General features: G+C 44.6%; 1 protein-coding gene and 1 pseudogene across 1 annotated transcript; both read right to left on the bottom strand.

The window, feature by feature from the left end:
- Positions 1 to 81,006: 81,006 nt before the first annotated feature.
- On the bottom strand, positions 81,007 to 137,094 carry LOC147698278 (uncharacterized). The gene is made up of 5 exons (XM_086936213.1): positions 136,897 to 137,094; positions 136,205 to 136,268; positions 84,057 to 84,152; positions 82,346 to 82,483; positions 81,007 to 81,377 (listed from the first exon to the last, which is right to left on the bottom strand). The coding sequence occupies exons 1-5, from the start codon at positions 137,092 to 137,094 to the stop codon at positions 81,007 to 81,009; spliced, it is 867 nt and encodes a 288-aa protein (XP_086792339.1).
- A 1,957-nt stretch (positions 137,095 to 139,051) lies between these two features.
- LOC147698277 (uncharacterized) lies at positions 139,052 to 140,036 on the bottom strand (annotated as a pseudogene).
- Between the last annotated feature and the right edge of the window lie 4,143 nt (positions 140,037 to 144,179).

The raw sequence follows: 144,179 nt of genomic DNA, 5'->3' as shown, positions 1-144,179 counted from the left end.
GATTGCCGTGGTGGATAGGAAGAGGAGGTTTGACAAAACTCATGCAGTAAAAGAGATTTGAATTAAAGTAGGTGACCTAGTTAAGATCAGTGCTCTGACAGGGATACCGAGCTGGTCAGAGTTCACAGAACCCACAAGAATTGTCAGGCTGTTCAGGAATGCTGTCAACTCTCAGGATGGGCAAATCTGGAATCTGGGCAGAGTCTGAAGATGCACTGTTCCCACAGCTTATGGGGACACGCATAGAGGTGTGGAGTCAGGTAAGCCAGGTTCTGCCATGTCTTGTGAGTCAACAGCTGCTGGAAGTTCAACACTCAGTGAAGATTGAGCGGTAGAGTTGTCTGTCATCTCAAATATTTGGAACAGTAAGTTAATAAGTAATCCAGAGTTTTCCTGGTCCATATCTAGCTAATTCCCCTCAGTTTTAATTCTAGAGGAGGGGGATGTGAGGATTCTTCTGTTTGGGGGATGACTGTCCCTTTGCTGCACCCTTCCCCTTCCCCTCCGGGTCATAATGTTCTTACACTTTGTGAGATGCTGTGGAATGTTGTCACACCAAAGATTCTAAGTCCAGCTCACTGCGAGGAGACTGCGGCCACCGGCATTTTGAGCTGTGACTGAGGTCAATTGCTTTCAAGCATAATAAAGATCTTTCAGAACTCCCTCTTGAATTTCACAAAGTGTCCCTACTTGGACAAAGGTGCCATCCATTGCCAACCAGAGACCCCCATTTCTAATATATGTCCTCTGTGAGAAGACATGGGTGTTGTTCATGAGGGAACAAAATGTAATTGTACTTCGTTCATTGTGCATCGTGCAGTAACTTGGGTGCAGCAGTTTGATACAAGGATGTGACACAAAAATGTATAGGAAAACATTGGAGAATGCCTTCATTCATAAGCCAGTGGGCATTTTGATGTCAAATATTTAGACTCCCAGCAAATAATGCTTTGCCAATCAGTATGTAAGTTTTAAAGCACAGTGTCAGCTTGCAGCAACTGTTTTTTATTTGGGTCCATCTTCATATAGAGTACATTTTGGATGTTGGCAAAGAATTGTTATTACCCTCCAACCCTTAACAGGAGAATGAGTCAAGGCAGGTACAAGAATAATTGTGTGCAACCAACAGTGTTTAATGGATAAAAGAATTAGTGCTGGGCCATCACCACCCCCTTTTGTACCGCTTTGTGTTTGCCATAAGTTGGCAGGGTATGCTCAGATGTGAGTCCCTTGCTCACTTTGCCACTGGATTCAAGCAAGCGTGGCTGAAGACGGCTGAAATGCCAGAAACTGGTCCTAGGAAGCTTGTTTCCGGTCCAGGGAAGGCATGGCTTGGCAGTTTGGGCTGGACTGTTCCCATGAGGCACAGGGTAAGACTGATTTGCATACGGCCATGTCTGAACTGGGGTGGCAGAGTGGGCTAAAGAACGGTGATGGATTAAACCCAGATCTGTTGACTGGGTGTGAGTGTTTGATTGGTTCAGATGCTCCTTCCATCACCACCCCCTTTTGTACCGGGCCAAAACTTTGGGCAGAAGTCAGGGGTTGGTGTTACTGAATGCAAGTGTGCTGAATAGTAATGCTGCTTAGTGATGATTTCACTCCATGCTTCTTTACTGCACGACCAGACACCCACTACCCCCCCTAGCTCACTCTTGAAGGTTTCTGCTTTCACCCTTGCTTACATTTTTCCCATCTTCTTCTTTCCTCCTTCATTCCACTTGTTGTGTATTCCCTATCTTGCTCTTAGACAAAGGCTAATGAAGACAAATAAATGCCAGTCCCCAAAAATGAGTTCAGGTTAGGCTCATCTATAACCTACTGCTAAAATTAAGCACTGGCGATAAAGATTTATATAAGAGCAAAGAAGTTGCAACTTATAAATTATTTACAGAGCCAAGCAATTGATAAACCAAGAGGTCTAAGCATTTGTTTGATGCTCTGTGTTACTATTTAGTGCTATTTATAGTCTATATACTAAGTTACAGTGATAGCAAGATAGTGCATCTAATCGGTTAAAGCAATTGAGCATTAGTATGTCCACAGGTCTCTTGATAATGGCTACCAAAATGAGGACTAAATAAACAAAGTAGAATCAATGGAATAATTCAAATTTCACCTTAAAAAAACTGGAATCCTAGTTTCTGCATATCAGTTTGTGCACCTGCTTTTCCGCATTTACTTGGGGTTAATGCAGACACATAGTTGTGGTCTTCTCAGACATTGTGTGGGGCAGTTGTGTTGTCTTAGGCATCTCCATTCATGACTTATACTATGGAGCAGAATAATGGGTCTGATCAAAGGGACCGCCTCAATACATGATAATGGATTTCTCATAGCCAAGAAACAAAGACGGCTACCATAATGGCATCCATAGTTGTTCTATATTCTTCAAGTAGGGTTGATAGAGTGTGACATAAAGAAACGATCAATTGTCGCAATTTGTATGGACTTTTGAATGTTGGGTTCTACACTCATGTATTTCTATTTATTCAACAAGTGATTTCTCCACTATTGGCCCTTTTTCTGACCATCCTTTTGTGCTCTTTGATGATTCCTTATGTCGTATTTAGTTATCACCTTATTGACACTGCATGCCTCTAGTCAGTATGTCTAGTTTGGTGTATTCTTAACTTTACAATGTTATTGAGATTTTATATTACAAAAAAGTTGTTATCCTTTTTTCTGACTCTATTGAAAGAATACCTGTTGGCCCGTATGTTCATTTTGGGTAGAGGGGGCTGTCAAGTTCCATGATATGCAATAGAGGCATACACCAACATTGTCTACTCACTGTGTACTCATAAAAATTGTATACTAATGACATATAGCAGGTCATGGGCAATACATATGAGGATTTCCTGGAATTGAAAAGATAAGAAAAACTATTATATTCTACAATGACAATTCTGTGCATCTGGGCAGAACTCCGAAAGCACAGAGCGATTAGTATGAATTTCTGTTCACAGAAGAATGTAAAAGAAAACAAAACAAACATGACAGTCATACCCAGGAGATTAATTGACCATGGATTCTACCTAATTAGGAAAATTAGGGGGCATATTACCAACAACTAGCGATAATTATCGCTATGTTGGCTTAGCGACAATATTTTTATCGCCGAGCTGCGGCGATTTTTATCGCTTGGGAAGCTTGCTATTATCAAGGTTTATCTCCTAAGCGATAAAAATTGGTCGAAATGCATGAATATCGCTGAAAAGTCAGCGATATTCATGCATTACCGAGCTAATGCTCTTAGCCATGTTATCCACCTACCATTGGATAACATGGCTAAGAACTGATCAGGGGCAGGTGTTAGCTTTTGGAGATATTCGTGCTTAACGCGAATATCTCCAAAAGTTGGTAATAGAAGATAGCGATGTTAGCAACTGTTTGCAGTCACTAACATCTTGGCACGCCCACTTTGCATGTCATTAGTGATAAATTTCACTAACATGCAAAGCGGGGCCCAAGATGGTCGCTATCTCCTACTAGCGGTCAATAACTGGTGTTAGCGACAGCTAGGTAATAGGGAGATAATTTTATCTCCGCTTTCTTGGCTTTTAAAGCCAAAAAAGCGGAGATAAACCCCCTTGATAATATGCCCCATAATGTTCTAGCCCTACCCTAGCCTACACATACAGCCTTATTCATGAAGCCGAAATCGGCTCGCAAAGGGCCAGATTCTGAGAATCTGGCCCTTTGCGAGTGCGATTTTTGCATTTGGGATTCAGCATCCCAAATGCAAACGTCGCTAATTGCGATCTCGCAATTTTGCGAGGAATTACATTTAAGGAATCTCTATTTGAGATTCCTTAAATGCAATTCATCATCCAATGTCTATATATATTTAAATATTTAAACATTACTCACTAATATTTATTTTTCAGAAAAACACATATTCACTGGATGGTGTCATCAGTGATGTCATGAGTGATGTCACTGACCATGTCATGAGTGATGTAATATGTGACGTCATCAGCAGTGCATTGCACGCGCAAGTTATAGTGAGTCCAACTAACTATAACGTGGAATTTCATTGGTTTTATGCCAGTAAAATTTCCAGCTAACTATAACATGTGTCAAACCTATGGTTTTTTCAGTGAATTTCATAGGTTTTTTAAATGCTACTTCCTAACTATAACGTGTGTAAAACCTATGTTTTTTTCTGTGAATTTCATTGGTTTTTAAAATGCTAATTCAGAAAAATGTCGTGTATGCAACCTATACTTTTGGCAATAAAGTTCTGGCAATATTTTTTTCGAAAACAAGCCGTTTTCTTCACTGTTCAAGTTGCATAGAGACTCCTTGTAAAGCAATACAGAATTCGAAAGTCTGTACATTGCCTTTTTTTAAACACATTAAAATTTGTCTGTAAATAAAAATAGCCTTACTAATCTTTCGTGCGCGACCCGATGTGCGCACTCTCGGCAACAGTTGTCAATAAAATGGATATCGCATTTCCAGGCTTTCGTGCGCGACCGAGTGCGCGCACCGGCCTATATATTTCGTAAAAACCTTGCGATTTGAACTTATTGAATTTCTTCATACACCCCTCAAAGAACTTATAGTACGTCAAAGAGACTGTACCTAGACTTCTTTTTTATTCTTATGAAACTTTTCAGTAAATGGAGCCGAATGTCTTTTTAAACTTTCGTGCGTTACCGGATGTACACACCTTGGTATTTTTTTTAGAAATATAAAACGTTTCATACTTTAACAATTGTGTGCTTAAATCCAGCTCAGAAGATATACAAAATCATGATGGTAGTTGGTTCAACACGGACCGTTTATTAGAGGTAGATCGTCCGACTCCACCGGAGGACACCCCTAATAAAAAGGACATATATATAAAATGCGGACTAGCCGCTGTATCGTGCTAGCAAACTATAACATATAAATCGTTAGAAAAAACAAAAGGAATCGAGCAAAATCAGTAGGCCACTGATGGGATCTCTTTTTGACCTCGCTAAAGTAGAAAAATTAGGAACAATCCCTCATGAGAAATATGAAACTAGTGAGAGAAACCGAGCTCGACGCCATGATGGCTGCAAGACAGCTCGGCTCCGCCGCCCATCCTCAACCAAAATAACGACAAATATTATAAAGATACACAACACACCAGCAAAGTAACAGGGTAAAACGTTTTATTAAATAACTATTTACATGGCAGCCTACTGCAACATGAAAACAACACTTTCAATTGGTTCTTAATAGTTTCAATTCTGGAATTTACACGCAGCACTCCACCCACTTCCCTCACTATCTTTTCTACTCTCAAGAGACAACAACGTCCTACATCTTTCGGAAGACTTTGGTGAAATGGCTACCGTATCTCATTCATCTTCCGAATCTGACCAAAATGATCGACTACCTTTAATAAGAAAAAATAAATCTTTCATCTGGCAATTTTTCACTTATCCTGAAGATCAAAAGATAGTGAATGCACCAAAAGTAACCTGCACGATATGTGACTTGGTTCTCTCAAGAAGAAATCCAGCAAAAAAAATATTCCTTTTCCATACATACCATGGTGCGGCATGTCAAACAAGTGCACCCTCTGCAATTTGCAGAGGCAACGACAAGAGCCCTGGCCACGCTATTACCATTAGAGGTGGCCAGCACATCTTCTGATCGACGACCTGTATCTCCATCGAGTGCAGAGATGGACTTCAGATATTTAACTATATATTGTCTATAACCTATGGTTTTTTCAGTGATTTTCTTTGGTTTTTTAATAGCAAATATCAAAAGCTTTGCTGTGGAAAATGACTAAAATTAGGTATACATAAGCGGCGTTCATTTATATTCACCACAGCCATTGTTAAAAGTAAAGTGAAAGTCGCGAAACAGTGGCCACGCCATCTAGTCCCTTTTAGGCCCCATCATGCACGTAAGTAACAGCCATTTTCTGTGTCATGGCCTCTCTGCCCACTGCCAATAGCCTATGATTGTTCGAAATTGGTTCTCTTTGGGTCATTCTCTGTTCACAAATAAGCATAAAGTCGCAATACTCTATTTAGTTTTTGCAGATAGTGAAGGATAGGTAGTGCACACTTTTGTCCCCTTTGTAACCCGTCATGCCTATCTCTGCCCCGTTTGTTGGTAGTTGGTTCAACCCGGACCGTTTATTAGAGGTAGATCGTCCGACTCCACCGGAGGACCCCCTAATAAAAAGGACATATATATAAAATGCGGACTATCCGCTGTATCGTGCTAGCAAACTATAACATATAAATCGTTAGAAAAAACATGAAACTAGAGAGAGGAACCGAGCTCGACGCCATGATGGCTGCAAGACAGCTCGGCTCCGCCACCCACCCCGCCCAAAATAACGACAAACACTATGCAAATATTATAAATATATACAACACACCAGCAAAGTAACAGGATAAAACGTTATATTAAATAACTATTTACATGGCAGCCTACTGCAACATGAAAACAACACTTCTAATTGCTTCTTAGTAGTTTCAATTCTGAAATTGAACACCCAGTACATCCAGAGGTCATGTTTAACAAGTTGTGTGGGGGGATGCCTTGCTAATGCCGCCACCCCCACCACCTTCTGTAGGAAGGACTCTGGATATACTTGGTCCCTGAGAGGCTTCGATGTCCCTGCCTTGCACAAATGTCATAAGTTCTGAATGTTGAGTGCCATACTTCAGGGTCCAAGAAACGCGGACTCGGAGGGGGCGCTTGGCTCCTGCCCCCTCCCCAAGTCTTGTTCCCCTGGTATGGCCTGAGAACGCCCCCGACATAGGCGGCCGGCTCCCGGGGTCAGGCGGAACTTCTTGCCTTTTGATGCCTCTTCCATTCTGGACCTTGTCCCACAATCCGTTTGACCTGAAGACACGTCCTGCGGTGCCCTGGTCCGACCATCACATTTACACCGTCTCATCCGCCATCCGGCTGAATTGCACCCACTCTCCCGATACAGCGACAGGCGGCTGCCACGGAGCTCAGGAAATGGCGGTCGGCTCCACAGACTTGGGCCTGGCCTGCAAGGATGGCTCTGGGCAACCCTGGAACTCGGACGCTTGACTGCTAGGGCATGAGCCCCATTCCCAAAATTGTCCCCTCAGTCTTGAAGATTCTACAAGAGTCACCGAGGCCCCCGACTCCTGCAGACTTCCGGTGGGGAGCGACTGCCATGATTGCTCGCCGAATGGCCATGACGTAGCCACGGGGTGCTCTCATGCTGACGCCAGCTTCAGTCTGAAACATCCAGAAACACTGTAGACTACCAATTCGATCAGTTCCGGTGGAGCCCCAACGACGTATTGCGTTGTTGCGTAATCCGTCATATGACGCGCCGCGTTAGCGCGCCCGGAAGTGCTCCGGTGCGCGAGGCGCGAAGCGCAGCTTCCCGGAAGCAATACGGAGCGCGTAACGTAAGCATTTACATTTCAGTTGGTTCTCCCTCACAATATTTTCAATGTCACATAAAAGTCACCCATCACCCACTGCCATCTCTGGCTGTTTCCATGGTAACACCTCATTCTGCACCTGGCTGAAGGCACAGGTCAAAAGTTCATATCTCAACGTTCAACAGCAAAGTAACAACACTGTTTTCCCTCCAGAAAAACCTGCCAATCCACAGCTCTGTTACATGTCTTTTTTTTTCACACCCAATAGTACTTTTCGTTTAACATAAACATTAACATGCAACGTACTGGTCAATCTCCACTTCTTACAATCAACCAATCATTTTTATTTTTTAAACCACACACAGCCTCTTCCTTTTTCTTTATTTAGAATTTCAACTTCTAACTACCATTCCACTTTCAGAACCGATCGGAGGACGACTACAAATCCCTTGAAAATGAAGGTCTGGCTAATAGGACAGAGTTATATTCACTGGAGTGAAAAATATGCAGTAAGCAGACGAATTTGCAACCTCAGCTTACCAAATGTACACATAACATGGATTTCCAAAAGAGGATTGAAATGTCACCAATTGATTCCATTGGTGAAAACTTTTATGCATCTCCCAGAACCAGACCTTATAATTTTGCACTGTGGTGGGAACGATCTAGGCACAATCACTGGGGTAGCTCTGGAAATGCTTCTAAAAGACACCTTTCGACAATTGATGACACTTTTTCCTCGATCTGCCTTGGTATATTCCAATATATGCCAAAGACAGAAATGGAATTGGTCCAATCACCATTGTGCACAATTTGAGAAAGCAAGGAGACATGTAAATAAATCTGTTTCTGCGTTCCTCAGAGATTATAGCATGGGTTCTATTTACCACAACAACTTGCGATACCACATGCAAGACGTCTATAGGAGAGGCGGTGTTCATTTCACGAATGAGGGAAACAGAATCTTCCTCTGCAACATCAGGCTCTGCATCGGTACTTACTTATAAATGCAGAAAACACTCAATTAACACAATGGCTCTTTTCAGAGCCACCTTATATCTAAGCACTCAAACTTCTGATTTATCTCCATTTTCACACTCTTGTAAAAAGGTGTCCGCGACCGAGTGCGCGCACCACGCAACTTTAAAAAAAAAAAATATATATATATTTTCGCCTTTAAGGGCCTTACTGCACACCCTGAGAAAACCTACCAGCAAAACAATCTCTACCTTCTCCCCTTTCCATATTCCAACGCTTTGAAATCAACAATATATTTACTCGCAATGACAAAATGGCGGTCAACACTTCCTGATTTCCTTCGAATCGAACGTTAACAGACGTCACGCAGCAAAATTCCGCTCGCGCGCGCAGCCGTTTGGGTGCGCGCACGTGTGCGCGCGTATAGATATATAATTGACTTCAACTTTAATTTCCTCAGCAACTACTGAACGGATTTACACCATTCCAAAAAAACCGTAATCTGCGAGCCCGACTGTACAGTTTTGCCAAATTTCTTATAATCCATTCACCCGTTCGACCTGTAGCCGAGTCTAAAGGTCCTATGGAAAATAACATGGAGAAAACACGTTTTGGGACCCTCTTTTATCTCAGCCCCCACTTGACCAATCCCCCCCAAACTTTTAGGGAAGGAGCGCAGCGGACCGAGCCATCTTCTTTGAGAAATTCGCTAAGATTCTTCAACCAGGGCCAAAGTTATTCCAAATAGAATGTTGAGGATTTCCTATGGAAACTAGGTCCTAACTATAACTACCTACTGGCGACCGCCAGTAGGTAATATATATATATACATATACACATATATATATAGGAAATAGCATTTAAAAAACCTTAGAAATTCACTGAAAAAAACATAGGTTTTAGTAATGTTATAGTTAGCTGGACATTTCACTCTTACAAAATCATTGAAATTCCTCGGTTATAGTTAGTTGTACTAACTGTAACGCTCACACCCGCAATCCACTGGTGATGATGTCCCAGATTACATAATTCATGACATGGTCAGTGACATCACTGATGACATCACTGATGAGATGACATCTCAAAAGACATCACTGATGACATCATCCAGTGAATGTGGTTTGGTTCGATATTTAAATATGTATCATATATATAGCAATCTGCATTGAAGAATGAGTGGATGTATAAGTGTCTAGCAGGACGATTTAGTAGCAGTCAGATTGACTATTTACTTGACTAATTTATAGAGTCTCACTAAATATATTGGAGAGTGACTAAACTGTGTGAGTATCTGTATTACTGTCTTAGTTGTTGTGTAAACTGCTGCTCCAGTTAGTTACTAACTACGTGAAGGTCTATATTAGTTATTGGTTAGGTAACTGATTATTTGTATGGGAGAGTGAAACTTTTTGCGGTTCGGTGGGGGGTCTGTGTTTGCCCAAAGATGTGTCAATAGTTGATTCAGTAGGTATTTGATGTTAAGACTACATGTTATAATACTGGTTTGGGTGAGTGAATATGTATATGGATGTGCTGATGAGCAAATATATCTCTCAATGGTACATGTCCAACAAACTAGAATAATAAAAGGCAGTGTATGTGGCATTTGTTGCATATAAATAAGTATACATAAGACTCAGTGATTGCATGAGTGACTGTTTTGATAAATGTATACTTGTAATAGTGATTTTATAACACACTAAGTATGAGTTACTATCTATATGATTAAATGAAGTGGTGTTTGTATAAGTGTGTAGCTCAGTAAATATAAGTATGAGCTATTGTTTGCACAAGTGAGCAGGATGACTGTATAAGTAAATAGGATGTATGCTGGTGTGTAATGTCAATATAGGTGTATAAGTATATTTCATAGTGTTCTATTGATCATTGACAACATGTATGAGTGAATAAATAAATAATTGATTACATGTTTGTGTAGATCTGAGTGGGGTTTTAGATACTTGCCAATGGATTCAAATATGGTACTCTATATTTTACAGTGAGTGATGAAAGATTATAGTAGTGTATGATGAGGTGTATCTGATTGTCATGTGGATGATGTCATCAGGGATGTCATCAGTAATGTCATTTGAGATGTCATCAGTGATGTCACTGACCATGTCATGAATGATTTTTTTTTTTTTTTTAACATCATTTTTATTGCAACACCAATATAATTGTACAGTCAAGATAAGCAGCAATATTATTTCACTGTGTACAAGAGTAGTATTAACCAGTCGTTCAGTTATCCGGGAGGTCCACCCTTTCCTCCGGTGTGGGTGGCCTTATCCATGAGTGCTTCTCGTATCACCTTACATTGTCTGTCAGTGGTAGTAGGCAAGCACTTCTGGGTTGCTTTTGCGATTTTCACCCCTCCCCCTCCCCCAATTTCGGTTCCCCAACAGCCCGCCAATTCCAGCTTCCTCCCCACCCTCCCCCGTGGTCGCTCTGCGCCGTATCAGCAGTATAAAAGTGCCTGGTGCGTTGTAGGAGGAACAAACATTCGCTATGGTGTGCTCTCCTGTACAGTGACAGGGCTTGCCCCATCTAGCTCACCCTCGCCCTCCAACTCCTCAGCGTCCATGTCGCGGAGCGCCTGCACCATCATTTCCCATGCAGTTGCCCTCTCCAGAGCCTTCTCGTCATTCATCCTCCATGCCACCTGGTATCTCAAGGTACTTTCACATGCGGCCCACCTCAGGCATTCCCCATACCATCTTTTATATGCGGGCCCCACTCTCGACTTCCAGTTCCTCGTAATCTCTCGCTTGGCCAGAATAAGTCCCAAGTCTATAAATTTGCTAGTAGTCTTGTTTCTAGGCGTATGCGGGAACCAATGGAGGATGCCAACTGCTTTAGTGTACTGGATATCTCTGTCCGTCGCGCTGTTAAGGGCCCGCCCAACTTCCTGCCAGTAGTCTCCCAGAGAGGGGCAATCCCATAACATGTGACCCAGGTCTGCCCCGACTGTATTACATCTGGGGCAAGCAGCATTGTCTACCCCAAAATACTGTTGTATTTTCCCCGGTGTGAGGTATGCCCTGTGAATGACATAGAAGTGGATTAATTGAAACCTGGCGTTTCTCGAGCTCTTCCGTGCTCGCCTTAGTAACTGGCCCCAGGTCGTGTCAGGTATCTCCACTTGCAGGTCCAGCTCCCACTTGGCCTTCAGGGCCGTCAATGGTTGCAAGGCCTCCCGCTGCATCCTAGAGTACAAGCAAGTGACAGCCTTAAAGGTCCCCGCCGCCATCATCGTGTATTGACAGGCCATAGAGATGCCCGGCTCCTGCAACCCTTCCCCCCAGTGGGCTTGCATAGCGCCTGTTACCGCTGCATGCAACAAGTAGTCGCCCCTCGGCAGGTCGAAACGCTCCTGCAAGTCCTGAAACTGCAGCAACACCCCATCCTCGTATAGATCACCCAACATTTGTATCCCCGCCTCCTCCCAACCTAGCAAGCGCGACCAGTCCCCTCCATGCGGGAGGGCCGTGACCATTCCCAACGGAATTTCAGGGGCATACATAAGGCGAACTCCCGTCCGCTTACGGGCCCGGTCCCAGCAGAGTCGAAACGTCTGCTCCTCGACCGTCAAATCTCCCACCCGGAGCTTCTGGTGCAGCGTGATGTACGCCAGAACATGCCGCGGGGTACCATCTACTCTCGCGTCTTCAGGGCCTCTATACCCTCTCGCAACCTCCTGAGTAAAAATCTGCAGCTGCGCAGCCAGGTAATACCCTTCAAAATCCGGCACCGCCATCCCTCCTTCATCCTTGGGGCGCAGCAGAGTGTCGAGCGCTATGCGCCTCCTTCCCGTGCCCCATAAGAACGCTATGACCAGAGATCTCAGGCGCTTAAAGATAGAGCTCGGGATCCACACCGGAAGTGTCCTAAAATAATACAAAAGCCTGGGCAGGGCCACCATTTTGAGCAGGGAGATCCTACCAGCCAGGGATAATGGCAGGGTCGACCAGAAGTCCATGGACCCCCGTAGGGCATTAATACAGCGGGTGATGTTGCCTTCCAGTAAATCAGCCGGGGTATGATAAACATAGACCCCCAAATAATGCAGGCAGAGCGGCTCCGATCTAAGTTCTTGCACAGTGAGTGGGCATGGTTCTCCTGACCTCAGGGGGAACAGGCAGGATTTAGGCCAGTTGACCCTCAGGCCCGACAACCGGCCGAACCGCCCTAGCAGCCGCCGTGCCCCCTCGAGCTCGGGGCCCGCGTCGGCCAGAAACATCAACAGGTCATCTGCGTATAAAGAAATGAGGTGCGGTTTGCCCCTAAACGATAAACCGGCATAGTGGCGGCCCAGCCTGGCCTCCACAGCAAAGGGTTCCATCGCCAAAGCGAACAGGAGCGGAGATAGGGAACACCCTTGTCTGGTGCCACGCCTGACCGGGTATTGCCTCGAGATCAGAGTACCCACTCGAACTCTCGCTACCGCGTCAGTGTACAGGACCTTAGTCCAGTTTATGTATCCGTCCCCCAGTCCGAAGCGTCTCATCACCTCATACAGGTAACCCCACTCAAGGCTGTCAAAGGCCTTCTCTATGTCAATGGAAAGGACAAATGGGGAAACGGCGCTCGGCCAGTCCGCACCCATCAGTCTCGTAAGCCTACGAATATTGTGGGTAGTGTTGCGTGTCGGAATAAAACCGCACTGGTCCTTATGAACAAGGCCCGTCATGTGCACCAGCAGTCTGTTGGCAAGAATTTTACTCAGGATCTTGTAGTCTGTCGTCAACATGGACAGCGGACGGTACGAGGACAAAGCCGCCCCCTCTCTGCCCGGTTTTAAGAGCGGGATCATGAGGGCCTCCCTCATGGAGGTCGGGAGCCTACCCTTCGTTTGAGCTTCATTGTATACCTCGCGCAGCCGCGGAGCAAGGTACTCTAGATATTTACTGTAGAATTCGATCGGGAGCCCGTCAAGTCCCGGGGTCTTGTTCCTGGCCATTTGCTTTACTGCACACCCTATCTCTCCAAGAGTGATGGGCCGACCCAGCTCTTCCGCCTCTGAGTCCTCCACCCTTGGCAGTTGTAAGCCGTCCAAGAACTCTCCTAGCTCATCCGCCCCTCCTGTCTCACCACTCTTATAGAGCCCCTCGTAATAAGCACGAAACTTATTCAGGATCCCGGGTTGAGTATGGCAGGGCTCCTCCCCCACCTCCTGGATCATCATGATCGGCATGCCCCTCCCGACTGGGTTAGCGAGCCATGCCAGCATAGACCCCGCCTTATCGCCCTCCGCATGTGCCCTCGTCATGTACGCCTTATGGTCAAAGCTGCGCAGCCGTTCCAGCTCTACAGCCAGCCCCTCCCGTGCCCCACTAAGCCCCTCCTGCAACTCAGGGTGATTCGGGCGACTCTTTTCCAGTTCCCTCAGCCGCGTTTCAGCCTTATCCAAATCGTCCATCAAAGTCTTGCGAGCCCCAGCCGTGTGTCCAATACAGTGTCCCCGCACCACCACCTTAAACGCATCCCACTCTACCGCCCTCGTGGAGGCCGAACCACTGTTCTCCTCAAAGTAACTCTCAATGCGTTCTCCCAGAGCTTCCCTAAACAGCAGATCATCCAGGGTGTCGGGTTGCAGGCGCCATGTTGGCACGCAGTTAACAGTCACCATCCAGTTCAGAGATATCAACAATGGGTTGTGGTCCGATAGCGTCCTGGCCAAGTATTCCGCCCCACCCACTGCAGGGAGCACCCATGGCGAACAAAGGAACGCATCTAGCCTTACGTGCAGATCATGCAGGTGCGAGTGAAAAGAGTAGTCCCTAGTAGTGGGGTGCAACGCCCTCCATGCATCCCTGAGGGCCCAGCTCTCCTGCCATTCCAACCTGCGCTTGGCGACTCTATGCACTGGGGACGCGCGCAGTGGGGGATGGGACCTATCCAATAACACATCCTCGACTGAGTTGAAATCCCCCCCCAAGAGGACCGGCCCTGCTAAATAACCCGCCAGTTTGCCCGAGATTGCAGACAGAAATGCGGGCAGATCTACATTAGGGGCGTACACATTGCAGAGAGATATCACCTTGCCCCTCAGCCTCCCCTCCACCGCCACATACCTGCCCTCCGGGTCCACCAATGTTTTTGTCACCTGGAAGGGGACCCCCGCCCGTATCCAAATCAGTGTCCCCCTTGCAAAAGCTGAGAACGTCGTGTAAAACAGCTGCCCCCTCCAAAGTCTCTGCAGAGCAGCCCCCTCTTGCTTATTTAGATGCGTTTCTTGCAGGAACGCTATATGAACCCCCCTACGCTTGAGGTATGCCTGAACTTTATGCCTGCGTGTCATTGACTGCATACCCCGCACATTCCAGGACACACATTTCAATGCCCCGGTACTAGCCATCCCTCCCCACACAACTGGACCAGACAACAAAGAACAATGACCTCACATGTCCCGCGACCACGGGCCACCCCACCCACCCTCTCCAAACAGGAAGCCAAACCCCTTCAACAACAACTACCCCCTGAGCAACCCCAACTGCTCGCAACGCCCACCCCCCCAGGACAGGCCCCCCCGCAACTGGAAGTACCCCCATCCAAACCAACACTCCCAACCACCCCTCAAAGAAAGGCAGTAATGGCCGCAGTCTCCACTGCGGTGACCTTAGGGGCCAGTAAGGCGTGGCTCGATGTGCTAGATCCTCAAAGCAAATCAGCCCCGCGCACTCCACCCCACAATCCCCACATTATAGCGCCCCAAGACCTCAAGTAGCAGCGTTCCACTGCCATGGGCCCAATGCCCCGGTGTCCAACCAGCGAGTCCACTCCACTAGTTCAGTTCAACACGCCTCAAGTATCTCCTCCGAAGTCTGCGGCTCCACAATAGGGCCCCGGGCTCCACCAAATTCCGATTGTCCCATCTCCGAGCCCGTGCCCGGGTCCTCTGAGCCCGTGCCCTTCCCGGACTGGCTTCTGGTCCTGGATAAGTCCGCTACCGCCTGTAGGGCCGCCTGCCTCTCCGCCTCAGTCTGCGATACCGAAGGCTTACCGGTCCTCCTGCGGTTCCTCCTGATCCGTTGGGACTTCCTGACCGGCTGCGCCACCTTGGCCTCCTCCTCCCTGGCCTTAGCACCGTCCGTTCCCGCTTTATAAGTGTCCCACCAGGTCCAAGCGTCCGCAGAGGACATAAAGAAGAGAGATTGTTCATCCACCACCACTCTCAGCTTGGCAGGGAACAGCAGAGAGTACTTCATGCCTTCATCGCGGAGCTCCCGCTTAAGGGACAGAAAGTTCGCCCTGAGCCGCTGCGTCTCAAACGTATAATCCGGGAACATGGTGACCCTGCTGTTGTCCACTTGAAAGGGCCCTGCCTCTCTCGCCCTCTGCAAAAGCCAGTCCCTGTCCCGGTAATGGAGCAACTTGAACACCACTGGGCGAGGTGGGAGGCCTGAGGCCGGCGGGCGCGCCGGAACCCTATGCGCCCGGTCCAGGGAGAAGAAGGGGGACAGTCCCTCCGGGGCCACCTCCGTTCGCAACCAGTTATCGAGGTAGCCCACCATATCGTCGCCTTCAATTTTTTCCGGCAGGCCCACGAGGCGTACGTTGTTGCGCCTATTCCGGTTTTCCGCATCTTCGGCCCTCCGTTCCAACACCTTCAAGCGGTCCATCACCTCCGACATCTGCGCCTTCACCGCTGCATAGCCCGGGGCTAATTCCTTAACCGTGATCTCCACGGACTTCACTCTGTCCTTAAGTTTATCATGGTCGGCCTTCAGGAGGCCCAATCCCGTCGCCACCTGAGCTATATCTTGTTGCAAAGCGTCCCTTGTGGTGGCGATGGCCTCCAGGATACGGTCCTGCATCCGCTGTAATGCCGATTGGTCTCGCTCCGCTCCTTCTGCAGCCTCTGTATCGGTCGCACCTTCTCCCTTCCTATTTGGCTTCCCCATCTGGGCCGGCTCGAGCGGTGGTCTCCAACTCTGTCCCTGCTCTCTCTCCGCACGTTGCCGGGCTCTGTCCTCAGGAAGGGTCCCTGCAGCCGCAGCGGAAAAGCCTGTCTTTTTCGTGCCCGGGGCGCTGCTCAGGTCTCCGGATCCAAGGCTGCCTCTAGGGATCAGGGTCTCCGATCTACCGCTAGCCCGGATGGCGCCAGTTGTGCTCAGAGGCCCGGGGTCACCGTCACTGGGTCATAGCCACACTGTCGCCTCCACTACCAAGGGGCGGATCCCAACCGCCCGGGGTGCGCCCAGGGTCCACTCCAACACCCAGGGAGGGGTGCGATGCAACCGCTAGCACCTTCGACCTGTAGGGGTAGCAGCTCCTAGGGGGGCTCCGGCCCGGCGACTCCGTCGTCTCCGTATCTCATGCCCCCGCCGCCATTTTAGGTCGAGGACTTCGCGCCTGAGTCCAACTTTCTGAGTCGGATAACTGGCTTGGAACGGCCCGGTGTCGTCCTCCGTGGGCACCGGACCCTTCGTGGTACCTTCCAGTGTCGAATGATATCAATTACGTCGGGGTCCGATCAGATTTTCAGGATATTTTCCGGGATCGGGCGCGGAGCTCCGAGCTCACGCTGCCTACCTCCTCGGCATCCAAGCCACGCCCCCCGACCATGTCATGAATGATGTAAGATGTGACATCATCACCAGTAGATTGTGGGCGCAAGAGTTACAGTTAGTACAACTAACTATAACAGAGGAATTTCAATGGTTTTGTATGAGTGAAATGTCCAGCTAACTATAACATTCCTAAAGTCTGTGGTTTTTTCAGTGAATTTCTAAGGTTTTTTAAATGCTAATTCCTAACTATAACCTGCCTGAAACCTATGGCTTTTTCAGTGAATTTCAAAGGTTTTTTAAATGATAATTCCTAACTATAACCTGCTTGAAACCTATGTTTTTTTCAGTGAATTTCAAAGGTTTTTTAAATGACAATTTCTACTTATTATTTTGACCACTTCCCCATATTTTCAACCAGAAACCAAATCTGCAATGCTACGTAAATAATTAGGCAATACTTCCACTTACCACTAACAAATTAACATCAACATTAAACTACTGTATGAGCATCGAACATGTACTACGTGAATTACATCCAACTCACACCCATGTTTAAAGAGCAATATCTGTTAGAGATTGTAATTATACACTTCAGACACCCAACAAAATCACAATACTCAGCACCACTACCACTACAGCCACCCCCACAAACCTCTCCTTCCTGCTACCTCAAAGGCAGCACAAAACAGGACAATGAACCTTTCCAAAATAATATATCCCCTCAACAGCACACTAGCTTAATCTACAGAGATGTGGCAACCAAGTATGTATAAAAGAACTCAAACATCCACAATAATGTACACAACGCTAAGACTACAGTTGAAATACTATACACAATTCACTATAGAAATCAAAAACTTTTCAGTATGTAGATACCATTGATATGTGTGGTGTACTGAATAGTGGACACAACCATATTATCTCAGACACTGGGGAATATTTTGGTCATGTAGCTGTGTTCACCCCCCCTTTAAAACAGAAGGAGAGTAGGCTAGTCCAACATAAACAACGTCAACCTATGACTATAAATAATGAGGCTATGCCTTGGGCGTGGTTCACTTCTGCAAAGAGAAGAGATTGTGCCCCAGCAAAGGTCCCCACCCTGCCACGTGGCTGCCGCCATGACCGCATGCTTCCTTTGTACAGGCCGATCGCGAACTCAGCGCCACAGCACTGCAGACTTATGTCTGTATCGACTAGTTGTTAGGAATTAGTCGAAGTTAGCTGCTTTTCTATCATTCTGTGCCTTCTTTGCACATTGTAATCTCGGTGTCCTCTCTCTGTTTCCTCTGTATTGGTAGCCTCCTCCCCTTTTTTCCTCTTGCCCCTCCTTCCTCTTCTGGCTTATCTGTGAGCCAGCACCAGTACTCGATGCTTGGTTTCTAGCCTGGTTGTGTTTTCAAACCCAGGTTGTGTTTTGGGAGTTAGCTTTTCTCCCTGTGATTGTGTTTCCCCGTTACTGGTGAAAAGGAGACGCTTTGGAGCTTTGCCGAGCAGAACGAGGCTTCGTTCTGCTTCCTGGAGCTGGGACTCGTCAGACGCCTTACACTCTGCACTACCCGGTCGGGGTTGGAATTTGAACTATTTGCAGATTTTTGGTACCTGAGGAAATTGGGAAATCTACCTCCATGACTAGACTGCTGTGGGCTGAGTCGGGGTGTGGGGTTCGTTATATACGGTCGAGCCGATTTCCGGGTTTTGTGTAACTCGTTTCACATCGTTGTGTGAAACTTTGGACGAATTCACGAAGCCTTGAGCTTCTAGCGTTTAGCGAGGGACGCGAAGTAGTTTGTGGCCACAAGTTAGATTAAACGCTATGCATACACAGCGGTTTTGCTGTTAATAGCTATCAGAGGGTTTTTTTTGTCAGATTTATGACTTTTTTCCCCTGTACACGAAACGCATGATAAAAAGGGTGTTTTGGTACCCTTTTCATTTGGATTTACAACAACAAGTCTCTTTCCAGAAGAATCTTCTGTGTTACCCAAGTAAGGAGGGGAATTGGGGTGTGTTGGGCATTAAATGTGTGTACTGTGGAAACTTCAGGTGAGAGGACACTGAGGACTGTGTTATAAGTCTGTTTTCTTTGTTTCTTCTCTTTCCCTGCTGCAGGTTAGAAGACCTATATCCCCAACAAGAACAGGGTCTGCCTAGCTGAAACATAGAGAGAGTCTTGGCGTTTCTCTTTCTTTTTGTTTTTCCCGCCTTCTCCCTTTGTTCGGTCCGCTGTCACGCTGTGGTATAATGGGCGTGTAGCGTTCCTAATAGGGGCAGAGGATTGGGACCATCCTCACTTCCGTGGTGTGGGTTGAGCTTGGTGAAAATCCAACACTAGTGGTTTCCATCAACAATGCGGACAGCAGGGTTCACAACTTGAATTCAAATTTGGATCTAAATTTGTCTTCAATATCTGGGCTGAGAACTGCCTTTAATCTATTCTGCTGTCAGTAGAGTTGACAACTAAATACCAGTTGAATTCAGCTTTGCATCAACACTACGGACGGCATTGCATCCAGCCTTGCTTTATTTAAGGCAGAGACAATTGTACTGTGTTCTCAGATTCTGTTAACTGTGACAAAATAGCATTCATCGATCTTTGTGTCGACTACTGCCTTAAATCTACACTGCGTACAACAGGTTTCACAACTTGAATTCAGCTTTCCATCTACACTACGAACAGCATTCAAGATATCCTTGATTTATGTGAGCCAAAGATTATTTAAAGAATGCCACAAAAAACATTCCTCAATGACTGTAGTGAGTTCTGTTTTAAAATTTACACTGAGATCAAAAGAATTTACCACTTGACCCCAGTGGTGCATAAGCACTACAGACAACATAAAATTCAGTCTCAATTTATTTAAGCCCGAAAAATAGTACAGTGTCATCACATTTTGTTAAAATATGTAGCAAAAAAAATCATTCCTCGATATCTGTGTCAGTGTCAACTACAGTCTTCGATGTACTCTCCGGTCAGCAGGGTTCACAACTTGAAGTCACCTTTGCATGTATACTACGGACAATAAGGAATTCAACCTTGATTACTTTATTGCAGAGACAATTGTATTGTATGTGTTCAGATTTTTTCAGATAGAATGACGATTGTACATGACACATTCCATTAGACAAGAGACATTATACCACTGCGACCCCCCCCCCCGAACCATGAATCATCACAGGGTACATACACGCTGAGTTCTTTCGGTACCACTAAATCACTGCACCACAAGTCATTTCCCCGTAGCCTTATTAAAGCAGAATTTACTAGACAAAAAACATTGCTCCCAGTACAGCCACCCTGCATTACATATTATCGCAGGGTACTTACAAGCTCAGCGCCGAAGATACTACTAACTCAGTGCACCATAAATCCCCGGAAAGAAGAGTGAACAGTTTTATGTCAGCAATGAGATATACTATAACTTTTAAGTCGAATTCATGCAGAATCCAATTGACAAAAGATATTACTCCAATTGCTGTGCCCCCTCCCCCCCAGACCATGCATCATCACAGAATATGTACACGCTAAGCACCAAAGGTACTAGTAACTCAGTGCACCAAAAATGATTATCACGTGGCCTTACTAAGGCACCATTCACAACACAAATAACATTACTATCAGTACAGCCTGCCTGGACCACGCATCATTGCAGGCTCCACAGAACCTTCTTGTTTTAGATACCACAAACTCAGTAGAAACCAAACTAAGTAATCAAACCCTACACAATATCCCTTCATTATGCTTCCTTGAAAAACGTATTTTATATCACTTATACATTTAGTTGAATAGTAAAATGCATGCTGCATATATGTTCTATCTTCCACTCCAATCTTAATTGCAGATGATGCACTCCACCCTAAGATCTACACTGTGGATAGCAGGGTATACAACTTGAATTCACCTTTGCATCTACACTATAGACAGTAGGAATTTCAACCTTGATTTATTTAATGCAGAGACAATGATACTGTATGTATTCAGATTTTGTTAAAATAAGTGAAAAAAACATTGTTCTATAACTGTAGTGACTACTAGCTTCTATGTACACTGTGCACAGTAGGGTTCACAACTTGAATTTTCCTTTTCATCTACACCATAGACAGCATTAAATTCAGCCTTGAGTTATTTAAAGCAGAGAAAAAAATAGTGCTGTTGCACTGCTAGTATGTGCAAGCACCTTCAATAGCTGCATTGTGTGAACTATGATAACAAACAATGTACAAGGTTGCGCAAAAATGTACCTCCACCATCAGCAATACCAGGTACCTCTGGGGTATCACCTTCAACATCGCCACCAGACAAACGGCCCCAATTTGTGAAAATTACAATGCACTGGGTGAAGAGGTGGGTGAAGAGGAATCGTTTAATTTGTTATGAGGAGCAATCAGTACACCTAGTTTTCACAGCAGTTGATAACCATCAATGCTAGTTTTTTCCCCCCTCAAAGTTCATATAGTCCAGTATGCAACAGTGAATGATTTCAGTGCAGCCTGTTCAGACCACGCATCATCGCAGGGTGAGCACACGATAAACACCAGACATACCACTAACTCAGTACACTGTAAATAATCACCAAATGCCCTTGTTAAGGCAAAATTCAATAGTCAAAACACATTTTTGCCAGTGCGATTTGCCTGGACCACGCATCATTGCAGGCTCCACACAAACCGCCCCTACCTCAGCCAACCACAACTGATGAACTCCTTACAATAGAATCTTCTGTGTATTATTTGACATACAATGCTCCTACCTTTGTACAGCTGTCATAAACCGTTTATGATTAAATATCTGTATATGATATCATGATTACCATTCTACTTCTTACCAACAACAATGTAATAAAATGGAGTCGAGCACATGTGCCCTTACCCACTTCAACTATCTATCTGTTATTGTGTATTTATTGTGTTTATGTATTGTGCTATAAATAGTTTATGCAACCATCTTACCTGTGACAGTAAGTGTGGGATATTCCATCTTTTTATAAAAAAAAACAATTTGAGCATATTTATAAAGCGCAAAATCAACCCAAAACTAATATTATACTAATACTAATACTAATATACATTACGTCATTACTCTACAATAACAGGATGCGGACGCAACTACGAGACTCGAACACTGATTTCCAGCACCAAGTTCTACAGTGTACCCGAATAACTATATATATATATATATATATATATATATATATATATATATATATATATATATATATATATATATATATATATATATATTAGATGCCCTTCATGTGCCAAAAACTGCAACTTAAACCTTGCACAGCCCTGTATTACTACAACTACAACACTCCACTGAATATACAACAAACATTCATTCTCACAGAAATGCGTCATGTCCACCTTTTATGTGTGCAACTATGAACGAATATAGAGTCAGTATTACCCCGTACCTTCCATGTTGGCCAAATTGTGGGACTTTACAGATATAATGACACATTTCATTTTAAGACCCGGGTGAAGTCAGCACTACAAAACGGACACCCAAATCACTTGATTTCTCATATAGCTCACGACGGGACCACGCCCTTAGCTCCAGAATCATGGCTCAGAGCCTCGCGCAGCACTGGCATACGTCAGGTCAGCCCACTCCAATTACGCTTCCACGAAAACACAACAACAAAACATTGCCCAGATTTATAGTGATTTCTTAGTTCCAGGTCAGAACGGCACACACACACTCCCTCATGGCTGGTAAACACCCACACCACACCCATCCAGAGCATCCCTCACTACACACATGACCGTACCAATAAAAAGACAGGGTGCACGTGCTATACGCCATTTTAGAGTTGTTTCCATGCCAAGCGCTGTGATGGCCCATCCTAGTGATTCAAACGCCTCATGTAGGCCCGAACCAGCAAGTAGGTGGGCCCACAACTATATGTGTGGCCTCTTTGGTTGCTGAGTTTGTGGTATCATAAGCACTGAGCGGGTGAGGAACCTATGATGATGATGGGAGTATGAGTTTGTCATTAGCCATACCGATATCAAGAGTTAGCACCAAACGTGAGACTTCTTAGTGGCAGATCGGGACTACATGATGCAGAAGGTGTCTTGTCCACGAAAAGGTGAGCATGTGAGGCCTAGGTGCGCATCAGAGGGAGTCGAAGGGCTGTAGCAGATTGGATACAAAAAAGTGACGCATCGATTTAGACAAACGCGGTCCTATATAGTGTATCAAATTACATGTACATTTTATTTTCCAATAGCAGAAATGTTTTTATAATCGCTCAAATGTCCGGAATACAAACTATACAAATAGTTCTTTTAAATGTGAGAGGGAACGTGTGTGAAAGGCCGATGTTATTCAACTCCACATTAAGATAGTAACAATTACCAAACATAACATCTTTCTTTTACTATCTTTTAGATGTAGAGCTTCAAGGTGCATTATGTCCCAGCACGTGGTGAAAAACACACTGGTGACAGAAATTTGAGCTGCGAATATTCTTTGCAGTCACTCTCTCACTTCCTCTCTCCTTTGATAAAACATTTACACACAATGTTAACTTTCTTTTTGTCTTACAGGTTGTGTTTCACAAATTGGCATCCCCCAACACCTCTAAAACTCAACGTTTGAGGATTCTGCGATGATGCCTGACCATCGTAACAACGTTTGAGAAGGCTGCTATGACACGTGGTGCACCCTCTTTGAATCACGCCAATGGCACAAGGTGAGCAAAAAGCTTCTTTCCGAAACAACGACAAGTCTGTGAAAGGAGAGAGTGGGTAGTGTGCAGCAGCTTCACTGAGTAGGAATGTGCAATTACCTCTGAGCAGTGACAATAGACAGATATCAACAGTCTGAGAGGCCAATCTACAAGCCCCTTACGCCACTTTTGTACGTACTATACTATGACTAACTCTATATACTTATTTCAGATCACTAAACTGGAGGGGGCACTATGAACCAGCACATACTTGGACACACAACCAAGGCAAAAGGTGAGCTACAAGTATTTTCTCCACTATTAACTGCTCCATCAATAACTTTCACTCTTTTCACAGTTTTAATGTTGTTTTCACTCTCTTTCTCTCTCTCCCTCTCACATCATTTCTCTTTCTCTTTTAAAGGTATGGACAATGCTGTCCACTCTGCTGTGACCAACCAAAGCTGAGTTTAAGTTGTGAACTCTGTTGGCCACAGTGTTTACATAAGGTAAGCAGAGCAACCTAGATATACAATGCCTCCGATTAAATGAATTAGAAAGGAATGACCTTATTTACAAGCCCATTGCACCACTTTTGCGTCACTTTCAACATGAGAAAAGTAACACAAAACTGGTGCAAGAGTCTTGTAAATAAACCCTAAAGAAATTGTCCTGCATAATGACTTGATCTCTCACCTAATTCTGTCTCATTTCTGAATCATTTTAAAGACCGGTTGATCTGTAATGTAAATCTGACACAGTATGCTCTTCTATACAGACACCACTTGAGCGCAAGCCTAGAAGACAAGTCAAATGTATAAGGCACACTGCACACGTTAAAAGAAGGAAATATCTTCAACTGTTAATTTGACTTGTAATGTTTGACCTCATTTAGTCACATCAATCTAATTTTAAACACTAATTTTCTTTTTTGTTTTGCAGATTACCTACGGTACTACTATTGGACTCCATATCACATTTTGTTTATTAGATTGTTTTGTTAAAGTTATGTTTCTAGTTATTTATTGTATTGTTATCTTTAAGTTACGTTTCCAGTAATTTATTGTTTTAATAAAAGTTAATTTGGGGGGGGGGGAGTAAAGCGGTCCAAAATAGAAATGATATTAATAATTTAAAGTATAATTCTGAGGATAACTTTTTACCAGATCTTTACCAGAGTCTATACCTATGCCTAGCGGTTCCTATGGAAAAGTTTAAAAACTCCAACACAGTAACTTTTTTCCATTACCAACATAGTGTGATGAACTTCTAACCTCTATGCTCATTTAAGTGTTCCATGAACTGTTACTATGCTAACAGGCAGAAAGCCGTTTGGGGTAGAGTTGAAAGGTACTGGCTGTACAAAAAACGTTATATTAACCCTGGATCCTCTACAACACCAAAAAGGAAAGCAAAGTAAAACAAAACACTGTGTACCAGATTTACAAACCACTTGCACCACTTTCGCGTCCAAGGCCCCCCACTAAAAAATTGGAAGTGTGTGGGCCTCAACAACCCCCTCAAGCCCTGGGAATCACCACCCCCGGAAATTTGTGTATTGTGAGAGATAGACTGCGTGACCATTTGCCTAGAACCCTCGAGAGCCCTGGAGACCGCAACGCCCGACGGCCAGCTCATGCAATGTGCCGGGGTGCCTACCCCCCGGGACACTGCTGTTTGCTTTGAGAGGGCGGGAGTCTCATGGCTCCCGCTCTCCCATAGCAAAGTTAGTTTGCATTTTGAAAGACAGAGCAGAGAAATCTGTTCTCAATTTCAAAATAAAAAGCAGGTTGCATTTCCACAAACAAGTTAGCATCTCCCCTTGTGCAAAAGCAATGCCGACTCCCGAAGAACGCTGGAAGCCGGCATGACCATGGGGGCATTGTAACTTCCCTCACGGTCCCCAACATTTTTAATAAGACCCGGGGGATAGGGTCCCCGGAGATATTGCAAATTACTGATAGGGGCTATTTTTTACGGTAAAATTACAAGTCATGCACCCAGCGCAGCTCTCAGTGCGGCCCCCAGGTGTGCACACGCTGGATGCACGACTCATAATTTGTAGGGTGAGCGACGCCAGCGCCTTTGATGCACAACATCTACGCGTTTGGGACTCGGGATTACTTTTCCACATCACGAGCTACTAACATACAACTCCCCATGTGAAAAAGCAATCTGATTTTGATAGAGAGAACAGATTTTCTTGCTATGGGAGGGCGGGATGGACACATAGGGAACACTGCAGGAACCGGCCCTCCCACAATACATAAACCCCAGGGAAGTGGTGGTCCCCTGGGCTTTGGAGACCTTACAGCCCCCCTCCCTAGCCATACTTTTTTTTGTAGCCCCGGTGGGTAACGGGCCCTCGAGTGCTCTAGGAGGGGAGCCACATAGTCCCCCTACCTTAATACATAAACCCCCGATGGGTGATGGTCCAGCGGCTTTTAGGACCTTCGTCCCCTCCCCCACCATTTTTTTTCTTTTTAGCCCCGAGTGCTGACGATCTCCGAGTCTGAGGGGCCCCTCTGGGCCCCACATAAAATTTAATAATTTTGCTCCCGGAATTTAACCCCCCGGAGACTAATTATTTAAAAGAAAACTCCTTTTATTTTACTTATTTTACGGCACAGTCCACGCAACCTACACGCATCCGGGTTTTAAAAAAAAAATGTGGGCCTGGAGGTCCTTCTAGTACCCCCTAAGCAGGTCTAGGGTGTAATAATATTTCTACCCTAGTAATCCCGATTCCCAAACGCGTAGATGTTGTGCATCAAAGGCCCTGGCGTCGCTCACCCTACAAATTATAAGTCGTGCATCCAGCGTGTGCACACCAGAGGGCCACACTGAGAGCTGCGCTGGATGCATGACTTGTAATTTTACCGTAAAAAATAGCCCCTATCAGTAATTTGTAATATCTCCCGGGACCCTATCCCCCGGGTCTTATTAAAAATGTTGGGGACCGTGAGGGAAGTTACAATGCCCCCATGGTCATGCCGGCTTCCCGCGTTCTTCGGGAGTCAGCATTGCTTTTCCGCAAGGGGAGATGCTAACTTGTTTGTGGAAATGCAATCTGCTTTTTATTTTGAAAGTGAGAACAGATTTCTCTGCTCTGTCTTTCAAAATGCAAACTAACTTTGCTATGGGAGAGCGGGAGCCATGAGACTCCCGCCCTCTCAAAGCAAACAGCAGTGTCCCGGGGGGTAGGCACCCCGGGACACTGCATGAGCTTGCCGTCGGGCGTTGCGGTCTCCAGGGCTCTCGAGGGTTCTAGGCAAATGGTCACGCAGTCTATCTCTCACAATACACAAATTTCCGGGGGTGGTGATTCCCAGGGCTTGAGGGGGTTGTTGAGGCCCACACACTTCCAATTTTGTAGTGGGGGGCCTTGGAGGCGAAAGTGGCGCAAGGGGGTTGTAAATCTGGTATAGTGTTTTGTTTTACTTTGCTTTAATTTCTGTCATGTAGAGGATCTAGGGTAAATATAATGATTTTTGTACAGCCAGTACCTTTCAACCCTACCCCCAAGCGGTTTTCTGCCTGTTACCATAGTAACAGTTCATGGAACACTTAAATGAGCACAGAGGTTAGAAAGTTCACCACACTATGTTGGTAATGGCGTTGTACTTTTAAAGTTTTGGATTGGTACCGTTAGTTGTAGCTATAGACTCTGGTACAGATCTGGTAAAGAGTTAGTCTCAGAATTATTTTTCAAATTATAAATATCATTTCTATTGGGGACTACTACCCCCCCCAAAAAAAGACGTATTTTTATTTTTAATTAACTTTTATTAAAACAACAATAAATAACTGGAAATGTAACTAAAAGAAAGCAATAAAATAAAGAACTAGAAACATAATTTTAATAAAACAATATAATCAACAACATGGGATGTGGACTCCAATAGACGTATGGTAGGTAATCTGCAAAACAAAATTAAGTTAGTGTTTAAAATTACATTGATGTGACTAAATGAGGTCAAACATTACAAGTCAAGGTAACACTAGGATTTTACGTATGCAGTGTGCCTGGTACTTTTCACTTGTGTTATAGGGCCCCATTGAAGCGGTGTCTGTATGGAAGTGCCTACTGCATCAGATTTCAATTACAGATCAACAGGTCTTTAAAATAATTCAGAGATGAGACAGTATTGGGTGAGAGATCAAGTCATTATGCAGGACAATATTCTTTAGGGCTTATTTATAAGAGTCTTTTGTGTTACTTTTTTCATGTTTGAAAGTGACGAAAAAGTGGTGCAAAGGGCTTGTAAATAAGTTATTTTATTTGTAATATACTTAATCGTAGGTATTGTATATCTAGGCCGCTCTGCTTACATTGTGTAAATACTGTGGCCAGCAGAATTCAAAACTTCAACTTAGCTTTGGTTCTACACGTCGGAGTAGACAGCAGCGTCTATAAGTTTAAAAGAGGAAGAGAAATGATGTGAAAGAGAAAGAGAGAAAAAACAACATTAAAACGTGGGAGAGAGAAAGTTATAAATGGAGCTGTTAATACTGGAGAAAATATTCGTAGCTCACCTTTTGCCTCTGTTGGGTGTCTAAGCATGTGCTGGTTCATAGTGCACCCTCCAGTTTAGTGATCTGAAAGATAGAATATAGACTTTGTAATACCATAGTACATACAACTGCACACATATATTTTCGCTTTATTTATTTGAATACTCAGGTTAATGTATTTTTTTAACTTCCACTGTAAGGAGGTGTGTGTGCACTGTTTTTCTTCCAAAGTAGTATATTACATACACTCCCACTGCTTAGCGGTGAGTTCTCGATATTGCAGAGCAGATTTACAAGCTCCCAGCGCCACCAATACGTCACTTTTTGTGATGTACTGGTGGCGCAGAGGACTCCTTTATATTTACGAGAGGAAAAGATACCCTGCAAGACTTTTCCTCTCCTTGTAAATATGGCTCCTTCAATCGCAGCTGTTTGCAGTGAAGGGGCGTTTCATGGGTGTTGCTGTGGGTGTTCCCACGCAACACCCATGGAACAAGACACATTGTCCAGATTTACGAGAATCGTAAATCTGGAGATGCATCTGAATGCTACATCACCCTAGAGGTGGCATAGCAAAGCACAACGGGGACAAATGTTTTCATTTCTCCTCATTTTTTTCCCTCTTTCATTGCTTGCTGCATTCTACGCACGCATTGAAAGAGGAAAAATGCCTTTAGTGAATATTTTTGTGCAGGAAGGTGCCTCTTCCTGCACAAAAACAATATCCCCTTGGCGCAGGCATCCTTGCCCCATGGTGCAATGGTGCCTGCGCCGGCGCATGGCAACTGTTTGCACGCCAGCGGAGGGGAGAGCACTTGAATGTGACAAATTCTTGTAAATTTGTTGCATTCGTATGCTCTGAAAGTGCTGTAGGGTGGTGCAGCCAAAGGGCTTACGGTGCCACGCTGCAGTACTTGCTTGTAGACCTGCCCCTGAGTACCTAGACTGTTGCATCTCATTGACTCGCAGAGTCTGGAGGTGATTGTTTTTCTTGAGAAGTCAGAGGCAGATTTACACGCTCCTTGCGCTACTTTCCCCATGTTAAAAGTGACGCAAAAGTGGCACAAGAAGCTTGTTGATCTGTTCGTCAGACTGTTGTAACCTATCTATTCTGACTGCTCGGAGGAAATTGTATATTTCTACGTAGTGAATGTGCTGGACACTACCCACTCTCTCCTTTCACAGTTAACTTGTTATTGTTTCAGAAACAAGCTTCTTTGCTCACCTAGTGCCATTGGCGTGATTCAATCAGGGTGCACTACGTGTAAAAGCAGGCTTCACTGTGGCCGACAGAGTTCACTACTTGTACTTAGGTAAAGTTGTGCACGGCAGAGTGGACAGCAGTGACCATAACTTTAAAAGAGAAAGAGGAACGATGTGAGAGAATGTGAGAAAGAGAAAGAGAGAAAAAAATGACATTAAAATGGGGGAGAGAGAACAGTTAATGCTGGAGAAAATACTCGTAGCTCACCTATTGCCTCTGTTGTGTCCAAGCACGTGGTAGTTCATAGTGCACCTTCCAATTTAACAACTGCTTCTTTTTAAGCCCATGTTCCAGCAGACAACTGCTTCTTTTTAAGCCCATGTTCCAGTAGACAACTGCTTCTTTTTAAGCCCATATTCCAGTAACACAATTCTGTTTTTTTAAATGATACTGTGATTTTATTATGTTTATATTATGTGTAAGAATAACATTGTATTGAATAAACATGGATTAATTTTCCCTACAATAATTTGTGATAGTCTTGTTGGTGGTGTTTGAATAATTTGGTTTATTAAGTTGTTTTAATAATTTGTTGAAATATATACCAATTGTATTGTAATGAGATCACCATGATTCGTCCAAATTGAGCTTCTCTCACGTGATATTGTGAAATTGCAATTAGGTTTATAGATTTTAAGATATACCATGGTCTAAGAACAGTTGGGAAACTTTCTAACTTTTTGAATCTTGACTCCCCTTGTCCCGTACTGGATAAGTAAGGGGCCTCCCTTTCGTTTTTCTTTGCTCCAGAACACCTCTGTTGTGTCATCCAGATAGGCCTGGACCATCCGCTCAATGTTCAGTGGTGCTCCGGTTTGCTGGGCCTCTTTTGGCTTTGCGACAGCAACAGACTTACCCATCCCTTTCTGTAGAAACCAAGCAGCTATTTTTTGGGTTGTGTTTGATGAATCAGATCCTGCTGGTACTGTTTTTGTTATTGGTAGAGTTGGTGACTGCTGGGAAGCAAACGCACTGCTCTCATGCTGTGAAGAAGAACTTGACTCTGTAGGATGCTCTGTAGTACTTGCACTGTCCTGGGCTGGCACTGGCAGGCCTCTAATTTAGAGCCGTTCGTTTTCTAATTCAGTGGCTACCTCAGCTATTACAGTTTTGTACTTGGCAACATCCCCTTCTGAAAAAGGAATTACTGCATTACTGTTCACAAATAATTTGTACAGTGGATCCAAAATTGTGGCAGTAATGTAATGTTGATGTGACACAATCTTATTTTGAATCCTTGTATTCTCAGATAAGCGGCAGGCTAACGTCTTCGCCAAATAACATGCTTCAAGTTTTCCTTCAACACCTTTGTATGTTTCAGACACCTCCTTCAGCTTTTGCTCTAGCATGTACAACAATGGGATAGCTTGGCCCATAGTACAGTCCTCCCTGCTGACTGCACGTGTCAACACCTCAAAAGGAAGTTGCATCTCTGTCAGGCATTTAATTAGGTCTCATTGCTACATCTCAACGGTCATGGCTTTAATAACAGTAGGATCCCCTGATCTTCTTGTCATGACATAAGCATAAAGTGGTATGCACTGCTCAAACAGCCGATCAAGCATGTAATAAGTAGAGTTCCAACGTGTTGGGACCTCCTGGATGAGTGCTTTGACTGGCATTTTATACTCACGTTGAATGACTCGTAGCTGCTTCCGGGCTTTAAAAGAATGGTTGAAATGCGTACAGATTCTTCTGCAAATGGTCAGTAAGTTTCTGACTTTGCTTTCATTTTTCAGAAAGTCTTGAACAACAATGTTAATGCAGTGTGCCAAACACTGGACCCTGAAATAGCGACCATCTTGCATGGCCTTAACTACATTACTGCCATTGTCGGTGGCAACAAAACCAATGTTAAGGCCTCTTGGTCGCAGCCATTCAAAGACCTTGCTGTTAAACTCAGCGAAAATGTTTGCAGCAGTATGAGATTTCTCCATAGCAAACATGGATACAGTTGCATGTCTGCGAGTATGATTAAAAATCCCAACAGTGTCAATGCCTGCAGATACCATGTCTCTAACACCTGAAAAAGAGATCCAGTGTGCAGTGATGCACATGTAATCAGCGGCTTGGCAACTGATCCACATGTCTGTTGTCAGGGGGATACTATGAACAGCACTCTGCTGTAAGGCTTTTCCAAGCAATTTGTAGTAATCAAGAGGAAACACTCGTAAATGAGATTAAGTTAATACTTTATTGAGTCCCACTGGAAACAAATACATGCGGCTTCACAGGTCACAGGGCGAATCTCAACTGACATTACAACTGTCACAGAATGCTCAGGACGCACGCACGCAGGCGGCGCGAGGCCAACGCTGGACAGAGGTCGCGTGCACTTAGCGCGGAGGCTAAATCACTACATATATCTCCTTTTCTTAACAGATGAATGAGAAGAATACAGGTGCAAGCAGAGGAAAGGAGAACAGAGAAGAGGAGGAGAAAGAGATAAGAGAAGAGAGAGAGAGAGAGAGAGAGAGAGAAAGAGAGAGAGTAAGAGAACAAGTCAACACGAGAGTAAGGCAAGAAAAATCACTAAAGAGAGACAGAAATTAACGCCTGTATCTGACAGGCAACTGGACCACTCTTGAGCTCCTCCTGGGAACACTAGGAGGATTGCTCGAAACAGGAACTGAACTGTTACCAGGTACAACATGAGGAGCAGCCTCTGAGTCATAGTCAGAGTTGCCCCGACGACTGTTAATGACTTTACTCTTTACAATCTTGTTCATGTTCCACCAATTGCGTCCATTGACGCGAACAGCACTTCCACATACTTTATCCACAATAACAGGGTTACTGAATTTGGACTCACCTTTTTTTACAAAACCCTGTCTTTTAATTCTAACTACCTCTCCCACCACAAAATCTCTGCTGGCGACCCTTTTTCTCTCATCAAAATATTCTTTTTGTTTGGCTTGATTTTCACCAACCTTGAGTCTGACTCTTTCATCCAAATCTTGTTGAGTACTATTAGACTTGAACCATTTTGACATCCAGGCAGGTCTAAATTCCGTGCAAGGTTTCCTGCCTCTCAGAAGTTCAAAAGGGGAAATGCCAGTAGAAGAGTGAGGTGTGGTTCTGTAGAACCATAACATTGCCCTCACTGTGGGGGGAACCATTTTATTGTGTTGTATAGCCCATTTAACACAGTCACCCACAACCCTGTTTAGTCTTTCAACCAGACCATTGGTTTGGGGATGATACAGGGAACTTCTGAGGTGGGTTATAGAGGATTCTTTAAGGAATTCTTCCACCTCGACAGAAACATATTGAACCCCATTGTCCGATACGACATATCTGGGGAAACCTTCTCTCATGAAGATATCTTTTAAAAATTCAAGAACTTCTTGAGAGTCCGCTCTGGGTCCAAATCTTACTTCAGGCCACTTTGTGTAGTAGTCCATCATCACTATGGCAAATTTGCAATGATGAGGCAAATTGTGAAAAGGTCCAAGTACATCAATGCCTAGTTTCTCCCAAGGAGCCTCTGGAAGAGGTATGGGGGTGAGAGGGGGAACCGAAGTGCGAAGGCACTTGTCACTCGAGGCACAAATAGGACACTCTAAAACCAGCGCTTCGATGTCCCTATCCATTTGTGGCCACCAAAAGTATTCTCTCACTCTGCGTTTGGTAAGCGTAGCGCCCAGATGTCCCTCATGAGCTTTATTAAGAATGGTGGTTCTGATACTCACAGGAGGTACCAGTTTGTCGGATCTGAACACAAGACCATCCTCTAACGATAATTCATCACAAACTTTCACAAAAGGCTGTAAATCAACATCAACATTTCTTTCTTTAGGCCAACCATGCATTATGTATTTCTTCACATCACTCAAAATTACATCTTTTTCCAAGGCTGCATGCCAACTGCTTTCCATTACTGAACACACTTTTTCCAATTCTACACTTGCTATTATACAGTCTTCTTTGTCATCATATTCAACATCCTCTTCACAATGCATAGACTTATTGTAAGGAGGAGGTAAGCGAGACAGAGCATCTGCCCTAACGTTTTTTCCCCCAGCGATGTGTAATATGTCAAAATTGAATTGCAAGAGTTTCGACGCCAGGCGAGCTATACGTGGCGTAGCATTGCTGTTATTGACACTGCCTAAAATTGCAACTAGTGGTTTGTGGTCTGTTTGCAACGTGAACTTTTTGCCCCACAGATAGTTTCTGAACTTTTCAATTCCCCACCAACATGCCAAGAGTTCTTTTTCTATAACAGAGTAATGTGCTTCTGCTTCTCTCAAAACCCTTGAAGCAAATCCGATGGTATGTTCCAAATTACCAACCTCCTGAGTCAGGATGGCTCCCAACCCATAGCTGCTTGCATCAACTGTCAGTATACATGGCAAAGAGGGTTCAAAGGGTTTAAGTGCTTTAACCGTGCTCAATTGTTCTTTGAGCCAGGTAAATGCTTGCTCACATTCTGAGTCCCACACAAATTCACTCCTCTCTTTAAGTAACTTTGAGATGGGACGAACATTTGAGGCGTAATCTTGAATAAATCGGGAATAAAACTCAGTCAAACCAAGCAAGGATTTGACGCCCGCCTTGTCTTTGGGAGCTGACGCATCAATAATGGCCTGAACCAAACTGGGCTTAGGGGTGACACCTTCGCTAGAAATGGTGTGACCTAAATACTCCACTTTACTTTTTGAGAATACACACTTCTCGCGTTTCAGGACCACACCATGTTCTTGGAAGATTGAAAGAATTTTACTCAATATCACATCATGTTCAGCCTGATCTTTTGCAAAAATAAGAACATCATCCTGGAAGATAGCAACATTCTTTACATCTTTAAGTAAATTGACCATTACTCTTTGGAAGACCGATGCGGCCGATGCCAGGCCAAATGGCATGCGGCAAAACTGAAACATACCTGAAGGGGAATTAAATGCAGTGAAGTGACGTGAATCTTTATCTAACTCAATTTGGTGATAGGCTGAGGCTAAGTCTAACTTAGAGAAAACTTTAGCCCCTGCTACCACTCCTAGCATTTCTGTTATATTGGGTAACGGGTGAGAGTCCACCCAAATAACCTTGTTGAGACTGCGTAAATCAATGCAAATTCTCAATTCGTTATTTCTTTTTCTAGCGATCACCAAAGATGAAGCCCAATCCGAGGATTCTATGGGTTCAATCACACCCTTTCTTTGCAAGGACATGAGCTCTTTCTCCAAATCATCCCTGATACTGAAGGGAACACTTCTTATCTTGTGTTTGACAGGTACAGCATCATCTCTAATTTTTATCTCATGTCTGAACCCTTTTATTTTTCCCAATTCACCTGAGAATACTTTAGGGAATTTGTTGAGCAATTCTTCCACATGGTCATGATCTCGAACTGCTAAGACCTGCTCTTTTGCCCCTGGGCGTAACAGCATACCGAAAAGGCCCTGATGGAACCAACCTAATATGTCTAAACCATTTATGGCTACATATATTTTCCCAAGAATGCGCCTATTTTTAAATACCATGACATCCTCGAAATATCCTAGGAGATCAATTTTGCGCCCTTCATAAGACACTGGTTCGCGGTCAGGTGGTTGAAGAGATCTTTTCCCCCATTTTTCTCTGAAGACTGACTCTGTTATCATTGTGATTCGCGACCCCGAGTCCACAAGAAGTCTTAAACACTTGTCACCCACCTCAACCATCACATGAGGATCTACGCAATCATTGGGATCGCCCCTTTTTATACCATCATCACTTACCACCAGCACCATTTCTTTCAATTCACTAAGTGTGTCGTCATTGTCACTATCACTTGAGTCTTTGACACAATTCACTCGAGTATTTCCTTTTTTAAAAGTTTGACACACTTTATCAAAATGCCCCACCTTTCCACAAGAGCGGCATACTGCATTTTTGGCTGGACAAGGTCTACCACTTTTTGCGTGATGAGTGTATCCACATCTAAAACAAATATCAGTTCTTTTGAAGAAATTATTTGGTTGAAATTCTTTCTTTTTCTTGAAATTTGATGAGCGCACAGAAGTGACCACATCAGTATTTTTATTTTCCAATTCTTTGATGGATGTCTGTGATGTTTCAATACTCTTGGCAATACGAATGGATTCATCCAAAGAGGGGTTTTCAAGTGATAAAAGTTTTTGTCTAATGGACTTGTCGCTACATTTGCTGATGAACTGATCACGAACTAACTGTTCACTAAAGTTCTCAAATTCGCATTCTGCGACCATTTTCCTGAGCGCTGTTATATAAGTATCAACATCTTCTTCTATTTTTTGTGCCCTTTTAAAGAATTTGTGCCTCTGTACAACAATGCTAGGTTGCTTGTCATATCTTTTTTCTAATTTTTTGACTGTGCTTTTGTATTCATCAACTTCTTCCTCTCCTTCATTCTCGGGTTCAGGTAAGTGTTTTAAGGTATCCCTTCCTTCAAACCCTAAAGAGTGTAATAACAAAAACTTTTTCCTTTCAGGGCGGAATCTGTGTGCACCTATTGCCCCCAAATAGTTCTCGAAAGCGTCAAACCATTTCTTCCACACAATGGGCGGTTCTCCTGGAGCATCGAGAAATGGGGGTGGAGGGTGGACAGACTGCATATCGACTACTCAGAAGATACAAGAACCTGGAAATATAAAATTGTCTCACCTATGTGAAAAGATGTGATGACTATGTTTTATTGTGTCTGATTACGTCTTTTCCCACCAAAGAATACAACGAAAGGAAGGTGCACAGTCAAAGTTTCTTTTTCTTTCTTTCTCTTTTTTTTTTTATGTTCCCCTTAGTCTTCCTTTATATGCTGTCATTAATCAACAATGAACTTTGAAGGTGTGCGTGTCACCGTGAGTAAAGTTGCACACTGTATGCACGACAATATCAAAGTAATTTCTTTTCCTTTTTCAGTATTATTTTCGTTTCATCTGCCGCTTTAATTTTGTCCCAAAAGGATTCCTTGTGATAAGGTTTAAACTGACAGGTTTTTCAGTATTTTTCTCCTGAGAGAGCGAGGGGCTGTGCTTCCGTGAGAGAAGTCATGCGATGCTTCCTCACAGAGTGAGCGCCCTTTGACACAGCACAATAAATCCCCTTGGAGTGAAAGAGTTAAACAACTGTGTTTTTAGATGGAGCGAGGCGGGGCAAACAGTCACGTGGTACACAGCACAGCGCTTCCGTGTGAGAAATCCAGCAACCCCTTCTCACCGAGTCAGCGTGACAATCCACAACTTGACTGTTATTCTACTGAAAATCCATGGAATACCCCCGAAGATTCACTCACGTTTATCTTCACAAGATCGACGATCTGCTGCTCTTCAGGTGCGTGTATCTGAACATCTTCATTCAAACTCTCTTTTCTTTTCCTTTCTCGTGGGTTCTTTGTGGGACTCAAAATCCTTCGTCGCCATTATCGAGTGTAGTAATCAAGAGGAAACACTCGTAAATGAGATTAAGTTAATACTTTATTGAGTCCCACTGGAAACAAATACATGCGGCTTCACAGGTCACAGGGCGAATCTCAACTGACATTACAACTGTCACAGAATGCTCAGGACGCACGCACGCAGGCGGCGCGAGGCCAACGCTGGACAGAGGTCGCGTGCACTTAGCGCGGAGGCTAAATCACTACACAATTCCAGCATGTTGTGGTGTAGTGCTAGAACAGCAACTCTGGCAAAATAGTAGAGGCTGGGAACGTTCCATTTTGGGCAGGTGGTTGTCACAAATTCCAGGAAACCCACCCCTTGAACAAAAGAAAAAGGGAGAAGGTCCAGTGCTAACATTTTAGCAAGCTTAGCATTGTACAAACGTGATATTGGGTGGTTGTGCTCGTACTTTCCCTCCTGCCTAAACATGCTAAGAATGGTACTCTGCTTGGTATTTCTTTCAGTTATGCTCGATGCGGTACTTTGCGTCGCAGACTTTGCACCCGTACTCCTTCGTGTCTCTGGGTTACTCTTACTCTGGTGCCACTGAGATGTTGCTGATGCGGAGGATGTGGGCTCTACCACTGCAGTGCTGGGGACAAGGGTACTTTGTGTACCACTACTAGATAGAATGTCTCCCTTTTCTTCCTGTTTGACCGTGAGTGGATATTCTACTACTTCCCCACCAACATTAATGGTTCCTGCTTTTATGCTACATAGGGGGTCCTCCCACTTGATTGCGTGGTGTTTTTTTTAAAATGGTTCATTTGGCCTCCGGTACCATAGTTTGTACCAAGCTTACCACGACTAACAGAGAAATGACAAATGGAGCATATAGCAATCTTGTCCTCATTTGCGCTAACTGTAAAGAAGTCCCACACTGGGGAGCTTAACTTTTGTCTCCTGCTAGAGGTGCCACTTCCAATGCAGGATGAACTGGAGGTTGTGTGTTGAATTTCACTATGTGGCTGCGCAGTAGTACCACTACCTACTTCTGCTGAGGTGGAACTTGGGCTGGATATAGGATGCTGCCGGCCCTGTGCAAATGTAAATATGGAAGCTGGAGGTAGTTTTGGTGTGGCCAGTGTTGGAGGTATGCGTGCTACATCCCTACCAGTCACAGCCATTCTCGATATGGTAAAAATGTTGGTCTCCATGTCCTCAGGCCCAGGAGTAATGCTTGTGATGACTGGGTCTGACTCGTCATCACCATCATTATCCGGCTGTTCAACATCGCGCTCCATAAGTGTAAGGCTTGCTCGAACCTTCCTTTTCCCTAGCCTGGTCTTCTTGGGATGTCTCTCCCTCTCATGCTCAGATTGTTGTGGCTCCCAATTGAGATCAAGATCATCAGAAGGGATGCTTGGCGAAGAACTCGATGGACTAACCCTCCTTTTCCTTGGTGGGGATTTGGAAAACAATAGATATCCTGCATGAGGTGCTTCCTCTTCTTCTTGCTCTGCATTAGGCTCAATTTCCTGACCTGCCCTGACTTCGGCAGGAACAACACCTACTATTGCGGGCAGTGGTTGTGGAACAACTACTATTGCAGGCGGTGGTTGTGGTTGTTCTTTTTGTTGAGCATCTACTATTGCGGGCAGTGGTTGTTGAACAACTACTATTGCGGGCGGTGGCTCTGGTTGAACATCTACTATTGAGGGCGGTGGTTGTGGTTGCTGTTTTGGAACATCTACTATTGCGGCGGTGGTTGTTGTTCACCACTTTTCTGCTGTGTTCTCTCTTGCGTGGATTGTGTACTACTTTCAGATAGCGATAAGTTTAGGTCAGGCTCAGTATCACTGATTTCCACCATTAGGCTGGCTACCTCTTCCCCACTCTTCTGCTTTGGCCTGGGTTGGTGGCTTGGGCCCACTGATGCGGAGGTGCTGGGTCCAGCTTGCACCCCGGTCACAGCTGCTGCAAGCGTACTTTTTTTTCCCAAAAAAGGTTTTTCGGGTCAACACCAGACTTAAGTGTCACTTCCTTCTTCTGTTCTTCCTTCTTCTGAGCAACTTTCTTGGTCTTGGAGGACCTGGTACCTGCTTTCTTTGGGCCCATCTTCTTCAGATGTCAGCAGCAGCACTCAGTTGCACAAGTTGCTGAGAATGATTTCTGGTCAGGTGAATCACACCACACGTGACGTAGAACAGAAGGACGTCCGTCTGGCAGTAGAACAGGCGATGAATGATGACAGACACCTCCTCCTCAGTCTTTTGTGCACCTACAAGTAAAGAAGGCAGAATAACATCAGCCGAATGTGGATTTTTTTAAGCTTTAATTTTAATTACTACTAGTAGTATTAGTACACTCAGTAAGAGTAAGAATAGCAAAGAACTAAAATACAAATATAGTAGAAGTGGAACTTGTTTATCCTTAATTTGTACCTCATTTCGGATGGATGCAGCATCAGTGACCAGCAGCAGATAGAAATGGGGATGTGAACAGTAAGCCAACAGGAACAATTGCAAGACACAGGCCAATGTGGCAAAAACAAAACAGCACACTACTACTACCAACACCACAGCTCCCAGACACATGGGGACTCATCACAGGCACATGGGTAAAGGCCAGAAAACAATAAACTCAAGCAGGCCTATATCCCTATATGCCCAGAAAAAGGAGGATGCTGTTACACATCACAGCTTAATGCAAAAAAAGAAAATCCCCATGGCTAAAAGGTTTGAAAGTTACACAACAACAACACATACAACAAAGGAATTTACAGTTTTTTACACACACCCAAAAAGTTAACTACACCCCAAACACCACATTTGGAAAGTCAATCCATTGCCATTCATGCCCTAAATGATGTTAAATTCAACAGACAAAATGGAAACCGCTACATCAAGCACCCCCGCTGACTACCTCTGGGACTCTAGGCCTACTGGCAGTAGAGACCACAAGTTTGTAGGCCTGCGGCAAAAGCACGATGGAAGGTCACACAAAATGGCCGCCCCCACATGGCCTGGATACCCCCAACAACATGAAAAGAAAGAGAAGACAGACAATACATACCTATGGCAAAAGGACAATGCTTGGCTTCACAAAATGGCCGCCCCACCAGCCACATGGTCAGGCCACCCTCAAACAACAAAGTACATAGAGGACAGAAACAGTAAGTGGTCCATGCTCCAAAAACTACAACCAAATGACAACCTGAGGAGTTTCTTTAGCAAAATGAACAGCATCAACATTTTCGAGAAGGTTTTATGCAACTCGAGACATATTGCTCGCAAGATTGCAAATTCAGTGTGTTCGGCAACGCGAATTGTACAAAACGTCGTTATCGCGTGCCCGAGCACACAAACTGAGCGCGCGAGGAAGACAAAAACTGTAATGTCGCGTTGTCGCACTGTGCAAAGTTACCGAAACTACGCGAGCTGAATTCTAGGGTTACCTAGTGCGCAGAAAAAGCTATATTATTCAACACACACCCAAAACCTGCAATTCAACACCAAAAACACATTTTGCTAATCAACCCAAAGCCATCCATGACGTACATGATGTTACACTTACAACTTAAACACCACAATAACAGTTGATCAACTTTCATGCACCCATGATGATGACTCTAGTAGTACGGTACCCTTGGGCCTACTGGCAGAATAGGCCACAAGGTTGAAGGCCTATGGCAAAAACACAGTGGCTACCAGTACCACAAAATGGCCACCACGACATGGACAGGCGGTCACAAAAAAATAAGAAAAGGAATAAAAAAATACGAAAGGAATAAAAAACAGGCAAAGCAGACCTATGGGAAAAGCAAAATGCATGGCTTCACCAAATGGAAATGGGCACCAGCCTCATGGTCAGCACACCAACAAGAAAGTACATACAATTTAAATAAACTCAAGCAGGCCTATATCCCTATATGGCCAGAAAAAGGAGGATGCTGTTACACATCACAGCTTAATGCAAAAAAAGAAAATCCCCATGGCTAAAAGGTTTGAAAGTTACACAACAACAACACATACAACAAAGGCATTTTCAGTTTTTTACATACACCCAAAAAGTTAACTACACCTCAAACACCACATTTGGAAATTCAATCCATTGCCATTCATGCCCTAAATGATGTTAAATTCAACAGACAAAATGGAAACCACTACATCAAGCACCCCCGCTGACTACCTCTGGGACTCTAGGCCTACTGGCAGAAGAGACCACAAGTTTGTAGGCCTGCGGCAAGAGCACTATGGAAGGTCACACAAAATGGCCGCCTCCACATGGCCTGGCCACCCCCAACAACATGAAAAGAAAGAGAAGACAGACAATACATGCCTATGGCAAAAGGACAATGCTTGGCTTCACAAAATGACCGCCCCGCCACCCACATGGTCAGGCCACCCTCAAACAACAAAGTACAAAGGGCCTGATTCACAGAACTAACTTAAGACAAAATCCTAAACCTACTACTTTTGGTATTCACAGAAGTTAGGATTTCGTCTTAACTTTGTCTTAAGACAGACTTAAGGCAGACTTAAGACAAAATCCTAACTTAAGTCTGTCTTAAGACAAACTTAAGACAAAATCCTAACTCCTGTGAATACCAAAAGTAGTAGGTTAAGAACTTTGTCTTATGTTAGTTCTGTGAATCAGCCCATAGAGAACAGAAACAGTAAGTGGTCCATGCTCCAAAAACTACAACCAAATGACAACCTGAGGAATTTCTTTAGCAAAATGAACAGCATCAACATTTTCGAGAAGGTTTTATGCAACTCGAGACATATTGCTCGCGAGATTGCAAATTCGGCGTGTTCGGCTGCGCGAATTGTACAAAACGTCGTTATCGCATGCCCGAGCACGCAAATTGAGCGCGCGAAGAAGACAAAAACTGTAAGGTTGCATTGTCGCACTGTGCAAAGTTATCGAAACTAAGCGAGCTGAATTCTAGGGTTACCTAGTGCGCAGAAAAATCCATATTATTCAACACACACCCAAAACCTGCAATTCAACACCAAAAACACATTTTGCTAATCAATCCATAGCCATCCATGACGTACATGATGTTATACTTAGAACTTAAACACCACAATAACAGTTGATCAACTTTCATGCACCCATGATGATGACTCTAGTAGTACGGCACCCTTGGGCCTACTGGCAGAATAGGCCACAAGGTTGAAGGCCTATGGCAAAAACACAGTGGCTACCAGTACCACAAAATGGCCACCAAGCCGTCTTCGGCGTCCGGAACGTTTTGAAGTCTCTCCAATTATGCTCCCCGATGAAGGGCAGTGGCCCGAAATGCATTGGAGCGGACCTCACATGTCGCATTTGTGAGTTTTGAACGTTTGTTTGGAAAGAGAATTTTTTTTTTCAACATATGGATATGAAATCAATATCAATTATGGAATACAAATAAAACAGATATACTGATAAACAGCAACTATTTTCTTGATGAATTGTTTTGAATAATATACTACATTGAGTGCCTTAAGGATGTCATCAATGACCCATTGATGACACTTATTTCGATACTTAGAACTTAAACACCACAATAACAGTTGATCAACTTTCATGCACCCATAATGATGACTCTAGTAGTACCCTTGGGCCTACTGGCAGAGTATACCACAAGCTTTGAGGCCTATGGCAAAAGCACAGTGGCTGAAAACACAAAATGGCCGCCACCACATGGCCAAGCCACCCACAGAAAGTAAATGAACTCAAGCAGGCCTACACTAACTACATGAACTACTAGGGTTACCTATAGGCTGACAAAAGCCAAAATGTAATTATGTCAGGGTTTAGGACAGCGCGTGCCTGCCTAAACTACAGTTCCCAGTAGCTCTAGGGAATGTAACTACAATTCCCATGATTCCCGGTGGTGCAGCAGGATATCACAGGGCGGAGCCAGGTGTTCGGGGCTCGTGATTCCTGTTTGCTAGCGGGAGCGGCTGCTCCCCTGTGTCTTGGTATCCTGCACTGATTCCGTGGTCTTCCTTCGCCCGAGGAAGAGACTTCAGCCCGGTATAGTAAACGCGCTGGCAAGCGCATTTGTTGTCTGTCTCAACAAACTTTCGGCTCGTTTCATCTTTTGAAGCTTTCCTTGTTCCTCGCGGCTGCGAGGAGCTGTTTGAACTTTGTGTACACAATTCTATGGTATGCACTCGGGGAAAGGCTTCTCTGAGGTGTGTTCTAAAGAAGAGATTTCTATATTGGAATTCAAGTGACGGATTGCAGGGGGGGATGAGGACCTCCACGCTACCGGCATGAAATAGTGACGTTTTGATATACAGTCGGTTATTGGAATTCATTACCAAAGCGGATGGCAGTAGTGAAGGAACTACGCCATGCCGTGTTTGGTTTACATTTTTGCCTTCCCATTGTAAAGGAGACATTTGCGCTATTTTAGCAAAAGAGGATTTCTGTTCAATTCATGTTGGGAACTCTTTTGTCATCTCTAAACACTGGCTTGCAGCATTTACTTTTTGTACCTTTATAAGTCTTGGATTGACCTATTTTTCAGAGCTTTCCATTTACTGGCCATGGGGTATGTTACCAGTGAGAACTAATGATTTAGGCAGATGGTTTACTTTACCACAGTGTTCTTACGCTTTTTCTTGTGTTAATGCAGGATAGAAGGAAGGCAGAAGAACAGCAGTATGGTGTATGCACATGCGTTTCTACAGGTGAATTTAAGTGGTTGTTGCCTAGTGAGAATTTACTGAGTGTAGGGTTAAGAATTGTATTAACCATTGACTTTTTGTCTTACAGCTTCTTTTTCCCTGCTGCCCCTTCCTTCTTCCCTTTATTCTTTTGGGTTTTTTCCCCTTTTGGGGTTTTTCCCTCACCGTATCGTCTAAACACCCTGTGTATATACTTCAGGGTGTTCGGAGGGTCCGGAGGTGGAGCATTGTTGCTGCATATGGATCCTGCAGAGTGCAATCCTGACAGAATCACGAGCCCACGAATTTCACTCTGCCTGGTCCGTGTGTAGTAGCAATGGCGTCCATGGAGGATGTGTTGCATGCTTTGGTCCTGGTACAGCAGGAGTTGGCCTCTTCTAAGGCCGAAACCACTGCTTTGCGGGAAAAAGTGGAACGCCTGAGTGGTAATCCTTTTAACTCTTCTGCCTCGTCCTCTAATGTACAGGTTACTGTGCCCCCACCCATTCCATTGGCTACTCCAGAAAGGTTCTCAGGAGATCCCCGCAAGGTGCATGTGTTTATGACACAGGTTCTCATGCATTTCTCCTGTAAGCCATCAGCATTCCCCACAAACCATTCGAGGGTGGCTTTTGTGATCTCATACTTGGTGGGGGATGCGGCTGATTTGGCGGTGCCTTTAGTAAAACGCGACGATGCTATCCTGTCGGATTGGACAGCGTTTAAAGCTGAATTCGAGAGGGTTTTCGACCGGAGATTACGTCATTCAGTGCTGATCGCGAGCTGTTAGCATTAAGACAAGGCAGGGGAGAATTAATTACTTATCTTACTGCTTTCAACAGACTTGTGGCCGAAGCTGAATGGTCGGAGGAGAAAAGAATGTCTCTTTTCTATCAGGGGTTACATGACGACTTAAAAGATGTGGTGGCACAGGTTGATCCTCAGCCTACTTCTTTTGTTGATATATTAAATCTGGTGTTAAGATTGGATAGCCGGTTGTCTGACAGAGGGAGTAATAGGAGAAGATGGGAAAGAGGGTCTTACAGTGGTGAAAGAAACCCTCGTAAGGCAACTGGGGGAACAGAAAATCCTCCTGAACCCATGGAGATAGGAGCACTCAGAGCACCTTTATCGAGAGAAGAGAGAGAAGCAAGACGAGTACAAGGCTTATGCATGTACTGTGGGAAGAAGGGGCATTACGTTCGGGAATGCCCTTCCAAACCCAAGACTTCGGGGTATGTCAAGAAGTTTAAAAAGGTCGCTGTATCAAAGACAGTACAGGAGATAGAACAGAAGGAGGACAACGCCTGTAGTGTAGATGGAGGGCATGCGTGGAAACTCACCTCTTTGTCTTCTCTTGGAACTGAAGAAACCGAATCGCATATAGTGGTTGTCATGACGCTGGAATGCGAACTAGAACGTTATCAGATAATGGTAATGTTAGATTCCGGAGCAACCGGCAATTTTGTGGATGAAGGTCTGGTGAAGCGGTTAGATTTACCTCGTGTTCCTAGGGAGAATCCTGAAGATGTTTTGGCGGTTGATGGGCAACCATTAACATCAGGCCAGATTACTGAAAGAACCTGCGATTTGTGTTTGTTTATGGTGTTACATGGTTATGTGCATTCTGAGGTTTTGGCTTTGAATATAATCGCTGCACCGCAGTACGAGATTATTTTGGGTATGCCTTGGTTGCGTAAACACAACCCGGTGGTGGATTGGCAGACGAAAAAGTTCAGTTTCATGCCCGAGATTTGTCAGGACCATTTAGTGCCACGTGTTTTAGCTAATGTCACGGTATTAGCCACCCCTTTTTTGGCAGCAACTGCTGTGGAAAAGGATGTTCGACTGCCTGTAGAATACATGGCTTATAGGGATGTGTTCAGCGAGGTTCAGGCAGAAACTCTACCCCCTCACAGGGATTACGACTGCCGCATAGATTTGGTGGAGGGGGCCACAATACCATCTTGCAGAGTATACGCTTTATCTGTACCTGAAACCACCCATCTGAAAGAATACATTGAGCATTATACCAGGTTGGGGTTCATCAGGCCCTCCCGCTCTCCAGCTGCCTCCCCTCTGTTTTTTATAGCGAAGGCCAACGGGGATTTGAGAGCATGTGTGGACTATCGCGTCTTGAACAAGAATACCATCCGCAACCGTTACCCTCTTCCCCTCATCTCAGTCTTGCTAGACCAGGTGAGGGAGGCCAAGATCTATACCTGTTTGGACCTACGTGGGGCGTATCACCTGGTCAGGGTAAGAGAGGGAGACGAGTGGAAAACGGCGTTCAAGACACGATACGGGCTGTACGAATATTTGGTGATGCCTTTTGGGCTGTGTAATGCTCCTGCAGCGTTTCAGTTTTTTATCAACAACGTTTTGAAGGACTATGTTGACCAATTCGTGGTGATGTATATAGATGACATCTTGATATATTCGCAGGATGTCTCATGTCATACAAATCATGTATGCAAGGATCTGGACAAACTAAGGGAACATAGGTTGTACGTGAAACTGAGTAAATGTGAGTTTGGGGTGCAGGAGGTGGAGTTTTTGGGTGTGAACCTCAGCCCAAGTGGTTTGCAGATGTCTGAAAGGAAGGTGAGTGCGGTAAGGGATTGGCCAGCCCCAAAGAACGTGAGAGAGGTGCAGAGCTTTTTGGGGTTCGCCAATTATTACAGACGGTTCATTTTGCATTTCTCCCAGACAGCGGTCCCCATTACCAGGTTGTTAAGAAAAGGAAAGTCTTTTGTGTGGACAGGGGAGGCTGAGGAGGCGTTTCAAGCTATAAAAAGAGCTTTTACCACGGCACCGGGGTTGGCACATCCTGTACTGGAACATCCTTTCATAGTTGAGGAAGATGCCTCGGATGAAGCCATAGGGGCAGTTCTATCCCAAAGAGATTCCCACACAGGTCAGCTCCATCCTGTTGCTTACTTATCAAAGAAGTTGAGTTCGGCTGAGGTCAACTATTCTATAGCAGAGAAGGAGCTCTTGGTGATAAAAAGGGCTTTTCAGGAGTGGAGGCCTTACCTTTGGGAGGCTTGTCAGGCAGTGACAGTGTATACTGATCACCGGAACCTCCAATGCATGTCCTCCGCGAGACATCTGACACAACGGCAAATGCGGTGGATGCTTTTTTTTGCTGAATACAACTTTGTGGTAACTTTTTGTCCAGGCACTGAGAACAGGAAGGCAGATGCTCTGTCCAGACAGGAACTCCCCGCAAAACAGCATGAGGAGGTGCATTCCATCATCCCTTCAGCTAAAATGGTGTGTGTGATTAGGGTCGAAAGGTTTTTGGACGACATCAAGGGCTCTAGGTCTTTGGGGTTTTGGGGCCGTTGGGCAGCGGCCAAAGCAGACCGGAAGGTGAGACAGGGTTTGCCTTTTCAGGGGGAGCGTTTGTTTTTACCCACAGAGGAGATACGAAAGAAAGCCTTTTGTTGGTGTCACGAAGCTCCTGCGGCTGGACATCCTGGGGTTACCAAGACTGTGAGTCTGATTAGGAGACACTTCTGGTGGGGGTCTTTGGTCAGAGACACTACAAGATGGGTGGGAAGGTGTGATACTTGTGCCAGAGCAAAAGGGGACAACACCAAAAAGAAGGGTCTGTTAATGCCAATGCCTACCCCTGATCGGCCATGGCAGAATATAAGTTTAGACTTCATCACAGGATTACCTACTGATCAGGGAAAATCTGCTGTATTGGTGGTAGTGGACAATTTAACGAAGATGGGGCATTTTATACCTTATGTAAATCTTCCCACTGCTAGTCAAACAGCACAGTTATTGAACTCCCAAGTCATACGGTTGCACGGCATCCCAAAAGTAATAGTGACAGACAGAGGGCCTCAGTTCATCGCTCGTTTTTGGCGTATGTGGTGGAAGGCATTGGGTATTGAGTCAGCGCTCTCTACCAGCTTCCATCCTTAAACATATGGACAAACAGAACGTCTGAATCAGACTTTAAAGAAGTACTTGCGCTGCTACTCCAAGGAAGCACACGAATCTTGGGTGGAGTTGCTGTGGATGGCAGAGTTGGCATACAACAATGCATGGCACAGTTCGATACGCATGTCACCATTCAAGGCCAATTTTGGTTACGATGCCAACACCTTGCCGATCAATATCCCAGAGGATTTGATTAACCAACCCTCCGTGAGGGAAAGAGTTCAGACTTTAAGGAAGGTGCACAAAGTGGTACAAAAACATCTGCTAAAAGAAAAAGAGGTGTACAAACGATGGGAGGACAGACACCGTGCTCCTGGTCCTCAGTTCAAGGTAGGGGACAAGGTGTGGCTCTCAACCAAATACATTCGGTTCAAATTGAGAAGCATTCACCATCCACGTTACATCGGGCCACATCCCATAGTGAGAAAAGTCAACCCTTTAGCGTACAAATTAAAGTTGCCTATCACATTGAGAATTCATCCGGTGTTTCATGTGCATCTGTTGAAGAGAGCCCTCACTTCGCGCAGAACGACGCCCCCTGCGATTGCGGGTGATGGGAATCTGGAGTACGAGGTGAGATCTATACGTGACTCCAAGTTCCGCAGGGGGGTACTTTGGTATCTGGTTTCATGGAAGGGATATGGAGTAGAGGAGGACTCATGGGAGCCGGTGCACAACGTCAATGCTCCTAGGGCAGTCCGTTCTTTTCACGCTAGGTTTCCTGCTAAGCCGGGGCCTAGGAGGCGCTTGGGAGGAGGGCGCACTGTCAGGGTTTAGGACAGCGCGCGCCTGCCTAAACTACAGTTCCCAGTAGCTCTAGGGAATGTAACTACAATTCCCATGATTCCCGGTGGTGCAGCAGGATATCACAGGGCGGAGCCAGGTGTTCGGGGCTCGTGATTCCTGTTTGCTAGCGGGAGCGGCTGCTCCTCTGTGTCTTGGTATCCTGCACTGATTCCGTGGTCTTCCTTCGCCCGAGGAAGAGACTTCAGCCCGGTATAGTAAACTCGCTGGCTAGCGCGTTTGTTGTCTGTCTCAACAAACTTTCGGCTCGTTTCATCTTTTGAAGCTTTCCTTGTTCCTCGCAGCTGCGAGGAGCTGTTTGAACTTTGTGTACACAATTCTATGGTATGCACTCGGGGAAAGGCTTCTCTGAGGTGTGTTCTAAAGAAGGGATTTCTATATTGGAATTCAAGTGACGGAGTGCAGGGGGTTTTGATATACAGTCGGTTATTGGAATTCATTACCAAAGCGGATGGCAGCAGTGAAGGAACTAAGCCATGCCGTGTTTGGTTTACATTTTTGCCTTGCCATTGTAAAGGAGACATTTGCGCTATTTTAGCAAAAGAGGATTTCTGTTCAATTCATGTTGGGAACTCTTTTGTCATCTCTAAACACTGGCTTGCAGCATTTACTTTTTGTACCTTATAAGTCTTGGATTGACCTATTCTTCAGAGCTTTCCATTTACTGGCCATGGGGTATGTTACTAGTGAGAACTAATGATTTAGGCAGATGGTTTACTTTACCACAGTGTTCTTACGCTTTTTCTTGTGTTAATGCAGGATAGAAGGAAGGCAGAAGAACAGCAGTATGGTGTATGCACATGTGTTTCTACAGGTGAATTTAAGTGGTTGTTGCCTAGTGAGAATTTACTGAGTGTAGGGTTAAGAATTGTATTAACCATTGACTTTTTGTCTTACAGCTTCTTTTTCCCTGCTGCCCCTTCTTTCTTCCCTTTATTCTTTTGGTTTTTTTCCCCTTTTGGGGTTTTTCCCTCACCGTATCGTCTGAACACCCTGTGTATATACTTCAGGGTGTTCGGAGGGTCCGGAGGTGGAGCATTGTTGCTGCATACAGATCCTGCGGAGTGCAATCCTGACAAATTACACACAAAAAACTGAAATTCCACTACAACAGAGTTTGCAATTGAATCCAATGCTATTCCTTAATGTTTTACAGACACCACAGAAACATGGTTGGACCATGGGTACCTCTAGGCCTACTGGATGGAAGTTTAAAGAAATACAACTAGGCCCCTCATGAAAGTTCAGGCCTCCCTCAATAATAATTTTTAAGAAAGATTGAGAAGCCCAGAAAACTGTAGTGAAAAAACCCCCAAACCACACAAACATTTACAGTACACCAATTCTCAATTCTAAAAATTACTTGTATAAGAAAAGTTCAAATCCAAAAGTCCTCAATAAATCCAATCAAATGCTATGATGCAGCAGACATACACAAAGAGTGATCCTTCCAGCTCCAAATACAAATGAAAGTTAACACCACATGGACAAAGCACTGGGAGGAGCCTGGTGGACAGGAACAGGAAGTTGGATACTCAGAGGCACTTCCTTTACCTTGAAAAAAAGAGTAGAAACAAAAAGAGGACTCCTTACCCAAAAAGTACAGCAAAATCACAATCTGAGGGGTTTTCCTGAGCAAAATGATCATTTTTGAGAAGGTTTTAACTTGCTCGAGAGATATTCTGTGCCAGATTGCAGTTTCTGCGTGTTCGGAAATGCGATCTTACCAACATGGCGCTGCAAGGAAGATCACGCGTCCCAAGGACGTGATCGCACGTCCGAATGACGTTATCGCGTTCTCACAGTCGCATGGGATTATGCGGCCGGATTCCAAACATCGTATCAAACGCGACCGGGAGAGAAAAGTGAGAAATCGAACGCAGAACCACGGTAAGTCGTTACCGTGCACGCTATTGAGTACGCAAGGAAGAAAAACTACAACTCTACTCTGTAGATTTTGAAGTAGTCGACAACTTCACGTTCACATCGTAGCACGAAGTTGCCGAAAATTCACAAACTCCACGAGCGGAGCATAGTTCTCCGCCCAGGGTTAGTTGTTTCTGCTGGGTGCTTCTTGTGCTGTATTGTGACTGACGCATGGGAACCATGTTCACTATCATCCGGTGTGGCCACTGACTGGGGGGTGGACAAAGGCACTGGAGCAGGAATTTTTATTTCATTTATTTATTTTTTATTTATTTTATTTTATTTTAAGAGTTTTATATAGCGCTGGCTAGACCCAGAGGTATCAGAGCGATTTACATGAGGTTCCAAAAAATTACAATATTACATCAGTTACAATTTACATCAGTTGCTAGACAAACATTACAAGAGCATGGAAGACGAGATAAGTGTAGAGGGGAAGGGTAAAGGGGTAGGAGGGAGATATAGCAGAGAGACAAAGGAATGTCTGTCCAAAGTCCGGCTGGGTAGGTGACGGTCCAGGCGGAAGTCCCAAAACCCATCTCCTCTATAGCAATCAAGTTGCTCCACCGGGCATTGGCCAAATAGCTAGGTCTCAATGAGAAAACATTTAAAGAACATAGATGATTAAATAAATGGAGCGTAGAAGGGTAATGGGGTAGAGTAAAGGAGTAGGAGCAAGCATATGACAAAGAGACGCAGGAAAATCTGCCCAACGTCCAGCTGGGTAGGTAACGGCCGAGGGGGAAAGTCCACAGCCCATCTCATCTTTAGCTACCAGGTAGATCCGCCGGGTGTCGGCCAGATAACTAGCTCTCCACGGTCACAAGTAACAGACAAAAACATTTAAGGAGCATAGAACCTAGGAAATTGAGTGAAGGAAGGGTAAGGGGTAGGGTAAAAGAGGTAGGAGGGAGATACAACAGAGAGACGAAGGGAAAGTCTGCCCAAGGTCCGGCTGGTTAGGTGAGGGCCGAGGGGGAAGTCCACAGCCCATCTCCTCTATAGCTATCCAGTAGTTCCCCCAGGCATTGGCTAATTCTCCACGGAAAAACATTTAAAGAGCATAGAAGACGAGATGAAAGGATCATAGAGGGGAAGGGGGTTAGGGTAAAGAGGTGAGAGGTAGGTACGACAGAGAGACAAAGTAAAGACTGTCCAAAGTCCGGCTGGGTAGGTGAAGGTCGAGGGGGAAGTCCACAACTCATCTCCTCTATAGCTATCAGGTAGCTCCTCCGGTTATCGGTCAGATAGCTAGGTCTCCGCGGTCGGAGGTAGGTTCAGCAGGTTCTATGTCTTGATGGAGGATAGGTGAAGGTCAGTTCAGTGTCCGGTTTTTGTCCTATTTTCTTCTTTTGCTGACGTCCCGCTGACTCGGTTAGGGTTTTCTTCTTTTGTAGTCTCAAGCTTGTTGAAACCTGCCGCGTTGTATTACCATTTGCAAAGGCTTTCAAACAAATGGCTGGTTGCTGCAACTTCACTCACCCGGTGCCCCCGCCGCCATCTTCGGCCAGTAAAAGCGTCAGAAACCGCTGGGAATGGGCTCTGGGAGGGTGCTGGTTTGTAAGCCTTGCTGCTGCCTTAGTAAATGCAGATCACAGATAGTGAACAAGTAAGTTATTGGTCACTCGCTGGAGGGCTGGATGGAAGGGAAATGGCCAGATTTGACTTGTCAACCCCCATCAACAGCTCCATGCACAAACACCATTTTGTAATAGCGTTATTGGAGTACGTGCCTGTTGAAGGTTAGACGTCACTGTGAATGACAAAGCCTGGACTGTACGGTGTAGCCCACCAACGTCAGAGTGTATGTCTTCCATGTAGGCAACGACCTGGCCACATTTTTTGTCATGGTCACTGAAGGCATTGAGCAGGGCTGTCTGGCCCACACAAAGCTGGCGTAGGAGCTCTACAGGCTCAGCACTGAGGGCAGCAGGGGGGACAGGTGCAGCTCAGCGGTGCCAGGTGTGAATCTTTACTCGTCCCCTCTTACTGACACGGACACAGGCAGCACCAGAGGAAGTGGATGGGAGGGTGGGCACTGGCTGCTGTGTGCTAGTAGAGGATGCAGCGTCCCCATTCCCTGTGCCTTCCAACATGAATGCATCCCCCCTGGCATCAGATGATGTTGTACTCTGTGTCTCAGGCAGGGATTCCTCCTGTATACTACGGTCCCCCTCAGATGCACTGGTGAGCTCTGTGTCACTGGACTCTGGTGCACCTGTAGTACTACTCTCGCCACCACTGGTTTCCGGCTCCTGTTCCTGTGTCCACTGGCGATTCTGCATGAGAGAGAGATGCAGGGCTGTGTTAGTGTCATCAGCAGGACAAAGCAATTTAATCAATGCAGTACAGGAGATGCCCACATCAACATGGTAACCATCACACCCTGCAATCACATTACAGCAACACACTGCATAGACCACAACAGTGCCTGTAACCCTGAATATCTGCCATGACTGAGCCATGTTAAGGCCACACAGCACAATACCCTGCCTGTGGATGAAGTCTACCAGACACACAACTTGCTCTGCCCACACCTAGGGACATGATATGGGGACACCACTTATTACCACTGACAGACTTGGGGGAACAGGAGGGGACAACACACACACCTATCAGGACCTGACAGTTCACAATGGCAAGTAGCTCATAACAAACACCATGTGGTACTCTGGGGCACATTGTTGTCAGATGTGTGGGCCTCAACGATCATGGTGCATGCAAAGTAGGCATACATGAAGTCACACTCAGATAATGGACACTGCTGTTCACCCCCTAATAGATTGCCCAACTATCCCAAATGCTGAATGACCATGTAGATACTAACACATCTGGATATGAGAATGCACAGCAGGTAGGATCAGCTTTGTAAGGTCAGTTTGGGACAATGAGTGACAATGGCACACATCCCAGCAGCCACTCACATAACACAGCACTGCTCCACCTCATGAACATCACACGGACCACCGCAGCCACAGGCCCTGTACACATGCATCTGCTCCCAGCCAAAGACGCCCTCCCCAAATACTCACCCCTGCCTTGCTGCCGATGCTCGTTCAGACGTGCATCGAGCTCAGGATGAGTCACAACCAAGATGCGGCCCATCAGTGGTGTCATGCTGCACCGTGCCAAACGCCCAGTGCGTAGTAGCAGCCCTAAGGTAATCTCTGCCACGTTCTTTGCCAGCTGGCTGATTTCGTCCCACCTCTTGTGGCAGTGGGTGCGTCATCGGTAAGATACCCCCAGGGCTCGCACCTTAGCTGCAATGGCCCTCCACACGGCATTATGCTGGTGTACTTTGAGCTGCAGGCATGGGAGAAAAGAAGGGGAAATGATCATTTACATAGTGTCATGTACCAACATCATTCAGTACAGTTGCAAGACACAGGTTCATTACCAAATGTAATCTCCCTCCATCCCAAACTGGGGTACACCTCACAAGGGCACTCTGCATGGGCCAAGCAAATGTGATTGCATGCATTTATCGGGGCGTACGGGGTCCCTGATAATCTCACACACATGCAGGATGACTGTACTGAACCCCATCTGTGGCTTGCACACATCTCCAGTCCTATGCATATCTGGCCACTATATTCATCACATATCGAGCTGTGTCTGTGCGAAGAATGAGTGTGTACATGACTGGGTAGCATTCAATGAGCATGTACTGTGTACATATGTGCATGTTATGTGTGTGGCATCGGGGTACATGGACTCACCAACAAAATATCCATCTACACAAGTGTGGTCGTGTGCAATCATACAGGGCTGAGATGGTGCATATTTCTATTTCAGTGTGAAAGAACAAGAGTAAGGGCATACTAAGTGCAGTGATGTGATCTCGTCTTGGTGTGCAGGCACTGGGCATAGCCTCTGGGTTCACACTGAGTTTGACAACAGGGGCACACAGACACAATCAGCCGAGCAATTATTGTCCTGGCACCTGCATGTTCAACATCCTGTGGCTCTGTATGGCTGACAATGTAACACACTCCACTCAGACATACACCTGTAGGCAGGGAAAACCGTGACATTGGGACACACACACTCCTTTGCCCTGGAGACAGCATGTTTGTCAGTGTATGACACAACCCCACACCCTCAGGCATATACTGCAGTAGTACAACTACATGTCTGCCCCCTGCCCTACACCTCCATTTACGATGACTTACCACAACATTGGGGGTACCATACAGCCTTGGGTAGTGTCAGAGCACCTCATCCACTAGGACCTCCAGCTCCTCACTTGTAAATGGACTGGCATGGATCTTCTCTGTCCTTGCCATCCCTGTGGACATGAAACACCTGTGGTAGAAGTGGGTAATGAGGGGTCTCAGGCAGCAGGCTCTGTAGGCAGCAGCAAGAGAGGGTCCCAGGCAGCAGACTCTGTAGGGTGAAGTAGGAGAGGGTCCCAGGCAGCAGGCTCTGTCAGCAGTGGAAATGTGAGGCTCACTCCCACAGATTTATAGCCCCCTGGGGTCGTTTCTTAGGTGCCAAGCTGTAACAATTGGTTGTCCAGGTCTGCCTCTTTCAAAAGCATCCAATGACCACCTCCACGGTGGCGGAGCACGCCTTCCCCGATTCTCACAACTGCATCATGCCACCACAAACATCGCTCCCATTGGCTGTAGGCAATGCTCCATGGCGGTGATGCACCGCAGGGCCTCGTGGTGTGCTACTGCGATGGTGCATTGTTCAAAAGCATCCAATGACCGCCTCTGTGGTGGCAGAGCACGTCTTTCGCGCTTTTCAAAACTGCCTCATGCCACCGCAATCAACGCTCCCATTGGCTGTAGGCAATGCTCCATGGTGGTGATGCACTGCAGGGGCCCGGGGTGCACTACCGCGATGGTGCATCATTCAAAAGCATCCAATCACTGCCTCCACAGTGGCGGACCACGCCTTCCACGATTTTCAAAACTGCATCATGCCACCGCAATCATTGCTCCTATTGGCTGTAGGCAATGCTCCTTGGCAGTGATACACCGCCGGGGCCAGGCAGTAGCTACCGCGAGTAAGGTGGTGGTAGCTACTGCGAGTAGGGTGGCAGAGCATGCCCACTGCCATCTTCCAATGTCTCCATGCCAATGGCCACCGCAGTTGTGTATGGGGTGGTGCTGGTGACACACCGCCAGGGCCAGGCGGTAGCTACTGCGGGTAGGGTGGCGGAGCATGCCCACCGCCATCTTCCCATGTCTCCATGCCAATGACCATCGCAGTTGTGTATGGGGTGGTGCTGGTGACACTGCCGGGGCCAGGCGGTAGCTACCGCGAGTAGGGTGGCATGCAATGGGAATGTCCATCAGGAACTGATGAAGACATACACAGTGGCAACATGCTTAAGGGCACATCATCATCCACACAATGCCATTATTCCATTGATTTCACAGGTGCCTGCACGTGCCATGGTTGGGTATGTGTGACGTACATTGGTCTGTAGTCCCTGCCATGTCAATTGTGCATTTGATGGTTGATGGAGCGTGACAGTGTTGAAATGGACTCAACAATGTGTGCACTTTTTAATGTGTTGTGGGTCAGTGATGACCTTGACAAGGCTTGTCTCACTGTATGATGTTGTTACTTACTTGTGCTTTTATATCTGCTCATACACACAATTGAGAGTTTGCGGACTACTGTGATCATTGTGTTGTGGATGTGTAACAAGTGTACATGATGCGTGACAGGTGTGACAGGTACAGCAGATAAGTATGAGACAGTCATGTTCATTTTACACACATTGGCTTGATGGTACGCTGCAAGGCGTGCATATGTGAAATGTGGGGTTTAGTATGTGTGCATTCACATTGACTTATGAGTTGTTTGTGGCACTTGTGTATGGTAAATGGAGGGGTTTGCCCTCTGTGTGGCTCAAACGTCCACCCATGTAACACACATTTACATCCTTAATGGGATGTGCTGTGGCCATATCATGATGGTTGTGATTGACATGTGTCCATTTTCATCTGAACTAGGAGGAGGCCTAATCTCCTACGTCACTTGACACTGCTGGAGGACATGGAGTATATTGCAATCATTCGCAAATTCCGCCTCAACCGACCCACCCTGAAGACCCTTTGTGATCTGTTGTAGCCCCACCTGCAACCCAACAGCTTTCACACCAACATACAAAGTGATGGCAGCCCTCCATTTTTTTGAAACTGGTTCCTTCCAGGGGACCTTGGCCAGCGCTGCAGGGATGTCTCAACCCATGTTCAGCCTGGTGCTGAGGGATGTACTTGCATTCATGATGATCTATAAGGACAGAAACACACATTTCCCCGGGGGAGCAGAATTGGCCGTTCTGAAGGGAGATTTCTATCCGCTTGGGAACATCCCCCATGTTGTTGGTACCATTGATTGCACACAAGTCAGTCTGGTGCCACCACAGTCGAGTGAGCACATTTTTTGCAATCGAAAACATATCACTCAATCAATGTGCAGGTGGTATGAAATGAAATGAAATGAAAATAAAATTTATAAAGCGCTACAGTTGCCCTGAGGCACCAAGGTGCTGTGACTACACAGAAATACCTTCAGAGGAACAGGAGTAGTTTGTGGTAGCTAAAATAGAAAAGTTTTAAGATGCTTCCGGAAGCTAGTTAGGTTGGAATTGCATCTCAACTGCAGAGAGAGGGTGTTCCACAATTTTGACACATTGTACGAGAACGAACGCCCACCTGCTCTGGCTCTAAAGATTCTAGGAATTTTGGCCAGTGATGCAGTCGAAGATCGAAGCACCTTGTTGGGCAAGTAGGGGGAAATCAGGGAGCGGTTGATTTCTGGACCCGTTTTCCAAAGGGTCTGATGAGCAATGCACAGCGCTTTGAACTTCACTCTGTCCCTGATAGGCAGCCAGTGTAGCGTTCTTAGGCCATTTTTTATTGAAGTTCTTTGTGGGACTCTCAGTAGCGCACGGGCAGCACAATTTTGAGTGCGCTGGAGTTTTTTAAAGTTGTCCCGAGATAGAGGGCATTATTAAAATCCAGACGAGATTGGACAAGGCCCTGTATGATTATTTATCTGGCCTCAAATGGAAGAAGGGGAAGAATTTTTTATTATCACCCTAAGGAGACCAAAACATGTGGCTGACACCTTGGTGGCCTGTGTATTGAGGCTCAACGACTTATACAACCATACCCCCCAGACTTTTGATGTTGTCTCTGGGGGCAGGAGCCGCCCCCATGCTTGTGGGCCAAAGCAGCTCCATGGTAGAGGGGGCTGCCGGGCCCAGGAGCATGAGCTCGGTCTTATCGGCGTTGAGCTTCAGGCATGAGCTCATCATCCAGCTCCTAACTTCCTCCATACACGCCGCTAGATTGGGCGGTGATTGGAGGCCACTCTTCTGCGTAAGGGAGACCACCAGCTGGGTGTTGTCCGCATAGGAGATGATGTTAATCCCATGCGGACGAACAATCCCAGCCTGCTGCCTCATATATGCGTTGAAGAGCGTGGGGCTCAAGGATGACCCCTGCGGGACTCCACACCCCAGAGGCCTGTCTGATGACATGGATGTGTCGTCAAAGACCTGGAAGGTTCTGTCCGATAGAAAAGACTTGTATGCCTGGCAGACATGACTATTTCGCATGTGTGTGCCAGATTCCCCGGCTGGGCTCATGACTCGTACATCCTGAGGAACAGCATTGTGCCCCGGATGATGGCAAATCTGCTTCCAGAGCATGCTTGGATTGTGGGTGAGTATGGCTAGTTATATGAAGTGCTGATTTGTGTGACCTGCTGGCCTCTGCCTGTGCAACATTGCAATGTGTGTTTATCATTCCTAGGTGACTCTGCATATCCCAGCCGCCCATGTCTGCTGAGCCCACTACGTAATCTCAGGACCCCGGCTGATATGAGGTAAAATGAGGCCCATGGCAGGACCCGTTGTGTCATTGAGCGGACTTTTGGTCTGCTCAAGTCAAGATTCGCCTGCCTTGACAGGACTGGAGGTACACTATCATATTCGCCTGGGAAGGTCTCTAAGATCGTTGTGGCATGCTGTATGCTCCACACCATGGCCATTCACAAGGGGATTCCCCTGCTCCTGGTTGATGATGAGGACCCAAGGCCCCCGCCTCCCCAAGGACCTTAGTCCAGTGATGAGGACAGTGGAGAGGAAGAAGGAGTTGACATGCGTCAACAGCTCATCACCCGCTACTTCAATTGAAGGTCGGTGACGAGGTACAACTTGCACTATGTACGGTGTGATTGCTGTGGTCGGGAAGGGCTATGTGCGGATGGTACAGACAGGCACATGTAAAGTCACCTGTGTGTGGAAATGTGGCAGTGACATGTCATCTGTGAACATATAAGGGACTCAGTTCATTAACACTTATTGCACATTGTGTTGTCTGCCTGTTGACTCAGGTAGATGGTTGGTGTAGTGTACGGTCTGTGATGCCACACTCACACTAGTGACTGTTGTTCTGTTTTGTCTCCCTAGGTGCCTTGAACTTATCCATGCCTACATACTGTACACCTTTTGGATACATTATGGACATTTTGAACACTGTAAATATTGAACTAAAGACAAAGCTAAACCAATAGAAGTGTGTAGGAAGTATTATTTACATAGTTGACATGTGAGGGGTGCGGGCAGATTTACATGTAGTTGGTGATGTAGTAGTGAGTTGACAGTCATGGTAAATGAGAAGTAAGAGTAGACACCACATCGATGTGGTGACCCAGTCCAACATACAGGTGCCATTCACAAGGCAGTGTGGGAAAGGACAGTCCAAACAGTCAATGCAGTGGGGAAGAGGGTTGCCATCAGGGCTGGCTCCGTGACTGGTGTTTGGGTGGTGCTTTGCCTCCAGAGACTCCCAGGCTCTTCTTTGGATGCCCCTTGATGGCTTGGGAGGGGGGCCCTACTGCATGGCCCATGGTGTTTGAGGACTCACCCCTCTCTTTGGCCGCAGGGGAGGATGGTGCACTGTTATCCTGTAACACAACAGAGGGGGGGGAGGTGTTGTTTGGGACACAGGCCTGACCCTCAGTAACTCCACTTGCTGGCCCATGATGTCTACCATTTGTCCCATGCGAGGGTCGATGGACCTCATCAGCAGGATGAGCTCTCGTAATAGTTCTTCAGACCGGCCACTTTGTCCCTGGACCTGTTCGTAGGCACTGATGACTCTGGTGAAGTGGTTCAGGGATGGACACCAATCTCCTGAGGTCTGGGGGTGACCCTGGCCCTCCCACCTGCCCTGCTGCCACCAACCTGTTGCCTTGCCGCTGTGGGTCCACGCACACTCTCCCTGTCATCCACAGTTGTTGATGTGGGCTGGTCATCCCCTGGGACAGGGAGGGTGCTGCAGGTGGCACTGGTGGTGGTGGCGGTGGTGGCAGCAGTGAAGGCACAGGCTGTAACTGCAGGAGTCTGCTGTGCAGTTGCTTTTGCAGCAGAAGTGGTGGTAGGGAGGATGGGGGCCTGGGACCTGGTGCTCCCTGGCACACCAGATGGGCCAAACTTGAGCTCATCGTCCAGAGAATCCTGGGAGTCTACATCCGAGAGTCAATGTACCCAGGGTGGAGACTGGCTCTGCTGGTCGTTGTTGTCGTCCTCAGCAGTGAGTTCTTGGTCACCTGTGGATTAGATGGGGAATGGTCAGTTTTGTGCACTGTGCAAGAAATCTGTTAGCTGTGTGTAATCCACTGTCTGTACACTACACAATTGACAGTTCATCACAATTTTTTGGAAGTGCAATACTTTGCCTCATTACATGATGCAGAGGTGCATAAATTACTCCTACATCTCAGGTATCTATGCATTGAATGCAATTGGTGGTGTGTAGTGATGCTGGCCTCCCTCCCACATACAGGCCTCCCAAGCAAGATGGCTACCTACCTGTTAGTTTGATTGTTGTTCAATGCAATGGTGTCACAGTGCTTGTGGGATGGAGGAAGGGTTCCATCTTGCTGGGGTGTGGGACAGGGGGAATGGTAGGAGTAGTAGTGCAGGCCTCCCTACCATAAACAGGCCTCCCAAGCAAGATGGCTACCTACCTGTAAGGTCAGGGTGAATTATGCAATGACTTCCATGTGCTCCTGGGTGGTGTGGGGGGAGGGTTCCATCTTGCTGGGGTGTTGGACAGGGGGCATGGTGGGAGTAGTAGTGCAGGCCTCCCAGTGGAGATGGCTACCTACCTGCAAGGTGAGGGTGAAGAATGCAATGGCTTCCACGCGCTCCTGGGTGGTGTGGGGGAGGGCTCCATATTCCTGGGGTGTGGGACAGTGGGCATGGTGGGAGTAGTAGTGCAGGCCTCCCTCCCACGTACAGGCCTCCTAAGCAAGATGGCTACCTACCTGTTACTTTGTTTGGTGTACAATGCAATGGCTTCACAGTGCTTGTGGTAGGGAGGGAGGGTGCCATCTTGCTGGGTTGTGGGACAGGGGGAATGGTGGGAGTAGTAGTGCAGACCTCACTCCCACATACAGGCCTCCCAGAGGAGATGGCTACCTACCTGTTAGTTTGGTGAACAATGCAATGGCTTCCAGGTGCTCCTGGGTGGTGTGGAGGGAGTGCTCCATGCTGCTGGGGTGTGGGACAGGGGACATGGCGGGAGTCGTAGTGCAGGCCTCCCTCCCACATACAGGCCTCCCAGAGGAGATGGCTACCTACCTGTTAGTTTGTTTGATTAACAGTGCAATTGCTTCCATGTGCTCCTGGGTGTTGTGGGGAGGGCTTCATCTTGCTGCGGTGTGGGACAGGAGGCATGGTGGGAGTAGTAGTGCAGGCCTCCCTCCCACATAGAGTCTTCCCAAGCAAGATGGCTACCTACCTGTTAGTTTGTTTGGTGTACAATGCAATGACTTCACAATGCTTGTGGTAGGGAGGGAGGGCTCCATCTTGCTGGGGTGTGGGACAGGGGGCATGGTGCCTGGATATCGAAGCGCTTTGCTAGCACTGCCTGCTAAGAATTGGTGCCTGGGTATCGTAGCGCTTTGTTCGCTTTACTTGTGAAGAATTGCTGCCTGCTATTTCTCACTGCTGCTGCTCGCGTTTTAATCTGTGCAAAATCTTTTATTATTACTGGAGCGCTCGCATTGCCTGATTTTAAAATAACCAATTATTGCCTGATTGTGCCGGTGCCACTGCGACATCCAACTTTCTGCCCCCAATCTCGTCCTGTTTCGGTTTTGCTCTCGCCGCCATATTTGTTGTTGTGCCTCGTAGCCAGCATCTCCACCCCGCTCCCGCCTCCCAGCTGCTCCTCCCTCCCACTGACTGATAAGGCTCGTCCCGGTGGCAGTAGCGCTGTGACCGCTCTGTCTCTCTGAGAAGCGGTCGCTCCCCACGCTCCCTGCCTGGATATCGAAGCGCTTTGCTCGCACTGCCTGCTAAGAATTGGTGCCTGGGTATCGTAGCGCTTTGTTCGCTTTACTTGTGAAGAATTGCTGCCTGCTATTGCTCACTGCTGCTGCTTGCATTTTAATCTGTGCAAAATCTTTTATTATTACTGGAGCGCTCGCATTGCCTGATTTTAAAATAACCAATTATTGCCTGATTGTGCCGGTGCCACTGCGACATCCAACTTTCTGCCCCCAATCTCTTCCTGTTTCGGTTTTGCTTTCGCCGCCATATTTGTTGTTGTGCCTCGTAGCCAGCCTCTCCACCCCGCTCCCGCCTCCCAGCTGCTCCTCCCTCGCCCCGCCCCCTCCACTATCTACATATGTCAATGCAACAGACGCTTTTGAAGATGTCTTTTGAAGACACTTTTTGTGACGTACCAGCGGCGTAAAAAATGCGCCTTGTTGCGCCATATTTAAAAAGTGATGCATCTAGGTAGATGCGTCACTTTTTAAACCCCTGCGCCACATTATACCTGCGTCAGGTATAATGTATGCAGAGGGGGCGTTCCCCTGCAAAAAGCCTCGTAATAGTGCCGCAGTGAAATCTATGAGATTTCACTGCGTCACTTTTGGGATGCTGTTGCGTCAAAATCTTGCGCCTGCCTCACAGCAGGCGTAAGAATGACGCAAGCCATTCCACATGGGGCTTTCCCCATGTGAAAGGACGCATTGCTGGAGTTGCGTCACTTTTGTGACACACTCCAGCAATGCGTCACTTTTGCACTTACAGATACGTCAGAAATACTGACGTATCTGTAAGTCCTTGCGACATGATGCGTCATACATTAAACATGACGCATCATTGGTGTCGCAAGGAGTGCGCAGTGAAAAGTGACGCATCGCTGTTTTCACGCAGCGATGCGTCACTTTTTATAAATGAGGCCCCATGTATTTAAGAGTTTTTTTTTATTTGGGAAGGTCAGGACACATGTGAATATACAGAGGGAGTTTGGTAAAATGAAGTGGGGCAAGGTTAGAGCTGAATATGGAGGTGCTTATGGGAGGAATCCTTAATGAATCTTTATTTGTGGCCCCAAGCAGTCTGATAGGTTGATAGTGATGGAGTCTGGAGTACAGGTAAGTCAGTAATTATTTAGTGAGTAATTTAAATGTCAAGCAGTAAAATTGAAGATGGCACGTTTCTTAATGGGCAGCCAGTGCAAGGCATTCAAAATGTGGGCTGAGTAGGAGCATGAGGGAAGGCCGCAGATGAGCAGAGCTGCACTACTTGCAATGTAGCCAGCAATGTCATTAGCTGCTGCTAGCAATGCATTACCACAGTTCAGGTGACTTCTAACTATTGCCATGACTAGGGTCTTTCTTGAAGTGAAAGGGAGCCTTGGAAAGATTTTTCTTTGAAGGTGCATTGGAGCAAAACTGTTTCCACAGGTCACACTGTGCTGGTCTTTCATGGATGAGATTTGGTCCAGTTTGTTGCTGAGGTTTTTATTACCTGTTTCGAGCATGGGGCTAGAACCAAATCAGCAGGCCACCAGTTAACTGACCAGAGCTTCTGAGCCTTACCGAATAGCACTATTTTGGTTTTCTCGCAATTCAATTGATGCTTAATCAACAATTTCAACCTTACAGCTTGCAAACCGAGATTTAACTATTTCCATGGCTTGCTCAAAGGAGATTAGTAGTTTGGTGTCGTCAGCGTATGACACAATCTCAAATCCGCATGATCTCACAATTTACACCAGAGGGCTACATTGACATTAAATATTGTCAGACTCAGGGAGGAAACCTCTGGAACCTCTTTGTTGACCAATCAATTTAGAGACTTGAAGGCGTCTAGAGAGACTATTTGAGTTTGATTGTCAACGATGTCCATGAGCCAGCGTAGAGCTCTGCCATATATTCCTGTATCATGCAGTGTGCAGCTCAGGATTGAGTGAGAGACTGTGTTTAAGCCTGCAGAGAGGCCCAATAATACCAGTATAACTGGTGTGACTGCTTTTAGTGACATTCTGATGATATCAGTGACTGCCACTAGTCCAGTCTCCATGAAATGCATTGCTCTGAAACCCGATTGTTAGGGATCAAGTATTTTGTATTCTTCCAGGAAAGCTGCAAGTTGTCTATTTATGTAACTTTCTAGAGTTTTTCCTAGCAAGAGAAACTGTGAGATTGATCCGTAGCTGTAAATAATTTCTGGATTGGTGGAGGATTTCCGCTCAACCGGAAGTTTGGCTGAGACTAATGAGAGGTTGTAAAGAGCCGTTATTAATTGCATGATGGAATGGGCTAGGCATGAGGTGACCCTAATGGGGCATAAGTCCAAAGGAGAGCCAGATTTAGCAAGGGCCAACATCGCCTGCACCTGCCCCAGAGAGCATGTCTCATATGTATGCAGGACAGAGGTGGTATGCAGGGAAGGTTGGCTGAAATTGACTTCCTCCTCTGGCTGCCCACGGCTGACTGAAAAGTTCTCATAAATGGTATTTATATTTTCATTAAAAAGTCAGCGAATGAGTTGCATAGTGTTTGCTAGACTGGTATAGCATGGTTGCAGGCTTGAGGCTTTACAAAATTATTCAGGGCTTTGAAGAGTTCCTTTGTAGAGTTTCCTGTTTGGTTAGTTGTTTGTGTAATATGGTGCTTACAGCTACTTTATTCTTCTTGTGATAACGACAAAGCATCACCCTATAAGCTTCTTTATCCAAAAGGGATTTGGTTAAACACCACCTTCTTTTCAGACATTTGAACTGTGAGTCTTCCAGGCGCAAAGCTTCTGGGTACCAGACAGCATGTCCTCTGGTTGATGTGGGTGGCATTTTTTTAAATGGTGCTATCTGCTGCTTTCTGGTCGAATGCTAGCATGAGGGAATCATGAAATCGTGGTATGCATCAAAAGCAACAATAATATCTGTATATGGGATGGTTGTGGTGGGCCTAAAAATGTCAGGAAAAGAGTTTGATGAGACCACTTTCTGTTGTTGTCTTGCTGTGTTAGCTCCGTTACTCGGCTTAGTAAGGACTTTCTATCTTGGAATATGAAACTTAATTATGTAGTGCTCAGACCATGTGATGGGCAGTGGGGGTTCACTTTTTACTTCTGTTAAATTGGTAAGAACAAGGTCCAGGCTGTAACCTGCTATATGCATGGGTCTTGTCACAATGTGTTTGAGCCCAATCATCTCCATAGCTGTTAGGAGTTGAGCCACACCTATCTCCTCATGGTCTTCTCAATGGAAATTAAAATCGTTCAGGAGCAAAAAATGTATTCGATGTCAAGACATGCAGCACTATGTAGTTGATAAGTGCATGGCTAAAATCTGTATCGCGCCAGGTGGAGGGTAGGCCAGCACCCCCTTCTAACAGTCAATGGTGGAGATTGTGATTTAAAAATGCACAGTTCCACCCAGTCTGTTGGTAGGGTGTCAACCAACTGTACATTCAGAGAGTTGTGAAAAGCGATGGCCATATCAGTTCCAGGTCTATTCTCTCTGTCAAGTTTAATCAAGAAGTAATTCTCAGGTAGGGTCAGTAGGATGTTAGGGAGTGCTGCAGCATTTAGCCAGGTCTCAGTGAAGAAACATATCTTATGGGGGGAGTTTTCAATGAGATCCCATATTTCTGTTGAGTGTGTATCCATTGGTCTAACATAACAATATGGGACCTTGAACCCCTGGGGAGTGCTGGTGGAAGTGGTGGGGAAGTTCTTATGTCTTGATTGGAAGTCTCCAGCAGCTTTTCCTTATTTGAGCATGGGCAGGTAGAATGGAAATCCAGCATCTCGCTAGTCCCTGGTCTAGGCGGAGAAGCAGAGCAAGTGAACTTTCAATTCTTACAAGATATTGGGCCCTCTAAAATAGATAAATGCTGGGTACAATAAAGTGTTGGGCAACTAGAGGTGATGAGGTCAGTGCATATTTGACGTAACTCAAGTGTCATGCTGAGAGGTATAGTTTTCCATGATGCAAGGGCGTTGGTCAGGGGATCAGGGGTTCCAGTGTGTCATTATGTCTAGGTTTGGATGGGAGAAGATGGGCTTGCTTTTGTGCACCTTCATCACACCACTGATGCACCCACTGTGCATTTGCATCCTGCTTTAACTTTTTATAGGCATCTCCAATAAGGAGGAACTCCTAGACCTCATACTTGGCCAAAATGGCAGTGGTAATTGGCAAGCAGGAAATGGTAGCCCTTTTAGACTCTCTCCACACTAACAGCAGAATGCTGTGGTGGACCAGAGAGCCCTAAGTGTAGTGGCCATGGAAATTCAAATGGAGCCCCCCTTCTTAAAGTATGGCGTAGAAGGTGCAGAAAGTGGCAACATAATATAAAGACATATCTTCAAAAGTGTCTAGCATGAAATGTGATATGCTGGGCTCTGGTAGCTGCACATCTGCACCCTGCTTAAATGTTTTATAGGCATCTCCAATATGGAGCTATATCTAGACATCCTGCCTGCCCAAAATGGCGGCAGTAATTGGCAAGTAGGAAGTGGCACCCCTAGCAGACTCTCTCAGCGCAAAGGGCAGAATGTTGTGGTGGACCAGAGAGCCCTAACGTGTAGCGGGCAAGTAATTTTAAAGTAGAGGCCCCCTTCCTAAAATATGACACAGAAGGTGCAGAAAGTGCCAACATAAAATAAACAAGTGTCAAGAATGAAATGCAATGTAATCACCTTTGATAGTGGTGCCTTTGAAGTGGGGGCAATTTCAAAGAAATGCTTTGAAATGCAGGGACATTCTCCCTCCCAGCTCTGACTCCAGACTCACTACAGGGGGTAGGCAGCCCTTTGTGTGGAGACAGGACCCAGCCTATTTAGGTGTAAGTGTCAGCTCCTTCCTCCCTTCCTGCTCAGGATAACCCATCAGGATGTGGATGCTCACTCAGTCACACCTAAGCTCACTTTATGTGTGGCTGTGTGGAGGGAATGTACAAAGTCCTGCCATAACCCACCTCATCTGTGTATTGGAGACAGGCTGCAGGCACACAGGTCTAAGAGCAGAAAAATGCCATCTTTATAAAAGAGTAAAAAGAACAAATGATGGACAGATTACTGAATAAATCAAAAATTCACCTCCAGTCACAGATCTGGATTAAATCCATTCTTTTGCTTGCTATGACATTCCAGTTTGGACCCAGCCATATGCAAATCAGTCTCGACCCTGCTCCTCATGGGACCAGTCCAGCCTGCCAGGCCAGGTCCTCCATGGACCAGAAACAAGCATCCTGGGACTGGTTTGTGGTATCAACTCTCATCAGCCAGGCTAGCTTGAATCCAGTAGGATAGTGACCACGGGACCCACGTTGCGGCATAACCTTCCCTCTTAAGGTGACAAATGAAAAAGGAACAGATGATGGACAGAATGCTTAACAAATTAAACATTCATCCCCAGTCAGAGATCTGGGTTAAATTCACTGTTTTATTTGCTTTTTTCTGGTCCAGGGACCTGGCCTGGCAGTTCGGGCTGGACTGTTCCCATGGGGAGCAATGTCAAGACTGATTTGCAGACGGCTGGGTCCATACGAGTGTGGTGTGGTGATCAACAAAACAATGGAATAGACACAGATCTGTGACTGGGTGTAAATGTTTGATTTGTTTAGCATTCCATCAATCATATGTTCTTTTTTATTTCTAAAAGTGGCATTTTTAAAAAGGTAATGCTAAATTCGACTTTACCAGATTTATCATTATCATTCTAGTGATATGAAACATGACAGATCTGCTCCTTCTTAATTAGGAATTACAGCTTATAAAGTATAATAAGAAATTCCCAATATTAATCTTATTAGAGGGGTAGAACTTATAGTAGTGAAAAATGATTTGGGTACTTTTAACTACCAGGACATGGACAACTTAAAAGTATATGTCTTATCTTTTGCCTAAACAGCACCCTGCCCCATGGGCTACCTGGGGCCTTCCTTATGAGTAACTTATTTGCAATAAAAGGGGAGTGTAAGGCTTGGCAAGGAGTTTTAAATGCCAAGTCGACATGGCAGTGTAAAGTGCACACACAGGCTCTGCATTGGCAGGCTTGAGACATGTTTGAAGGACTAGTTGTGTGTATGGCACAATCAGTGCTGCAGGCCCACTTGTAAATTTAATTTAGAGGTCCTGAGCACAGGTAGTGCACTTTAACAGGGACTTATAGATACATTAAATATGCCAATTCTGGGCAAGTCAATCAGGCCATGTTTAGAGGAGTTAGCACAAGCACATTAGCACTGGCTAGCAGTGCCAAAGTGTAAGAGTTCTAAGGCCAACATAAAGAATTCAGCAAAAATGGGAGGAGGAAGGCAAACAGTTTGAAGGGACCCTGTAGAAAGAGCAAGTTCCAACAGTGACCCTTCTATGCACTGTTAACCAGACTACTCTGGAACATTCCTTGAAGAAGCCCCATATCTAATCCAATCTATCCAAGTCACATCTCTAAGAATGCTTATGATATTAGATTTCAGTCAATGTGGTTATTGATAGTGATATCCACACCAATTAAATTGTTAAACACACAGACTCAATAGGGTTCATCCATTTGGTCCAAGGGTCCACCCATAAAACAGGTAACGCTCTCAACCAAGTCTTTTCTCACGGACTGATCTGTCAAGTCCTAGTAGTCATCCCAACTTTCTGGGTAGATCATTGCCTGGTTAGCTTGTTGGTAGGAACATGATGTACACATCATAAAATCAATGCTAAGAAAGACAGCCAATCTACCTAAATTCAGATTCCATAGGTAGTTTTCCATGATCAGATTCTGGGAATACCTTTATATAGTCACCCTCGCCCACTGGTCCATACCAACCCAGGAACCATCCTCATATGCCTCCACTTTAGGATTACTCAAAGCACTCTCCAACTCAAAAAACTCAAATCAGATAACAAATCTTCCAACACGTTGTTTCACACAAACCTATTGTTCTGACCGACTTTTTCGGCCCTCCTTTGAGGGAGAATGATTGAAGGTGACTCCAGCCTATTACTCTTCTAGTGCAGGGATTAGAACTATAAATAGGGCCTATTCATAAGGCACAGTAATGTATTTTCGTACCTTTTTCTTTAGATCAGGGCTTATAAACTTAAGCTAGGGGATAGATTCATTAGTATTAGTGATAATCCGTCCTTTTGCAAGAGTGTTAGTATACCTTCTATTGAGTTATGCTTATTTCGGGCCTTGTAGGCCTCAAACGGGAGAGACTCCATCTTGCTTTCTGCCCCGGCAGCTTGAGAGGCTTCTAGGCCAAGTGTAATGTTTTAGTTTTGAAGTGTTGTTCGCTTGGAGAGAACCGGCTCAGGCTGGTCCTTATCGAAAGACTGTATTTTTCTCCACTCCGAAGACACAACATCAGGCTGGCCAGCTGGGAACGTGTCCTTGGTACGGGGAGGTACAAGAATTTGGTGGGCGGCAGGTTACTGGCCGTAACTTTCCATGAAAGGACAAGCTTCAATATTAGCGAAAGTGTTAGGCAGTGAGTCAGTCAGTCTGTAGGCGGCAGCTAGCCGTTAGCATCAATGCCATTAATTATTTCCAGGCAGACAGTCGCCATTTTGAAGTCCGAGAAAGATTATGAAGCTGATACTCTCTGAGAAAGATTGAAGGAGAAGGAGAAGTAGCGCAGAGCGAGTGGAGACAGAGAGAGAGAGAGAGACAGCAGCTAATAAAGAGGAAGGTTCCAGTGACTTGGAGGAAAGTAGAGACGACCGAGCATAGGGGTGCAGACGTGTACTCGTGACTGCTGAGGTGTCATTCCGAGACGAGCCAAGGCACAGACGAGAAGGGAACCTACATGACTGTTGAACCCCGACTTCGTGTCCATAAGGTGACGTCTGTCCATAACTTATAGTGTGCACATTCTAACCTTTCACTTTTCTTTGCAGGATATATGTTATAGTATAGTGCTGTGTTTATAATTATTGTAATAAAATACCCCAGTTCTTAGTGAACCAACATGCGCCTTGTATTCTTGTTCAATCAGGGTAACCTGGTCTTCTAGTCAGACATCGTTTTCATAAACGGATGTAAATCCCGGTCAGGTAAGAGGTGACTGAATAATGAGGGAGAGAGGGACCATTTGATGCTGAGACCAGAATGTACATGATTCAATTTGGCAAGCTGCGCTAATTCCTGTTATTGTAGTATCATCCCGAGTAGCCAATGAGAGATTCCTTCCAAAGGTATTCATAGGAGAGTGATCGTCGTTGGTAAGCAGCGTTAATGAGAACACCAGGTGGGAGACTGGTGCTTAGATCCGCCGGATTGCGGATCGGGTTGTAAGTAAGCGAGCACTGGGAGGGAAACCAGTGTCTAGGTCCGCCGGATTGTGGACCGGATAAAAAGAGAGCACGCCGGATTGCGTGTCGAGTGAGCACTGATGGTGATCAGTGTGTAATGGTACATAATCAGAACTGCCCTAGGGTAGATTAGTCTGGGCCTAAGTGGCCGTGAGACTAGCTGGTATGAATGGGATATTGTAGAAAACCTATGCATGTGTATTGCTATTTTCCCCATCCTTAGGTACGAGATGTACATACATATACATATACCTATTGTAAATACGTTCTAAGGAGGGAGGTGATTACGTTCCGACTGGGTTGGAGGGGCTCTCAGGAGCTGATCCCATCTGGTTCAAGAATCCGGTTGTTACATCTGGCGTCACAAACTGTTTACGAAGCCTGTGTGCGCTGTATTGTTTCAGTCTTGTTGGTTTGCGCTCGGCTCGTACGTATTTTCTTTGTTGATAATTGTGTATATATTTTTTGTGTGTCAAAATGTTTTCGCGGAAGTCAAAATCTACTTTCAAATTGCCTGTTGAAATTCCCAGCTGGGAATCAACACCTTACGAGGCCTTGGCCCGTGAGTGGGCCGACTCTACTCGTTTGAGTGAGAATTGGACTTCTTGTTTGGAGCAGGCGGAACCTGCTGATGTGGTTTTTTGCTTGCAGAAATCACCAGTAGTGAAGGGTGATGAGCTTCCTATTTTAGGACGCAGAGGTTGGATTGTGTTGACTGCATAGAGAATGCTTCATGAGAAATTTGTAAAATTACAGAAGCGATTTGTGGATATGGAGGAAAAGTTTGTTGAAGTGCTGAATGCGCATACTCTTTTGCGGTGTCAAAATAAATTGCTTGCCAACAAACTTGAAACTTATCATACTATAGCCGAAAGGGCTGCTGTTCGAATTGCGAAATATTAATATAGAAACCGTCGCGGTCGTGTTTCTAAACAGAAGGTGCGTCTGGTTGTGGCGAATGCTGGACTGGATTGGAACCCCGTCCAGTGGGATGGTAATATCTGGGATTCAAATGATTCTGGCTCCTCGGCTGAGGAGACTGACAAGCGCGAGTCTTCTCGCTCCGGACGTGATTGTAAATCTGCTTCTTGTGACAAAGACGATGGTTCTGTCGACCGTGGTCGCTCTTCCCGTTCTGGTGACGTACCTACTCCTGATTGTTCCTCTACATCTATGGCTCGGGCTTCTTCGGAGGCTCGTCCGGAGGTTTCTGCACACCCGGTTTTTCGACGCAAATTACAACAGGCTCCTGGTAATCCTAATGGTATTCATATGGATAGTATTGAAGATTTTACTCAACAGGAAATTAGTGACATTGTGCAACGATTTCGTCAACGGCCTGGTGAGGCTTTGCTTACGTGGATGGTGCGCCTTTATGAATTAGGTGCTGCAGGTATCATGCTAGATGCAGGTGATTGTTTACGTTTTTGCTCTTTGAGTTCTGATTCTACTGTACAAGACCATTTTCGAAATTTTAATGGTGCCGGCCAAATTAGTCTACTCCAGCTAGCGACTGATGGCTGTAATCACAAATACCCTACTGAGTCTGATTGGCCTGTCAATGACAAGCCGTGGTATACTTTGCGCGATGCGTCGCAGCGTTTGAAAGAGGAGGTGATGAAAACTGCGATTTTTCTCAGTACTGCTGACAGGTTGTTGGATGGCTTATTGACATCTTCTGTGCGGAATCACATTATCCGTCTTCCCCTGTTGCTTATAAGCAGGTTATGATGACTTTGTTAATTAACCAAACTGGCAATCCTTTGTCTATAGTGCTTGAATCTGTCCGTCAGCTTGGTGAGTTGGGTGACTGGTTTAAACTAACCCTGGGCGAAGAACTACGCTCCGTTCGCGGAGTTTGTGGAGTTTCGGCAACTCCGCGTTCCGCGGAGTACGCGTAGCTGTCGATTACTCCGCGATGCGGTGCATAGCGTAGTTCTCGCGCGCTGAATAACATTATCGCGTGCGCGGCAATGGCTTACCTTGGTTCTGCGTTCGCTTGTTCCCGGTCGCGTGTGCCACCATGTTTGTAAACCCTCTCGCACCATTCCGTGCGACTGCGAACGGGATAACGTCATTTGGATGCGCGATAGCATCATAGGGACGCGCGAGGATGCTTGTTCGTAAGATCGAGTTGCCGAACACGCAGAACCTGCAATCTTGCACAGAATAACTCGCGAGCATGTTAAAAATTAAACCATAATAATAAATTACCATTTTGGTTAGCCAAAAAGTGAGAAACCCCTTAAAGTTGTACCTTTGGCTGTATTTTTTGGGGGGAAGGAGTCCTCTTTTTGTTTCTACTCTATTTTTGAAGATTAAGGAGGAAGGGCTCTTGAGTTTACAACTTCCTGTTCCTGTCCACCAGGCTCCTCCCAGTGCTTTGTCCATGAGGTGCTCACTTTAATTTGGATTTTGAGCTGGAAGGATCACTTTCTGTGTGTGTTGGCTGCATTACTGCTTATTCTTGGATTTGATTGAGGACTTTTGGATTTTGAATTCTCTTTTTCAAGTAAGTTTCAGTAATGTATGAGTGAGTATGATGTTGTAGACTTGTGTTTGTTTGATTTGAGATTTTTTTAACTACAGTATTCATTCATTCCTGGATTTAAATTATTGATGGGGGCCTGTACTTTTATGAGGTCCCAACTTGTATTTCTTTTTAAATTTCATCCAGGCTACATAGAGAGGTACCCATGGGTAAAATCATAATTCTGTGGTCTGTGTTTAAATTTTTATTCAAGTTTGTAAACAAACATCATGGCTGGCATTGGATTATGGTCATTATGCAATACCAATGTCTGTTGTGGAATTTCTGTTTGTGTAATTTAAATGGTTTTTATGTTTTTTAAGCCAATAGCTGACCCTAGTACTCCATGTAGTTAGTGTGTAGGCATGCTTGAGTTCATTGTATTAACTTTGTGTGGTTGGCCTGGCCATGTGTTGGCTGCCATTTTATGATTCCCAGCCACTTTGCTCTTGCCATAGGCCTCCAACCTTGTGGCCTACTCTGCCAGTAGGCCAGAGGTACTAGTCATAGGGTCATGAAAGTTTTTGTGGTGTACCCTTAATTAGAAAATCATGGATGGCTTGGTTTGATTTAGAAAATCTTATTTTTATGTGTGGGGTATGTCAGGTTTTGGGTGTGTTTAACGAATCTGTCAATTTCTGCCATTAGGTAACCCTAGGAATACAGCTTGTGTAGTTTTGGTAACTTCGCACAGTGTGAGAATGTGACCTTACATTTTTTGTCTTGTTCGCGCACTCAATGCACTGGCTCGGGAACGCGATAACGACGTTTCATTCAATTCGCGCTGCCGAACACGCCGATTTTGCATTCTCGCGAACAATATGTCCCGAGTTGCATAAAAGTTCCTCGAAAATGTTTAATGTGTTTCTTGTGCTACAAAAAGTCCTCATTTATGTGTCATTTGGTTGTAGTTTTGTCTTGTTGGAGCATGTACCTCTTCCAGTTTCTTTCTGTCCTCTATGTAATGATTTCTTGTTTATGGGTGGGGTGACCAATTTGGGCAGTGGTGTGTCCATTTTGTGAAGCTAAGCATTGTCCCTTTGCCATAGGCTTTTATTGTCTGTCTTCTCTTTCTTTTCATGTTGTTGTGGGTGGCCAGGCCATGTGGTGGTGGCCATTTTGTGTGTACTTCCTTTGTGATGATTCTGCCATGTTGTTGTTGGTGGCCAGGCCATGTGGTGGCGGCCATTTTGTAGGTACTTCCTTTGTGATGATTCTGCCTTGTTGTTGTTGGTGGCCAGGCCATGTGGTGGAGGCCATTTTGGGTATACATGCTTTGTGATTTTTCCATGTTGTTGTTGGTGTCCAGGCCCTATGGTGGCGGCCATTTTGTGTGTCCTTCCTTTGTGCTTTTGCCATAGGCATCCAAAGATTTTGACTATTCTGGCAGTAGGGCAGTGGTACTACTACTCACAGCCATAGGTGCATTAAAGTTAATTAACTCTTTTTGTGCTGTATCTTTAATGACATAGTGTATGGCTTTGGATTGCTTCACATTTTTTTTATGTTGGTACTTTCAGCTTTTGGTTGCTCGTGTGTAACTAATAGGGCACTCCCTGCCAGTAGGTAACCTTAGGAATACAGCTCGCGTACTTTTGGTAACGTTGCGCGGTGTGGACACGCGACCTTACATTTTTTGTCTTGTTCGCGCGCTCAATGTACTGGCTCGGGAACGCGATAACGACGTTTCATTCAATTCGCGCTGCCGAACACGTAGATTTTGCATTCTCGTGAACAATATGTCCCGAGTTGCAGAAAAGTTCCTCGAAAATGTTTAATCTGTTTCTTGTGCTACAAAAAGTCCTCATTTATGTGTCATTTGGTTGTAGTGTTGTCTTATTGGAGCATGGACCTCTTCCAGTTTCTTTCTGTCCTCTATGTAATGATTTCTTGTTTATGGGTGGGGTGACCAATTTGGGCAGTGGTGTGTCCATTTTGTGAAGCTAAGCATTGTCCCTTTGCCATAGGCTTTTATTGTCTGTCTTCTCTTTCTTTTCATGTTGTTGTGGGTGGCCAGGCCATGTGGTGGTGGCCATTTTGTGTGTACTTCCTTTGTGATGATTCTGCCATGTTGTTGTTGGTGGCCAGGCCATGTGGTGGCGGCCATTTTGTAGGTACTTCCTTTGTGATGATTCTGCCTTGTTGTTGTTGGTGGCGGGGCCATGTGGTGGAGGCCATTTTGGGTATACATGCATTGTGATTTTTCCATGTTGTTGTTGGTGGCCAGGCCCTATGGTGGCGGCCATTTTGTGTGTCCTTCCTTTGTGCTTTTGCCATAGGCATCCAAAGATTTTGACTATTCTGGCAGTAGGGCAGTGGTACTACTACTCACAGCCATAGGTGCATTAAAGTTAATTAACTCTTTTTGTGCTGTATCTTTAATGACATAGTGTATGGCTTTGGATTGCTTCACTTTTTTTTATGTTGGTACTTTCAGCTTTTGGTTGCTTGTGTGTAACTAATAGGGCACTCCCTGCCAGTAGGTAACCTTAGGAATACAGCTCGCGTACTTTTGGTAACGTCGCACGGTGTGGTCACGCGACCTTACATTTTTTGTCTTGTTCGCGCGCTCAATGTACTGGCTCGGGAACGCGATAACGACGTTTCACTCAATTCGCGCTGCCGAACACGTCGATTTTGCATTCTCGCGAACAATATGTCCCGAGTTGCATAAAAGTTCCTCGAAAATGTTTAATCTGTTTCTTGTGCTACAAAAAGTCCTCATTTATGTGTCATTTGGTTGTAGTGTTGTCTTATTGGAGCATGGACCTCTTCCACTTTCTTTCTGTCCTCTATGTAATGATTTCTTGTTTATGGGTGGGGTGACCAATTTGGGCAGTGGTGTGTCCATTTTGTGAAGCTAAGAATTGTCCCTTTGCCATAGGCTTTTATTGTCTGTCTTCTCTTTCTTTTCATGTTGTTGTGGGTGGCCAGGCTATGTGGTGGGGGCCATTTTGTGTGTACTTCCTTTGTGATGATTCTGCCATGTTGTTGTTGGTGGCCAGGCCATGTGGTGGTGGCCATTTTGTAGGTACTTCCTTTGTGATGATTCTGCCATGTTGTTGTTGGTGGCCAGGCCATGTGGTGGCTTCCATTTTGTGTATGCTTCCTTAGTGACTGATTTTGCCATGTTGTTGGTGGCCAGGCCATGTGGTGGAGGCCATTTTGGGTATACATGCTTTGTGATTTTTCCATGTTGTTGTTGGTGGCCAGGCCCTATGGTGGCAGCCATTTTGTGTGTCCTTCCTTTGTGCTTTTTCCATAGGCATCAAAGGTTTTTGACTATTCTGGCAGTAGGGCAGAGGTACTACTAGTCACAGCCATAGGTGCATTAAAGTTAATCAACTCTTTTTGTGCTGTATCTTTAATTACATCGTGTATGTCTTTGGATTGCTTCACATTTTTTTATGTTGGTACTTTCAGCTTTTGGTTGCTTGTGTGTAACTAATAGGGCACTCCCTGCCAGTAGGTAACCTTAGGAATACAGCTTGCGTACTTTTGGTAACGTCGCACAGTGTGGACACGCGACCTTACATTTTTTGTCTTGTTCGCGCGCACCATGTACTGGCTCCTGAACGCGATAACGACGTTTCATTCAATTCGCGCTGCCGAACACGCCAATTTTGCATTCTCGCGAACAATATGTCCCGAGTTGCATAAAAGTTCCTCGAAAATGTTTAATCTGTTTCTTGTGCTACAAAAAGTCCTTATTTATGTGTCATTTGGTTGTAGTGTTGTCTTATTGGAGCATGGACCTCTTCCACTTTCTTTCTGTCCTCTATGTAATGATTTCTTGTTTATGGGTGGGGTGACCAATTTGGGCAGTGGTGTGTCCGTTATGTGAAGCTAAGCATTGTCCCTTTGCCATAGGCTTTTATTGTCTGTCTTCTCTTTCTTTTCATGTTGTTGTGGGTGGCCAGGCCATGTGGTGGGGGCCATTTTGTGTGTACTTACTTTGTGATGATTCTGCCATGTTGTTGTTGGTGGCCAGGCCATGTGGTGGTGGCCATTTTGTAGGTACTTCCTTTGTGAATTTTTCATTGGCCTCCCTGCTTTTGGTCTGATCTGACAGTAGGCCAGAGTCCCAGAGGTAGTAGTTAGCGGGGCTGCTCTATGTAGCTGTTTCTATTTGGTCGATTCAATTAACATCATTAGTGCATGTGTGTATGGCATTGCATTCCCAAATGTGTTGTCTGGGCAGGGGTGTAGGTAGCTTTTTTTGTGTGTGTAATAATGTTATGCCTGGTAAGTGTTTTGCGCCTTGTATGTGTTATTGCAGTGTAGGTTTCCAATCTCTTAGCCTTGGGGTATTTTTTTTATTCCTTGCATTAACCAGTCATGTGTAGCATGCATCCTCCTTTTTCTGTCCATATTGGTATATAGGCCCACTTGACTTTATTGGTTCACTTTTTTCTGGACTTCATGTGGCTGGGAGCTGTGGTGCTGGTAGTATTAGTCTTCTGTTTTGTGTTCTATACATTGGCCTGTGTGTCTTTCAATTGTTCATGTTGGCTTACTGCTTGTTTGACTGATGTTGTTCTGTCTTCTTTGCTTGTAGGTGCACAAAGAAAGATTGAGGAGGTGCTGTTTGTTTTCATCCATCGCCCGTTCTACTGCCAGACGGACGTCCTTCAGTTGTACGCCACGTGTGGTGTGTGACTCATCTGACCACACATCTCTGCAATTTGTGCTACTGAGTGCTGCTGTGTGCTGACATCAGAAGAAGATGGGCCCTAAGAAAGCAGGTACCAGGTCCTCCACCACCAAGAAAGTTGCTGAGAAGAAGGTACAGAAGAAGGAAGTGTCACTTAAGTGTGGTATGGACCCCAAAACCTTTTTTGGGCCCCCAAAAGGTACGCCTGCAGCAGCGGTGTCCGGGGTGCAAGCTGGGGCCAGCACATCCGCATTAACGCATGCTTGAGCTTCTCTTTGAGCAGTACATACCACTGAATGCTTATGTCATGTCAAGAAGATTAGGGGATCCTACTGTTAATCTTAAAACCCTGACCGTTGAGATGTGGCAGTGGGACATCATTAAATGCTTGACAGAGATGCTACAACCTTTTGAGGTCTTCACACGTGCAGTTAGCAGGGAGTACTGTACTATGGGCCAAGCCATCCCATTGTTGTACATGCTCGAGCAACAGCTGAAGGAGGTCTGTGAAAGATACGAAGGTGACGAAGAAAAAGTTGATGCATATACCTTGGCCAAGGCCTTAGCCAACCGCTTATCTGTAAATGCAAGGCTTCAAGGGATTGTGTCAGATCAACATTACATAACTGCAACAATGTTGGATCCACGGTACAAATTGTTTGTCAGCAGTAGCGCAGTAATTCCTTTTTCAGATAGGGATGTTGCCAATTACAAAACTTCCATAGCTGTGGAAGCTAATGATTTAGAAGCTGAACGGCTGTTACTTAAAGGCCTGTCAGTGCCAGCCCAGGACAGTCAAAGTACTCCAGGCCATCCTCCTGAGGCAAGTTCATCAGAGTGTGAGAGCAGTGCGTCTGCTTCCCAGCAGGTACCAACAGTACCAAAAGCAGCACCTACACAATCTGATTCAGCAGACACAACCAAAAGCATAACTGCTTTTTTTCTACAAAAAGGGATGGGTAAGTCCGTTGCTGTTGCAAAGGAGAAAGAGGACCAGCAAAGCTGAGCACCAATGAACACTGAGCGGATGGTTCAGGCCTATCTGGATGACACAACAGAGGTGTTCATGGAGCAAAGCCCATTGGTCTATTGGTATGAAAGAAGGAGACAGTGGCCAGTGCTGAGCAGGCTGGCGATAAAGTATCTGGCTTGTCCTGTAGCCAGTGTCCCCTCTGAGCGGGTTTTCAGTGCTGCTGGTGCCATTGTGACATCGAAAAGGACCAGTCTCTCCCCCAAAAGCGTGGAGAGGCTGACAATGATAAAAATGAATCAACACTTCATACCACCAGACTATACTGTACGTGAATCAGAGCTGGATGAAGAAAGCGAGTCCGAAGACATCATCACTACTGTGTTACATGACCTACTTCTGTCTGAACCCCCTGAGTTTGAGGACGAGCTCCTCTTCCCTGACAAATAGGCTTTTAAATTGTTACTTTCTCCCTTCCTTTATTTGTGTTATTTATTTTCTTATTAACAATGGCTTTCTGGTGCAAAACTGCTAATAAAAACCACAACCAAATCCATCCCCACCACTGATTCTTTTTATGTACCTACTGGAGTTGCACGCCTGTGCATTTATTTTCACTGTATCTTTTAATTTACCTCCTGGAGTTGCACGCCTGTGCATTTATGTTCCATGTTGACTGCACTCCTCAGAGTCTTGCTCCATCTTCTTGACTCCCACTCAAGTCAATACAATTTCATCTTGCCAGCCATACATTGGATGTTGTAGATGGAGTACAGTACAATAACAATAATGTAGCCTCTAACAGTCCCTCCATAACAAGTGTACCGTACATGACTACAGCCATCCTCTATTTCATTTGGAATCTGCAACTCATCACTGCCTTACTGAGTCTTAAGGCTACCACTTCTGTCTGCAGGCATTCATAGACGACTCTTCAGTGTCAAAAGAAACTTGAGCAGGCATTCATAGACGACTCTTCAGTGTCAAAAGAAACTTGAGCAGGCATCCACAACTGAAGTCAACTTGTTGTGACTCGCATTACTTTTAAAAGGCTCGGCAGCATCTGTGATCAATCATCTGACAGTGAAAGAGAAGAGCAAGACAGGTTTATTAAATGAATGATGCCATGCATTGCATTGGATGTATTGTTTTGCTGACTCTGAGCAAATGTGCATGGAGTTGAAGTATACTAGTAACTTCAGACTCACGTGATAGCCAATTTTTCTATTTAATTTAATAATATAAATTATTTACGCACTTGTGTTCCTACTACTACACAGATGCAGTCAGGACTTAATTTATCGTAATCACTCACTACAGACTGAGTTGCTGTTGCTGTTGGACTTGACGTGCCACACCTGATAATGATGGTGACCACCATATCTTTGCGGTCAGGCAGTTGGATCTGAGCTGATTGATGTACGATGTTTCTTGGAGTGGAATACAAGGTAATAAATACAAATAAGAGGCACAGCACAGTAGACCCAGGCTACTACATGTGTGTGCACTGTGCAGTGGTAGAGTACAATAGTGGTATGATTGATGACTGAGAATGACGCATTGATTTTGTTGATTAATTTTGTAAATGGTAGGTTGCTTTTTTATTCGCCTTTCTGTGGCTCTGTGAAATTTTTAGGGAAACGCAGTTTGTAATACGGGCGACCCAGTGTCGTCATCGTGGGCCTGTTCTGTGCTGGCTCCTGTCTTTTCTTGTACTTCTAGATTAATAATGATGTGCAACTAGTAGACTTATACATATTGTATCCAAGCCGCCTCAGTCTGAAAGTCCTCTCATACGATTACTCCTCTTGTAGTATTTTTTTGATCTTTACTGTATTACAATTTGTTTAGGTCATTCACATTCTTTTGTATTTGCCTTTTCTTTTTCAGGCTGGACGTTTTTCACCCACTGCTATTATACTATGAGCATCAACTCACCCGTACCACTAATCCTCATCATCAAGCAATTGCATGGCGGGAAACCAAGAATGATAATCAGCGTGTCCTTTTCTTACGTTTATTCCTTACATTCATTGGGTAGTGGATCAACATCATAAATCATCGTCTTCATTGTTTTGCCTTTGTTGTCTCCATGCGTACTGTTTTTCTTTCTCAAACCTTTCCCAAAACCCCTGTACCCATCCATTCAACAAACCCTAACCCTCTTCCCCCGGGCTGCATGGTTTCATTGAGGTGTGATGTTTCTTACATTAAATATACACCAACAATTTGATCACGCGCTTGCTGGGGCAGATGTGGTGAAAGCAACAATAGTGAAATGTCAACAAGGCATGGCCAGGATCTTCTTCGGCTTCCCAAATCAAGCTCTGTGTATAATGGCAATTAATTTACCATTACCATCAAACAACGAATACATCTAATGAATTGGCGTAATTGTTTGGGTTTAAGTTTAAAGCATTATGATTTAGAAAAGTTTGACGTTGCCGTGAGTACTACAACTACAGTTGAACTTCTTATCTTCTCTTGCACTTACTTTCCATTCCCCAAAACCATTGTTTTGTTTCAGTTTAGCAGTTGCAATATTGAGTCAATCGTGTAATGTACTGTACTTACTTATACTACCCCCACATTGTCTGTCACGCAAATGACTGCCTCTTTCTTTTTGTCTCAAAATGCTACTGGCAGAGTCTGTCTACTACTAGTACTATCACAGAAGTTCAGAACCACAGATTCTTCTCCATTGTCTTGGGAAACAAATGCAGCCCTTGCAGTGCCACACTTCATCATAAATCATCATCAGCAATCACAGGTAAGATAAGTTTGCTGTGAGGTATAACGCAACACAGACTGGTAGTTCTTCTAATACTACAAATATAACTCGGTGAGGGTTTACCGCATCTATCTGTCTGCATGTTAAAGATGTGGGCAATATATTTTTTTATTAGAAAGCACTGTCCGCCGACCGGCATGGCCAATTAAACCTTGCGATGTTGCACAACGTACATTATTTGGTTAAACAATCCCCCCTCCACCCCCCCCAGGAAACGCAAATGAACTTCAAATGTTTTCTTTTGAACATAACTTTGTGTCTCGTTTATCGTTTATTTGAAAATAATATAAATAAAGATGATACAAAAATAAAATATATATTAAATCTTACCCCACAGCTGTCCCTACCCGCCTCCCCTAACCCCAACCAAATTTCCACGTTCAATGCAACCCCAACACCCAATTCCCACCCACCAACAAAAGGATTGAAAAAGGGGCAAACAAACAGGGTCCATCTCAAAGCCAGGGGGCTTTTAAGTGTTTATCAACAATGACCTTCATACGCTCCTCTATTTCACCCTCCAGCCTGGCTACCCGGAGGAGAATCTTTCTTTGGAACTGACGGCACCTACATTGGCATGCATGTTGTTGTGGGGGGGTGGGCGATGCTGTATAAATCTGGCGGCGGGCAGCTGCCTGACCACGGCGACGTACTCCTGCAGGCTTGGGGGCCGGGGCATTGGAAGAGGCAGCAGCTGCTGCCGCCGCCTCCTCCTCCTCCTCCTCGGCCTGAGCCACCAGCCGGCGGTACGCCTCAACGATGGCCTGCAGTTTCCGCTGCCGGGCCCGGACTGCCAACTCCTTTCTCGTTGGTTTTGAAGGAGTAACTAAAAAGAAAGAGGCAGAATTGTTGTAATCCTAAATCCCAGAAAATCAAGAACACAAAATTTATTCAACACATAGAGGCACAGTACAGTAGCACTAGCAAGCAAGCTGAGCACAAAAAATTGTGTTTTATCTATCTTGAACATTCTACGGCTTATATACTTAATTTGTTTGACTTTTTGGCACGACATTATGCCTGCCCTAGTAGCATAGCATGGGTGTACTTCAACGGTCACACACATACGAACACCTGTCTTTTTCATATCTCGTTTTTTTATATCATATACTCTGTGCTTCCGGGAACAATGAAAGTCTCAAACTAACATTAATTAACAGGGGCCAGCTAGTACTAGTAAATGTCTAGTAGAGACTATCATTCTTTATATCGCGCAACAAACCTTAGGTGGTTTGTGTTTCGCCAGCAACTACCCGGAATGCATCCAGTCGTCCCCTCCTTCCCTTGCCTTTGGGTTTGACCAAAACACCGCTGCTGACACTATCCACCACTACCCACCGATATTGGATGTGTCTCCCACCCACGCAGGCAGCTGTGTTTTCCCCTTTCTATGCTTCCACAACAACCCATGCATCCGACTGCTATCAGCCACCTGCATTGCTGATTCCAAAGTATCCTTCTATATTAGATGATTGGTGCTTTTTCCTTGCTCCTTTCATCATACTTAAAATCAATCTCCTTAGTGTTCAACCATCGCGTTCATGTAATGTTGTGGATAAGACTATTTTAGTCTGCCACCAACCTTTCACAGCTGAGTTGTAGTCAGATAGAAGAGGCTTGTTATTTTATCAATTGTCGCCGGTGGTAATGCTAAGCTTGGTAATGACAAATAAAGGTGGCGTCATATATTGTTATTGTCCAGTAGAACTTCAAGTACATTATAAATACCAGAGTACAGTGAGGAAGTTTTCCCCACCCACCAAGTAATGCGGATCACTATTGAATGTAACTTACCATCGCCCAATGTTGTTGGCTCCTCCCCCACTGGTGCTGGTGTAGGTGCCTCTGGTCCTCCTGTCCCCTCCGGGATCGCCTTTGCTGACGCTGCGCCGCTGTCCCCGTCGGCACTGGTGGATGGTACCGGTTCTGCACCTATAGAAATAAGTACACCTTTTTAGATGGATGCACAGCCCCCATTGTACTTGTTCACCAAGAATGGAGTTCTGCAAAACAGTTAAGTACAACGTAATCAGTAGAAGTCCACATTGCCTAGTACAGCAGAGTAAGTAACTCACTACTACACATTTAGCATTCATTTGTTATGGTATGGTACCCAAGCTCATCTCATCTCTACTGCTACTCTAGTCCTTGGAAAGTTAGACTGAACCATGTAACCTAACCAGTTTGTACATCAATGTCTACAGTTTTGCGCATGCTACCTTGCAGCTTGTTGCGCAGTACGAGAAGACGCCTTCGAGGCCACACGATTGTTCAAAGCATACACCTGAAGAGTTTGGAAAATGAAAAGGCCCGTATTTACTTTTTCAATGTCGATTGTGGAATCGAGTTTGCTTACAGCCTCACGTTACACCTTTTTTTAGCATGACTGCTTAAAGTAAAAACTTGCATAAATGTATTTAATTTTTTCATACTGTCTAACGTGCACCACTATTGTCATTATTTTTCGGCAGATGAGAAGATTTCCTTCTACGAAGCAGAGATTTCCAGAGCTTACCAAAAAGAGGCATATGTAACCAGTATACGTTCAATGGTGAGGGGTCTCCGACATTTCCCACATTTCCCTATCGTGAACTGGTAGCTGTACAAATGTAGATTACTTTATTCAGCCTTTTTTAACTCTGGATTTTTTATGGTGGGCCTGCCCTTGACGTATTTCACGGAACAACTTAAAAAAACTTTGATGTTACTTACTTAGTTACTTGTAACAAAATAAAGCTTTTGAAGTACCACATTGACTCGGAAGTATATTTTCAGTGTCTGTTGTCTTGTAGACTTACACGAGAGAGTGAGCAAAAGGGGGTTACTTAGGTTATGGATTATGTAATAAAAGCATTGGGCATCTTGGTATTGGGGTTAAGGAGTGGGATAATTGAATAATTGAACAATGACTGAGCCCATATAGGTTGTCGTTCAGTGAATTGTTGGTTCCTCAGAGTTCTGTGACTGAGGTGTAAGACTATAAGTAAGGTCCAACCTGCCTATCACCAACATCCAATTTTGTGGTGCATAGTTACATAGTTATGTATGTGACTGCATAGAAGAATAGAATACCCACAAGAGTATTAGTGGTATACTAATGTTTACAAAATACTAGACCAACATCTGGATGCATACTTCGTTGGTGTCAATTGGCAAAGAAGAGACATTACCGAGGAAAAAGCATAAGACAGGAGTGGACCCTGTGCCTGCAGCTATTCTATCACAGATTTTTTGAAAATATTAATACCTTAACTAAAGAGTGGGCAACAGGGCAAGCTTACCTACAGACGGTCTAGTAGTAGCACAGAGAGTCTTAACAGAGGCTCATTGAAGGAACAGAAAGGCAGGGACAGATACCCAAAATTTTGAAAACATAATCAAAATCAAAAAAGCATTTGTCAAAATTTAGTTAGGAATGAAATGTCATTAATCGGTTGGAAAAAAAAGCTCAGTTAGAAAGTTAGGGAAATAACATTGTTCCAAAAGAAAGCACTGTTGGACTTACTGGGGACAGCAGTAGGATCCTCAGTAGAGGAGCTCTGTGCCTGTGGTTCAGGTTCACCCGCCGACTCGGTCCCAGCCTTCTGCTTGCCCCTGGGTTCTGTGGTTCATGTAAGAAATAATAAAGAAAGAGAAAAGCATTGAGTGCTGTGAAACATAGACAGCACAGCATTTCAAAAATGACTGCTACAACATTCAAAGAAAGAAACATTGATCTACCAAATGACTACTGCCTTGCATGATTCACTGACTCTATACTTGGAGAAAACAAATCAAATGTTCCATAAACATTCTGATTGCAGATTACTAAGTAACACAGAGGCAGTAACACCTGAACAACACCACTGATTCAAGAATGGGGTCATCAATTATCTGTAAGTAGGCATTTCTTTTTTATTTTTGCCAGCAAAATGCATAGATCACAAGGAGGAGACATGCTTAACTTTGTGCATACTAACACGAAATTGTACGTTCATTGCATCATATTTTGTCCTGCTACTCACTGAATGCTACTGCTGCCCTACCCACTCAGTAAACAAACTACATCAGTCCTATGGAGGGCTGAGGCAGGGGCGGCTCTAGGCTCATGGTGGTCCTGGCCAGGGAGCGTACGTATGGGGGCCCGGAAGAGGAGGTCGGGGCGGAGCATGGAGGCCAGTGAAGAGGGGGGAGTCAGGGTGTTTGGCAGTGGAACAGAGACGGAGGCACCAAATCCCTGCCAGGGGCCGCCACGCAAATATGTAGCCATCCTATGAGGATTATGAAATTAAGGATATATATTGGTGTGGTGGCCCCTGGCGTTTGGTGGCCATGTGCAGTTGCACAGCTTGCACATGCCTAAAGCCGGCCCTGGCTGAGGTAAGAAGAACAAAGTAACTTTAGCATTCATTGCCAGAGGAGGATTCATGCAGAAGAGAAGGCTGTGAAAAAAAAATAATACAATATGCAAACACGTACAATTATCCATCAATCCGCTATTTCACTGAAGGACAAAGGAAGGACAAGAGTCACAAGACTCTATTAATAGCATTAACTAACTTCAGTTCTCTACAATAAAGAAAATCTCACATCAATAAACAGCAAAAGCTAGCGCCAAATTGAACACGCAAGAGTCAGTGAAGATGAAGAAGCGCAGCACAGACCAGTGTCATACAATTACAGTAGATCTAACGGAATACATCGGAAATGTAACTAGGAGCACCAGTCATCGCGTTACTTATTCAGCCAAGATTTACAAAGATACAATAACAATACTTATACTACTATAGATATATATTATACACACACTTTTTTGGGGGGGAAGCCACTCACCAAGACCCACGACCTCGACACCAAGCAGGTCCAACAGGTCCTGCTCCAGGTCCAAAATGTTTGCCCAGCGGTGGGTCAGCTGATGGTGGGTATGCCGGATACCGGAGCAGCGGAAGACTGCCCGGCGCACCTTCGCCCACCGCCGGAGACGCTCTTCAATCTGGTGGTGGCCGGAGCCGGGCCTGCCGCCTGCTGCCAACATCAAGGGGAGGTGGCGCTGGATAAAAAAGACCAGGGCAGCCACCTCCTCCTCCCCAAAAAGTTGGCGGGGCCTCACCCCTAGGGGGCGCATTCTGCCGCAAGGCAGCCGGGTTTTTTGCGGCACAGGCGCCTTGCCCTTTGAGCCGCCGCTGCTGCTGGCGCCCTTGACCATGGTTCTGGGTGGAGGGGAGAAGAAAAGTTCAAGAAAAACAGTAGGGGAAAGAAGAAGCAAGGTAAAAGAAGGAAGTAAAATAAAACAATAGAAAAGATGTAAAAGTAGAAATAAAATGAAAAATATAAACCTAGGCACAGAGAGAGATAGGAAATAACTAAAGAAAGTTTGAAAAAGTAAGTAAAAAGACCAGGATTGAAGAGATATCAGCAAGATGCTAAAGTAGGCCCAAAACCATAGCCAGAGTGTGTGATCCAAGATGGCTGCGCCCATCGCGACCGCGTGGGTAGGTTTGCGCGATATTTAGCGCGATCACGCACTTTTGTAGTGCGAACGAGAAGATGAGTTCCCGAACATGTCTTGCACACCCGAACACGTTACTTGTGACCCGGAACAGGAAATAAGGGAACGCAAGCGGGCGGGACAAACCTCTTGGGTAACTTAGCGCGCTAGCCATCCCGAGCATGCAGGCAACGCCCCGAACATGCGCACCACGCTCCCGAAGACGAAAAATGGCGCGCGAACGGGTCTACCAAGCAACTACGCATGGCTGCGGAGCTACGCGTAGTTCGCGGAGTGCAAGTGCGGCTTCGCGTAGCTCCGCGGAGTCCGACTCCGCGAACTACGCCCAGGGTTAGTTTAAACCTGAGAGACAGTCCAGACCGGAGGGTCGTACTTCTGGTGATTATAAATTCTCTAGACGTGATATGTTTCTTGCACTGTTGACTGATGGTATGAAAAAAGAAGACATTGACGGTGAACCTAATAATCGCTTATGGGACATGTTTCGTAAGCGTGGTTTGGATCGAAAGGAGGGTGCCCGTCGTGTGCGAAAGAATGATTGTGATCGTGGTTGTTCTGATGACAGTGGTGACGACAGACGTCGTGTGGATTCTGATCGCCGTGAAGAACGGCGCTATGAGCGTGATGTTTCCCCTCGTCGTGAAAAAGTAAGGGAGAGAGGGGGAAAAAGAAAGGGGGAGAGATGATCGTGTCTACAACAGATATAGAGAGGAAAGGGATCAGTCCCCTGAGTTGAGGAGAAGGGAGGATCGTCACAGGCTTTCGATCGTAACTCACAGTTCAATGCAGATGACAAAAATCCATTTCGTAATGGAGATGGATATGAACAGGATATTTTGATACCCAAGAAACATGAGAGCATTTACCCTGATTTGTCCTGGTTGACAGAACGCAGTAAAAATGACTAGGAAATAGGTCAAGCTCCAGTACGCAGGTGGGCTCACAAAGACAATAGACCCTATGTAGATATTGAAATTTTTTGGAAACATCGTAATATCCAAAGGGCCCGAGCATTAGTAGATACAGGAGCGGAGGCCAATTTTTCACAATTACTGGTTTAGGTGGAAAGGAGACTCCCGCAGTGCAAACTACACTTGAAATGAGAATAGGTAGAATTCCCCGAAGAGAATATTCTGTATTGGTTGAACCACTCTTGGAGTATATAATTGGAATTGATATTTTAAAAGGAATGACTTTTCATTTGGACGACGGTTGTTATCAATTTGAAACTAAACATTATATATCGTCCAGACCCGTACGGGTTGGCCGTTTACGAATGCCCCCCATAAAAATTCCCCAAGCTACAAAGGTGGTTTCTCAGAAACAATATCGTATTCCAGGTGGCCATGAAGAGATTAGTGCCACAATTCAGGATTTGGTTGACGCAGGAGTTATAACTCCGGTTACTTCTGCTTGGAATAATCCCGTTTGGCCTGTGCGCAAGAGCGATATTTCTTGGCACATGACTGTTGATTATCGAGAACTGAACAAACACACACCCCCATTAACTGTTGCAGTACCAGATATTGTTACTTTAATTGAAAGAATTAAAAAGCATCCAGGTACATGGTATGCGTCTATTGATATTGCTAATGCTTTCTTTTCAATTCCGATTGCCCCCGAGTGTCAGGAACAATTCAGTTTTACATGGAATGGGCGTCAAATGATGTTTAGGAGTCTTCCTCAAGGTTATGTACATAGTCTTACGATTTGTCACCGGCTGGTGGCGGAGCATTTGTCCGAAGTAACTGTACACCCGCAAATTCAAGTGTGTCATTATATTGACGATATTTTAATTCAAGGTGAAACACAAGACCAAGTTCAGACTCAATTAGATCAAACTCTTGACTGTTTACGTGAAAAAGGTTGGGAAATTAATCCTGATAAGTTACAAGGTCCATCTCAAAATGTCAAGTTTTTAGGTATCAATTGGCATGAAGGTCACAGAGAGGTGATCCCGCAGGTTAAACAACATTTTTTAGATTTTGCAGTTCCGAGGAATAGAAAAGAAGCTCAGAGCTTCACTGGCTTGTTTGGTTTTTGGCGTCAACATATTCCCCATTTGAGTCAGATATTGGCTCCTCTATACCGAGTCACTTGCAAAAAGCATGCGTTTGAATGGGGTGAATCACAACAGAATGCATTTAACTTGGCAAAAGAAGCGATTCAGTACGCCTTGGATTTGTGGCCTGTGGGCGAGGGTGATGTGGATTTGAATGTGTCCGTACAAGGTCTGTATGCAAATTGGAGTCTATGGCAAAAGCAAGGCAGACAGAAAGTGCCGTTAGGTTTTTGGACTAAAAAGTTACCTGAGGCTGGTGAGCGTTATACACCTTTTGAGAAACAGTTGCTTGCATGTTATTGGGCTCTGGTGGATACCGAGCAATTGACTTTAGGTCATGATGTGATTTTGAGACCTGAAATTCCTATCATGCAGTGGGTTTTGAGCTCGCCGAAAACTCATTGAATTGGACATGCTCTAGAGGCGAGTGTGATTAAGTGGAAATGGTACATTCAGGACAGGGCCCGTGTGGGTCCGAAAGGTGTGGCAGCATTACATGAGCAAGTGGCGCTGGCGCCATCGAATGAGACTGGGAGTGATTGCTCCGTACCTGTAGTGCAGGAATCTCCTGTCAAGTGGGGTAAGCCATTTGATGATTTGTCCGCGAAGGACAGAAAACATGTGTGGTTTACGGATGGTTCGGCGAGGTTCATTGGAGAGAAACGGCATTGGAAGGCAGTGTCCTATAATCCTATTACACAAAGGTTGCTGAGTACAACTGGTGAAGGAAAGAGTAGTCAATATGCTGAATTATATGCAGTTTACCAAGTTTTGAAACAGGAACTACCTGGCACATGTCATATTTTCACTGATTTCTGGTCCACAGCTAATGGACTGGCGGTATGGTTACTAACTTGGCATTCTCATAATTGGGAATTGCATTCAAAAGAATTGTGGGGAAAAGAATTATGGCAAGAAATTTGGGAAATGCTCCCACAGAGTACTGTGACAATCTTTCATGTGGATGCTCATACCCCGATAGACTCCCTTGACAAATTCTTTCATAACATTGCAGATGAGAAATCTAAAATTGCTGAGGCGGTGGTGGACATGCAAGATTCTGATTTGGCGGGATTGGCGAAATGGGCCCACCAGAAAGCAGGACATTTTGGAGAGAGAGCCACTAGCAGATGGGCCGCCGATCGAGGAATTTATATTCCTCTAAATTACATTAAAGATGCTATTCTGCATTGTCCCATCTGTCAACATTTCAGACAATGAAAAGTACCACAAATTGTTAAAGGTCATTTACATCGAGGAAAATTGCCCGCTCAAATTTGGCAGATTGATTATATTGGCCAGCTCCCTATGAGCAAGAATTGCCAATATGTTTGTACAGTTGTCGACACTTACAGTGGCCTTTTGGTGGCCTTTCCCTGCAAACAAGCTACCCAAGTAAATACCATTAAAACATTGGAATTAATCATATTATATTATGGTGTTCCATTTCAAATTCAATCTGATAATGCATCCTACTTTCGTGGAAGATTGGTACAGGAATTTTGTGCGGAAAACAATATAGAGTGGGTGTTTCACATTCCTTATTATCTGCAGGCATCAGGCCTTATTGAGAGAATGAATGGTTTGCTTAAAGAACAGTTGCGAAAGTTAACTGACGACAAATACAAAAATTGGCGGGATTGCTTATTTCAAGCATTGTTAATTCTGAATAATCGTCCCTTGTTACATGCTGAATCTCCTTTGATGCGTTTGTTTCCCCCAAGTGTTGATGCGAAACCAAACACCATTGGCAATACTGTAATGTATTGGGAAATTTCCCCCGGAGCTTTGGCTCCATGCAGAGCAACCCCAGGTTCCGCAGGCTTGGACCTGCATGCCATGAATGACACTGTACTTAAAAGTAAAGACCGAATCATTGTCGAGACCGGCGTTGGTGTCTGTATACCAGCTGGAAGTTTTGGTCTGATTGCCCCTAGATCGGGCCTTGCCTTAAAAGGTGTTCAAGTACTCGGAGGAGTGATTGACAGTGATTATCAGGGAGAGATTAAGGTCCTCCTGCTGAATAGCAGTGAGGTTGATTTATCGATTCAAAAGACTGACCGAGTTGCTCAATTGCTAATCATGCCTGTTTTCAGTGGTGAGATTCAGAAAGGCACTGCCCCAACTTTACTAACTGTGCGAGGCCAAAAAGGATTTGGTTCCTCTGATAATCCTGGAGCGAGAATATGGGTGCAATCGCCTAAACATCCCCCTGAACAAGCTGAAATTATTGCAACCGGTCATGACAACACCATTTTGGTGATGAGACCAGGGAAAGATAGCTGGGAAGCTGTCCCAGCTGACAAATGTTACCTACGAGAATGAATAATGCCTGTATTTGATTTTCTTTTAGATCATTCTCTGGACTGCTGCTGCAGGATGTGCCGGCATTAGACTCCTTTTGGTCTGCTACGTCGGGAGAGGAGGGAACCCACAGACTTTGGTTGATTCGAGAACCCGAGTACCGCGTTCCTTCGCTGCGTGGGATTCATCATCGAACTTTTGGACTACTCTAGCTAAACGAGTTACTAATTCTCCGCATTTTTGCCTGACACCCATGCGCTCAGTAACTGACATTTAAGCGACCTGTTTGGTTGCTGTCCCTGCCTCATTGGAGACTCTAAAACATATTTTCAATATATCAAATGCCCGACCCAATGTTATTCTGGGCGATTTCGCGGCCCATGAATTTTGTCCTTTATGTACTATTCTTTCAGAGTCCATTCCCCCAATTCATTCGCAGATCACTACGTATAATATCACGCAGGGTGATTTGTCCTTTTTCTTGACTTGTGATCCTAATGCAATTACTGAATGTGTAAAGTTAAAACTGAGAGCCGCCACTTCTTTTTCGGCTTATGAACGATTGCTGTGCTCACGAAGACTCCCAAAATCATGTGTTTCTGTTAAAAATAATATGACTTGTAAAAGTATAGTAGTTGCTCCTAGCCATTACCGTACAATTCTGTTACCTTCTGGTTGGCTTTTCTCATGCGGCAACACCTCTTGGCCCTATATTCCTGCAAATATTTCCGGAGGCCCGTGTGCCATCACTAGATTGAGTTTATTAATGTTTTCCTCACATCCCAATACCTATTCCCGTGTAGTCCGTGATTCTATGATGTTACATGAGGACTGTGATTCTTCCTTACATCTCTATTCCAAATCTGAATACCTTAGTTTAGCTATCGCACTTGTTGGTGTCCCAGCGTTGGCTGTTTATAACGCTAAATCCATTGGAAAAATGGCCTGTTGGATGGTGAAATCGATTAACCAAACCTCTACCATTTTATCTGACATGCTATTAGATGCCCAGGGTGAACGCAGAGCAATTCTGCAGAACCATGCAGCTATCGACTATCTCCTGCTAAAGCATGGACACGACTGTTCTGACATTGAAGGTCTTTGCTGTTTCAATTTATCCGACCATACCAAATCGATCCAGGCCCATATTGACAAACTCCATGACTTGACTGCAGAGGTTAGAAAACATATTGATCAGGGCTGGTTTGACTGGCTCTTCAATTGGTTACCTGACTTAAATTCTTTAAGACAGATATTAGGAGGTATTATGATTTCTATTTGTATTTTAGTAGCTATTTGCTGCTTTATTCAGTGCATTCCTTCTCTACTCCAATATTGTAGATTTGGCAAGAGAAATAGATCAGTTAGTTTTGTCTTCTATTATTCTTCCACAGATGTTAGTTCCATATAAAGAGTGATTAATAGACTGGAGTCAAGGGTGAAGTGTTCTGACTGACTTTTTCGGCCCTCCTTTGAGGGAGAATGATTTAAGGTGACTCCAGCCTATTACTCTTCTAGTGCAGGGATTAGAACTATGAATAGGGCCTATTCATAAGGCACAGTAATGTATTTTTGTACCCTTTTCTTTAGATCAGGGCTTATAAACTTAAGCTAGGAGATAGATTCATTAGTATTAGTGATAATCCGTCCTTTTGCAAGAGTGTTAGTATACCTTCTATGGAGTTATGCTTATTTCGGGCCTTGTAGGCCTCAAACAGGAGAGACCCCATCTTGCTTTCTGCCCCAGCAGCTTGAGAGGCTTCTAGCCCAAGTGTAATGTTTTAGTTTCGAAGTGTTGTTCGCTTGGAGAGAACCGGCTCAGGCTGGTCCTTATCGAAAGACTGTATTTTTCTCCACTCCGAAGACACAACATCAGGCTGGCCAGCTGGGAACGTGTCCTTGGTACGGGAAGGTACAAGAATTTGGTGGGCGGCAGGTTACTGGCCGTAACTTTCCATGAAAGGACAAGCTTCGATATTAGCGAAAGTGTTATTATTATTATTATATGAAATTTGTAATGCGCTCAGCTTACCCGGGGGCATCCCGGCGCAACAGACCAAAGAAGGAGGAACTCGATAACTCACTACTGTGGAAACAAGTAGGTTTTAAGAAGTTTCCTAAATACTAGGATCTTGTGCTCTGAGCGAATCTTAAGGGGCAGAGAATTCCACAGAGATGCCACCTGTACCGAGAAGCGCCTGCCCCCAGTCCGAGCTCTCCTGACTCTCGCAGATTGCAAAAGATGTTGCTGGTCTGAGCGCAAAAGGCGGGGAGGTTTATAAGGACGGGCCATATTAAAAAGGATGGGGGGGCCTTTGCCATGAAGAATTTTATGGGCCGTACACAACGCCTTGAATTTCACCCGCTCCTTAACAGGGAGCCAGTGAAGTGCTTTTAGGGCCGGGGCAGCAGACTGCCTTCTAGGGATCTCCATCAAAACTCTGGCAGCTGCATTTTGCACCTGTTGGAGGGTTTTAAAGGTGGCTTCAGGGGCACCAAGAAACAGGGCATTACCAAAGTCAAGCCTTGAAAGGATTAAACCACGCATCAAAAGCTTCTTAGCTGGATCCGGAAGCAGTGGGAGTACCTTTCGGGCAGACTTCAGTAGACCGAAGCAAACCCCCGCGGTCTTTCTGGCGTGGGTCCTAAAGGACAGATCTTCCTCCAACCATACTCCCAAGGACTTGATCTCCTTCTTGGGAGATGGAGGGTCGCCCAGAGACCGGGGCCAACAGCTGGCAATGATGGAGGGACTGGGGTTGCCCAAGAGCATCAGCTCCGTTTTTCCTCCATTGAGCTTCAGAGCTGAGTTGGACATTAGGCAGTGAGTCAGTCAGTCTGTAGGCGGCTGCTAGCCGTTAGCATCAATGCCATTAATTATTTCCAATTTACAAAAAGGGGGTGGTGATGAACAGAGTGTCTGAGTTAAACAGACCACTCTTACCCAGTCCAAAGATCAGGGCTTGATCCATCACCGTTATTTATCTCACTGCCCCATCCCAGCTCAGAACCTGGCTATATGCAAATCAGTCTGTCCCTGGCCCAGTGCATCATGGGAACAGGGCAGACTAAACTACCAAGCCAATTCTTCACCAGAAAGGAGACAAGCTACCGGGGACCGGTTTCTGGCATTTCAGCCTTCTTCGGCCCGGCTTGCTTGAATCCTGATGGAGCAGTGAGAAAGGGACTCATGTCTGAGTATACCCTGCCACACCTATAGTGGCCAAAAACGATTTACAAAAAGGGGGTGGTGATGAACAGAGTGTCTGAGTTAAACAGACCACTCTTACCCAGTCCAAAGATCAGGGCTTGATCCATCACCGTTATTTATCTCTTATTGTTGTAAATATTTTTGTCTACCCTAAGCGTGGAAGGGTATACTCAGATGTGAGTCCCTTGCTCATTGCACCATCAGGATTCAAGCAAGCCGGGCCGAAGACGGCTGAAATGCCAGAAACCGGTCCCCGGTAGCTTGTTTCCTTCCCAGTGTAAGAATTGGCTTTTGTAGTTTGGTTTGCCCTGTTCCCATCATGCACTGGGACAGGAACAGACTAATTTGCATACAGCCAGGTTCTGAAACTGGGATGGTGCAGTGAGCTAAAGAACGGTGTTGGATCTAGCCCTGATCTCTTGACTGGGTGAGAGTATTCTGTTTAATTCAGAGACTCTGTCCCTCACCACCCCTTGTTGGTGGTGAGGGACCATCAGGATTCAAGCAAGCCGGGCCGAAGACGGCTGAAATGCCAGAAACCGGTCCCTGGTAGCTTGTTTCCTTCCCAGTGTAAGAATTGGCTTTTGTAGTTTGGTTTGCCCTGTTCCCATCATGCACTGGGACAGGAACAGACTAATTTGCATACAGCCAGGTTCTGAAACTGGGATGGTGCAGTGAGCTAAAGAACGGTGTTGGATCTAGCCCTGATCTCTTGACTGGGTGAGAGTATTCTGTTTAATTCAGAGACTCTGTCCCTCACCACCCCTTGTTGTAAATATTTTTGTCCACCCTAAGCGTGGAAGGGTATACTCAGATGTGAGTCCCTTGCTCATTGCACCATCAGGATTCAAGCAAGCCGGGCCGAAGACGGCTGAAATGCCAGAAACCGGTCCCCGGTAGCTTGTTTCCTTCCCAGTGTAAGAATTGGCTTTTGTAGTTTGGTTTGCCCTGTTCCCATCATGCACTGGGACAGGAACAGACTAATTTGCATACAGCCAGGTTCTGAAACTGGGATGGTGCAGTGAGCTAAAGAACGGTGTTGGATCTAGCCCTGATCTCTTGACTGGGTGAGAGTATTCTGTTTAATTCAGAGACTCTGTCCCTCACCACCCCTTCTTGTAAATATTTTTGTCCACCCTAAGCGTGGAAGGGTTTACTCAGATGTGAGTCCCTTGCTCATTGCACCATCAGGATTCAAGCAAGCCGGGCCGAAGACGGCTGAAATGCCAGAAACCGGTCCCCGGTAGCTTGTTTCATTCCCAGTGTAAGAATTGGCTTTTGTAGTTTGGTTTGCCCTGTTCCCATCATGCACTGGGACAGGAACAGACTAATTTGCATACAGCCAGGTTCTGAAACTGGGATGGTGCAGTGAGCTAAAGAACGGTGTTGGATCTAGCCCTGATCTCTTGACTGGGTGAGAGTATTCTGTTTAATTCAGAGACTCTGTCCCTCACCACCCCTTGTTGTAAATATTTTTGTCCACCCTAAGCGTGGAAGGGTATACTCAGATGTGAGTCCCTTGCTCATTGCACCATCAGGATTCAAGCAAGCCGGGCCGAAGACGGCTGAAATGCCAGAAACCGGTCCCCGGTAGCTTGTTTCCTTCCCAGTGTAAGAATTGGCTTTTGTAGTTTGGTTTGCCCTGTTCCCATCATGCACTGGGACAGGAACAGACTAATTTGCATACAGCCAGTTCTGAAACTGGGATGGTGCAGTGAGCTAAAGAACGGTGTTGGATCTAGCCCTGATCTCTTGACTCGGTGAGAGTATTCTGTTTAATTCAGAGACTCTGTCCCTCACCACCCCTTGTTGTAAATATTTTTGTCCACCCTAAGCGTGGTAGGGGAAAATCAGATGTGAGTCCCTTGCTCATTGCACCATCAGGATTCAAGCAAGCCGGGCCGAAGACGGCTGAAATGCCAGAAACCGGTCCCCGGTAGCTTGTTTCCTTCCCAGTGTAAGAATTGGCTTTTGTAGTTTGGTTTGCCCTGTTCCCATCATGCACTGGGACAGGAACAGACTAATTTGCATACAGCCAGGTTCTGAAACTGGGATGGTGCAGTGAGCTAAAGAACGGTGTTGGATCTAGCCCTGATCTCTTGACTGGGTGAGAGTATTCTGTTTAATTCAGAGACTCTGTCCCTCACCACCCCTTGTTGTAAATATTTTTGTCCACCCTAAGCGTGGAAGGGTATACTCAGATGTGAGTCCCTTGCTTATTGCACCATCAGGATTCAAGCAAGCCGGGCCGAAGACGGCTGAAATGCCAGAAACCGGTCCCCGGTAGCTTGTTTCCTTCCCAGTGTAAGAATTGGCTTTTGTAGTTTGGTTTGCCCTGTTCCCATCATGCACTGGGACAGGAACAGACTAATTTGCATACAGCCAGGTTCTGAAACTTGGATGGTGCAGTGAGCTAAAGAACGGTGTTGGATCTAGCCCTGATCTCTTGACTGGGTGAGAGTATTCTGTTTAATTCAGAGACTCTGTCCCTCACCACCCCTTGTTGTAAATATTTTTGTCCACCCTAAGCGTGGAAGGGTATACTCAGATGTGAGTCCCTTGCTCATTGCACCATCAGGATTCAAGCAAGCCGGGCCGAAGACGGCTGAAATGCCAGAAACCGGTCCCCGGTAGCTTGTTTCCTTCCCAGTGTAAGAATTGGCTTTTGTAGTTTGGTTTGCCCTGTTCCCATCATGCACTGGGACAGGAACAGACTAATTTGCATACAGCCAGGTTCTGAAACTGGGATGGTGCAGTGAGCTAAAGAACGGTGTTGGATCTAGCCCTGATCTCTTGACTGGGTGAGAGTATTCTGTTTAATTCAGAGACTCTGTCCCTCACCACCCCTTGTTGTAAATATTTTTGTCCACCCTAAGCGTGGAAGGGTATACTCAGATGTGAGTCCCTTGCTCATTGCACCATCAGGATTCAAGCAAGCCGGGCCGAAGACGGCTGAAATGCCAGAAACCGGTCCCCGGTAGCTTGTTTCCTTCCCAGTGTAAGAATTGGCTTTTGTAGTTTGGTTTGCCCTGTTCCCATCATGCACTGGGACAGGAACAGACTAATTTGCATACAGCCAGGTTCTGAAACTGGGATGGTGCAGTGAGCTAAAGAACGGTGTTGGATCTAGCCCTGATCTCTTGACTGGGTGAGAGTATTCTGTTTAATTCAGAGACTCTTTCCCTCACCACCCCTTGTTGTAAATATTTTTGTCCACCCTAAGCGTGGAAGGGTATACTCAGATGTGAGTCCCTTGCTCATTGCACCATCAGGATTCAAGCAAGCCGGGCCGAAGACGGCTGAAATGCCAGAAATCGGTCCCCGGTAGCTTGTTTCCTTCCCAGTGTAAGAATTGGCTTTTGTAGTTTGGTTTGCCCTGTTCCCATCATGCACTGGGACAGGAACAGACTAATTTGCATACAGCCAGGTTCTGAAACTGGGATGGTGCAGTGAGCTAAAGAACGGTGTTGGATCTAGCCCTGATCTCTTGACTGGGTGAGAGTATTCTGTTTAATTCAGAGACTCTGTCCCTCACCACCCCTTGTTGTAAATATTTTTGTCCACCCTAAGCGTGGAAGGGTATACTCAGATGTGAGTCCCTTGCTCATTGCACCATCAGGATTCGAACAAGCCGGGCCGAAGACGGCTGAAATGCCAGAAACCGGTCCCTGGTAGCTTGTTTCCTTCCCAGTGTAAGAATTGGCTTTTGTAGTTTGGTTTGCCCTGTTCCCATCATGCACTGGGACAGGAACAGACTAATTTGCATACAGCCAGGTTCTGAAACTGGGATGGTGCAGTGAGCTAAAGAACGGTGTTGGATCTAGCCCTGATCTCTTGACTGGGTGAGAGTATTCTGTTTAATTCAGAGACTCTGTCCCTCACCACCCCTTGTTGTAAATATTTTTGTCCACCCTAAGCGTGGAAGGGTATACTCAGATGTGAGTCCCTTGCTCATTGCACCATCAGGATTCAAGCAAGCCGGGCCGAAGACGGCTGAAATGCCAGAAACCGGTCCCCGGTAGCTTGTTTCCTTCCCAGTGTAAGAATTGGCTTTTGTAGTTTGGTTTGCCCTGTTCCCATCATGCACTGGGACAGGAACAGACTAATTTGCATACAGCCAGGTTCTGAAACTGGGATGGTGCAGTGAGCTAAAGAACGGTGTTGGATCTAGCCCTGATCTCTTGACTGGGTGAGAGTATTCTGTTTAATTCAGAGACTCTGTCCCTCACCACCCCTTGTTGTAAATATTAAATATTTCCAGGCAGACAGTCGCCATTTTGAAGTCCGAGAAAGATCATGAAGCTGATACTCTCTGAGAAAGATTGAAGGAGAAGGAGAAGTAGCGCAGAGCGAGTGGAGACAGAGAGAGAGAGACAGCAGCTAATAAAGAGGAAGGTTCCAATGACTTGGAGGAAAGTAGAGACGACCGAGCATAGCGGTGCAGACGTGTACTCGTGACTGCTGAGGCGTGATTCCGAGACGAGCCAAGGCGCAGACGAAAAGGGAACCTCGATGACTGTTGAACCCCGACTTTGTGTCCATAAGGTGACGTCTGTCCATAACTTATAGTGTGCACATTCTAACCTTTCACTTTTCTTTGCAGGATATATGTTATAGTATAGTGCTGTGTTTATAATTATTGTAATAAAATACCCCAGTTCTTAGTGAACCAACATGTGCATTGTATTCTTGGTCAATCAGGGTAACCTGGTCTTCTAGTCAGACATTGTTTTCATGAACGGATGTAAATCCCGGTCAGGTAAGAGGTGACTGAATAATGAGGGAGAGAGGGACCATTTGATGCTGAGAGCAGAAGGTACATGATTAAATTTGGCAAGCTGCGCTAATTCCTGTTATTGTAGTATCATCCCGAGTAGCCAATGAGAGATTCCTTCCAAAGGTATTCATAGGAGAGTGATAGTTGTTGGTAAGCGGCGTTAATGAGAACACCAGGTGGGAAACTGGGGCTTAGATCCGCCGGATTGCGGATCGGGTTGTAAGTAAGCGAGCACTGGGAGGGAAACCAGTGTCTAGGTCCGCCGGATTGTGGACGGGATAAAAAGAGAGCACTGGGGCTGCAGCTCAGTGTGTATGGCACGCCGGATTGCGTGTCGAGTGAGCACTGATGGTGATCAGTGTGTAATGGTACATAATCAGAACTGCCCGAGGGTAGATTATTCTGGGCCTAAGTGGCCGTGAGACTAGCTGGTATGAATGGGATATTGTAGAAAACCTATGCATGTGTATTGCTATTTTCCCCATCCTTAGGTACGAGATGTACATACATATACATATACCTATTGTAAATACGTTCTAAGGAGGGAGGTGATTAAGTTCCAACTGGGTTGGAGGGGCTCTCAGGAGCTGATCCCATCTGGTTCGAGAATCCGGTCGTTACAGCTATCAAACTCTAAAAGGCAAAGCTGCTAACAACACTGGAGGAAAACAGAAGATCAGACACACAAAGAAAGCTACAAAACTCCCATAACAAAACTATCACATGGCCACCCACAAACCAAAGAAATCACACAAAGCTTTCCAAGTCAACGAAGCTTCAAACAAAACTGAAGGAAATATCTGCCCCAGAGGCATTCAAGATATGCCAACCAAATCCAACACATTTTCTAAAAACCTCCTGGCTTTCTTTAAAACAAAATCTCAAATATCAGAACCATGATAAATGAGATTCAAGAACACTCCTTCTTTACCAGATTTAAATTCCAGTAGTCCAATCACACTTCTCAACCATGTGTTTGAACCAAGTTCTCAAAGAATTAGGCAAACTAAAGACGTCAAACTCCACAGCAGAACCATGGTAGGGATCTGATCACATGTGCAAATCATAAATGCCTCTCTCCAACAAGAAAGTGTACATACTGAACTAAAACAAGTCAACTTTAGCATCATATTGAAGAATTGAAATTCTGATTAACCAGACCTATAAAGCAATGACCCGTTTTGTACCTTGCCTTTATCAACAAAAGTTTAGAAAATAAGGTGACTAGGCAATTGCAAAACTTCTTACAACCCAACAAGCTTTTGTGTGACAGACCAACAGGTTTCAGACCTGGGAGGGGCATTGAATCTGTAAACGCAGATATCAGGAAAGAGCTTGAGTCCTTTCTCGATAAGAAACAATCCATACATGTTATCTTAGCCAAACTATCAGCACCATATGTAATCGTAGACCACTTGTTCCTGCTTCTGTGACTAGAACACTGGACCAGGATCAACAGAACAGCAACTGGTGTAACTCATCCCTTTGAAACAACTGACAGCAAGTCAAAATGGTTTAATGATCATTCTCCTCAAGAACCATCAGCAGAAGGGTTCCCTGGAGATCTCCCATTCCCCATCTACATAAGACCCTTGACACAAATCATATACCTCTACCAATTCCAATTTAAAATGCATGCAGAGAAGTTCAAATATTCCATCTTGTAGGAAAATTTCTCTTTTGGCTTGATCAGCCCCATTATTTTGGGCTGATGCTGTTGGGTTTTTGACTCTCTGTACTGACACTCTGCTAACAAGGCCCCAGTGCATATGCTCCGACCCGTAAATGTAGTCAACATTGGCTATACTTGTAATTGGCATATTAAACCTATTAGTCCCTAATATATTGTACGAAGAATTTCCAGGTACCCAGGGCTTGTAATTTAAATTTCACCAGTGGACTACAATGCAAAACATAGGTGCAAGTCTGTCACCAGTAACTTAGCTGTACTGGTTTAAATTGCTAATTCGGCCTATCCAAATAAACCAATTTGACAGGCCTAAACCCTCCTTTTAAATATTAATGTCACCCCAAGGTAGGCCTTAAATTCCCATAACATATGGTTCATGGTATTTAAAAATATGACGTGTAACATGTCACATTAAACAGTGACAATGTCCGGAAATGTATTTCCACTGTAGCAGGGTTAGCTTTTCGATAGGAGAGTATTGGGATACATTATTAAAATGTGTTAAGGTATCTCCAATTAGGAAACAGATAATAGTTCATGCTTGGAATGTTTAAATGTTTACTATAAATTCAATTCTGTGGTAAAGTCTGAATTGCAACAAATATTTTAAAAAGGCACATTTAAAAAGTCATCTTTTACATGCCTAGAGCTTCTAGATGCCAATTTGCATGGACTTCCAACTGTCACCCAGGAGCTGAATTTGCTTTATAAGGGTCCCAGAGCTGATGCTGATGGGGTGTTTGGAGGTGTCTTGTTCCTCTAAGAAGATGACCATCTGGCAGATCTTCAGCCCTTAATTATCTTCAAAGGGACCTGTCCTGTCCCAAGCAGATGTATCTCAACTTGGACTTGGCAAACTAACCCCTTTGCCAAAAATAAGTCTTTTTTTAACACCTATAAGTTACCTGTGAAGGAGGTCAGGGAGTAGGGTATTGAAACAGTAGGAGATGTATATTTAATCTTTTAGCTGTCCTGGCAGTAAAAAACCTCCAAAGTTGTTTTTCACTGGGTCGAGGCTGTCCTTCTATAGGCTAACACTGGTTTACCTTATAGCATTTAATGAACGCTAAATGAAGTTTGCAAACAGCTAGAAGAAACTTTCACTCATTTTAATTGTAATTTGAAATCCTCTCCAATGGTCAAATTGGATTTTAAATTGTTATTTTGGAAATGCCACTAGATAGTTGAAATTTCTCTTTTCTGTGAGTAAAGAATTGCTATTTTACTGGTGATGCCCCGCCCCTCCACTGGTACATGTGTGTTGGGGCCTAGTACTCAACAACAGGGCTGAGGTGTATAGCATAGTGGGTCTTTCTGGTAAGAGGTTTGGGGAGGAGTTCTGCTCCCCCTAATTACACTATAAAGGAATATACCTCTGCACACATATCAAAACCTCATTTGGCCACTAGCCACGCTGGACCTAGAACCAGGGAATGACGAAAGTCTGTCCAGAACTAGTTTGAAAGAACATACGTGATTGCCTCCCAGCCACAGTCTGGTACTTGTCATAACAGTGACAAACCAAGAACCTGAAAGCCTCAAAATCCTGGGCCTGAGAAAAAATCAGAAGGAAGACTGCAGCAACTTGCCTTGAACCTATGTTTCCAAAGTTGATTCCAAGAGTCAGTTGTCTGAAGTTCTGCTTGAGCTACCGGAACACAACATGCTTCCAGAGGCCTTTCCTGATTTCCAGCTGACCAGTCCCTACAGGGCCTGACCTTGTACACTTTACTGGCCTCGATGGAAGTGAGTCCTGACCCATAAGTACTGTCCTAAAGTCCTGTTTTTACTGGCATTAGGACTGTGCACACCTTACCACTGCTAACCAATCCCAAAGTGCATGAGCCCCCTCCTTAAAACATATTAACATTGGCTTATACGCAATTGTCATAGTTAATTTACTTGCAAGCCCCTAATAAAGTGGCAGTACATGTTTATATGTCCTATAAATTAAATGCTACCAGTGGGCCTGCAGCACTGATTGCAGCACTCACTTAAGTGGCCTTTTAAACATGTTTCAGGCCTGCCATTGCAGCCAGTGTGTGCTGTTTAAACTGCCATTTCAGCCTGGCGAAATAAACCTTCTGCCTGGTCCCAACCTTCCTTTTTAATACATATAAGGCACCCCTAGGGTTGGCCTAAACAGCCCAGAGCGCATGGTGCAGTCTATTTAAACTTTAGGACATGTACATTTGAGTTTTATATGTCCAGGTAGTGAAAAACCCTTGAATTCAAAATCCACTACTGCAAGGACTACCTCTTCCATAGCCTAACATTGTAGTTACCCTATTGCTTTTAATAAGTTGTAATTTCTAAATGAGAGCAGGTACCCACTTCATGTTTGGTGTTGTTGGAATTGTATTGAAAAATCCTAACTTATAGTGAAACCTTATTTAAAATCCAATTTTGAAAAGGCCACTCTTAGAAAGTTGGCATTTTCCTGCCTTAGCCATTTAGTGCCTACAGCATGTCTCCGGTCACATGACTGGTTGTAGCTGACTGTTAGGCATTGTGCAATGCTCCTAGGCAGCCATCGGGAGCTTAGGTGTGCCTAGATTGGCCATTAATGGCATGATGTTAGGGAGTAGCTAGGCACAGCCCAACTTACACTTGAATAGGCTGTGTACAGCCTCCACACTAAGGGCTGAAATATCCCCTGCAATTACTCTGGAGCAAGGGCAGGAAAGGTAGGATGCCTGTGGATTTCAATAGGAATTTCTAGAAGCATCTCCCACCTTCCAGAGGAAGGGTACCAGGTATAAATATTTGATCTCATGTACCACCTATTCAGTACACTCCTGGAACTGTGGCCACTCTGCCAGAAAGAAGGTCTACTGAGTTGCTGAAGGACTGCCACTCTGCCAGACTGCTGCCCAGCTTTCCTACTGCCTTGCTGTGTTGCTGCCTTGCTGTGCTGACCTGCTGAATGCTGTCCTACTGCCTGGGTAAAAAGGACTGGACCTACATCTCTTGAACCTAGAACTCCACAGTGACTCCAAGGGCTAGTTGGCTGGCCTCTTGACTTAAGCCTCAGGGATGGAAGACTCCAACAACCTTGCTCCTGCTCCTGGACTGTGCCATCTATGAGTCTAGCCTGCTAAGTGGTGCCACCCCAGTCCTGGACCCTTTGACGTGGGCATAAGGTGCTCTGCCAGACTCTGTGCTTTAAGGGAAACCAACACACCTCCTTTGCTGCATGGCATAACCCTGAGCAGAACCAACGCATTGGCACTGCTCCATTGATATGAACCACAGCAAAGACAGACATCACACTGCAGGTTATTCTCGCATTGGAACCTTCATAGTGTGAGGCACCTTAGGTGCAGGCCCTAGCATCTCTCTTTGACAGTAACCTTGACAACCAGACTGGACTCCACATTGTAGCGTCACAGCTCCTCAGAGCCGGTGCATCACTCAACTGCGCAACGCTTCCTCTACTATGGAATTTGGAGCCCTCATTGACGAGATCTCCAAAGACAATGCAGAAGGACCTTGTCCAATGGCTTCCGAGCATCTCGGAACTGATGCATCACTTTCGCTGTGCAATGCATCTTTGACATAGATTCACACAATACTCCAGCCCAGGCTCCAATGTAGTCAGTCTGGTGCATCTAGATATTCACAGTTGGTACTTCACACCATTTAGACCTATTCTTACTAAAATCTTGAAAATAGAGTATCTCTGGTTCTAATTGATTGGATTTTTGTCTGGGCCCAAGAAAAAGTGGCTCTTTGACAAGCAGACAGGGAGGTTTGTCCCCCAATGTAATGAGTGTTACAACTATGGATACTCCTCAGGAGACTCCAAATGTCCCAAGGTCCCCATTGTCCAAATTGATGGGGTACCTGAAAAGGATGCTCAATGGCCAACTGGGGAGGGCATTGCCTTCCTGGGTAACCTGCCTGAGCTTGCTGGTTGGTAAGGTGAAGGTGGGCCCACCAGGGTCAAGTTCTGCAAAGATCAGGAAGAGCACTCCATACTAGAGGGATTGAACCGGCAAGCTGAGGTCCACCTTGATTAGAATTACGGTTACTGCTTGAGAAGGGTTCACCTCCCTCAACCAATATTTCTTTTTATTACAACTTTTCCTTGCTCAACTGAAGGTGTTGCTGCATTCCACACAAAGTAACACTAGGCCTTTCATTGCAGCACCACCCATTTCCTGATTGGCTGCTTCACAGGATCCAATGCAGAGTGACACGGAGCCTTTCATCGCAGCATCATGGGACTCAGCAAGAAGCCCTGACGAACACCATAAAATAGTATTGGAATGGCCTATTGAAGACATGAAAAGACCAGTGACCCCAGGGATATTTTAAGTTCAAATGTAATAATAACTACTTCATTGAAGCTGTTTGAATGGGACATTGGCATATCACTCAGGAACCACTGCTTAAAAATGGTGAAATACTTTTAACTAGCCCCCTTACAGGTTCTGCTGCACCTGCCATTGTGCATAGCACTGAATACATTTGGGCTGACTCTGGCAGCATTTGTCATGTAATCAGAGAACATGTGAGCTCGTATTTCTGTTTGGATAGCAAAATTATCGAGGTCGAATTACACCTTATTAGTTAACCCTTATCAATAGGTCACAGAACTGTGCCCAAGATCAAACATGCAAATAAATCCACCATTTTCTTAACTTTGTACATGAGAGCCACACATCTTGCTGCACAGTTCATCTTAATTCCTCTCACTAAGCAGAACTGATTTTTCTCCAACATCCTTCCTCTACATTATGCTCTTCTCTCCCAAATCCTTCCCTTCCATTTCCTATTATTACACTTGCTCTTGTGGTTGGTACTCAGGAGTCTCACAATCTCTCCTCATATATCTGACAATGCTTCTGACCTTATGACTTCCACTTTAATTGCAGTTGATCTCTTTGTTTTGTTTTGCGTTCTCACAAATCGCTACTCATCTACCCACCCTATTCCTGAGTTGCATGCTCCATCAACATGCTCTTAATTTTGAACAAAAGGTTTATATGCATACCTGCTACCATGGATCGTCCTTACAAATATTTGAAACTCTCCTTTGACCCTTCATGTTATCTTCAGGAAGGTTTGTATTCTGTAAGTTTGTGTTAGGTGTTTTTTAATGTATTTATTGTATATTGTCTGCCTTTTGATTGTTGTAGAGATACATGGTTTTAGAGAAAATAAACTTTTGATGATGGTGACATCATCATTTTGAATAAATAGATAGAGCAGTAAGGACATTGTTTAGATAAGACAAGAGAGAGTGATCAAAGTTATAAAGTGAAAGCAAGAAAAATAGTCATTCTTTCTACCAGCCCATCAACTCACCATCTTTGTTTCATTCTCAGTCTACATGCTCAGGCCCCTACTGCTCCACCTAACACCAAACACAACTTCTTCACCCTGTTGGACAGCTTTATCATCTATTTCATGGGTTTTACTTTAAAAAAATACATTGAGAGAAATACGAGTATTCACAGGCAACCTTTGCCAAAGAATAATAAAATAATCTCAAAAACATATTGCACCACTTCTCAGTATACAGAGTCAATGCTTTCAAATTATACTAGGTGCAAAAACTGTGTGGGGGGGGGGGGGTCCCAGTGGAAACACAATTTTATATGAATATCAACATCACCTGATCAATCAATTACAACCAATATTTATACATAGTGAAAATATTTATTTGAGATTGAACATATATTCATCACGTTCAAAAGACATTATATTCATCAAAAGTTTGTTCATAGGTGTACCTAAGGGGAGAAGGGAGGAATTAGTGCATCAATGTGCAGAAGTGAGGGTGAGTGATGAAGGGAGGGCAGTGAACAGTTTTTACATCCAAAAACATAAAAAGCCTGTCCAGCCTTAATCATGGTTAAAATATTTACAGAAAAGACCATTTCAAGGATCAAGGGTGCTAAAAGGACACCCTATTGCACCCCTGAAGTATGCATGTGTGCGCATGTTGTGTACATGCATGCCCTAAGGACATGTATGTGCACCACATTGCACGTTTTCTAGGAATTCGCAAATTAACTTGCGATTTCTTTAGGGCAAATCGCAATTTGTGGCTGCTCCCAGAATTGCATTTAATCTCACATTTTGAGATTCCATATTTTGCGATGGCCTGTTGGGATGATACATCCCAAAAGGCTTTTTTTCTGTTCACAAACTGGCCAATTCCGAGAATCCGCCCGTTTGCGAATGGGAATAAGGCTTGATGCATATGGCCCAAAAGGCCTTAATGGAGGTCACGATGAAAGTAACATAAGAGGCTGAAATACAGGCAGCAATGCAGGTCAGAACACAGATGTAAATAGAAGCAGGAATTGAACTAAGAATGTAGGGGTTAATTCACAGAGGAAAGTTTAACCGTGGAGGTCTCCACGTGTGTGAATCTACACCTACACATATATATAGGTGTAGAACTCATGAATGGAATTCAACATTTCCATGAAGAGATCACCACCTACATTTAGTCTCTCTTCTCCAAGAGGAAATGGAAACTGCAGTGACTGATTTGACTTTTATGAACATTCCACCAATTTGAGGAGATCTCCTCAACAGGGATAGACATCTCTCTATAGAAAGCAATGGGAAATTTAATGAAAATAAATTTGACTTAAAAAATATTATTCTTTATTTAAAAATATTAAAACAAATTTCCTTGACTCCTACTCACATAGGAAAACCAGAGAATCTAGGAACAAGACAACTGCAGTAACACTTAACATATTATGAAATGTTGTTAGTTCAATTTATAATGGTTATTTAAATTATTTTTAAATAAGTAATATGTGCATTTCCTCTAACCCCTAGAGTGCTATTTTTGTTAGAGTCTTGGATGAATGTTACATATTATATTATTTCAGATGTACATTCTTTTAAAGCTGTTATTGTTTAACACCCATTCTATTAAAATGTTATTTTGTATATTAATGACAATACTTTCAATCATTAGATGCATTTCTAATGGTTTTGCGTGATTCCCTGCCTATACTGATTTCAATGAGAGTCTGTTGCTGTTGCTTGTCTTACTCAAAAACTGTGCTAGAATGTTTTGCCAGTAATACTGTCGATTTATATTTAGTTAAGTGCATTTTTTTATGCTCTTATTCTTTCGTTGGTGTCTCTTTGATTTGACATGTCCCTTTCTAACTAACCCTGGGTGTAGTTCGCGGAGTCGGACTCCGCGGAGCTACGCGAAGCCGCACTTGCACTCCACGAACTACGCGTAGCTCCGCAGCCATGCGTAGTTGCTTGCTAGACCTGTTCGCGCGCCGTTTTTCGTCTTCGGGAGCGCGGTGCCTGCATGCTCGGGATGGCTAGCGCGCTAAGTTACCCAAGAGGTTTGTCCCGCCCGCTTGCGTTCCCTTATTTCCTGTTCCGGGTCACAAGTAACGTGTTCGGGGTGTGCAAGGCATGTTCGGGAACTCATCTTCTCGTTCGCACTACAAAAGTGCGTGATCGCGTTAAATATCGCGCAAACCTACCCACGCGGTCGCGATGGGCGCAGCCATCTTGGATCACACACTCTGGCTATGGTTTTGGGCCTACTTTAGCATCTTGCTGATATCTCTTCAATCCTGGTCTTTTTATTTACTTTTTCAAACTTTCTTTAGTTATTTCCTATCTCTCTCCGTGCCTAGGTTTATATTTTTCATTTTATTTCTACTTTTACATCTTTTCTATTGTTTTATTTTACTTCCTTCTTTTACCTTGCTTCTTCTTTCCCCTACCTGTTTTTCTTGAACTTTTCTTCTCCCCTCCACCCAGAACCATGGTCAAGGGCGCCAGCAGCAGCGGCGGCTCAAAGGGCAAGGCGCCTGTGCCCCAAAAAACCCGGCTGCCTTGCGGCAGAATGCGCCCCCTAGGGGTGAGGCCCCGCCAACTTTTTGGGGAGGAGGAGGTGGCTGCCCTGGTCTTTTTTATCCAGCGCCACTTCCCCTTGATGTTGGCAGCAGGCGGCAGGCCCGGCTCCGGCTACCACCAGATTGAAGAGCGTCTCCGGCGGTGGGCGAAGGTGCGCCGGGCAGTCTTCCGCTGCTTCGGGATCCGGCGTACCCACCATCAGCTGACCCACCGCTGGGCAGACATTTTGGACCGGGAGCAGGACCTGTTGGACCTGCTTGGTGTTGAGGTCGTGGGTATTGGTGAGTGGCTTCCCCCCCAAAAAAAGTGTGTGTATAATATATATCTATAGTAGTATAAGTATTGTTATTGTATCTTTGTAAATCTTGGCTGAATAAGTAACGCGATAACTGGTGCTCCTAGTTACATTTCCGATGTATTCCGTTAGATCTACTGTAATTGTATGGCACTGGTCTGTGCTGCGCTTCTTCATCTTCACTGACTCTTGCTTGTTCAATTTGGCGCTAGCTTTTGCTGTTTATTGATGTGAGATTTTCTTTATTGTAGAGAACTGAAGTTAGTTAATGCTATTAATAGAGTCTTGTGACTCTTGTCCTTCCTTTGTCCTTCAGTGAAATAGCGGATTGATGGATAATTGTACGTGTTTGCATATTGTATCATTTTTTTTTCACGGCCTTCTCTTCTGCATGAATCCTCCTCTGGCAATGAATGCTAAAGTTACTTTGTTCTTCTTACCTCAGCCAGGGCCGACTTTAGGCATGTGCAAGCTGTGCAACTGCACAGGGCCACCAAACGCCAGGGCCCACCACACCAATATATATCCTTAATTTTATAATCCTCATAGGATGGCTACATATTTGCGTGGCGGCCCCTGGCAGGGATTTGGTGCCTGTTCCACTTCCAAACACCCTGACTCCCCCCTCTTCACTGGCCTCCATGCTCCGCCCGACCTCCTCTTCCGGGCCCCCCTACCTACGCTCCCTGTCCAGGACCACCATCAGCCTAGAGCCGCCCCTGCCTCAGCCCTCCATAGAACTGATGTAGTTTGTTTACTGAGTGGGTAGGGCAGCAGTAGCATTCAGTGAGTAGCAGGACAAAATATGATGCAATGAACGTACAATTTCATGTTAGTATGCACAAAGTTAAGCATGTCTCCTCCTTGTGATCTATGCATTTTGCTGGCAAAAATAAAAAAGAAATGCCTACTTACAGATAATTGATGACCCCATTCTTGAATCGGTGGTGTTGTTCAGGTGTTACTGCCTCTGTGTTACTTAGTGATCTGCAATCAGAATGTTTATGGAACATTTGATTTGTTTTCTCCAAGTATAGAGTCAGTGAATCATGCAAGGCAGTAGCCATTTGGTAGATCAATGTTTCTTTCTTTGAATGTTGTAGCAGTCATTTTTGAAATGCTGTGCTGTCTATGTTTCACAGCACTCAATGCTTTTCTCTTTCTTTATTATTTCTTACATGAACCACAGAACCCAGGGGCAAGCAGAAGGCTGGGACCGAGTCGGCGGGTGAACCTGAACCACAGGCACAGAGCTCCTCTACTGAGGATCCTACTGCTGTCCCCAGTAAGTCCAACAGTGCTTTCTTTTGGAACAATGATATTTCCCTAACTTTCTAACGGAGCTTTTTTTTCCAACCGATTAATGACATTTCATTCCTAACTAAATTTTGACAAATGCTTTTTTGATTTTGATTATGTTTTCAAAATTTTGGGTATCTGTCCCTGCTTTTCTGTTCCTTCAAAGAGCCTCTGTTAAGACTCTCTGTGCTACTACTAGACCGTCTGTAGGTAAGCTTGCCCTGTTGCCCACTCTTTAGTTAAGGTATTAATCTTTTCAAAAAATCTGTGATAGAATAGCTGCAGGCACAGGGTCCACTCCTGTCTTATGCTTTTTCCTCGGTAATGTCTATTTTTGCCAATTGACACCAACGAAGTATGCATCCAGATGTTGGTCTAGTATTTTGTAAACGTTAGTATACCACTACTACTCTTGTGGGTATTCTATTCTTCTATGCAGTCACATACATAACTATGTAACTATGCACCACAAAATTGAATGTTGGTGATAGGCAGGTTGGACCTTACTTACAGTCTTACACCTCAGTCACAGAACTCTGAGGAACCCACAATTCACTGAACGACAACCTATATGGGCTCAGTCATTGTTCAATTATTCAATTATCCCACTCCTGAACCCCAATACCAAGATGCCCAATGCTTTTATTACACAATCCATAACCTAAGTAACCCCCTTTTGCTCACTCTCTCGTGTAAGTCTAAAAGACAACAGACACTGAAAATATACTTCCGAGTCAATGTGGTACTTCAAAAGCTTTATTTTGTTACAAGTAACTAAGTAAGTAACATCAAAGTTTTTTTAAGTTGTTCCGTGAAAAACGTCAAGGGCAGGCCCACCATAAAAAATCCAGAGTTAAAAAAGGCTGAATAAAGTAATCTACATTTGTACAGCTACCAGTTCACGATAGGGAAATGTGGGAAATGTCGGAGACCCCTCACCATTGAACGTATACTGGTTACATATGCCTCTTTTTGGTAAGCTCTGGAAATCTCTGCTTCGTAGAAGGAAATCTTCTCATCTGCCGAAAAATAATGACAATAGTGGTGCACATTAGACAGTATGAAAAAATTAAATACATTTATGCAAGTTTTTACTTTTAGCAGTCATGCTAAAAAAAAGGTGTAACCTGAGGCTGTAAGCAAACTCGATTCCACAATCCACATTGAAAAAGTAAAAATGGGCCTTTTTATTTTCCTAACTCTTCAGGTGTATGCTTTGAACAATCATGTGGCCTCAAAGGCGTCTTCTCGTACTGCGCAACAAGCTGCGAGGTAGCATGCGCAAAACTGTAGACATTGATGTACAAACTGGTTAGGTTACATGGTTCAGTCTAACTTTCCAAGGACTAGAGTAGCAGTAGAGATGAGATGAGCTTGGGTGCCATACCATAACAAATGAATGCTAAATGTGTAGTAGTGAGTTACTTACTCTGCTGTACTAGGCAATGTGGACTTCTACTGATTACATTGTACTTAACTGTTTTGCAGAACTCCATTCTTGGTGAACAAGTACAATGGGGGCTGTGCATCCATCTAAAAAGGTGTACTTATTTCTATTGGTGCAGAACCGGTACCATCCACCAGTGCCGACGGGGACAGTGGCGCAGCGTCAGCAAAGGCGATCCCGGAGGGGACAGGAGGACCAGAGGCACCTACACCAGCACCAGTGGGGGAGGAGCCAACAACATTGGGCGATGGTAAGTTACATTCAATAGTGATCCGCATTACTTGGTGGGTGGGGAAAACTTCCTCACTGTACTCTGGTATTTATAATGAACTTGAAGTTCTACTGGACAATAACAATATATGACGCCACCTTTATTTGTCATTACCAAGCTTAGCATTACCACCGGCGACAATTGATAAAATAACAGGCCTCTTCTATCTGACTACAACTCAGCTGTGAAAGGTTGGTGGCAGACTAAAAAAGTCTTATCCACAACATATGAACGCGATGGTTTAACACTAAGGAGATTGATTTTAAGTATGATGAAAGCAGCAAGGAAAAAGCACCAATCCTCTAATATAGACGGATACTTTGGAATCAGCAATGCAGGTGGCTGATAGCAGTCGGATGCATGGGTTGTTGTGGAAGCATAGAAAGGGGAAAACACAGCTGCCTGCGTGGGTGGGAGACATGGAGTTCTGGACTTTTTGGTTCCGTCCAGAGGTGTCAGGGATAACACCCGAAGACCCCGGAGTTCTACCTGCCTCGGTGCACAAATAAACAGAAACACGGGCTTCTCGATGGTGGCGTCAAAGACCAAAGGTTTATTACTGCAGGGACACAGAAGTCACAGAAACTACACACGGGCAGATTCTAGGAGCCTGTTCGATTTGTACAAAGAGGGTTGCTCCTTATATACTAAATATTAGACTTCGGGCGAATTCTTTACATGTTAGTACATTCCTAAACCTTTGTATCTTAAACAATAAATATTTGGCGTTGCACAGGAATCGTCAACAATATCTGATGTCAAAACATTCTGAACGAGGGGTTCCCACTGTTCCATCATAATCTTATGTCAACTTTACATTCAAGAGCCGGACCGCCTCATCGTAAATTTCGTTACCTCCCCCTAATAAAGGCCCAGAAGGAAAGGAGCAGAGCCAGGTGCAGAAGATAGAAAAGCAGGATAAGAGATGTTTGTGGGTCGTAAATGGGCAAGGCTACCAGCTTCGGCCGCCTAATCATGATCAGGCCAACGAACACGAGAACCAGTATAGCAGGGCTGGCCTTAGGCAGAGGAGGCAACTTCTGTCGAGTCATGTAGCCATGGCGTGTTCTGTTCTAAGGTGCACGTGTTACTAGCGAGGTGAATCTCCGGCTAAAGCTTACGTGTCCTTGAGTGAAAGAGGTCACTGCGTGTCCATTGTCTATGTGAGGGCAAGAAATACAAAATGGCTTCCATGATCTAAGATGGATGCCATGGGTAGATCAGAAATGTGCTTGTAACAGGAGTGCTCTTGCTCGTAGCATAGCGAAAACACCAGGATATACTAAATGGATCATTTGCGGTTCACTGATACCAAAATTATGTATTTACGACAATGTTGAAAACACGGGTTCAAATCGTCACGGAACCTCAGACCCTCCTTTTGCCCTTACGTAGGCAATTACTCTATGTCCGAGTCTCTCTCTATGCTCATCAGGTCAGTGACATGTTGTTGCATCATCATTCTTTCTCGCGCCTTTTCTCCAAACTCAGGTGGTTTTCTGAAACATGTTGCAGCACAGAGACTACACAAAGCGGGACCACACTGGATAATAAGGCAGCATGAGAACAGAAATACTAGGATGACACCAATGACCATCAGAACCTTCCATCCCCACGCTGATAGCAGAGTCCAAAACCACTCCATGAAGGACCAGTTTCCCTTGTCTACGTGTATGGAGTCGGAAATCTTGTGTAGCTTAGAGATCGCTTCATAGACGGTCGGAGCATTATTGGGAATAAAAACACAGCAGCTCGATTGGATCATTCTGCATACCCCACCTCGATCTGCAAGTATTACGTCTAGAACCATACGGTTCTGCAACGTCATGAGACGATCCGCCTGAAGCTCAGCTGTTAAATTACTAAGGGCACCAGCAGTTTCTTTAATAGTAGATTCAACTACCCGTGTTAGTTGACGTAGATTTCTACTATTGGCCATAGGCCCCCAAAACGGAAGGAAACCTTTGAAGAAGTCTCCAGCTTCCTGACCAGCGGTATCTTCCTTGCTGAAGACACCCCTTGCTACTCTGGTCTTGTGATAATCTGAAGAAGCAGTGTACGTTGGAGGTAACAGTTGAGCAATATAACATGAACCTGAAAAGTCAGCAGGCAGCCATGTATACGCTCTGTCTTGACAGATGAAGTAGGTACCCCTAGCAGTAAGAAAAGCAGGGGAAGAGTTAGACGGAAACACGTTAGTCTCAACGCACTCACTCCTCCCTAGCTGAGCTCTCGGATTTCTCCCATTTCCTTGCAAACAGACTTGACCTCGGTGAGGCACGACCCAGACTGGAGTTGAGCTTTTACGCTTGCTTTCTCCCAAACTAAGGCGATACTCTGTGGAGTTCCAACTCAAATATACCCGTAATTCATCTCTAGGGTAATATGGAGTATTATTGACGCCTATAATCATGTCAATAATTCCTTGGACTAAAGCTTTGTTGGCAGAGTTGTATTTAGTGGAACGTGGTGGACGCGGAGGATAGGTCTCAAGGGCATAGGCAAAAATGGTCTGGAAGGCCTGAAATGATCCGTTATAGCTAAATGGCAAGACTAGATAGGGAATGCCTTTATCCATAGTGTGGGGTATCAAGCCACACACCCAGCAGTCTGTAGTGTTAACTACCAGTTGGTGTTGATGCAAGAGCTGTACAAAAGTGTTATTAATGAATTCTGAGCGTCGAGCCTGCTCGTGTTCAGGAAACGAGTGAAAAGAATGCATAGAAGAAACAGTAGAAGTAGCAGGATCAAGGGGAGGTACTGTAGTTATTACCGGTGTAAAAATCAAATACACACCAAAGACGATTGCACCCACCAACGTTATTAAAACAATCAAAAACGTAACTGTACATTAGAAAGCATTTGCAGTGAAGAATTTTGTACAGTCTATTTCTGCGAACATAAATTACATTCTCTCGTTGCAGCTCAGGAAGCTCCATCTTCTACAATCCGCTCGCGACCACTGATGATGTGTACATAGATGAAAATGCCTCTATCAGCCCTGGGAGTTCCCAGAACTAACAGAAAGATCGACCTTGTGTCTGACCCCCGCAGATTCAACTAGGCACACAGCCACGACCCTACGGCTACCCAGACGGCAAGGCAATTTTAAAACAACAAAACAATATAAAAGTATTAGCAAACTTCCTGGCTGGAGGCAATGTATCAAAATTCAAATGTGTAAAATAGGCAGTTTCCTGCTTTATTTGTCCATATTGCGAGATCGTAAATTGTATCTTAGTTTTGCAGGAGCTGTTTGATCTGGAAACAGTGTATTTTCAGCAGACGTTGCAATGTTCACGTTCGCAGATGGCAAATGTTCTTTTGATGTAGATGGCAAATGTTCAGAGTTCGAAAGAGCAGTTTCAGTTTCAGAAGGAGAGTCAGAGTTTGATGTGTCAGTGATTAGTTCTGCATCGCTGAAAGGGATAAACCTGGGTATTTGTTCAGTTTCAGAGGCACCGATTCCTTTCTTCACCCAGTTGTCGTAAGGAAGTGGCAGGGGCACACGTTTGACGTGCGTTGTGTGAATCCAGTTTTTTCGTCCAGCCACACGAATAGCAGTTCTCGTTGCTAACAACACCTGGTATGGGCCGACGAATCTGGGTTGAAGATTTTTCGTCCTTGCAAAATTACGAATGACTACTTGGTCCCCTGGTTTCAGCTGATGACCTGGACTCTCCGGTGGCTTTGGCAATGCATCGAAAACCTGTTGGTGAATAAGACTCAATTTAGCAGTCAAGTCGAAAAGGTAATCAATTAACATTGGGTATTCCAGCTGTTTGAATTCCTTTGGCCTAGGCACCCCCCAAACATTGGCGGGACGACCGAATACTATTTCGTATGGACTAAGCCCTACTCTAGAATGTACAGTCGCTCTCGTGGATAACAGAGCCAAAGGTAGTGCATCTGGCCAGGGCAAACCCGTGGATGCTTGTATTTTAGCAAGTTTCAGCTTGAGGGTGCCATTATAACCCTCAACTAAACCAGCAGACTGGGGATGGTTCGCACTGTGGAACTTCTGTTTGATCCCTAAACCGGCACACACACTCTGCATAACTTTCCCTACGAACTCACTTCCGTTATCTGACCATACAATCCGTGGCATGCCATATCTGGGGAAATATTCTTTGAGAAGGATTTTGGCAGTGGACAAGGCAGCATTGTCCTTCAGTGGATATGCTTCGATCCATCTGGAAAAAGTACAAACTACCACTAGGACGTACTTTAGATTGTTGCAACGATCCATGTGAATGAAATCTAACTGAATCACTTCAAAGGGACAAGAAGGAGGAGCGAAATGACCAACGGGTGTGGGGATTCCCTTGCCAGGATTATGCATCAGGCATACCATGCAATTTCTCACCACTCTCTCGGCACACTTGCTAATCCCATCATTCTTCCAGACTGGAGCCAACATCTTACAAATCCCTTTAAAACTGATATGCGCTGCTCCATGTGCCATCGTTACTACTGCAAGCACATACGCATCAGGCAACATCCAACGCTGTTGTTCCGACAAATCAATCCAACACCCACTCGAGTCCAATTTACCCGTGCTCTCTTTCCATACGAGTTTTTCCTCCTCAGTCGCCTCTTTCTGAATTTCTTTCACACTTTCCACTGTGTCCTCACACATTCCAGACTCAGAAATCCATCTTGCAGACGTAGCAACATACATCCTACTCATCATATTCCTAGCTGTCTGTTTAGCGGTCTCATCAGCAAAAGCATTCCCACGACCAACATCATCCGTGATTGCTTTATGAGCGCTGCACTTTACAATCGCAACTTCAGTCGGCAAGGTTAGAGATTCCAACAAGTCGTTAACTAGCTGACCATGTTGAATCATAGTCCCATGGGACGTAATGAAACCTCTCTCTTTCCACAAGCGGCCAAAACTATGGGCCACGCCGAACGCCTACTGACTATCTGTGAACACATTCACTCTCTTTCCCTTAGCTAAAATACACGCTCTCGTTAACGCGATTAATTCCGCAGCTTGGGCAGAATTCTGACTCACTCTTGCAGTCTCCACAATCGTACTCAAAGTCGTTACTGCATAGGCAGCAGTCACATCACCATTCTCCAATTTAAAGCAAGACCCATCAACATACAACGTGCCATCTGGATCTGACAACGGAGTGTCTTTAAGATCAATTCGTCCTTTTGTCTCTTCCTCGGTTCTGAAGCAACAGTCATGAGGTTCGGAATCACTCGACTCTTGACTAGTCGGCAACAATGTTGCTGGATTCAATACATTGCATCTTTTGATCTGAATATGACTCGCTAATAGTGTCAGCTCGTAGCCAGATAATCTAGCACTGGTAAGGTGTTGCGTCTTAGTTCGATTCATGAGCGTGTCCACAGCATGAGGAACCATGACCACTAGCATGTTGTTCATCACCAAACCAGCAGATTGTCAAATGGAAGCCGCAGCTGCCGCTGAAGCTCTCAAACAACTAGGCAACGCCCTAGCTACCGGATCTAATGTTGATGGAAAATACGCACAAGGGCGTTGTTTATCACCAAATCTCTGTGTCAGAACACTCAACGCACAACCTTCTCTCTCGTGAACATAGAGCGTGAACGGTTTACTGTAGTCAGGTGTACCCAACACAGGAGCTGAACATAGTGCATTTCGTAACTCAGAAAAACTCTCCTGACATTCGGCAGACCATGGCACTGGACTCGGAACATTTTTCCCAGTCAAAGCTACCAACGGTTTTGCTAAAAGAGAATAATTTGGGATCCACTGCCTACAGTATGAGGTAATACCTAAAAAGGCACGTACTTCTCTCTGTGTGGTAGGAACATTCATCTGCGTAATTGCTTTTATTCTCTTTGGGGTCAACTTTCTTCCCTCCTTTGACAAGAGATGACCTAGATAGGTCACTTCTTGGCAACAGTATTGCATTTTTGAAGGTGAAACCTTGTGATTCAAACTAGACAAATGATGCAATAAGGAAATTGTAGCTGCTTTGCAAGTTTCCTTGTCATCGGCAGCCACTAGAAGATCATCTACATATTGCACTAAAGCAGAACCAGGAGGAAGTACAAAGGAATCTAACTGACTTTTTAATGCCTGGCTGTAAATGGACGGACTCTCACAATACCCTTGTGGAGCACGTTTAAACCTGAAGCTTCGACCTCCTAGAGAGAAGCCGAAAATATCCCTGCTTTCCTCGGCTATCGGAATGCTGAAAAAGGCGTTCTTCAAGTCGATAACTGAAAACCATGTGGCTGTTGCAGGAATCAACGTTAACAATGCAGTTATGTCTGGAACCACAGGAAACTGTGGAATCACAATTTTGTTAACCTCTCTAAGATCTATTACAAATCTATAGACTGGAGGCTTTGAAGGATCAGTACGTTTCAGAATTGGCAATACAGGACTGTTACAGACATTTCCCCTAGTTTCTTCTACTACACCTTTCTTGATCAAATCTTGCACAATTAACAAAAAGCGCGCGTTCACCTTCACTAGATATTTTGTATTGCGGAATTCGTGGAAATTTTACATTTGCTTTCAAAGTGACTACATATGGTGGAATTTCTAAAAGACCTACATCGTTAGGACCAGTCGCCCAAAGAGTATCAGGGAGAGAACGCAGCTCAGGTGGGAGCGCATCCATCGACAAGTACATCGGGGAGGTGATTCTTTTACCCAACGTAAGCTGTACTCCTTCCGGAGAACAGTACAATGTCGCATATAGGCGTTTTAACAAGTCTAAACCAAGCAGATTTTCATTACAACCTGTCGTCAAAATCAAGGGTGCTTTCAATTGACGGGGTCCAACAGAAATAGACAAAGGACCAGATACGGGGTTGTAAACAGGGGCGCCTGAAAAACCTACAGAAACATTTGTTAAGCCAGACAAAGGTGCGCCAGGGAGTTTCTCATGTATGATAGAACTTTTTGCTGCACCAGTATCCAACAGAAACGGTTCGACTACACCTGATGTTGCTACTGCGACATAAGGCCCACTCTGATCTACTGGAACTGATACTACTCCCTCTCTTTGTCCATGGCTGTCCTAGTACTCACTCTGCTGAAATCCTTCACCAACTTCACAATAGTCTTCAACATGATACTGTTGAGATCTATTTTGTTGAGTAGACTGTCCATTCCGCTGATCAAAATGATTAGAAGGGCGATCGTTCATTTGTGGAGGCATAGCACCTCGTCCTCGACCCCTAGAATTTTGCATAAAACCACCACGACCTCTCTGAGCTGCTGCAGCATTATTTTGCGCTAAGACTGGACACTCATTTTTATAATGACCTTCTTTCTTACAATATGCACACTGATTCCACTGGTATTGCGGTCTTTGAGAATTATAATCTGTCCTTTGATATGACCCTTGCTGTGTATTAGTCTGATTCGTGCGAGGCGGATACGCTTGCTGTAAAAGAACTTTAGTTTTTAAATCTTTTGTCTTCTTCTCTGACTTTTCCTTCTCCTCTTTATCCCTATTTTCATAGTACTGGGCAGTTGCAAGTATTTGCGCAGTCGTAGAGACAGCCCACGCACTCTCGGAATCTTTCAATTTATTACTAATTTCTGGCAACAGATTGTGCACAAATTTATCGACAAATTAGTCTCTGTCCCCCTTCAGTACTCATATCCTGACCACTATGATCCACGAAAGTCTCTTCAAACCTTGTGAAAAAGTCGGAAACACTTTCGTCCTTCTTTTGCTTGCATGCAGACAATTTGTCCCAGTTAACGCGCAATGCTGGCATCAGAGTCTTCATTAAGTCAATTATTCTGCCTGGTAAATCAGCAATTAGAGGTTCGGGTTTGGAACCACCTATTTGTTGACCATCCGCTGCAATTATAGCTGCCCAATCACCACCTAGGGCAACTGGATGATTCTCTTTACGAATTTTAGCCCAAATTGGTTGCGGAACTACATTCCCAAATAACATGTCAATGTCCGCTAAATTCATCACACAAGCTTCCACTGTCTGCGCTAACTCCTTATAGTATCCGGCTGGATTCTTTCGTGGATCAGGCAAGGCCTGTTTCACTGCTAACACTTCGGCTCGCTTCCACGGAATGTGTATCCACACTCTCTGGAATTGGGCCGGAGCGGCAGCAATACCACGGACAGCATCAGCTTGCACAGCTTCACGCCAAATTGGAGGAACCTCCCTCATTGGATATTGGCGATTCTGCTTCGTACTACGTTTTTCTAACTCCCTCGGTGAACGAAGTGATGGATCATTCCTATAACCTAAAATCAGTTCCATCGCTTCTTTTATATTTTGACCAACTATCATACCAGCAGCAAATTCTTTCTGAACATTAATTAATTCATCTAGATTTGATTCAGAGTCATCCTCTTCCAATTCCTCACGCAAAAGGGAGCACATTTCATCGAACACATATCGTTGTGTCGGTTCATTCCATTGCATAAATGTATCTAATACATCCCTAGTACTATATCTTCCACTTTTCGAAATCCATCTAAGAGCTGTGGAATCTAATATTCCCCATTCTTCAGTACTGGGAAGCTGACTACGTCTCTGCACAGAGTCAGAGGTAGGAGTTTTAATTAAAGTTTTATAGAAGGGAGATAGAATATTAGAGACAGAATCAGTGATTCTCCGACGAACAGAAAGCGGAGTCATAACACTAGCAGAAGCAGAAAATAAAGTAGCGGTTGGAACAGATAGAACAGGAGCAGTAGGAGTAGCAGGCAAAGTAGCCTGTGAAATAGCAGGTGTAAGCGATATAGGTATAGGTAAAGAAGCCGGCAACCCTGGAAGAGGGGGTGCCAAAGGAACATTAACATTGACCACAGGGGGTACAGGAGCTTGATTCGGGGGAGCAGGAGCAGGAATACCAGGCTGTCCAGCAACCGGTAAAGGTGGAGCCAGCCGTAGCACCCTGTGCATACGGTGGGGGTGACCGTAACAAGTAAGACAACAGAGGATCGTTTTCGGGGTCCTCTACTATCTTAACTGTACTCGATGGCAAGGCAGGATAGCACTTGTCTATCGCTAAATTACGCTCTCTATTGGCCACCTCCATTGCTTTCTCATCCTCGTTGAGTTGCAGCTGCTTAGCAGACTGTTCTAAAGTCAACTCTTGCTCTTTCTGCTCTTTCTTCAACTTTTTAATTTCTCTCTGTTTAGATTCTTTTCGCCAATAACGAAGAGAATCAAACATTGCCGGCCGGGCTTTCTTCTTAAACAATTTCATTTCTAAATTATCAATAACTTGGGGTTCAAAACTACCATGCAGTGGCCAACTAAGGACACCGTCTTTCTCCGTTTATCGGACCCACACCTCATTATAAGATATAGGACCCACACCAAACTTACAATACAGATCATAAAGAGGAGTTCCAATCGGAGGAACCAGACATGAGTCCTCCAACCGGGAATCACTGTTGCAACCAAAACACGACAACATACAATTTTTCCGACTTACCATTTTATAATCCGGAACACAGAACAGACAAAAACACAAACAAAGGTGCGCGCTCGAACCAAGAACTTAGGCCTACCAAAGCAAACAAATGTATCGATACTCAAAACTAAACCAAATGATTATCGTAACTAGAGTAACCAGTGATAATCTTATGAAACCAAACCAAACCAAGAACTAAAAAGGATTTTATCCTAACAGGAACAACCCTTACGAGATAACTAACTAGCAACCACTTAATACTTAACTGAGGCACTGAAGACGTCACCAAGGAGAAACCCGTCACGTCTCGCCGTACTAAGGACTGCACCTCGGGTCCAAGACAGGGCGACGGTCAAGGCAACGGACCACTGCAGCCGTCCGAACGGGAACCCTCGTGGAAGAGAACATCGGGCCACTTTTGCGATATGCCGGGATCGATGAAGTGGGGCGCCTCCCTCGGAAATCTTCACACGAAGCTTCTCGAACTCTTCAGGCTTTTGGACCGGTACCGAATGACGTCGCCCCACGTGGGGGCCAATTGGAGTTCTGGACTTTTTGGTTCCGTCCAGAGGTGTCAGGGATAACACCCGAAGACCCCGGAGTTCTACCTGTCTCGGTGCACAAATAAACAGAAACACGGGCTTCTCGATGGTGGCGTCAAAGACCAAAGGTTTATTACTGCAGGGACACAGAAGTCACAGAAACTACACACGGGCAGATTGTAGGAGCCTGTTCGATTTGTACAAAGAGGGTTGCTCCTTATATACTAAATATTAGACTTCGGGCGAATTCTTTACATGTTAGTACATTCCTAAACCTTTGTATCTTAAACAATAAATATTTGGCGTTGCACAGGAATCGTCAACAATATCTGATGTCAAAACATTACGAACGAGGGGTTCCCACTGTTCCATCATAATCTTATGTCAACTTTACATTCAAGAGCCGGACCGCCTCATCGTAAATTTCGTTACCTCCCCCTAATAAAGGCCCAGAAGGAAAGGAGCAGAGCCAGGTGCAGAAGATAGAAAAGCAGGATAAGAGATGTTTGTGGGTCGTAAATGGGCAAGGCTACCAGCTTCGGCCGCCTAATCATGATCAGGCCAACGAACACGAGAACCAGTATAGCAGGGCTGGCCTTAGGCAGAGGAGGCAACTTCTGTCGAGTCATGTAGCCATGGCGTGTTCTGTTCTAAGGTGCACGTGTCACTAGCGAGGTGAATCTCCGGCTAAAGCTTACGTGTCCTTGAGTGAAAGAGGTCACTGCGTGTCCATTGTCTATGTGAGGGCAAGAAATACAACATGGCTTCCGTGATCTAAGATGGATGCCATGGGTAGATCAGAAATGTGCTTGTAACAGGAGTGCTCTTGCTCGTAGCATAGCGAAAACACCAGGATATACTAAATGGATCATTTGCGGTTCACTGATACCAAAATTATGTATTTACGACAATGTTGAAAACACGGGTTCAAATCGTCACGGAACCTCAGACACATTCAATATCGGTGGGTAGTGGTGGATAGTGTCAGCAGCGGTGTTTTGGTCAAACCCAAACGCAAGGGAAGGAGGGGACGACTGGGTGCATTCCGGGTCGTTGCTGGCAAAACACAAACCACCTAAGGTTTGTTGCGCGATATAAAGAATGATAGTCTCTACTAGACATTTACTAGAACTAGCTGGCCCCTGTTAATTAATGTTAGTTTGAGACTTTCACTGTTCCTGGAAGCACAGAGTATATGATATAAAAAAACGAGATATTAAAAAGACAGGTGTTCGTATGTGTGTGACCGTTGAAGTACACCCATGCTATGCTACTAGGGCAGGCATAATGCTGTGCCAAAAAGTCAAACAAATTAAGTATATAAGCCGTAGAATGTTCAAGATAGATAAAACACCATTTTTTGTACTCAGCTTGCTTGCTAGTGCTACTGTACTGTGCCACTATGTGTTGAATACATTTTGTGTTCTTGATTTTCTGGGATTTAGGATTACAACAATTCTGTCTCTTTCTTTATAGTTACTCCTTCGAAACCAACGAGAAAGGAGTTGGCAGTCCGGGCCCAGCAGCGGAAACTGCAGGCCATCGTTGAGGCCTACCGCCGGCTGGTGGCTCAGGCCGAGGAGGAGGAGGAGGAGGCGGCGGCAGCAGCTGCTGCCTCTTCCAATGCCCCGGCCCCCAAGCCTGCAGGAGTACGTCGCCGTGGTCAGGCAGCTGCCCGCCGCCAGATTTTTACAGCATCGCCCACCCCCCAACAACAACATGCATGCCAATGTAGGTGCCGTCAGTTCCAAAGAAAGATACTCCTCCGGGTAGCCAGGCTGGAGGGTGAAATAGAGGAGCGTGTGAAGGTCATTGTTGATAAACACTAAAAAGCCCGCCGGCTTTGAGATGGACCCTGTTTGTTTGCCCCTTTTTCAATCCTTTTGTTGGTGGGTGGGAATTGGGTGTTGGGGTTGCATTGAACGTGGAAATTTGGTTGGGGTTAGGGGAGGCGGGTAGGGACAGCTGTGGGGTAAGATTTAATATATATTTTATTTTTGTATCATCTTTATTTATATTATTTTTAAATAAACGATAAACGAGACACAAAGTTATGTTCAAAAGAAAACATTTGAAGTTCATTTGCATTTCTTGGGGGGGTGGAGGGGGGATTGTTTCACCAAATAATGTACGTTGTGCAACATCGCAAGGTTTAATTGGCCATGCAGGTCGGCGGACAGTGCTTTCTAATAAAAAAATATATTGCCCACATCTTTAACATGCAGACAGATAGATGCGGTAAACCCTCACCGAGTTATATTTGTAGTATTAGAAGAACTATCAGTCTGTCTTGCGTTATACCTCACAGCAAACTTATCTTACCTGTGATTGCTGATAATGATTTATGATGAAGTGTGGCACTGCAAGGGCTGCATTTGTTTCCCAAGACAATGGAGAAGAATCTGTGGTTCTGAACTTCTGTGATAGTCCTAGTAGTAGACAGACTCTGCCAGTAGCATTTTGAGACAAAAAGAAAGAGGCAGTCATTTGCGTGACAGACAATGTGGGGGGGGTAGTATAAGTAAGTACTGTACATTACACGACTGACCCAATATTGCAACTGCTAAACTGAAACAAAACAATGGTTTTGGGGACTGGAAAGTAAGTGCAAGAGAAGATAAGAAGTTCAACTGTAGTTGTAGTACTCACGGCAACGTCAAACTTTTCTAAATCATAATGCTTTAAACTTAAACCCAAACAATTACGCCAATTCATTAGATGTATTCGTTGTTTGATGGTAATGGTAAATTAATTGCCATTATACACAGAGCTTGATTTGGGAAGCCGAAGAAGATCCTGACCATGCCTTGTTGACATTTCACTATTGTTGCTTTCACCATATCTGCCCCAGCAAGCCCGTGATCAAATTGTTGGTGTATATTTAATGTAAGAAACATTACACCTCAATGAAACCACGCAGCCCGGGGGAAGAGGGTTAGGGTTTGTTGAATGGATGGGTACGGGGGTTTTGGGAAAGGTTTGAGAAAGAAAAACAGTACGCATGGAGACAACAAAAGCAAAACAATGAAGACGATGATTTATGATGTTGATCCACTACCCAATGAATGTAAGGAATAAACGTAAGAAAAGGACACACTGAATATCATTCTTGGTTTCCCGCCATGCAATTGCTTGATGATGAGGATTAGTGGTAAGGGTGAGTTGATGCTCATAGCATAATAGCAGTGGGTGAAAAACGTCCAGCCTGAAAAAGAAAAGGCAAATACAAAAGAATGTGAATGACCTAAACAAATTGTAATACAGTAAAGATCAAAAAAATACTACAAGAGGAGTAGTTGTATGAGAGGACTTTCAGACTGAGGCGGCTTTGATACAATATGTATAAGTCTACTAGTTGCACATCATTATTAATCTAGAAGTACAAGAAAAGACAGGAGCCAGCACAGAACAGGCCCACGACGACGACACAGGGTCGCCCGTAATACAAACTGCGTTTCCCTAAAAATTTCACAGAGCCACAGAAAGGCGAATAAAAAAGCAACCTACCATTTACAAAATTAATCAACAAAATCAATGCGTCATTCTCAGTCATCAATCATACCACTATTGTACTCTACCACTGCACAGTGCACACACATGTAGGAGCCTGGGTCTACTGTGCTGTGCCTCTTATTTGTATTTATTACCTTGTATTCCACTCCAAGAAACATCGTACATCAATCAGCTCAGATCCAACTGCCTGACAGCAAAGATATGGTGGTCACCATCATCATCAGGTGTGGCACGTCAAGTCCAACAGCAACAGCAACTCAGTCTGTAGTGAGTGATTACGATAAATTAAGTCCTGACTGCATCTGTGTAGTAGTAGGAACACAAGTGCGTAAATAATTTATATCATTAAATTAAATGGAAAAATTGGCTATCACGTGAGTCTGAAGTTACTAGTATACTTCAACTCCATGCACATTTGCTCAGAGTCAGCAAAACAATACATCCAATGCAATGCATGGCATCATTCATTTAATATACCTGTCTTGCTCTTCTCTTTCACTGTCAGATGATTGATCACAGATGCTGCCGAGCCTTTTAAAAGTAATGCGAGTCACAACAAGTTGACTTCAGTTGTGGATGCCTGCTCAAGTTTCTTTTGACACTGAAGAGTCGTCTATGAATGCCTGCTCAAGTTTCTTTTGACACTGAAGAGTCGTCTATGAATGCCTGCAGACAGAAGTGGTAGCCTTAAGACTCAGTAAGGCAGTGATGAGTTGCAGATTCCAAATGAAATAGAGGATGGCTGTAGTCATGTACGGTACACTTGTTATGGAGGAACTGTTAGAGGCTACATTATTGTTATTGTACTATACTCCATCTACAACATCCAATGTATGGCTGGCAAGATGGAATTGTATTGACTTGAGTGGGAGTCAAGAAGATGGAGCAAGACTCTGAGGAGTGCAGTCAACATGGAACATAAATGCACAGGCGTGCAACTCCAGGAGGTAAATAAAAAGATACAGTGAAAATAAATGCACAGGCGTGCAACTCCAGTAGGTACATAAAAAGAATCAGTGGTGGGGATGGATTTGGTTGTGGTTTTTATTAGCAGTTTTGCACCAGAAAGCCATTGTTAATAAAAAAATAAATAACACAAATAAAGGAAGGGAGACAGTAACAATTTAAAAGCCTATTTGTCTGGGAAGAGGAGCTCGTCCTCAAACTCAGGGGGTTCAGACAGAAGTAGGTCATGTAACACAGTAGTGATGATTTCTTCGGACTCGCTTTCTTCATCCAGCTCTGATTCACGTACAGTATAGTCTGGTGGTATGAAGTGTTGATTCATTTTTATCATTGTCAGCCTCTCCACGCTTTTGGGGGAGAGACTGGTCCTTTTCGATGTCACAATGGCACCAGCAGCACTGAAAACCCGCTCAGAAGGGACACTGGCTACAGGACAAGCCAGATACTTTATCGCCAGCCTGCTCAGCACTGGCCACTGTCTCCTTCTTTCATACCAATAGACCAATGGGCTTTGCTCCATGAACACCTCTGTTGTGTCATCCAGATAGGCCTGAACCATCCGCTCAGTGTTCATTGGTGCTCGGCTTTGCTGGTCCTCTTTCCCCTTTGCAACAGCAACGGACTTACCCATCCCTTTTGTAGAAAAAAAGCAGTTATGCTTTTGGTTGTGTCTGCTGAATCAAATCGTATAGGTGCTGCTTTTGGTACTGTTGGTGCCTGCTGGGAAGCAGACGCACTGCTCTCACGCTCTGATGAACTTGCCTCAGGAGGATGGCCTGGAGTACTTTGACTGTCCTGGGCTGGCACTGACAGGCCTTTAAGTAACAGCCATTCGGTTTCTAAATCATTAGCTTCCACAGCTATGGAAGTTTTGTAATTGGCAACATCCCTATCTGAAAAAGGAATTACTGCGCTACTGCTGACAAACATTTTGTACCGTGGATCCAACATTGTTGCAGTTATGTAATGTTGATCTGACACAATCCCTTGAAGCCTTGCATTTACAGATAAGCGGTTGGCTAAGGCCTTGGCCAAGGTATATGCATCAACTTTTTCTTCGTCACATTCGTATTTTTCACAGACCTCCTTCAGCTGTTGCTCGAGCATGTACAACAATGGGATGGCTTGGCCCATAGTACAGTCCTCCCTGCTAACTGCACGTGTGAAGACCTCAAAAGGTTGTAGCATCTCTGTCAAGCATTTAATGATGTCCCACTGCCACATCTCAACGGTCAGGGTTTTAAGATTAACAGTAGGATCCCCTAATCTTCTTGACATGACATAAGCATTCAGTGGTATGTACTGCTCAAAGAGACGCTCAAGCATGAAATAAGTAGAGTTCCAACGTGTTGGGACCTCCTGGATCAGTGCTTTGACTGGCAATCTATGCTCACGCTGAATGACGCGTAGCAGCTTCCGTGCTTTAAAAGAATGGTTAAAATGCGTGCATATTCTTCTGCTGATGGTCAGTATGTTGCTGACTTTGGCTTCAGTTTTCAGAAAGTCTTGCACGACTAAGTTAATGCAGTATGCCAAACAGGGTACCCTGAAATAATGTCCTTCTCTCATTGCCTTCACTACATTACTGCCATTGTCGGTGGCAACAAAACCCATCTTAAGGCCTCTTGGTTGCAGCCATTCAAAGACCTTGCTGTTAAACTCTGACAAAATGTTTTCAGCAGTATGATTTTTCTCCATTCCAAACATGGCTACAGTTGCATGTCTGCGAGTATCATTAAAAATCCCAGCAACGTCAAGGCCTGAAGTTAACTTGTCTTTAACACCTGCAAAAGAGATCCAGTGTGCGGTGATGCACTTATAATCTGCTGTGGCTTCGCGACTGCTCCACATGTCTGTTGTCAGGTGGATACAATGGACAACACTCTGTTGTAAGGCTTTCCCAATCAATTCCAGCACGTCGTGGTGTAGTGCTGGAATAGCAACTCTTGCAAAATAGTAGCCACTGGGAATATCCCATTTTGGGGAGAGTGTTGCCACTAATTCCCGAAATCCCACTGCCTCAACAAATGAAAATGGGAGAAGGTCGAGTGCCAACATTTTTGCAAGATTCGCATTATACAAACGTGCTATTGGGTGGTTCCGCTCGTACTTTCCCTCCTGCCTAAACATGCTAGTAATGGTAAGCTGCTTGGTATTTCTTTCTGTTATGCTAGACAGACCACCTTTTAACGCAGACTTTGCACTCCTTGGTGTCTCCGGCTGACTCTGGTGCCACTGAGAAGTTGCTGATGCGGAGGATGTGGACTGCACCACTCCAGTGCTGACGACAGGGCTCATTTGTATACCACTCCCAGATAGAAGGTCATCGTCTCCCTCTTCTTCCTCCTGGTCAACCATGAGTGGACCTTGTAGTACTGTATCCCCACCAACACCAGTGCTGACATTTTTTAAGCTTGCAAGGTGGTTCTCCCACTGGATTACGTGTGTTTTTTTCAAATGGGTCGTTTGGCCTCCAGTACCATAGTTTGTACCAATCTTACCATGACTAACATTGGTATGACAAATGGTACATATAGCAATGTTCTCCTGATGGGGGTGAACCGTAAATAAATCCCACACTGGGAAGGTAAACTTTTGTCTCCTGCCATAGGAAGAGGACCCACTTCCAATGCCGGATGAACTGGAGGATTTTTGTTGAATTTCCCTATGTGACAGCTCAGTACTAGTACTGCCACTACCTCCTTCTGTTGAGGTGGCGCTTGTGCTGGATGTCGGACGCTGCCGGGCCTTCGCTGATGAAAAAATGGGAGCTGGTGTTACTTTGGGTGCTGAGTGTGTAGGAGTTATACGTGCTACCTGCTCATCACTAATCGCAGCCCTTCTGGATAGAGTGAAAATGTTGGTCTCTACATCCTCTGCACCAGGAATAACGCTCGTGATGATAACAGTGTCAGACCCGTCTTTATCACCAGCAGTATCCTGCTCACATACATCGACCTCCATTTCAAGCCTTGGTGGATCCTTCCTTTTTCCTAGCCTGGTCTTGGGATGTCTCTCCTTTGAATGCTCAGATACATTTGGATGCCACTCCTCATCAAGGTCATCTGAAGAGATGCTTGGCGAAGAAGTCGATGCACTGCCACCACTAACCCTCCTTTTCCTTGGTAAATTGAAAGACAATAGATCACCTCCAGAAGTGGCTTCCTCTTCTTCTTCCTCGGAATGAGGCTCTACTTCCTGAACTGCCCCGACTTCAGGAGGAACAACTACTACTATTGCGTGCGGAGATGGTGGTTGTTGTTCTTGAGGAAGTACTATAGCGGGCTGTGGTTCTTCAACAACTACTATTGTGGGATTTGGTTGTTGTTGTTGAACAACTATTGCAGACGGTGCTTGTGGTTGTTCAACAACTATTGCGGGAAGTGGTTGTTGAACATCTAGTGCTGGCGGTGGTTGTTGAGCACTTTCATCTTGCAAGGATTGTGTACTACTTTGAGACAGCGATAAGTTTAGTTCAGGCTCAGTATCACTGCTTTGTAACACTAGGCTGGCTACCTCTTCGACCCTCATGTGCTTGGCCCTGGGTTGGTGGCTTGGCCCCGTTAATGCGGATGTGCTGGCCCCAGCTTGCACCCCGGACACCGCTGCTGCAGGCATACCTTTTTGAGGCCCAAAAAGGTTTTGGGGTCCATACCACACTTAAGTGACACTTCCTTCTTCTGTACCTTCTTCTCAGCAACTTTCTTGGTGGTGGAGGACCTGGTACCTGCTTTCTTAGGGCCCATCTTCTTCTGATGTCAGCACACAGCAGCACTCAGTAGCACAAATTGCAGAGATGTGTGGTCAGATGAGTCACACACCACACGTGGCGTACAACTGAAGGATGTTGGTCTGGCAGTAGAACGGGCGATGGATGAAAACAAACAGCACCTCCTCAGTCTTTCTTTGTGCACCTACAAGCAAAGAAGACAGAACAACATCAGTCAAACAAGCAGTAAGCCAACATGAACAATTGAAAGACACACAGGCCAATGTATAGAACACAAAACAGAAGACTAATACTACCAGCACCACAGCTCCCAGCCACATGAAGTCCAGAAAGAAGTGAACCAATAAAGTCAAGTGGGCCTATATACCAATATGGACAGAAAAAGGAGGATGCATGCTACACATGACAGGTTAATGCAAGAAATAAAAAAAATACCCCATGGCTAAGAGGTTGGAAACCTACACCGCAAAAACACATACAAGGCGCAAAAACACATACAAGGCATAACATTATTACACACACAAAAAAAGTTACCTACACCCCTGCCCAGACAACACATATGGGAATGCAATGCCATACACACATGCACTAATGATGTTAATTGAATAGACCAAATAGAAACAGCTACATAGAGCAGCCCCGCTAACTACTACCTCTGGGACTCTGGCCTACTGTCAGATCAGACCAAAAGCAGGGAGGCCAATGACAAATTCACAAAGGAAGTACCTACAAAATGGCCGCCACCACATGGCCTGGCCACCAACAACATGGCAGAATCATCACAAAGGAAGTACACACAAAATGGCCCCCACCACATGGCCTGGCCACCCACAACAACATAAAAAGAAAGAGAAGTTAGACAAAAAAAGCCTATGGCAAAGGGACAATGCTTAGCTTCACAAAATGGACACACCACTGCCCAAATTGGTCACCCCACCCATAAACAAGAAATCATTACATAGAGGACAGAAAGAAAGTGGAAGAGGTCCATGCTCCAATAAGACAACACTACAACCAAATGACACATAAATGAGGACTTATGTAGCACAAGAAACAGATTAAACATTTTCGAGGAACTTTTATGCAACTCGGGACATATTGTTCGCGAGAATGCAAAATCGGCATGTTCGGCAGCGCGAATTGAATGAAACGTCGTTATCGCGTTCCCGAGCCAGTTCATTGTGCGCGCGAACAAGACAAAAAATGTAAGGTCGCGTGTCCACACTGTGCGACGTTACCAAAAGTACACGAGCTGTATTCCTAAGGTTACCTACTGGCAGGGAGTGCCCTATTAGTTACACACAAGCAACCAAAAGCTGAAAGTACCAACATAAAAAAATGTGCAGCAATCGAAAGCCATACAAGATGTAATTAAAGATACAGCACAAAAAGAGTTGATTAACTTTAATGCACCTATGGCTGTGACTAGTAGTACCTCTGCCCTACTGCCAGAATAGTCAAAAACCTTGGATGCCTATGGCAAAAGCACAAAGGAAGGACACACAAAATGGCCGCCACCATAGGGCCTGGCCACCAACAACAACATGGAAAAATCACAAAGCATGTATACCCAAAATGGCCTCCACCACATGGCCTGGCCACCAACAACATGGCAAAATCAGTCACTAAGGAAGCATACACAAAATGGCCGCCACCACATGGCCTGGCCACCAACAACAACATGGCAGAATCATCACAAAGGAAGTACCTACAAAATGGCCGCCACCACATGGCCTGGCCACCAACAACAACATCGCAGAATCATCACAAAGGAAGTACACACAAAATGGCCCCACCACATGGCCTGGCCACCCACAACAACATGAAAAGAAAGAGAAGACAGACAATAAAAGCCTATGGCAAAGGGACAATGCTTAGCTTCACAAAATGGACACACCACTGCCCAAATTGGTCACCCCACCCATAAACAAGAAATCATTACATAGAGGACAGAAAGAAAGTGGAAGAGGTCCATGCTCCAATAAGACAACACTACAACCAAATGACACATAAATGAGGACTTTTTGTAGCACAAGAAACAGATTAAACATTTTCGAGGAACTTTTATGCAACTTGGGACATATTGTTCGCGAGAATGCAAAATCGGCGTGTTCGGCAGCGCGAATTGAATGAAACGTCGTTATCTCGTTCACGAGCCAGTACATTGAGCGCGCGAACAAGACAAAAAATGTAAGGTCGCGTGTCCACACTGTGCGACGTTACCAAAAGTACGCGAGCTGTATTCCTAAGGTTACCTACTGGCAGGGAGTGCCCTATTAGTTACACACAAGCAACCAAAAGCTGAAAGTACCAACATAAAAAAAATGTGAAGCAATCCAAAGCCATACACGATGTAATTAAAGATACAGCACAAAAAGAGTTGATTAACTTTAATGCACCTATGGCTGTGAGTAGTAGTACCACTGCCCTACTGCCAGAATAGTCAAAATCTTTGGATGCCTATGGCAAAAGCACAAAGGAAGGACACACAAAATGGCCGCCACCATAGGGCCTGGCCACCAACAACAACATGGAAAAATCACAAAGCATGTATACCCAAAATGGCCTCCACCACATGGCCTGGCCACCAACAACAACAAGGCAGAATCATCACAAAGGAAGTACCTACAAAATGGCTGCCACCACATGGCCTGGCCACCAACAACAACATGGCAGAATCATCACAAAGGAAGTACACACAAAAAGGCCACCACCACATGGCCTGGCCACCAACAACAACATGAAAAGAAAGAGAAGACAGACAATAAAAGCCTATGGCAAAGGGACAATGCTTAGCTTCACAAAATGGACACACCACTGCCCAAATTGGTCACCCCACCCATAAACAAGAAATCATTACATAGAGGGCAGAAAGAAACTGGAAGAGGTACATGCTCCAATAAGACAAAACTACAACCAAATGACACATAAATGAGGACTTTTTGTAGCACAAGAAACACATTAAACATTTTCGAGGAACTTTTATGCAACTCGGGACATATTGTTCGCGAGAATGCAAAATCGGCGTGTTCGGCAGCGCGAATTAAATGAAACGTCGTTATCGCGTTCCCGAGCCAGTACATTGAGCGTGCGAACAAGACAAAAAATGTAAGGTCACGTTCTCACACCGTGCGAAGTTACCAAAACTACACAAGCTGTATTCCTAGGGTTACCTAATGGCAGAAATTGACAGATTCGTTCAACACACCCAAAACCTGACATACCCCACACATAAAAATAAGATTTTCTAAATCAAACCAAGCCATCCATGATTTTCTAATTAAGGGTACACCACAAAAACAGTTGATTAACTTTCATGACCCTATGACTAGTACCTCTGGCCTACTGGCAGAGTAGGCCACAAGGTTGGAGGCCTATGGCAAGAGCAAAGTGGCTGGGAATCATAAAATGGCCGCCAACACATGGCCAGGCCAACCACACAAAGTTAATACAATGAACTCAAGCATGCCTACACACTAACTACATGGAGTACTAGGGTCAGCTATTGGCTTAAAAAAAATAAAAACCATTTAAATTACACAAACAGAAATTCCACAACAGACATTGGTATTGCATAATGACCATAATCCAATGCCAGCCATGATGTTTGTTTACAAACTTGAATAAAAATTTAAACACAGACCAGAGAATTATGATTTTACCCATGGGTACCTCTCTATGTAGCCTGGATGAAATTTAAAAAGAAATATAAGTTGGGACCTCATAAAAGTACAGGCCCCCATCAATAATTTAAATCCAGGAATGAATGAATACTGTAGTTAAAAAAATCTCAAATCAAACAAACACAAGTCTACAACATCATACTCACTCATACATTACTGAAACTTACTTGAAAAAGAGAATTCAAAATCCAAAAGTCCTCAATCAAATCCAAGAAAAAGCAGTAATGCAGCCAACACACGCAGAAAGTGATCCTTCCAGCTCAAAATCCAAATGAAAGTTAGCACCTGTAGGACAAAGCACTGGGAGGAGCCTGGTGGACAGGAACAGGAAGTTGTAAACTCAAGAGCCCTTCCTCCTTAATCTTCAAAAATAGAGTAGAAACAAAAATAGGACTCCTTCCCCCCAAAAAATACAGCCAAAGGTACAACTTTAAGGGGTTTCTCACTTTTTGGCTAACCAAAATGGTAATTTATTATTATGGTTTAACTTTTAACATGCTCGCGAGTTATTCTGTGCAAGATTGCAGGTTCTGCGTGTTCGGCAACTCGATCTTACGAACAAGCGTCCTCGCGCGTCCTTATGACGCTATCACGCATCCAAATGACGTTATCGCGTTCGCACAGTCACACGGAATGGTGCGGGAGGGTTTACAAACATGGTGGCACACGCGACCGGGAAAAAGCGAACGCATAACCAAGGTAAGCCATTGCCGCGCACGCGATAATGTTATTCAGCGCGCGAGAACTACGCTACGCACCGGATCGCGGAGTAATCGACAGCTACGCGTACTCCGCGGAAAGCGGAGTTGCCGAACTCCGCAAACTCCGCGAACGGAGCGTAGTTCTTCGCCCAGGGTTATTTCTAACCCTCATTCCCTCTTATTCATCCCACAGATGCTACTACAACCTTACTCACATGTATATAGATCTCCCCATCAAGGTGGAGCTCTCCAAAATTAAAGATAAAAGAGACGAAGATCTCCAGTCCGAGGTTTGTGAATTTCATTTTGGAGTACATAAAGTAACAGTACTTGCTCCAAAATGGCGTTTGTGAATAGGCCTCATATTCTGTAATTGTTTAAGCTTAGAAAACAGGATGCAAGGATAGCAGCCAGATTACACACAACAAAAGAGGCTGGAATGGAGGTTAGAGTAGTAGTAAAAGTAAATGTGAAAATATTGAGAGGAGTAGAGGCTACAATATTAACCTGAAAAACAGCAAGGGTATAGTCATCAATGGAAGCAAGCTGTCCATAGTTAACTTGAGGCCATCCAATGAATCAAGACACAGGCCAAGTTGTAAGATACTGACAAGTGTATGCACAGCTCCAAAGGAGGCCAGCTACAATCCGCTTCCATAAAAATGACCAGTGCCATGATCAATCATAGGCTCTGGAAGTAGGGGTAAATACCCACATGCAGTTCAGAAGATGCATAAGCAATAAAGAGTATTTTAAATTGTGTTCTTATCTCATTTGTTGGGTATTCAAAGACAGAAATTAAAATAGGTTTAACAGAGAGATTGTTATTTATTTTGCTTTCCTTTCTCCAACTGGAAAGTGAGATAATTATCCAAAGTGAACTATGTACAATCTAGTTGAGGTACAGGTACAGTGAAAGACTGTAGGATATCAATTATATTCTAGCAAACATTTGCATTTAAATACCTGTAAATAAACTGTAGATATATTTTAAAATATATTAGCCACCATTAGAAATTAGAAATATTTACTGAAACCCGATTTCCACATATTATTGTTTGGGTAGAATACAGGAACAGCCTGTGCAGGTAAGAGCGTTCTGGCGGGGGTGGGGTACTCAATAGAGGATGACAGGGGAAAATTGAATACATTTTTAATTTTGCCTTGTCATCATCTGTCGAGTCCCCCCTGCGCCACCCTGCTCCACCGCTCTTACCTGCACAGTCTGATTCTGGTAGTATATTGTTTCATCATTAAAACTGTATGTCTGTGCAAATTAGTAATAATCATGAAGGAGGGAAGACGAATTCAAGTCCATTCAGTTCCCCTGAATAGGTACCGTAATTATCAAAAAATAGGAATGGACACTGGTATCTACAATAACCATTGGTTATGTTTGACAACCCTCATAGACGCTGTGATTTTAATGTTGCGGTGTATCTTTTATCCGCCCCTTCTCTAACATTATGGCATAGTCATTGGGTTGTCAAATAACGTGCTATATGCCTGCCTCACCCGAGGCAACCTCTGGTGAATGTAGAAGTGTCCGGAAATTATTGGGACAAATCCAGAGGGATAGTGTGCAAAGCCAAAAGAAGTTAATAAAAAACAGTGTAACACCAAAACCAAAATTTATTATAAAAAGGTGGACACTGTGAATTAAAAAGGAATAGTGGTATATTCGGTAATTGAGTTACTGGATTACCATATGTCTCTATGGGTAGGTTGACATGTTTCAGCTCTATTGGGCCCGGGAGGGTCTGTAGAGCTTTCGTCAGGACAAAAACAAAAAAATGATTGATACTCACACAACTTGTGTAGTGTTCAATTGGTTGTATGAGATTCTCATACTGAGATTCCTATATTGTGGAAACAAAATTAACATTTGGATTCTAAATGTCACATAAACAAATGCATATAGCGCGCATACAAATAATTTTTGTAGTCAGTAAAGAAATAAATGGTCAATATATTCGTGAACAGTCATTTCTATTTGGCGTGCACAACAATATGGGCAATAAAATGAAACTAGAGCTGGGAACAGGAGAACAAATAAATAGGTCGGTTCACTGTATGGGGGAATAGCCTAGAGTACCTTGTGGTCGCTAGGATCCTAGTTTTAAGCAGCATTCTCGGTGGCGTGTAAGAGATTGTTAGTCGGTCTCAACAGCGCGCGGTGGAATTGCTTACAGTTATCCCGCGAAGACTGGTCTACACTGAGTTTGCTTACAGTTATCGCGCAAAAGCTGGTCTGTACTGCGTTAATGCGTTAAGCATGCATATAAACAGTTCCTACTGTATTTACCAAAATAGATCTAATTCTGGGCTCGAAGATTCCAAATGCGTTAGATTAGTTAAACAGCTAGATATCGGCAATACAATGTTTTAAATACCTTCGTTATTGGTTAATCTCTCTGCATCAGGTGGCAAGGAGAGTCGCGATAAACGTGGTCTTAGCTAGAAATAAGACAGACAAAGCGCTAGGTAATAGAGCTATGTTGAACTAGTCATACCGCAAGTAACTCAGGCGGTTAGGAAACTGGACAGAACGCCATTCTTACCCGCGTGTTGAAGAGTAATTCCTCCTACTGCTGACTCTGCCCCTGGAAAGTGGGAAGGTCCTTCTTTCTCCACTATAAATGGAGTAAAAATAAACTGGGGGTTCATACTAGAAGGCGAGTATACTATCAAGATGGCAACCTTTAAAGAGCCGGCAGTGCACTTTTAGGCGTCAGTGTAGATTCATCATTATTATTTGAATGTTTACCGTGTCATCACGTGCAAAGCCAGAACCGATAAGGTTAATATGAATATTTGCTAAAACAATCAGAAATAATAATGATAGAAAGACGATTGTCTAACTGAAGTATAACCACTATAGGGTCTCTATCAATGGGGACTAAAACGCAACGCATGAAGTTTAGCCAGGTTGGTATAATGTGAAAGAGAAGATATATATTGCAAATTATTCATTTTGTTTTGATCGATTTTTGCAGTATTAATGAAATTATCGGTAACATTAGTAGAACTGGCGCCATGGAATATTGTCATTCATCCCTCATATATGGGTCTTGAGGCGATTAACCAATCTTTGTTCCTTTTCAAAAAGGATCTGTTCTGCATTATTGTTCTTATCGTGGAGCATCTCCAAGATTGTCCATCTTAGGTCGTCACATGTGTGACCTGCCTCCACAAAGTGTGTGCAGAGTTTGGTTGTACTTTTCTTTAGTCTCACATTGCTCCTGTGTTCTCCTATATGTATTTTAACCTTTCGACAGGTCATGCCTACGTATTTCTGTTGGCAGGGGCATGTCACAAGATACACCACATGTGTGGAGTTGCAATTTGTGTGCTGCCTTTGGGTCCAAACCAAGTCCTCCGTGAGTCGTAAAGTTTTTGTTGTGTTGGTAAATCTACAGACTCCACAGGTTCCACAAGGGAAGTGACCTGTTACAGGGGCCATGTTGACATTTCTTATGGTTGTTGTAGTCGGTCTTTTTTTCGGGCGAGTGTGAACCAACACATCTCTCAGATTCTTGGTCCTCCTGTTTGCGATTCTTGGCTTCGGCCAATTGAAAGTACCTGATGTAATTATTTGCCAATTTTTTCTTACTAGTTTCTGTACTTCATAGGTGGCAGGGCAGTAGGTAGTAACACACGTTACAAGATCCTTTATTGGTTCTTTTTGATGGATCTGTAACAGACACTCTCTGGGCTGATGCTTAGCTCGTTTTTTGCACTTAGATAGTCTGGGGCGTGTAGTTTCTTGCTTGTAGTTTTTTGCTTAAGATTGTAGCTTGTTGTTTGTAGTCACTTTCTTTTCTGCAGTTGCGTTTGTGTCGTAAGAATTGGCTGTATGGGAGATTGTCTCTGAGAGGTCGAGGATGATAACTCAGATATGACAGGAGACTGTTCTTAGCTGTAGGCTTGATATAAGTTTTTGTCTCTAATTTCCCATTTTCAGGAAAGATTGTCAAATCTAAAAAGTCAATTCTGTCCTTGCTAGCAGTGAAAGTGAACTTTAGCCAGCGGTCTCTGCCATTTAGCCAGTCCATAAATGTAGTTAGGTTCTTGTTTGTGTCCCAGATAAGCAAAATATCATCGATGTAACGTTTCCAGTATGGCATACTGGAAACGTAAGGATTCTCATTGCTTAGAACAAATTTCTGCTCAAATTGACTAACATACAATCCGGCTACCGAAGGCGCGAAAGCGCTTCCCATGGAGGTACGTACCATGGCACTGTTAAAAAAGTTGACCATTGTATTCGAAATAGTTCTCTTTCAAGGCTAGCCGGCAGCACTCTAGGATGAAGTGACGAGGAGTCTGGTGTGACCATTCTTCAAGGAACAGTAAGTCTTCGAGCATTTGCATAGTGTCATCTTGTGGTAGGCTCGTGTACAGCAATTCGACATCTAATCCTACTAGGATCATAGTCTTGGGATCGAATTTTTTCTCAGCGATCTGGATCAGAAGGTCACGAGTGTCCTTAAGGTATGTCGGAGTTTTCTGAACTAGGGGTTTTAGATACTCATCAGCAAACTTTGAAAGAGGTTCCAAAAGTGAACCAATACCCGAAACTATCGGGCGTCCCGATGGAGGGGACTTATTTTTATGGGTTTTAGGTAATGAATAGAAAAATTGAACTTTCGGTACTCTTGGTGTCAAAAAATCTGCTTCCCTTTTGGAGATCCATCCATTTACTTCTGCCTCATGTGTCATTATTGCGATGGTATTAACAAGTCTTTCAGTAGGATCAGAATCACGTTTCTTGTAAAAATTCTCATCAGACAGTAGTGCAAGGCATTGTTGGTTATATCCTTCCTTAGTAAGAATAACCACCCGACCCCCCTTGTCTGCTGGTTTTATAATTATGTTGTCGTTATCTCTAAGTTCTTCAAGAGCTCGCCTCTCTTTGTTGTTGAGATTTTGGAAAGCTTTCTTTTTGTTATCTAAATTGTCTATTCCTTTTAGAATCGCTTGTTCGAATGTTAATATTTCGATAGGGACAGCATTCGTTGGTGGTAAGAATTTAGATTTTCTTCTCAACGTTGTGTCCCCGTCATTTCTTTGAAGGGGAGATCCATCAAAGAAGGCTTTCAACTTTAATGTTCTGCAAAATTCAGACAATTCACATTTAAGTTTGAAGGGATCAAGAGGAAGGGTAGGAACAAAGCCAAGGCCTTTGTTCAGGATGGTCGTTTGTTCTTTGGTTAGAATGGTATCGGTCAAATTTACAATTAGTGACTCTTCTTGTTCAGATCTGTCTGTGCTGATGACATACTTCGTGTTTGTACATTGAGAGGGCGGTCTTGCCATGTCAGATTTTTCTTTTTGCCTCCTGGTTGGTTTTGGCCTCTCCCTAAAAAAGGCTGTTGTGGTTGGTGTGAGTGGTTGGGATTTGGTAACATCTGATTGCTCATTTGTGGCTGCTGCTCATTTCCTGGATTGTAGGGATTCATCCATCCACCAAAAGGGGGCATAAATGGCTGGAAGAAGGGCATCGGATTCCCCGAGAAGAAAGGTGGTTTTTGCCATCTGTTTCCTCTGTTACCACGTCGAGGGCCTTGGAATCTAGAGTTATTTCGCCCTCTTCTCGGCGTTGGTTGATCTGAGTTGTTTTCTGAGCCATCCGAGGACCACCCTGTCGAATCTGTATCTGAGGTAATATCTATCACTGTGTAGTCTTCTTTTGAATAGGGATGCATCCGCTCTTGATTGAACTTTTTGAGATCCTTGGCCAATTTTTGTAATTTATTTTGCATCAGGAACTCTTGTGTTTCGTCCATTTGTTTTGTGATCTCATCTAATCGTTTTTTGTAGACTTGAGGGTTAATACTGTCAATTGATTTTCAAAAGTTGCAATTTCCACAAGTAGTGCCTCTGATAGTCTTTTGGCTGTCTTTATTATGAGAACTAAGTAGTCTAAGGTGCACTTCCAGGATATGGACGACCAATCACGACGAAACACCAGGTCATGAAGAAAGATTCTGGGCGCATTAGATATCCATAGACCTCTGGGTGCTGATTTTGTTCTCAAATATTCAGTCATGATAATTCCATGGATAGCAGTTCGAATCTGTTCTCTTTTTTTATTGGTTAAAGTGTCCCATTCGTCAGTCTGGGCAATGGCTTGTGTAAATTCAGCATTTTGTATTAGTGGCTGTGCCGCTATAATTTCATCTATGTCACTTCAGTGAAACTTAGACCATTATTATTCTCCATCGTTCAAAGCTCATCGATTCAAAAAAACACACCAATATGCTAGCGTGATTGTTAGCAGAGGTATTCTGTTCCCGCAGCTGTGCGCTGCTTAAAGGCAATAATCATGAAGGAGGGAAGAGGAATTCAAGTCCATTCAGTTCCCCTGAATAGGTACCGTAAATATCAAAAAATGGAAATGGACACTGGTATCTACAATAACCATTGGTTATGTTTGACAACCCTCATAGATGCTGTGATTTTAATGTTGCAGTGTATCTTTTATCCGCCCCTTCATGGCATAGTCATCGGGTTGTCAAATAACGTGCTATATGCCTGCCTCACCCGAGGCAACCTCTGGTGAATGTAGAAGTGTCCAGAAATTATTGGGACAAATCCAGAGGGATAGTGTGCAAAGTCAAAAGAAGGTCATAAAAAACAGTGTAACAAAAACAAAAAAAATTATTGATACTCACACAACTTGTGTAGTGTTCAATATATTGACCATTTATTTCTTTACTGACTACAAAAATTATTTGTATGCGTGCTATATGCATTTGTTTATGTGACATTTAGAATCCAAATGTTAATTTTGTTTCCACAATATAGGAATCTCAGGATGAGAATCTCATACAACCAATTGAACACTAAACAAGTTGTGTGAGTATCAAAACTTTTTTTATTTTTGTCCTGACGAAAGCTCTACAGACCCTCCCTGGCCCAATAGAGCTGAAACATGTCGACCTACCCATAGAGACATATGGTAATCTAGTAACTCGATTACCAAATATACCACTATTCCTTTTTAATTCACAGTGTCCACCTTTTTATAATACATTTTGGTTTTGGTGTTACACTGTTTTTTATGAACTTCTTTTGGCTTTGCACACTATCCCTCTGGATTTGTCCCAATAATTTCTGGACACTTCTACATTCACCAGAGGTTGCCTCGGGTGAGGCAGGCATATAGCACGTTATTTGACAACCCGATGACTATGCCATGACGTTAGAGAAGGGGCGGATAAAAGATACACCTCAAGATTAAAATCACAGTGTCTATGAGGGTTGTCAAACATAAGCAATGGTTATTGTAGATACCAGTGTCCATTCCCATTTGTTGATAATTACTGTACAAATTAGTAGCCCTTTTATTGGAAAATACACTGGGCCTTATTTATGAAGGCCTTGCGTCAGTTTTGCGCCGCCGGTGATTCACTTTTTGTGACACACCAGCGGTGTAAAAAATGTGCCCTGTTGCGCCATATTTGAAAAGTGACGCATCTAGGTAGATGCGTCACTTTTTAAACCCCTGTGCCACATTATACCTGCGTCAGGTATAATGTATGCAGCGGGGGCGTTCCCCCGCAAAAAGCCTCGTAATAGTGACGCAGTGAAATCTATGAGATTTCACTGTGTCTTTTTAGGACGCTGTTGCGTCAAAATCTTGCGCCTGCCTCACAGCAGGCATAAGACTGACGCAAGCCCTTTCACATGGGGATTTCCCCATGTGAAAGGATGCATTGCTGGAGTTGCGTCACTTTTGTGACACACTCCAGCAATGCGTCACTTTTGCGCTTACAGATACGTCAGAAATACTGACGTATCTGTAACTCCTTGCGACATGATGCGTCATACATTAAATATGACGCATCAGGAATGTCACAAGGAGTGCGCAGTGAAAAGTGACGCATCGCTGTTTTCACGCAGCGATGCGTCACTTTTCATAAATGAGGCCCACTGTCTGTAAAATGACTGCGCTACCACACCAAGCGTTAGTAATATATTTGTGACAGTGTGCAGTTCAAAATGCACAAGTTACATACAACACCCTTACCATGCTCCTGCTGAGTGGACATTGCACACCTGCTGTACTTGATATTTGTGTGAAGCTTTATATTTTCACAAAGCCTTTGACTTCAGTGATGTAACGCTGATCGCAGCACCCCCTCTCTGAAAACTGTTCCAGCACCACTCTGATCAATACAAAATGTATACATTGCGTATTAAAGCCACACACTTGTCCCGTTCACTGTAATATTTATTGGTGAATCTACCCGAATATGGCATCCAAAATGCATATACAGAATGGGAGACAAAGCAAACACAGAATGGGGGACACAGCAAACACAGAATGGGGGACACAGCAAACCGATATGCTTGAATGTAATTATTTGTTATGATAAATGTTTGTAAGTTCTTCGCTGTCGCTGGAAGTGTAATGCTACATAAATGTATGCATTGCACAAAGCCCATTCAATGGTATTTTATAACTCTTTGAAGTACTGGAGTAGCACTATAAGTGTTAAGTCGCTTTGCGCCATTATTTGCATCTCTTAATATAAATCTAATTCATTATTCAGTCAAAACTTAAAAGTGGGTTTTTGTAAGTTCCGAAAAAAGCCCACAAGACGAGGCTTCCTCCTTTTTGAGGTCAGGCTCAAGTGATAATTGTAATAATAGCTCTGTTCCCTTAGTTTAGAAAAAATAATCCATCATTACGCTAGTTCAACTCAGCATTATACATGTTTAACTTCTTAATTGGAGTTTTAAAGGGCAATAAAACTTTGTTGCTAATTAATATGACTCTGAAGGTAATTGAACCAACATAACTAACCCCAATCCACATTTTCTGTAATGAGTTTTCTATTAATCAAGATTTCTTAATTTAATTTTTGAGTTCTGTAAACATAGCTGTCGTTATTTTGATTCATTACTGAAATATACTTATGAAAATAGAATAATGTTGACTAAATTAAAGATTAATTTCCTTCCCGTTTCGTGCTCTTTGAACATGTATTGGTAAACAAATATAAAATCCTACATTGTTAGTATTATAGCTTTTTTGCCTTGCAGTGCAATGTTAATCAGCAATTGTAGCTCCTGTAAAGCAAATTAGGGCCTCATTGAATACAGTTTTTGATCCAGTCATCTTTAACTGACCTTCAGGGCAAATTGTTGCACAAAGGTCAATTGCAGTGATGTGTATGAGAGAACACTAGCAGAGCATTAATTGTACCATCAGTAATCTAAAACGAATGGCTGTTATTATAAACAATAAACTAAGCATACTTATTTCATTTGAATAAAGTAATATCAGTTGTCAAAAGTAGACCTATTTTTTTAAATGATGATAGAACTTGGAGACTTTGGACCACGGAGTGGATGGAGTACCCCCTCTTTATTTGAAGTTTGAGACAAGAGAATTACTTGCCATCTAAAAACGTCACATAAACACGAATGAAGCGATTACCATTGACTCAAATCACTTTACTATCCATTTTTTACAGCTGAACCGTTCTAAACTGAGTGCAAATAGCCTTTCCTTAGTCAGGCTTGAAATCCATTCTACTATGGGCACTTAGTTGGTGGCAAACCAATTTCAAAAACTGTAAGCAATATGCTCAAAAAATGTGTAGGACCCCTTGAATCTGTTAGTCCTTATCCACCGTGGCCCATACAGGTAAAAGCAGTGGGGCAGTAGGGCTGGCGGGTGGTGGATTTTGACAGATGACGAGGGAAAATTAATTATTTATTTACTTTTCACTCGTGGCCGTCTGTCGAATTCCCCCCCAACCCGGCCGCAACGCTCTTACCTGCATGGCTGGTTCCTTTGTTGTTTTACAATAAACTCTAAACTGGGGTGCAAAATCTAATTAAGCACCCAGCACAAGTGTCCTGGGAACACATCTGGGCTCTATAGGGAGCACATTGAGGGACAATAGCAGTACAGTAAAGTGAATACGGTGAAACCTGCCAAACCACTGTTTGCTAGCCACTGTTTATCAGGGCAGGGGGATTTTGGCAGGAACCAGCTACTGAATCTTAACCATGTTTTCAGGACACATAGGGGCAGATTTATGAGGCCGTTGCGCCTCTTTGTGCCGCAATTGCGTCACTTTATTTGACGCAACTGCGGCGCAAACAATGCGCCCTATTTACAACGTGACGCATCTAGGAGATGCGTCACGTTGTAAAGCACTGCGCCATAAGGAGGCACTCCTGCGCGGGGGGGGGGGGCATTCCAGCACAGAAACGCCTCCTGAAAGTGGCTGAGTGAAATCTATGAGATTTCACTTTCAGGGCAATGCTGCGTCAAAACCCTGCACCTGCTTGAAGCAGGCGTAGGTCTTGACGCAGCATTGTGCACATGGTGTACCCCCGAGCCTT

The sequence above is a fragment of the Lissotriton vulgaris genome, chromosome 8 (genome assembly GCF_964263255.1).
Source record: "Lissotriton vulgaris chromosome 8, aLisVul1.2, whole genome shotgun sequence".
Lineage (NCBI taxonomy): Eukaryota > Metazoa > Chordata > Amphibia > Caudata > Salamandridae > Lissotriton > Lissotriton vulgaris.
This window is presented reverse-complemented; position numbering and strand designations above follow the sequence as displayed.

Excerpts from the sequence above, each read along its gene's own strand:
- LOC147698278 (XM_086936213.1), bottom strand. The coding sequence starts at position 137,094 with ATGACCTGTCGAAAGGTTAAAATACATATAGGAGAACACAGGAGCAAT. Across the intron at positions 82,484-84,056 it reads GGATCCTACTGCTGTCCCCA|GTGCAGAACCGGTACCATCC; the intron begins GTAAGTCCAACA and ends TTATTTCTATAG. Across the intron at positions 81,378-82,345 it reads GCCAACAACATTGGGCGATG|TTACTCCTTCAAAACCAACG; the intron begins GTAAGTTACATT and ends CTTTCTTTTTAG.